Here is a 144,179-nt window from a genome sequence, read left to right on the forward strand (position 1 = left end):
GGATTTTTTTTTCCTGTTTATGTGGCTGAGGAATCGAACCAGAGCTTCATTCGTGCTAGGCAAGCACTCTACCACTAAGCCACATTCCCAGCCCCTTCTGCGTTTTATAAATGATCATCTCTTTTCCCCCATACTTTAGATTTCACTTAAAAGAACTTCATTCCGTGGCTTCAGAGCTCTTCTCTTAAGAGTGGTGCTGGTATCCATCCCAACTAAGAAAAAGTGCCAAATATGAACAACCTGGATGAGAATCACTGAAATTTTTTTTTAATCATACAAAAATGTAGGCTCTGGTAGCTCCTTCCTACAGCTTAGAAGTCTTGTCATGTGTATTTTTAGAAAGTTCTATAATTATTTCAATCCATGCACAAGAACCAAGAGATTTACCAAGTATTTGGGATTCAAAGTAATACCAGAGCCTGCCATTTTCTACTCATGTCAGACCCTCAGGAGTGTACGTTATAAAAGTTTGGAAGACATCTTTTATCCTTTTCCTTCCTGAATCTGCAGTGAAAGGTACAGGATCCATAATTCATCCCCACCACGGACAATGGCCTTTGTGTCTCCCACAACACAACTGCAGTCCTTTGAAGATGATGCTAGTGAAGGCAATGAGCTCTCCTAAGACCTAGAGAAAATCTGATTCACATTCTCATTTACCCTCCCTCTACCGGGTGAGCCTTTAGAATGGATTCTTGATGTTCTACATTCAGGTAAGAATGGGAGGTAGGTCTGAAGCCATACAAACTCAGCAGCAACCAACAAACCCAACTTTCCAAGGTTGTTCCTTAGGAAATGGGAAAAAAGCCCCCTCAAGTGCCAGCTCTGCTCTACCCAGAGGGGGCAAAAGCTGGAGGAGTGTTTTGTTTAAAATCAGGCTTCCTTCCTCTAATTTTGTGGGACTGAAAAAGATCCAACTGGGAAATCTATTTTGTTTTAATTTCCCCTGAATATGACCAGTGAGGCTATAGATTTAGATTTAGCTGTAAAGGTCTGTGGGCATGTTTCAGTTCTGTAGGAACAGTTTGTACACCTGCAAAAGGGAGTTTTCTGTGCTGGGCTCCAGTGTGAGAGGGAGGAAACAGGCAAAAGCTGACATCAGCCACACCTCTGAGCATGGAGGCAGGTCCCACACCTTCTCCCCCTATTCCCAGACCTAGGCTTCTTTCTTCCATAGTTTCCATACATGGAGCCTTCTGGAAGGTGCTAGAGTTCTGCCTATGAAAGAGAAGGCATTGTACATGAAAGGTAGACTATCTCATGGGGAGGAGGGGAGGGCAGGATGAGAGACACTCCAGTAAGTTTCTGAGCCTTAACTTTGAGGAAGCCAAACAGACTGTATGTAGTGCTAAAGTCTTGGCATACAACTTTAGTTTCCATCTTTGCTCTGAGATGATTTCTGGTGTTTCCTTTTTAAATAGGAATGTATTTTAAATGTGTAAAGGCTGATGATTGCATTCTTTTGGCATAGTTAATTCCAGCCAACTTAAGAAACAAAACAAAACTTTGTTTTAATTGAGACAATTTGTAGGCCACCCAAAATAACCAGCTTTTCCAAAATCTACATCTTCAGAAGCAAAGATGATTAAAGCCAGAAACATATTTAATCAATGAAGATATTTTACAGTGAGTGAACCATTTGGTTCACTGGGATACAGTAATTCTAATTTGACAGCAGTTTCACTCGAGGAAAGAAAGTGTCCCAAAGAATCTTTTTAGCAATCTGAGCAGATATTTGTCCTGTGGTCTTTTAGCCCCCAGTTTATCTCTTCTCTGTTAGGAGGTTGCCACTAATATCCGTTACTACTGCATTTAATCTTAATGAGTCATTTAACCTACTAAGTGCTGAGCTGCACTGATGGAAAAATAAAGGTGATAATTTCCGTTCCATCACCCAGCTATTATAAACATAAGGTGACATTGTAAATGTAGAAGTGCCTAGAAAAAGTGAAGCATGCTAGAAAAATATTTTTAACTATTCAGGGATAGAGACTGTGAAGAAAATTCCAAGAGATGCCAAGAGTTTAAAAGCACCATCTGCTAAATACGTGCCTAATACAGGGGATTTGGTTTCCCCAACACTGTGGAGGAATGGAAGATGCAATCAGACATGCCACATTTGGGAAAAAGAAGGATATTATGAACATCACTTTTTTTAAATGACTTTTATTTTATGGAAGCTCTCAAGCTGAAGAATATAACACTCTGTCCTTGTCTGTGGGTCTCCCTCACTTTAACTCACTCTTCTCTGTATCAGACCAGGAATGGCCATGAGTCTAAACAGCAATGGTAGAAACAGAAAGGACCTGTGAAATCATCTCAAAGGCAATATGCATTTTTGTGTGTGCTAGTACAGGAACTTGAACTCAGGGCTTCGAGTTCTCATTTGGATTTTCTGCTCAAAGCTGGTATTCTATTGCTAAAGCCACAGCTAGCTCCACTTGCAGCGTTCTTGCTGATTAACTGGTGATAAGTCTCACTGACATTTTTGCCCTGGCTGGCTTCAAACCATGATCCTCAGATCTCAGCTTTTTGAATAGCTAGGATTACAGGTGTGAGCCACCTACCTCAGACTGACAATAATGCTTTTTGAATGCATCCCTAACTTTCATTCCAGACATCAGCAGCTACCCTAGATCATTACTACCTTTCATTACTTTTCATTCCTGCTTTTCTTACCATTTCCCTTCACTAGTATATTGCTCCATTCAAAATGAAATATAGCCTATCACTTCAAAATTTTTTTAATTTCTAGGACCAAGAAAAGGTCCAAAATGAATGACACAAATAGACTCATGTAAAGTCGGAGGACTGGACTGGAGGAGCTGAGCTTTTCAGGTTCCCATAACAAAAAAGTATAAATTGTATGGCTTCAAAAACAGAAATTTGTTTTTCTCAGTTTAGATGTATAGTCATCTGAAATCAGATTGCCTCATGGTTGGGTTTTGGTGAGGGCTCTTTTCCTGCCTTGCAGGTGTCAATCCTTTTTTTTAAGTCTTCTTTTGGTAGTCAGAGGATGCTCTAATGTCTCTTGTTATAAAGACACTAGAGCCCCATGCTCTATACTTCATCTAACCTTAATTACCCCCCAAAGGCCCCATCTCAAAATATCATCATATGGTGGGTAGAGGTTCAATGTATGAACTTAAGAGCACAACAGAGATTAATATGTAGTCTGTATCAAGTGCTAATGAGTCAGAATGGTGAAGAGGAGGGAAATAAAGCAGCTATGGTTATATAAAATTTGATCAGGGGGAGAATTCAAGGCTTATCCCATCAAATAGCTTTTAACTCATCCTCTACAACACACTGGGAATAATAGGGGGTACTCTCTCCCAACCTCAGGGTTATAGTGAAAAGGATGAAGAGTTAAGGATACACAGAGTGCAGGAGAATGTGGGCTCCATATCTTATCAATGAAAATGCCTTATTTTTAAAAATCTGCTTCACTTATAAAACTTTATGTGAAGAGATGGTTTTAAGCCAAAGACAAACAGATACAGGCTACAGAATCAAGATTAACCTGGAAGAGGTGAAAGGCTAGAGACAGGCCAATGAAATCAGAGCTTCTCACTTACATCTCAAGTCCTTCATTTTGTTTTGTTTTTGCTGTCCTGGGCCTTGAACTCAGGGCCTGAGTACTGTCCCTGGCTTCTTTTTTTCTCAAGGCTAGCACTCTACCACTCGAGCCACAGCGCCACTTCCAATTTTTTCTATATATGTGGTGCTGAGGAATTGAACCCAGGGCTTCATGTAAATGAGGGGACCACTTTACCACTAGGCATATTCCCAGCCCCATCTCAATTCTTATCCTATCATTCTTCTTTGACATTCCCTTTTCACCAATTTTCTCTGTGTTTCTCATTGTGATTAATGCTCATACACAGTATTGAAAAGGTTGAAAAGGTGGCTGTGTAAATAAAGTTGGGAAGATAAAAGAGAGATATCAAGAAGGACAAATAAACTGCCTGACAAGATAAAGAAGATAAAATAGGACTCCAGCCATGATAGACAGGAATTGAGTTTTTCAAGATGTAGGCAAAATGGAAAATTTAGGAGGAGTTACTAGAAATGGGCAGAATAATGAAAAGCATACTGGATCAAAGCATTTGAACAAATTGCTTTGCACTGTTAAAAATAAATTAAAACTTACTGATTTGGCTTAAAAAAATTAAGTCAGTTTAAGCATAAAAGCCAGGGCAAAAACTTATATAAACAGTGTTTTCAGGTAAAATAGATATGAGACAAACAAACAAGAAATAGGGGGAGGGGTGGTATCCCAACCTCTGTGATTACAGAAGTTAAAATTTGGGGGGTTGTTGTTATTGTTTTATTTTGTTTCTTAAGACAGGGTCTTACTATGTAGCTCAAGTGGGTATCAAATTCAACTATGTAGCCCAGCCTGAGCTCAAACTTGTGATCATCCTACCTCTATTTCCCAAGTGCTGGGATTATAACAAGCCACCACGCCTAGCTCTTCACTAAAAATATTTGATGCTGAGATATTTTCAGAGGAGAGTAGAAAAGAGTTCATGTAAAATAACACTTCTCCTCCCATCCTTACTGCCCCCAAAGTCAGTGCTTTCTTCTTGCCATCTGTGTTCTGAATGAGAATGTCCCGAGGGAAATTTCTGGAAAGTGGGCCAGGATTATACATACCTGAATTAAGACCATCCCCAAAGGAGTTCCTCATTTGATGTCTAATTCCACACTCTCCCTCCCCTTTAAGAGAGAAGAATCAGTGGGGGAGGGAAGAATGCTCACTCATCAGAACCAAAAGCCTTTCCAAACAATAGTTCCAAATAACTGCAGAGCAGAAGGCAGGGCCATTGCAGAGTTTGCACTAACAGTTCACAAGCAGCACTGCATACATACCAGGTAGAAAGCTGCTTCCAGTGCCCAGGGCTTGGTGTATGAATACACACAGGGTAACATTTAAGACAAAGTCTGAAACTTAGCTTATATATAAATTTTTAGCAAGAACACATTGTATTTTTCTAAGTACCAGGAACAGTGTTTCAAAAAGGGAGCCAAAAAATGTAGAGCAGAGAGGTGGAGGTGTGGTAGCTAACCTCAAGAACACACCATCAATGATTCTTCCTGTTAGTAGCCCCATCAGGGTGTGGCTGCCTCTCCTCATATATCACTTTGTCTCTGCGACCTATAGAATGGGTTAGAAGTGATAGCATATGACCTCAGAGCTTAGGCCATAAGTATTATGGTTTCCCTCTCTCTTGGTTCTCTTACCCTGAGAGAAGCCAACTGCCATGCTCAGGTAGGGCTATGAAGAGACATAATATGGTAAGGAATGGCAGACTTCAATTCACAACTACACAAGTGAGCTTAGGGATGAGTAAATGAGGTACAGTTTTCAGATGACTACATCCCAGGACAATAGAAATCCCATCATAGATCATGAGTCATAACACTTATCTAAGCAACTCCTGAAATCTTAACTCACACAAACGGAGACAATAAATGTTGGTTGTTTTAAGCTTTCAATGTTTGGGGTGATTTGCTATATGGCAATCTAGAAGGACACCATGGCAGCATAGGAAGGACCTTATATGTGAGAGAGTTAATCAGGAATGACATTTCCAATAAAAAAAATTTGAGAAGTTTTCAATAAGTCAAGTTTGACAAAAAAAAAAGACAGTAAAGTATAGGCAAGTCTCACTTAAAAATATCCAGGTATAGATTGTAAACATTATATGGGAAAATAGAATATACTAATGTATAAAAATCATAATCAATTAAAGTTTGCTACAAGAATACCATGATGTTTTAAATTTACCTACTTATTCATCTATTACATTTTGGAAAAGTAATTAATAGAATGTATTATATTATTTTTATAAAGCACAAGAGACCGTGGTTATCTTGGGGATGTTTGATAAATCTAAAAGGTGTCAGTGACATTTCCAACATTCATTAATGATAGCACACACACACACAAACACACACAAACACACACATGTATATGTACCTTTTGGTTCTGTTTCTCTTTAAAGTCCTAAGTAGGAATGGAATCACAGGGGTGGGGAAGGGTAGACAAATGGAGAATAAAATCATAAAATTCAATGCAAATTCTATAGAATTAAGAAAATTGAGGGAAGGGGTGGGATTGGAGGGATGGGAAAATGATGAAAGGGGTACCACTGATCAAGATTCATTTTTTCATATACTACTTTCTTGAATGCCAGCTTCTTTGTAAAATTACTTTAAGATAAAAATAAAAATTATTTTTAAATGTCCTAATCACTTTCTCACTTACTCTTTCCTTTTTTCCTATATCTTTATCCTCTCTTTCTCCATCCCTTCCTTTCTTTCATGTTACTTCCTTTCTATACTGTTTTTGTTTGGTGGCAACTAATTTTCTTTGAAACAATGACCACATGAGAAGATTGGTGGCAAGAGGAGAATCATCCTACCACATACCCAAATCTTTAAATCTACAGTGATAAAAAGAAAATTAATGGTTAGGTTTGAAGTTAGTATAGAAAAAAACCCCACAAAATAGAATATAGGGTGGGGTGCAGACTAAAATACATTCATGTGGTATGATTTGTTTTGATTATAAAACATCGAATTTTAAGATAGTGGAATATTTCAACATGTAGCAACATGTAACTTTTTCAGTTACATGAATGTAGCATTGAAATAATCATTTGGGTATTTAAATGTAAAGAAATAAGTTATTTTTATGAAGGATGAATGGCATGGTATTCCTAGACTTAGAAATACTAGAAGAAACTCCATGAGGGTTTTACAGATGAGGTGAAAAATGTTTTTCAGACATGCCATAAATCACAGTGAAGAAAAAGAGTAACTTGGTGACATTTGCACATTTCCCTTTTTCAAGTAGATCCTTGAGCACAGAAAATGTCACAACACTTCCAAGTGAAATAAAAATATTAAAGAATATATGTCAAACCACTATTTTATCTGTTAGAAATATTTAGGATTTAAAAAGTGATGCAATCTCTATATCCTATTGCTTTAGTTTTGACAGCTCAACAAATTAGAATTTTTAAAAGAGAAATACCAAGAAAAACAAAAGTATTTGCCCACAATATTGCCTTTGTTTTTATTTGTAAAACCAAGTTGAACCTTTACAAAATTTCTTACTCTTCTCACACATTGTAACATCTGTGAGAACCCAGTAAGACTCTGTTGTCATTCATGAAAATGAAAGCGGTCGGGCTCATTATGGGAACTTCTCGTGTTATTATCTTTATCAACAGCCACAAAACCACCTACCACTGTCTCACACCCTGTCTTCTGAAGAATCTGTATGCCATGGAATGACTTACCACAACCTGAAACGCTAGGCCTTGTCTAAACCTATGTGAGACGTAGACCTGACAGAAGGGGGTGTGTCAGTGACCATCCACTGGGAATAAGACGCCTGTGTCAGAAGGCGAAAGGTATAGCCACCAGCCTCCATGGATGCCAAACTCAGGTTTAATACCAGATAGGATCAAGGCCTACTAGCCAGAATTCATGTTTGGGGCAAGTAATCTGCATATCAAATTGAGATTTGAAAGCCACAAAATGAACAGACCAGCTGAGAGGATGTTTTCCTTTCTTTTGTTTCTTATTTCAGGATCCTTTTTGGAGTCACAGCTGTGCCCAGCAGTAGAAAGGAGTGTGAGTTCTTAGTTCAGAACCAGGTCCTGACAGGCAGGCCCAGTGTAGGTGGGGACATAATGTGGGGTCTGGAGCAGAGGTTTCATAGAGAAGTGACATGGAGTTAGTTCCTCCTATCAGTTCTGGATGCATTTATGAGAAGGGTACAATTGGGCTCCAGCTGAAAAGACCACATGGCCAAAACCCATCCCTTCATGCAAAGAGCTGAAGTAGAACACATGAACACAGCCTGACCCAGGCTTCTCTGTTTCCATGGTGACCTGACCTCCTGAAGAGGAGTATGAAGGGCCACTCAATGGACTACCCTCTTGCCTCAGCCTTCTCTTAGCTCTGCTACTTTTGAGTCAAGCAGTGAAGTGTCCAACAGATGAGTTCCATATTCCTGTTCACATTTCCAAATGGTAAACTGTCATTGCTACACTTGTTCATTCTATCCAGAGTATCTGCTATGAGAAAGTACTGTTATTTCAAATGGAGTAAAGCATTTAGCCTGACCTGATTGTTACAGTTTCCATTTCCCAGCATGAAGAGTGACACCTCCCTTGAGAGTCTGCAGAATGCATTGGTTAACAACCTGGTCCAGAGAGCCAGATGGCCCACTCTCAGCACACAGCCACAGCATTGTCAAGGCTTGTGTTCACAGAAACCAGACCCAGGTCTAGGTTAAGAGGGAAGAAGATTTATTAGGAAGTGCTCCTAAGATTAGCTGCTGTGGAAAGGAAAAGGAAAAGGTAAACATAAGACTGGGCAAAGGAAATAGTTGCAATGTAGTCTCAAGAAAGGCCTGAACTAACCCCTTAGGGACCCGGATAGAACTTTAGAATTGTCCTGAGATTCAACCAGAGGGTTGGACCTTTCGACACCTGTGTGGATAAGTCATTCCATGTGGGCTACCTGAGAGATTAAAAAGAAAAACAACCAAAAAACGATGGCACTGGGATTAGTGGCTCTCTCTTCAATCAAGGCCGTTCTCAAGGAAGCCTGACATCTGTGGCCTATTTGTCAACCATACTCATAATCTGAGCCATGAATTCTTCCTTCCAGAAAGACTCTGAGCTGCTCATCACAACATCCTTGAGAGCTTACTGGACTTGAACAAGTTACTCTCACAGTTTACATCTTACAAATGAGAAAACTAAAGTGCAAGCTATAAAACATAATCTACTTCACAGAATGATGGTGATCACCAAGTGAGTTAACATTGTAAAACATTTACTGGGTGCTTAATAAATGTCTTAACTGTTCTAAGTGTTAATTATTATGTGGCTCTTATAGACTCCACAAGAACAGAAATGCTTCTGTTTGAGGATGAATTGAGGCTGTAGAGTCTTGTTGGAAACCAAAAAAGGAGGAGATACCCTACAGATGCCTGCCTAAACCCAGCATGATGTTGGTTTCCCAGAAATTCAGATGTATAACTAAAATGCTTAGCCTGAAGGGCTTTGCATTGGCCCATAGTCATTCTTAGTGTGACAACCAAAAAGAGCTCTAAGAAGAAACTTATGATTTTACTTAAAATGTCTTTTTAAATGCTTCTTAATGTGATCTCACCAATATAATGGGGGGGGAGAGATATTCTGTCTTGTATAAGGAAAAGCATTTATGAGCCCCAGCTTCTGAAATTAGCCCTCCAATTCTTTCTATTCTTCTAGGCTCTGGAGAATGTTTGATCTATTGAAAGAATCTATAGCCATGGCAAGAAGGTTCATTGCTCAGAAAGGAATGTAATCCAAGTGTGGTCCTTATGGGCATTTGTGATGGACTGTTTGCCCATAATCTGCTTCCTTTTTATAAAAACAGGGGTAGCTAAGCTTGCCCCTGACTTGCTTTTGGAAAAGTGGCTAGTCCTGATCTAGAGTGGACTTACTACTGCAAAGATCCCATACTACTATATAACTCTAAATACCCAGAGCCTTGCCGGTCTTTTTCACCATCAAAACAGTTTAGATGGAAATCTATTTTACATGGAAATCTCAAATTAAGTTCCTTTCTTCTAACGTACAAACCTTGTTTTTCCCCTGCGCCCATCAAACTGCTATCTTCCTCTCCCCTTGCCAAAATCACTCTCCCACTACCTCTTTGGTGAGTGGCCAGTGCTGGTTCCCCATGCATTTTAGTAGAAGCAGAACAGTTGTTTTCAATTACATTCCAATGCATAGGAGAAATTTTCTGGAAGCAGCTTCCTTGCTTTCAATTGACTGTGGCAAAAGCAGCCTCAGAGAAGAAAACTCTTTCCAGGAAAAAATGCAACTCTCACTCAGAAAGCCATTTCAGGCTTCTTTTTCCAATTGTGCACATATTGCTCACATGCAGATGTACACACTTGCACATATGCACACAGTTATTGAAGATCTTCAGGAGGACAGTTGCTCACTAACGTCTTCTATCTAGAAGCAGAGCCAACCAGGCATCAGGACTGAGGGGATGCAAGACAGACTTTGGGTTTCCAAAACCAGGAGGAAGCCCAAAGAAAGCCTGAAAGAAGAAAGCCCTGCAGAGAAAGCCTTTGCACAGACTGTAGAGTATGTGAAATGCTGACCAGCATGGTACTGGCAGAAGGGTGGACATATAGGTCAACACAATAGAATGAGTATAGAAAAAATCCTTCACATTTGTGGATTCATATTTTTAAGTGTCTGGCTAGGTCGCCCTGGCTGGCCTCAATTTTTCTATCTCTCTCTTTTCTGTTGACTGTTTTGATGGTAGTCTTTCTTACACCTGGGTCCAGCCTGATCTGTGATTCTCCTACATATGCTTCTTTGTGTCGTAGGGTGTCCATCACTGTACCCCGCCATTGTGTTTCCCCCATAACTAGAATAACACTCACCACTGTGCAGTCCATTTGTTGACATGGAGTCTTTCAAACTTTAATGTCTTGGCTAACCTTGAATCATGATCATCCAATCTCCACTTCCCAAGTAGCCAGGACTATAGGCTTGAGCTACGATGTCTGGCTATGATCTCAAACTCTTGATGCTTCTGTCTAGGCTTCTTGAATGTTGAGATTACAGGCATGTATTTCCACACCATGTAATCATTTTGACAAGGTAATACAGACAACTAAACATGATAGAATAATTTCTTCCATAAATGGTGCTGGGATAAGTAGACTCTACCTCCAGTAGAATGAGACTGTACCTCTAACCAACATTACATATAAAAAGTAACTCAAAATGGGTCAAAGACCTAATTGAAAAAGCTAAAATTAGAAGACTTTCAGAAGAAAATATGGACATAAATTCTCATTATTTTAGGAAATAGAAATGGCTTAGGAAATGATTTTTCAGATCAAACACCAGAAGTACAAATAATAAGACAATAATAGACAAATGATATAGCCAAAATTTTGAACTTCTGTGCTTCAAATGATACTATTGAGAAAGTGAAGTCAATATACAGAGTAAAAGATTATAGATCTGATTAAGGGCTGATTAAGATCTGATTAAGTATCCAGAACATATAGATAACTCTTGTAATTCAGAAACAAAAGGATAACTTACTCAATTTTTTAAATGATCAAAAAGTCAGAAACAGAAAATTCTCTAAAGAAGAGACCCACAGTTAATAACTACCTGAGAAGACAATTCTGATCATTAGGTATCAGAAGAAAATGAACCCAAACTACAGTGTGACCCAGTAGGATGGCTAAAATTAAGATGAGGAATCCCAAGTATCAGTGAAGATGTGGAGGAATGAGCCCCTTTGCACACTATAAGCAAGAATGCAAAATGTACCAGTCACTTTGCAAAACAGTCTGGCAACTACTTGGGAGATTACACACGAAGGTACCACACAAATCAGTAATTCCACTCCTAGGCCTGTACCCAAGAGACAGGAACATCTACATCATCATATACCTTCATAAAAGCATTACTCAGAACATCCAACAGTGCAAATAACCCAAATTTTCATTAACTGATGAGTAGATAACTAAAATAATATATGCAATATAAATAAATAAAATAATATGTGCATATAATAGGGTGTTTTTTTTAACCATAAAAAGAACATAGATACCACCACATGGGTGTACTTTAAAAACATGATGCTGAGCCCAGCACTGGTAGTTCACGCCTGTAATCCTAGCCTACTCAAGAGGCTGATAGAGGATCTTGGTTCTCAAAGACAGTCAGGTCAAGAAAGTCCATGAAACTTTTATCTCCAGTAAATGATTCAGAAAAAGCTGGAAGTAGCACTGTGGCTCAAGTGGTAGAGTGCTAGCCTTGAGCACAAAGAGACTCAAGGACAGTGCCTAGGCTCAGAGTTTAAGCCCCAGGACCAGCAAAAACAAGAACAAAACCCACAATGCTGCACCCCGGATGGGCAGCATGTGCCTCTGAGCACTTCAAGTGCCATCACAAAACCCTTTCCTAAGCCCCATTTCTCTTTGTCCTCTTTCACTTGTGTCTCCATCAGTGTGGCACATGTAAGTGACTCTTGAAGATTAGATATGACAGACACTCATTTAGAAGGGACTCATTTAGAGTGACTAGCAGTTCACACAAACATTGGGTGTCTAATTAATGTTCATAGAACTCTTCCAGGTGTCCATGAAACCAGCAATGGTGCTCTCAAAAGAGCATCCTAACCAAAGGACCTCTCCTTAACCACACAAAACAGTGATTCTGTATCTACTTTCAAACCCACAGCTCTCCTTAAACAGCCTGAACCTCATTAGTTATAATTCCTCTGAAGTGTGGAGATGGGTAGCTTCATCTCATCCTTAAATTCAGAGAATGTAACCTGATATACCATCATCACATATAACCATCAAATGTGTCCATTTCAACTCCAGAGATTTGAGGAGCCAGAGGGTAAAGGCCCTGCTGAGTCACTGCCACACTACAGAATTAACACAAGAAATGCCTTCAGGTGTTTGAGACAGAACCACTGAAGGTTAGAATCTGCCAAAGCCTCCTGATAAGAAAACATATTTGTGGATAGTTGGAGAAAAATAAAAGATCATCCATTTCCAGGCTTCCCCATACAATGTATACAATCTCTTAACCAGTCATCATGAGCCATTCTTCTGATACTAACTTCGGGTATGTACTTATTAGTTTGCTGGTCATTTGTTACGATGTGGTGAATTCATTAAGACAAAAGTTGAAATTCATGTCATGTATGCCTATGAGAGAAGCCACTTCGTACTGATTTCAGTTTCTAAAACCTCAATTTCTAGACAAGCCTTTTCCAAAATCTTTCTATGTGTGCTTTCTGAGCCAGCACCAAATGGTTGACATTGTTTCCTTTTAATGGAGCCCATCTGTTAATCAGTAGTATATTCCAGAGTCTCTGGAAGAAAACTTTCCAAACTCTATTAATTACTTTTTTGATGGATAGAGTTTGACATTTCAATCTCACACAGTTCTTGCTGTAGTACTGCACATTTGCAAACATAAATGGAAATTATGATGTTCAAGTGTCTTGTGTGTGTTTAAGTGTCTTGTGTGTGTGTTCTATGATGGATATCAATTTTATTCTTTGCAAATTTAACAAACAAAAAAGAAGTTTGTGTTTTTTGTTAAAGCAGACTTTTTGTTTGGCCAGGCTGGTAATAGCAGCTTCATAGACTTTAGAGCAGAAGCACAGAATAAGCCAGCATGCTCACTGAGCCAAGCATGTAGCTCTCCCACAAACAGCAGGCATGGCCTAGTTAAGTGGGGGGTGGGGGACAAAATAATCTTATGAGATGCAAAGATGCTCCTCAACCTTCCTCTGAGTGTAGGGTCCCTAAATCACACTTCTCATTGCTCTCTTACAGGTTCCTAGATCATTGCAAAACTCAGAACAATTGGGAATTGCATATAGATCAAGCCAACCCTGAATTCAGACTCTCATCCATCCTCATTCCTAAAACAAAATTACTGGAAACAGGCAACTCATAATTCAGTAATTCATAAATCCAAAAACACAGAATAGGGGGCTGGGGATATGGCCTAGTGGCAAGAGTGCCTGCCTCGGATACACGAGGCCCTAGGCTCGATTCCCCAGCACCACATATACAGAAAACGGCCAGAAGCGGCGCTGTGGCTCAAGTGGCAGAGTGCTAGCCTTGAGCGGGAAGAAGCCAGGGACAGTGCTCAGGCCCTGAGTCCAAGGCCCAGGACTGGCCAAAAAAAAAAAAAAAAAAACACAGAATAGAAGCATTTCTGAAAGACAAAGAAGTTTTCTTCAGCATGAGCAGCCAGCGATGCCGAGTAAGGAGCTAAGGTATCCATGGCTGTCTCTATGCCTATGTTATGCTGCCATTTAACCTGTGCATGGTGATATATGATGTTACAAAGAACAGTTAAAAGTGGGCTGGGAGGGAATGTGTCACATATAGAAGCAGAAAAAAGACAGTGAGGAAATAAGCATTTTCTGTAAAAAGACAATCAGAGGCATGAGACTTTAAGGTATTTTGCCCTCATTTTTACATCAGTAAATATCCCGGCTCATTCTTTTCTTCTGATATGTTCTACTACTAACGTAAGATAATCTTTTCCCTAGAACCAAGAATACATAGACATAAATCTGTTGTCAAGTTGTGTTTTTTTTTTTTGTTCAGTCGTGGGCCTTGGACTCCGGGCCTGAGCACTGTCTCTGGCTTCTTCCCGCTCAAGGCTAGCACTCCGCCACTTGAGCCACAGCGCCGCTTCTGGCCGTTTTCTGTATATGTGGTGCTGGGGAATCGAACCTAGGGCCTCGTGTATCCGAGGCAGGCACTCTTGCCACTAGGCTATATCCCCAGCCCCTCAAGTTGTGTTTGGTTTTTAATATATGTTTAAAAAGAGGGGCTGGGGTTGTGTTTGGTTTTTAATATATGTTTAAAAAGAGGGGCTGGGGTTGTGTTTGGTTTTTAATATATGTTTAAAAAGAGGGGCTGGGGTTGTGTTTGGTTTTTAATATATGTTTAAAAAGAGGGGCTGGGGATATAGCCTAGTGGCAAGAGTGCCTGCCTCGGATACACGAGGCCCTAGGTTCGATTCCCCAGCACCACATATACAGAAAACGGCCAGAAGCGGCGCTGTGGCTCAAGTGGCGGAGTGCTAGCCTTGAGCGGGAAGAAGCCAGGGACAGTGCTCAGGCCCGGAGTCCAAGGCCCACGACTGGCCAAAAAAAAATAAATAAATAAAATAAAAAAAATAAAATAAAAAGAGTATCCATGCATATTATTTTTTCACATTTTTTCTTTATTGTCAAAGTGATACAGAGGGGTTACAGATTCATATAAAAGGCACTGAGTACATTTTCTGTTCTACTTGTTATCTCCTCCCTCATTCCCCCCTCCCTCCTATCCATGCATATTATTAGCCAGAGTTTCAAAAATGCTGTGGAATCTTCACCCGTCCATTCTACTTTTGGAAAATAATTTTTGCCTAGACATTGTAATGAGTTTATTAAGCTCTTATCAGTTATACAATAAAACTCTTTTTAATATTTAAATATGTGCTTCCTAATCTCCACAATCCTGATAACTGGGACTAATAAAATAATTCATGGGGATCTGTCCTGTGCACTGTTAGATATTTGGCAGCCTACTTGGCCTCTGCGTACTAGATGCAAGAAACACTTTCCTCCAGCACTTATGGAAACAAAAATAGCTCCAATAACTGATAAATTCCTTGGAGTTGTTTATCCCCCTTCCTAGTTACACCATCTCAGCCCACCCGTCTCCACTCCAAGGATTTCCATCCATCAATAGCTTTAAGAAAATCTTCAAAACACCAATTTGAAAACCGAAAAATCTTTGCTTGCCAAGTATCTAAATACACAGAGTACTTCAATAAAACCCTGTACTGCCTGATTGTTATCTCTTCATTCTCTCACACAGTGGAGAGCCACTGTGCCCTGGAAGAGATCATCAGTCATGAGAATCCCATTTCCCTTGCAGGTGGCTGCAGAAGGATGAGAATTATGTTGTCTGGTTCTAGGCAATGCACCATAAAAGGGGGAAAATGTTTGGAAGATTAAAAATGTTTCTAAAATTAAAATAATAATAATAATTAATAATGATGATGGTGGTAGTAACAAAAATCTCTATGAGATAAATATATTTGACCATATTTTGTTTACCCCATTGCAATTTCCACCTTGAATATGGTTATGTGGCTTAGAGCTATGACAGCCATCTCACCATTAGACAAAAGAAATAAGGGCTAGTGGCTTGAGGAAAGTAGAATATAGAAAACAAGAGCTTCATCCTTCATATCATTTATCTGTCTTGAGATATCTTCCTCCAGTATGCCTGTTAGTTAATGTACCCAAGGCCTAATGTATGAAACTATAACCTTTCTGTACATCACTTTGACAATAAAATTTAAAAAAAAATAAAAAAATTAAAAAAGAACAGAAAAAAGAAAAAAGAAATAAATGAATCAATTTAATTAAATTTTTTAAAAAAGATAATTGATAATTTGACATTTATATTGCCTAAAGTGGCAATATAGACTACAGTCTATAGGTCAGATCTATGAACTAAGAATTATTTTACATTTTTGTTTTGTTTTGTCAGTCCTGGGGCTTGAACTCAGGGCCTGAGCACTGTCCCTGGCTTCTTTTTGCTCAAGGCTAGCACTCTGCCACTTGAGCCACAGCGCCACTTCTGGCTTTTTCTATATATGCTGTGCTGAGGAATCGAACCCAGGGCTTCATGTATGCAAGGCAAGCACTCTAACACTAGGCCATGTCCCCAGCCTTTATTTTACATTTTAAAAAATGCTGACAGAGGCTATGTGACCCACTGAGCCTAAAGTCTTGACTATGTTTCAGAAAAAAATTGCCAATCCCCAATCTAAAACACTTGTAGTGGATGTCTTGTGATTTTTAGCCTATAGTATTCCTAATACAAGTACTAATACCTTCATTTTAGTTACACAAATTAATGCTTAGTCAACCAATGTCAGGCTCAATTAGACAATTCATACACAAACACAAATTTGTCACTTTAAACGTAAAGCTGAGGCAAACTTTTCTGTCCCTTAAGGCTTCAAATAGTATTTCTATTAAACTCAGCTTGGTTTTAACAATCTGTATAGACAAGCTTCTTGCTTATACACAATAGAATCAGTGAATAGCTTTGAAGGAGGTCAGACTGTCTCACTTTCTGGAGTAGCAAGGCATTCCCTGCATTAAGGACACTAAACCCAGTGGGTGTCCAAGGAGGAAAAGACATTATAGATAAATATTACATTGGCAAACACACTGATGTTATAAATCACTTCTGCTGCTGAGATAACTCTTGCACTTCCTGTTGACTAATGCAGAAAATCCTTGATGGAAAACACCTAAAGCCTTGTTTTCTTAAACCCCATGTCCTAAGTTAATACTGCTGTTTTCAGTGGGCTACCATGTCCAGTACCACCTTAGCAAATGGCTTAGATACTTACAAAAACTTAGGTATAAAAAATCTGGTCTAGAGAAGGGTATACAATGCCCAGGAAAAACCCACCAGTGTTGTAGAGGACTATCCCATCCTCCAGGCTATGTCTGAGCACTGAGTAGGAAAACTAGGGCCTGGCTTTCTTTGCTTCAACCAGCATTCCTGTATTGTTGTGCCTATCCTAGTGCCTGGACCACAGTACAAGAGCCTCCATCTACACCCAATACTGGTTATGCTTTAGTGTTGGGTTGGTTTGTCGACAGAGTTTGGCCATATCGGGATGTAGGTTCGCCCATGACTCCCAAGGAGCACATGTTTTCATTGGCTCAGCTGCTGGGTAGGCCATTGGCTCACATTCTGGGACCCTGAAAAGAATGGCTGGGAGACTGCTGGGGCTTCTTAGAACGGGTGTCACTGTGACAGTGGGAATGCTTACACTCCTTTCTGGTCTGCAACGAGGGATTGTAGGTTCTAGGTTGAGCTGGGGCTCAAGTAGGGGTTTTGCCTTCTCCTTCCGGCCTAGCAGCCAGACACAAAAGGCCACGACAGTCACTATTAGCAGGAGGAGCACAGCAGTCAGGGGTATGATGACCATCAAGGGGTAACTGCTGTCTGTGGGCTGAGTGGATACCCCAGGGTTGACTTGGGTGGCAGCTGGTAACCAAAGGATTCTGGTGGGGGAGACCTTCTCATTCACACTTGGCTCTTTGCCATGGTGCTGCCCCCAGGGATCTGCTCCTTGCCATTTGGTCTGGGTCAGAGTCCCTATAGTTTCTGTCTGTGTCATGGATTCTGAAGAAACCACAGGCTGTTTCTGAATGAAAACTGAGGTCACAAGGTTATCTCCAGTGAATAATAAAGGAACATCTGGTGTAAAGCTTTGCAAAAGTAAGGGATCAGGTGGCACAATGGAGAAGGGGAGATAACCTTTTGCTGGTTGTACATAGTTGGCCCTGAGCAAGAAAGTAAAGGAGTCATTTAGCACCTCAGTGCCTGTTAGATTAGCATATGATTCCAGCACCAACAGCCCCTGGTCAATGTCTTTCTGAGTGAACAGAGTAGCATCTTCCTCCATCTTGCCGTGAGCTGCTCTTCGCCTAAGTCTTCCATGCACAGGGGGTTCTGTCACTTCAAATGTGGGGTCACTATTAGTCAGATTAGCAAGTTCAGTTGCATTGAGGTCCCACCTCCTCAGCTGATGGGCTACTTTGTTGACAATTTTTAGGTTTGATGTAACCCGTAGTAGAGGCTGGACTCTGATGCCCAGTGTTTGTCCTGTCAGGTTGCTTTCTAGTGTAAACAGTGAGAACTGTAGCTGGTCCTCTGAGGCCGTGAGATTTGTCATATGGTAAAAGAGTCTTCCCAAATCCAAATCCTCTTGTCCAAAATTGGTGACCTCCTGGTTTTCAATTAGCAGCCACCCATGTTGGAGCGGCCATGTCATTCTGTAGATGATCTGAGAGCTCTTTCCATTGGTCACTGCTGACAGGTGAGCATTGGTGATGGGAATAGTTGTCTGGCCTTGTGGGAGACGTAGATCTGTGCGGTTCACAAGGGTGATGGAGATGGGAATGACATCCAGATGGAAGAGCTTGTAGAGAGGGTGGTGTTCACCATCAGTCACACTAAAGTAGAACATCCCAGAACATGGTCGCCCATCTTGTATGAACCACACCTGAGAGTTATCAATGTCAGCTTGTGTAAAGTGGTGAACAGGCATGTCCAGGTGGTAAGCCATTGCCAAAAAGCCATTATTAGGATTACGGATGATCGTATACCTGATTTCATTTGGAGGACTGTCCAGATCTTCCACTTTCAAGATTTCAGGTCCCACAACCAACCTACTGCCCTGCAGAACTTCCAACCGAAGCCCTTTTGTCTTTAATTCTGGTGCCTGGTCATTCACAGGAATAACGGTGATGTTAAACATCTCTTCAAGACAGTCAGCCTCTGGCTTGGTGGTGGATTTGCTCTTTTGGTTTGGCCAAACAGCAAAGGTAAAATTATCAGTCAAGGATTCAGAGTCATCATGAAGGTATAAGATCCCAAATTTGTTAATTATATACTGGGAGAAATTGGGTTTTCCTTTGGTGATATTTCTGTTTCCAATCATAATGGTTCCGTGGTGAGGAAGGGATGTAACCTGGTACCAGATTTCATAGGAAGAGCGCTGAAGTTCAGGTAATTGAAATAAAAGGTTGGAAGCATCTAACTTAGACTGGTCAATCAGAACTTTGTCTCCCTCCTTGACAGCAGCTCCTATTAATTAAAACATAAACAGAGGGGACAATTCTTCATTTTCTTAGAATTTTCAGATACTATTGTAAAACTTCTCTCTCAAATTTGCCCCTTCATGGGTTATTCTAAGCACTTAGAGGTTGCTCATGTACCTGAATTAGCATTAATACCTAACACATACAAGAACTAATACATTTTAAAATACATGCATTTGCATGTACACACATGCACACACATGTGCACACACAATGAAGTCAATGTTTCAGGTAAGTGAGCAGTAAGAAAAATCCTTAGATTCATTTATACTAAATTCCTAACTTTGTCTACTACTACATTTTCTATTGCAATGGAAACACTTACAGTTTTCAAAACCTCTTTCCCTCCAAGAACTTACCCTATTTGTTATTTTCACTTTCTGTCAACAGTTTTCAGTCAAAGGACAGTGAAGTCTCCATTTGGAGGCACAACTAAAATTCCCTAAAGTTAGGTTGGTATCCCGCCACTCCCAAACAACTAATAAACATATGCAAGAAAATGGAAGAGGCTGGGAGAAAGAAGACAATTATAACAAACATAGCAGGTTTATTTCAAAGGTTGATACCATGGCATTGACCAAAAAAAGGAGAGAAGAAATGTTTATTGTCCCTATTTGAATATAGATGTGGCACAGACCAGATCTTAGTAGCATTACCTGTATTTGCAAACAGACGACTCTGCCAGCCAGACTCATTCATTTCATATGAAATGGTAATATGGAATTCTTCAGGGCCCAGAACTGCTGGGGGGGAGGATGTTGTGAATGTGAATGAATCTTCCACAGTCCAACCAGTATTCTCATGATCCGTGTGCTGGTATAATATTAGCCCTTCATCGACCTGCCAGACCACAAGAAAAACTAGTCCAGAATGATAAAAGATGGACACATGTTCTAATTCCTATCCTAATAGAGCTTATTGTTCATGCTTCAATTATTGTACACATCCATGTAATTAAAAACGTGGTAACTTGCACTTCAGGGAATCTAGAGGATTCTCCTTTGAAGTGATTCATCTAAGGAAAAAAAAAACACCTTGATTTTGAGATGACCAATGCACTAAGGTATTTGTTTTAAAGTGCCTAATAAACCTCTACTTACCTGTCAGATATTTCCAACAATTACCAATTGACAGCCAATCTTGTTTCAGGTGTTCACCTATCTATTTTTTTACCCAATAAATTATTTTGAATCAAATCATTTCATTTCTAAATAATTTAGCAAGTACTAATCAAAGATAACTCTTAAAATATAGCCACAATACCACTATTATACCTAAATATTATAACTACTTAACATCATCAAATAGCCAATCTGTGTTCAAATTTCTCTTTTGGTCTATTACACATCTTTTTAAATGAAAACATATTTATTTTGTCTGAGTCAAGATCCTTAGACATGTACAAGTCACATTTAATACTTTATACAACTGTCTTTTCATCTATGGGTTTCCTTCTTTTTTTCTTGTAGTTTATTTGCTGAGACAATGGATTGTTTGTGTTATGCTGGCTACATCTTTAGGATGCTTTTAATATATTCTTTTCTGCCTGTGTTTCCTAAATACTGTAGTCAAATCTACAAACTTAAATAGAAATCAGATTATTTTTTAATATCAATATACTATAAATATTTCCTGTTGTATTTCATTGCAAAGCACAATAATACTTGGTTACCTCACCACTGGATATGTTGATTGGTTCAAAGGTTAGTAGGATGATTTACCTTGTCAGCCTATCACCTACCAGTTTAACAGTCATTGTTACCAATGTGTGAATCCATTATTGTGACAAAACATTAGTACTCTCTTTTATCCATTATGTCTTCATTTATCTGGAAGTCTTGTATGAAGAGCTTTCTCCCATCTGCTGTTTGTTAGAAAAATAAGAAAAATTCTTGGTTCTTTTTCCTTATGTTCCTATTTTTAGAATAATGAGTTCATCTTCTTGCTCTGATACCCAAGTATAACCAATGGCCTTGTTTGTTTTAGAAACATGGCAAATTTATGAATTCTAATGTATGATATATTTCATTCCATTGTAATTCTTCTTATTATTCTCACTGATATTCAAATTTCCCCACCTTGCCTAATGTATTTTTTCAATGTTTGATTGAAGTCTTTAATACTTTTTGTTTGTCAATGTCCATTTTAACTCTACTACCATTGTTTTATTGTCCATCCCTGCTGAGGGTAGTCTTTTCTCAAACAACAGTGACTGAAAGTGTAAAACTGCACCCTAGGCAAAGCACAGTGGACAACACATGAAGCTCTAACTTCTTTGGGTCACACCTTTCCTCACCTGTCAGTGATAACCATGTCTGAATTTGTATGATTATGTCAAAGTATTCTAGTGTCCAGGCCAAAAGTACCTAGGATAAGCAATCATACCATTCACAGAGCTATTAAATTAATATTGGAAAATATTTGCAAATACTGGATTACTTAACAGATGTTTGGATCTTTGGGTATGTATTAATTTGGCTCAGTGGTGGCTGAGTGGATGCATGGAGAACTAGAGTTCTACCAAGACTTTTGACTAATGAGTTTTTATATAAATGAGGTTTCAGGTCCCAGAGGGTCCAAAAACCACTCATTGAGATTTGTATTCCTTGGACGATTCAAGGATGAAGCAAGAGAAGTCTGTCATTTAAATTTTTTTTAATGAAAAGGGGAAAAAAGTATGTCATCTCTAAGCATTGTCTCAGAAAGAAATAAGATTATGCATGAAAAATTGAATTACTTGGATTAAAAAGTAATCCAATTTGAGATGGAAAATAGAAATTCGACTGTATTTTCCAAAAATAATAATTTCTGATGAAAACTAGAGTCTGAATTCTCCAACAGTTCCTGGGAAATAAGTTGGTTTTATTTAGGAATCCTCCCATTTCTATTCACAATTTCAGATTTATGACAGAAGATTTGATTAGTCATAAATGTATTATGTATTCCTCCTCCCAGAACCAGGTGACTGTTTTCTGTAACTGGTGCCAGACAAAGATTCCTATCAGCTTACTATTCTTTTTAAAAGTTATGGTACTACAAAGCAAAAGAAATGTAGTTTCTTAATTTTTTCTTTCCTTTCTTTCTTTCTCTCTTCCTTCCTTCCTTTCTTTCTTTTTTCCTTCCTTCCTTCCTTCCTTTTTCCTTCCTTTCTTTTTTCCTTCCTTCTTTCCTTCCTTCCTTCCTTCCTTCCTTCCTTTCTTCCTTCCTTCCTTTCTTTCTTTCTTTCCTTCTTTCTTTCTGTCTTTTTCTCTCTTCCTCTCTTTCTTTCTATCTTTCTATCTTTCTTCCTTTCTTCCTTTCTGTCTGTCTGCCTGCCTTTCTGTCTTTCTACTTTCTTCACACTTATAGCCAGGTACTCTACCATTTAAGTCACACCTCCAACCATTTTTGCTTAAGGTATTTTGGAGATACAGTCTTACTTTTTTTATGGACTGGCCTAGACCACAATCCTCCTATTTATGTTTCCCACAACAGCTAGTATGAAATGCATACACACCATGTCCATTATGGGCTAAGATGGGAATCTCACAAAATTTTTATCAGGTTAGCCTCAAACTGAAATCCTCCTGATCTCTACCTCCTGAGTAGATTACAGATTACAGATGTGACCCAACATGTTGGTATTGTTTCTTAATACTAACAATTACATAGTTTATAAAGCAAATGGGATGGTTTTCTTTCAAACTAGCCACTCCTGTTCATTGATCCTTTGGTATAAGTAAAAATTATTATCCCTGCAAAATATATAAGGAGGTAGTGGAATAATCTTACAAGTGTTTATGATATCTGTAGTAAGGAGAGTGATGCTCAAAGGTGGACACAGTCGAAGATCTGAAATCTTCCAGGAGAAAGACCTAGGAAAGTCCTTAATGTAGCTTTGTGCTTTGGGAGCCTAGTGGGAGACAGGTCTCATACAGGTTCTATTTTGTAAAAAGGGCACTTCAGGAGTGAGAAATGAAATGTAAATAACTACTTGACTCATTTTGCACTGGAAAGTAATGGAAAGAATAGAATTAAGTGGATCTTCAGTGTCTAGATTTTAAGACTGGATAGAAAGCTACTGAATACGCTGAGTTCAAAGTAAAAGAATAAGATGGCCTAAGGGATGTCACTTACCAACCCTGTCCACAAAGAGTTTGGCAAGTCAGTAGGCTTCCTTGTTGACAAGAGAGCTATAACCTCTCCAGCATTAGACCAGGTTCTAAAGGATGGATAGGGGAAGGCCCAGAAAGAGAGAATGAGACCAGGACTTCATGAGAATGTGGGATAAACCAGAGAAGACATGCATCTCAAGAAGTGTAGGCATTTTGCCATTTCAAATTGAAAATAGCCTTAGGAATAACTTCCAATCACCTGGCATATTTCCACAGTTACTTAGCAGAAAACCTGTGCCTGAGATTGGGGAGGGAGAAAGCAGAGATTTTTATTTCCTATGGATTTAGATTACTCCATATGTTTTCTGTCACAGAAGGAGTCTTTCTAGAGTACCATTAGAAAACCAGTGGTATAGGATCATGTCATCTGCAAAGAGAGAAAGTTTAACTTCATCTTTTCCTATTTGGATCCCCTTTATATTTTCTTGTTGCCTAATTGCTCTGGCTAGGAATTCTAGTGCTATGTTGAAGAGCAGGGGAGAGAGTGGACATCCCTGTCTTGTTCCTGTTTTTAAAGGAAATGGCTTTAGTTTTTCGCCATTTAGAGTTATGCTTGCTGTTGGTTTGTCATAAACTGCCTTGATTATATTCAGGAATGTTCCATGGAATCCCAGTTTTTCCAGGGCTTTTAGCATAAATGGGTGCTGGATTTTATCCAACGCCTTTTCCGCATCCAGAGATATAACCATGTGGTTCTTTACCTTGCTCCAGTTGATGTGGTGGATTACACTAATTGACTTGCGTATATTGAACCAACTTTGCATCCCTGGGATGAATCCAGTTTGATCGTGGTGTATGATTTTTTTTGATGACCTGTTGAAGTCGATTGGCCAGAATTTTGTTGAGAATTTTTGCGTCTATGTTCAACAGGGAAATCGGTCTATAGTCCTCTTTCCGTGATGAGTCCCTGCCTGGTTTTGGGATGAGGGTTATACTGGCTTCATAGAATGTGTCTGGTGGTGAATGTTCTCTTTCAATTTCATTGAAGAGTTTGAGAAATATTGGTGTGAGTTCTGTTTTGAAGGCCTTGTAGAATTCTGCAGTGAATCCGTCTGGACCTGGGCTTTTCTTGGATAGGAGATCACTTATTGCTGTTTCTATTTCAATACTGGATATGGGTCTGTTTAGAAGGTTTAAATCTTCATGGTTGAATTTGGTGATATGAACTTTTTCTAGGAAATCATCCATTTCTTCCAGGTTCTCTCGAATTTGTTGGCATAAAGGTTTGCAAAATAGTCCCTTATTATGGTCTGAATTTTGGTTGTTTCTGTGGTGATGCTACCTGTTTCATCTCTTATCTTGTTTATTTGAGTGTGCTGCCTTCGTTTTTTTATCAGGTTTGCTAGGGGTCTGTCTATCTTGTTGATAAACTTTCTCTCTTCGCAGATGACATGATCCTATACCTAAAGAACCCCATAGACTCTACCCCCAAGCAACTAGAGCTGATTCAAAACTTTGGCAAAGTTGCAGGATATAAAATAAACCCTCAAAAATCAACGGCCTTTCTCTATGCTAACGACCCAAAGACCGAGGCTGAAATCAGGAAAGTAACTCCTTTTGCAATAGCCTCAAAAAACACAAAATACCTAGGAATAACCCTAACCAAAGAAGTGAAAGACCTCTATGATGAGAACTTTAAAAACATGAAAAACGAAATTAAGGCAGAACTAAGGAAATGGAAAAACCTCCCATGCTCCTGGATTGGGAGGATTAATATAATCAAAATGGCAATATAGCCAAAGGCTATCTACAAATTCAATGCAATATCCATTAACATCCCAACACCATTTTTTAATGAAATAGAGGAAGCAATCCAGAAATTCATATGGAATAATAAAAGACTCAAATAGCAAAAACAATCCTAAGCAGAAAGAACAATGCTGGAGGAATTACAATACCCAACTTCAAGCTGTATTATAAAGCTATAGTAATAAAAACAGCTTGGTATTGGCACTGGAACAGGCCTGAACACCAATGGAACAGAATTGAAGACCCAGAAATGAACCCAGAGAATTATGCCTACTTAATCTTTGATAAAGGAGCTAAAACAATAGTTTGGAAGAAAGATAGCCTCTTTAACAAATGATGCTGGCAAAACTGGTTCAACACATGCAACAAACTAAAACTAGATCCTTATATATCACTCTGCACCAACATCAATTCCAAATGGATCAAAGCCCTCGAAATCAAATCAGACACCCTGAAAACACTAAAGGAAAGAGTAGGAGAAACACTTTGGGCTCCTTCGTGCAGGATGGAACTTCCTTAACAAAGAAAGGCTACAAATCAAAGAAAGGTTGGACAAATGGGACTGCATCCAACTGCAGAGCTTCTGCAGGGCAAAGGACATAGCACACAAGATAAACAGAATGCCCACAGATTGGTAGAAGATCTTTACCGGCCATACAATGGACAAAGGCCTCATATCTAAAATATATGCAGAACTAAAAAAATTACCTTCCTCCAAAACAAAACTGCAAAGAACCAATAGTCCCCTCATCAAGTGGGCTAAAGACTTAAAAAGAGACTTCTCTGATGAGGAAATGAGAATGGCCAAGAGACATATGAAAAAGTGCTCTACATCACTGGCCATAAAAGAAATGCAAATCAAAACAACATTGAGATTCCATCTCACCCCAGTAAGAATGTCCTATATCAAGAAAACTAACAATAATAATTGTTGGAGGGGATGAGGCCAAAAGGGAACCCTATTACATTGTTGGTGGGAATGTAAACTGGTTCAGCCACTCTGGAAAGCAGTATGGAGGTTCCTCAGAAGGCTAAACATAGAACTCCCCTATGACCCAGCAGCCCCACTTTTGGGTATCTATCCAAAAGACCACAAACATAATCACACTAAAGCCACCAGCACAACAATGTTCATAGCAGCACAATTTGTAATAGCTAGAATCTAGAACCAACCCAGATGCCCCTCAGTAGATGAATGGATCAGGAAAATGTGGTACATATACACAATGGAATTTTATGCCTCTATCAGAAAGAATGACATTGCCCCATTCATAAGGAAATGGAAGGACTTGGAAAACATACTAAGTGAAGTGAGCCAGCCCAAAGAAACATGGACTCTATGGTCTCCCTTATAGGGAATAATTAGCACAGGTTTAGGCAAGTCACAGCAGAGAATCACAAGAGCCCAATAGCTATACCCTTATGAACACATAAGATGATGCTAAGTGAAATGAACTCCATGTTATGGAAACGATTGTTATATTACAGTTGTAACTACTTTCAACGTGCCATGTGTAACTGTAGCTTCAATTAATGATGATCTTCTTGTATCACCCTCCTGTGGTTGTACCTACACTATCTCTGTATCTTATCTGAGTATATTGCAAACCATGTATACAGGTGTTAGAACTAGGAAATTGAAAGGGAATACCAAATTTGAGAGACACGGGGTAAAAAAAAAAGACAAACAACTACAAAAGCAATACTTGAAAAACTGGTGTAAGTGAACTGAACACCTCATGGGGGGAAAGGGAAAGGGGGAGGTGGAAGGGGGAATGAGGGACGAGGTAACAAACAGTACAAGAAATGTATCCACTGCCTAACGTATGAAACTGTAACCTCTCTGTACATCAGTTTGATAATAAAAATTTGAAAAAAATACCATAATAAAATAAAAGAAATGTATCCAATGCCTAAGGTATGAAACTGTAACCTCCCTGTAATTCAGTTTGATAATAAAAAGAAAAGAAAAGAAAACCAATGGTACAGAACTTTAACTAAAAACTTTAGCAAGAAATACAAAATGAGGAGAATTATCGTTTGGCAACTATTACAGACATTACAGTTCAGGCAAGAATCCTAAAATGGTGGCTAAAAGTAGTGCCTATAACTGGGCACCAGTGGCTCACATCTGAAATCCTAGCTACTCAGGAGGCTGAAATCTGAGGATCATGGTTTGAAGCCAGCCTGTGCAGGAAAATTGAGGGGTTTCTTACCTCGAATTAAATACCAAAACGTCAAGAGTAGACTTGCAACTCAGCTGACTCAAAATTTCAGGTGTGTGTGTGTGTGTGTGTGTGTGTGTGTGTGTGTGTGTGTGTGTGTGTAGAGAATAATAAAGTAAATCTGGTTAAATGCTAACATTTGGGGAATACAAATGGATAATAGAAGAAAATTATTCATACTTCTAGCAATGTAGCATTTTTATAACATTTCAGAATACAAAGTTTTATTTTTGATTAAGCTAATTCTTGTGGTGTTCTACTGTACCCACTTTAAGAAAGGACCAATATTCCCTTTTCTCTGATGGCCCAGTATTTGTGGACCGAAGAGGGGACAACACATCCTCTCAATCCTCTCAGTGCCCATGAGTGAGTGCCTGTGCATAGTCTCAAATTTTAAAACTTCTCAGTGAAGTGATATTTGTTTTTGAAGGGGCAATACTATAATAACTTGGATTTCTGAGCTTGAAACCTCTGTGTCCCCAATCCTGATTTCTATACAACTGCCAGGAACATTTGTCAGATTCTAAAGAGAGAGCTTTGGCTCTCAGAAAGCCTGAGGCCCCACTGACTTTTCCGTGGTCAGTGTTATACTTTAAGCCAAGACTGTGCTGAGCAGCTTAGAGAAGAACCAAACAGGGTTGCCGAGTTGGAAACAGAAGCCAATGCTCCAGGCCTATAGAAGAAAATGCTTTGTCCTATAAAAATTTGTCCTGTAAAACTTCACCAGGGTCTCTGTGACTCCAACTGCTGAAATTACTGCTTTTCTTCCTTCAAGAAAGAAAAGAACATTTACTAACATGAAAATCAAAACAGAAGAGAGATCACTCCTAAATGCAAAAATAAATGCTACTCATTTTCAGTTCTTTGGACTTTATGAAAGTCATTTAATCTCTTTGTGCCTTAAAATATAGAATATTTTGTGCATTTAAACATGGAATAATATCTCATTTGTAGATATTCATTTCACCTGGCCTGTCTATTTCCAACCTGACATTCAAAATGGCAGGCTCTGGAGGTATGCCAGTCTTTCAGGAGAATATTGAAGTCCTCACTAATGGACATCAGGAGACTCTGGATAAGATTGGAGGCTATACTAATCTCTTATAATAAATCATAGTAGGAAAATATTAGGCAATCAGAAAGTTCTAAAACATGCCTAACGAAGTTAACTATTTCTCATAAAAATGAGGGGATTTGTAGACCGGAATCTTTGGTATAAATTCTGGAAGTTCTAGTTGCTTTGTAAATAAATAGTTGTTCACTATTCTCTACTAGGCAACTTAATAAATATTTATTTCTTGAACAAACCAACTGCATAAAAATGTTTTACAGTTTATAATGAAGCAATAAGAATAAGGCAGTCCAGGATATTTCTTACATATCTATTGAAGAGAAATATGGCATGAAAACCTGAGTTTTATTAGCATCCTATGTACAGATGGCAAGCCAAACTATATGGGACTGTTTGTAAATTATCTTATCTTGATGTAAAGGGTCTTTTTGTGCCTACTGAATAGACTGAGAAAACAAGGTTCAGAAAATGTAGATAGTAAGTATGAGAGTCGCATTTTGAACATAGTCCTTTCGAGTTCTTCCTTTTCTACTATCAAGAGCTCTGTCCACAATGTGAAAAAACAGTGAGATTCTAGGCAATGAAGGAGCCTAGTAATGGGAAAAACCACTTGGCAAGTATGACTAGGGCAGGCTGGTGCAACTTGGCAGCCTAGCTAGACCAGGACAATTAGAATTGGATGGAGTTTGTTCAGAGTTGTTATAACTCAAAGATAAATCATGTTACCCACTGTGTGTATATGTGTGTACATATGTGTATGTACATGTACATACATATATGTACCAGTACTGGGATTTAAACTCAGGGCCTTAAGTTATTGTTGTGCAGATTTTTCTGCTTAAAGGTGGCATTCTACCACTTGAGCCACACCTCAAGATCCTCAAATCTCAGCCTCCTTCCTGAGTAACTTCCTGAGTAACTATATGTGTACGTCAGTTGTACCCAGCACTATAGACTTTTTTTTTTTTTCAAATGGCAAATTAAGCAAGTAAGTATTCCAGTTCTCCTACATTAGTGACATTTTTAATCAAGCAGAGACTCATAAGACCCTGGGGAAAAGAGGGTGAAATGAAAGGAAAATGAATTTTTTCCCTTTTGGGGGAATTCAAAGTCACTCACAGATGGATGCCTGCTTGCATCTGTGAAAAAGCAAAGCTTTTAAACATAGAACTAGAGAGCCAGAGGATCACTGTGAGTGCCCTGAATGAGTCCAGAGAAGAAGCAGGAACTTAAATACATCATCTTTAATAGAAACTGATGACTTCTTACTACTAAAAATGCTCCAAACCTCCATAAAAGTTCACGTGGTCAGAACTGAAGGCAATGAAAATGAAATGGTCAAACTTAGCCAATAGGGTTAAGCCACTCAGAAGAGTATCTTCATTCTGAAGCCTTTCTGTACACAGTTCCCTATGACTAGTCTTGCACCTTGCTCCTTCCCACAGTGGGTCTTCAATGTCAAACACAGCATTGGAATTCCCATTGGAGAATAGAATACCAAATTATCTCAAGGAAAGGAGAGACAGACACAGGGAATCTGCTCCCTTGGTTCTCCACAATATGACAGCTTTGTTCAAGTCAAGACAGCAAAAGAAAGAGAACTAACAACAACAAAACTATCTCGGACAGCTATTACTCTTCTGTAAAGGAGAGTACAGATGGCCAAACAATTTAAGAAGACAAAGTCTCTTAGTTTCCATGAGGATTAACCAAAAATCCCTAAACGCTAACACTCTGAAGTGGGTACCAACTGCAGTCACACGCTTCCATACACAAAGGAGGAAGAGGGAGATTTACTGAAACAGAGGAGGAAAGCCCAAGTGACTGTTAAGGTAGGGGTTGGAGCAGTGACACACTGACAATGGCTGTAGTAGTCACTGGACTTTTAAAAGAGGCAAGGAAGAAATCTCCCACAGAGCATTCCGGGACCACTTGGCCTACTCACACCATGATTTAGGCCCAGTTTACACTCTGGCATCCAGGCTGAGAGAGAGCAAATTTCTGTTATTGTTAGCCATCAAGTTTATTGGACTTTCTTATGATAGCCATGGGAAATGAATGCCAAGTGAAAGAGTCTACCACTCTCACCGAAATAAGAAAATAGTTCTATTTGCTTTTAAAAAAAAAAATGAGCCAATCTTTTTAATAGAAAAAAATTCTGGTTATTCAGTCATTGGACCAGGACTCATCAGCCAAGTTCCAATTTGAACAATGAATAAATGGCTAAGTGATGACACAATATAATAATTGCTACATATTGAAAAATTTTTTTTACATAATTCAATAAATTGTGATGATTAAAACAAAACTGCCCAAACAAAATGCTGGTGCAAAATGTCACAATGACTACGAAGTATAAGAACCACTGAACTGGAGACCCCAAGAAAGCAGGGTGGGGCACAGTAATCAGCAACAGGAAGACACTGATTCTCCATCTGCAAACTCAAGGACACAAGCTCAGTGAGCCATTAAGCTGATTGTATTCCCCATTAGGTTGTAACACATTAATTGCTTTCCTATGGGAAACATGTTCACAATTCCTTAAACCACAAATGTTATCTGGAACAATAAACCCAGATTCTGGGAGGAATAATTAGATAACATTCATAACTCAGAATTGACTGTAAAATTTTCTAAATGTGACCTTGGAAACTTGTATATATGTGTGCACGGCAGCAGGCAGACACTAAAACAGATGACCTCCTATCCACAACAGCACAACAGCTAAAATGCAATTACTGTCTTTGTGGAAAAGAAAAGAGGCTAAGCATCATAAAACCTCAAAACCAGAACACTTTGCTTTTTAATGCATTTAAATTATCTCAACAAGCAGTGGAATAAAAAACCACACAATTAGCATCAAGTTCTACTTGGAAGAGATCAGTGTTTTATAGAATTCAGTCCTTTGGTTCATGCATTCTTTGAAAGGAACAGTCATTTCCCTAAATTTGTAAAAAAAAAAAAAAAAAAAGTTTTTGTTCAATTTTGAAATCTGGTGATTTACTTTCTCCTTATGCATGCTTAATTCTTCAGATTACAAGATTTTCAGCCAACTCTTCAGTGGTCTGGCTTTGCCTGCTTAGTTTTGTGGTTAAAAGAAAAGGTAGAGGGAGGGTTACTTGCTAATCCTGGTAGGCTGATGTATGAGGTACGGTTTGAAAATACAGTGAATTTTTTCTGGGATAAGAAAATCTTTTGAGCTATGATGCTATAACCTTTTTCCTCACAATTATTCTGCCAAGATACAATATTAAGAATAATAGATTGAGATTTCTTTCCTAAGCTATTTCAACCAGAGTCATAGATAAAAATGTTCACTTTCATTTATCCATCACAAACGAGGTAGGTAGGTTGTATGTGCAAAGGATACCTTGTTTTTAACAATACCCCACCTTAATCCTGTAATTCCTTGCTGTCCCACCTCCATCTCCCAACCCTACCACGTCCATCACTCCACCCCCAATGAGGATGGAAAAGAACTGGGAACTCTGGGAAAGAGGTGAAAGAGGACATAACCGTTTACTGCCTAAATGCTCTCTCTGTTGGATACTTGGCAGGTTACTGGCTGGAACCGACAATTGAGATTAGAAAATGTAGTCTAGGAAGCCAAACAGTAATCAAAACCATTTAATATGTTACATATGGCTGAACAATTTTGAGCTGTTTTTGAAACAAATTGCTTTCTGTCACTAGGCACAGTGGCTCAAGCCTATAAGTCCAGCTGGTTTGGAGGCAACGATTGGGGTATCACAGTTTGAAGCCAGTCTGGGCACTTGATCTGAACCAATGGCTGGGCACAGTGGTCCATGCCTACTGTTCTAGCTACAGGGAAAGCACAGTGGCTAGATGCAGTGTTGAGTGCATGCCTATCACCCTAGTGACAAGGAGAAACACAAGTACAAGGATTATAACCCAAGCATAAATCAATGTACAAAGGGACTGAAAAGATGGCTTAAATGGTAGAGAACCTGATTTGCAAGTTTAAGGCATTAAACTCAACCCCTGATACCAAAGGAGGGAGGGAGGGAGGGAGGGAGGGAGGGAGGGAGGGAGGGAGGGAGGAAGGAAGGAAGGAAGGAAGGAAGGAAGGAAGGAAGGAAAGGAAATTGTTTCCTTTAAACACAGGTACACAGCTGGGAAGACCACTGTTCTAGGCTACCTGAGGCAAAAAAAAAAAAAAAGTTAATAAGACCCTAACTCAACAAACAAGGCTAAAGATGTAGGAATCGTTGAGCAATATAACACCTTCTTAGCAGGTTCAAACCCGAGTACTGTCAAACAACACAGCAATGCAAACACTCTAGGCATCGTGCTATGCCAAGCAAAACCACAAGGCTCTCTGGAAAATAAACTAAAGCAAAAAGGGCTGGAGGTGTGGCTCAAATAATGAAGCATTTGACAAGCAAACTCAAGGTCATGGGTTCAAAGCCCAGATATTGTCAAAAAATTTAAAATTGTTTTGAATACTCTTTTTTTTAACCAACCAGATTGAAGAGAACTGAGCAAAGCCCATAATATGTGTTAGTAACTATCTTCATTGAGTGTTTCAAAGAAAAAGTTCCCTTTCAGCATGCTGAAGAGTGAGCCTAGGGCCTGAAGCATTGCTTTATTACTGAGATGTGATATTCTATAACAGTTCCACAGCTTTTTACTTCCTCATGGCCTTTTCTGGTTGTCTATTATTTCTTTTTAGTTGTGTGTGTGTGTGTGTGTGTGTGTGTGTGTGTGTGTGTGTACTGGGGTTGAACTCATGGCATTTCATTTGGCTTTTTTACTCATAGTTGGTACCCTGCTACTAGAGTCACACACCCATAGGCATTTTTACTGGTTATTAGAGATACATGCTTTAAGAATTTGTCTGCCCCAGCTGGCTTTGAGCCAAGATCCTCAGATCTCAGACTCCCAAGTAGCCATCACTGCATAGCTGTCTATCAGTTCTCTTACGTTCCAATATATTCTAAAGTGGGTGGGCAGTAAATCTGAGCCATGAAAAAATGGCTGACAGCTGACTATGGAATTATTTAACTCAGGCTATAAAACTTTTGGCTTTAGGCAAAGATTAATGATCATCTGAATGTGAAAAAGGAGACAGAATCTGGGAAGGGAAAAGCCAGCAAGAGGAAATAACAAATTTCTTCCTCTTGCCATGTCACAAATTAAAATGTACATTTTTTGAACATAAGAGCTAACCTGAATTGGAATGCTTTCTGAATAACAGCCATTGTACTGTACTTATGGGTGAGGCTCTGCTCTTACTTGATATAAAGGTAGTATTTTAATGTTTTCTGATCTTATATTTATAATAAGTATTTGCTACAGCTTGGATGTGAAATGTTATTGATGTTTTTTATGATGATTGAAATGGAAAGGGGCCACAGTGGCATGCTTATAAACGTATCCAGACATATTCTAGGGAATGTCTCACTTTGGCTGCTTTCATGATGAGTCTTGCCATCATGTCTGCTTTGCTCTGACTGCTGGGGTGAGATTCTTTGAGATCCTCCATTCCCAGGCTTCATTCCTTCTCCAGCCTGTGCTGTGGCAAAAGATGGAGTACTTGATCCCCACAGCAGGCCCTTATACCTACCTCAGCCCTCTCTTCTCATTATGCCCCAGGGAAAAGCATCTGAAAAAACCAGAGACCCTCTCCAAAGGGAGACAGACAGTACAGGAGTTATAAGGCGAAGCAGATGTCAACCCCCTCTGATGACCCCATTACCATTCATTCAATTAGATAACACATTAGGGTAAACACACCAATGTCCCAGAAAATTGATTTCCTGTGGGGAACTCATCTTTAACCTACCGACAGACAAAAGGGTCTTTTGCATTTCTAGGAACAAAAGGATAATAGCATCAACCTTTGCTGTCATCCAATTTATGTTTGTGATTCTTACAGTTTTCTGTTACCTTGCATCCATTTTGAGTATCAGCTGGACTTGGTCAGACCCAAAGTGGGGCGCTCTCACACTTGATACCTATTTCCAGTTCTACCCTGCAACCCAATTCTCCAACATGAACAATCCAGATATTCATCTTTTATTATTATTAATTATTGTTGTTAGCTTTAAGTAGTTGTACAAAGGGGTTTCAATTCAAAATGTCAATTTGTATGTACAATGCATCATAATCAGTGTCACCCCTGATACACATCGTAAACAACAGCTTCCTGGTAGCCATCTCCTAAAAGGACAACTAATTCAGCCTCTGTAACTAACCTAATGACCTTCCCTCCCCTTATGGATGGTGCAAATAGGCCTTAGTGATTATCTCTCAGTCACTGTATGGCCCCCTTGAAGCTTGTGCCTGGCTGTTTTAATCCGACCAATTGAAAGTCCCATCAGGAAGTGTGTTTAGATAATACTCTGGGCCCAACAGAGGAATTGGTCCATCTGTTCCTTTCTCTATCCATGAGCTTCTTGAATGTTGTATGGTTATAACCTCTAGGTGTGCTGTGTGATATGAAATCTTTAAATCCACCTGTGTCTCTCCTATCAGAGGTGTGGTCTCCACATTAAAAACCCTAAGCTAATGTGCATATGATCATATAAAATAATATTTTAGAAAATGAACTCCAAGAAATAGAAAGATTTGTTGTTGTTGCTGCTACTGCTGTTTTGTTTTTTTTTTTTTTTTGTCTTTTCCTTTTATCTTGTTTCTTAGTTTATTTTTCTTTGGGAGAGAAGGGGGGCACAGAAAAGGTGGGGCAAAGGGTGAACAAATATAGCAGTGGTACTCACTAGACACTGTGGAAAATGAACTATACAACTTGTGGGTAGGGATAGGAGGGAGCAACTGGAAGAGAGCGAGGGAAGGCCTGACAGGGTTCCAAAAGAAATGTACTCATTACCTGACTTATGAAACTGCCACACTCTGTATATCACCTCTACAATAACAATAAAATATTGTTTAATTATTGGAAAAGAAAGAGCCTAAGTTAAGCAATGGGGGAATGCTAAGCACTTTATATCCGTTGCTGTTACCATCTCATTCCATATTTAAACACTAGAAGGAAGGTATGGCTTAGTTGAAAGGAACATAACCTAGAATCATGGGTCCTGTGTTCAAGTCCTGCCTCTGCTGCTTCTAAGTCATGTACCTGTGGGGAAGTTGTATGAACTCTCATGTTTTAGGATCCAAGTCTATGTGGCATAAGGAATACAATACAATTCCTACAGTACATTGGGAACAGTGTTTGGTGCACAGTGAATATTTGAAATGGTTCAGTGATTGTTGCTATTGTTTTTTACAAGATGAAGAAAAGCTAAGGTCTAAAGGATTTGTAATTTGCCTTAAACCACAGAGTTAATCCAGATCATCTGTCTTTAGGAGTCAAGGGACGTGTGCTGTCACTAGAAGTTAGCAGAAGATGAAGAAGAAACAGGGTACCTGATTTCTAAATAATCAGCTCCCTCCACACCACACACCAAAGTGCAGGAATCCTGGGGAGCTGTGTTGAATTCTGTAGACTGTAACTACATCCAAGACCTTATTTTAGAGAGAAAGGAATTGTCAAGTCAGAGCAATACCTTGTTTAAAAGGCCTGTGGATAATAAAACAATGTCTTGTCTTTTGAGTCAGAGTATAGACCAGGCCCCTGGTACGGCAGGTATCTGCTCTGGAGAGTTAGGCTACATGGTGAGAAGAGCCAAACACTTTAGCCTATTGGGACAGTGACTTGTGAACTCCCATGACTTGTGAACTGCCCAGATTCCAGATGGGAGCCAACTCCTGTCTCCATAAGAATCAAAGGCTCTCAAAAACCCCTATGCATCCCTGAGACTCACTATGACACTTCACTTGCTATGGTGAGCACTACCCACTGCTCATGTTTCCTAGATATGCTGATGACTCACACCTGTAATCCTAGCTACTCAGGAGGCTGAGATCTGAGAATTGAGGTTCAAATCCAGCCTGGGCAAACAAGTCTGAGAGACTCTAACCTTCAATTAACCAGAAAAAAGATGGACGTAGATCTCTGGCCCAAGTGGTAGTATACCAGCCTAAGCTAAGCAAGAACACTAATATTTACATAGGGTTGTGAAAGGTAGTTCTATAAATGCCAGTTAAGTTTAAAACACTTGGCTTTGGATGTGCATCACACACACACACACACACGTTCATATTAAAGAGTATATATAAGAGACAAAGGATAAAAAGACAAACAACTCCAAAAGCAATACTCGCAAAACCATTTGGTGTAAACCATCTGAACAACTCAGGGGGGAAGAGGGAAGGGGGTGGAGGAAGAGGTGGGGGGAGGGGGGAACGAGAGAGGAGGTAGCAAATAGTACAAGAAATGTACCCATGGCCTAATGTATGAAACTGTAACCCCTCTGTACATCACTTTGACAATAAATAAGTAATTATTATTAAAAAAGATATGGTATATATAAATACAAACAGACACATACATAATGCAGGATTCACTCCAGCAACTGTGCTATGGATTTTCTTATATGTCCATCTTTATTGGTACACAAAGATCTCTTTGCATTTATTAGTCACAGAGTTGAAACTCGTGTAGAGTTTCTCTGGTAATTGTGTCTCATCTAGTGCTTCCTATGTGTCCTATTTTAAGCCAGCCCAGCTGAAGTGAGTAATTGCCTCAGCAGTGGGGCCTGCTTGGCTGAGAAGGACAAAGACTGCCCTACCCTAACATGTAGCCCTGCCCAGAGGCTACTCACGTCAAGACTCACCAGATATTGGGTAAAAATGGAAACATCCTCAGTGCTCTTGTCAGCGTTCATTCTCAGCAACTTCCCAAGTCTAGGGGAACTTACAACTGTAAACGTTATAGTTCTGTTTCCTGTACTCTCATCATTGGTCACAGCTTTCAGGTCACGAGATGAAAAGGGCTTTGTGGATCCTGAGTAAAGATCAAGATATGTGCATCAGTATAAAGCAAAGGAAAACTGCCAGCCAATGTAATCAATCATCGTGATTCCTGGAAACTGCATGGTTATAAATGGGGAGACTGACTGGCCAGCTCTAACTAGAAATGAGGCTGTGAAGGGCTAGTGGTCCCCGAGGTGTCTTTTTGTGGGTGTCCTTGGGGCCCTGGGGAAAATCATCTTCCCTTTCCCTCCCCCTGCCCAGACTAGATATCTAACTCATCTCTAGAGAAGGAAGGCAAGGCCAAGGCTTGCATAGCATCTAGCTGGGCCCAGTATTATAGGAGGGAAAAGTAGATATGAGTGGTGCTTAGGGGGCTGGGAAAATGGCCTAGTAGCAAGAGTGCTTGCCTCGTATACGTGAAGCCCTGTGTTTGATTCCTCAGCACCACATATATAGAAAATAGCCAGAAGTGGCACTGTGGCTCAAGTGGTAGAGTGCTACCCTTGAGCAAAAAGAAACCAGGGGGGCTGGGAATATGGCCCAGTGGCAAGAGTGCTTGCCTCCTACACATGAAGCTCTTGGTTCGATTCCCCAGCACCACATATATGGAAAACGGCCAGAAGGGGCGCTGTGGCTCAGGTGGCAGAGTGCTAGCCTTGAGCGGGAAGAAGCCAGGAATGGTGCTCATGCCCTGAGTCCAAGGCCCAGGACTGGCCAAAAAAAAAGAGAAGCCAGGGACAGTGCTTAGACCCTGAGTTCAAGGCCCAGGACTGACTAATAATAATAATAATAATAATAATAATAATAATAATAATGAGTGGTGCTTAGTGTTAGCATTTCCCTAGCCTCAGGTCCTCAGCTCCTCCCACTAGCCCCCATATCCACCCATACCTAATTAGCCACTCCTACTCACTACCTACCTACTCCCCTTTACCCCCTGAGAGAGAAGTTGCCACCTGGAGAAGGTGCAGATGCCATGTAGCTCCCTCTTCCGTGGGAACTACGGCCCCACTAATAAACCTTCTTATGAACCTTCTTCTCCTGTCTGTGATTATCTCCGCATGGTCCCCTGGGATGGCCGGGACATATCCTTTCACTTAGAACACAAGAGACTGTGCTCCCCTTTGAAGGGTAGGAATTGGCTTTTGAACAACTATGAGCTACTTTCTGGGGAGCAAAAGTCAGCATGAACAACCAGGTGGAAAGAACTACTAACACGTAAGTTTTGATATTAATACAATCTTACTGGTAACAAGAAGCCAGAGAACTTGGGGACACTATGGTTAGCCTAGTGCTTCTTTGACACTCTGTAGAAAAGGATCAGTGTGTCCTTCCTCCATTGTGGAACAATAATGTGTACAATACAATAAAGATGTTATGGCAGTGCCAAACTGCTATGAAAATTTCTAAATACTTCCTCTTGCTTTCCGTTCTTATCTGTTCCTAGACTGGGAGATCCATGTACTGAAGGAGTACAGGGTCAGAGATACATGTCCTTTCGTTCTGTCATGATTTAGGGGAACTTCTCATAGGAAGGGAGGTCTGAAAAGACTCACTTCCTCTGTCTTGTCTTCGTTGCTTCTGTTCTAGCCCTTGGAGAAGACTTTAGTGCTAGGCACATTATATATTATTTATGAGGTTGAATCAACCATCCAATAACTAAGCACCTTGGATGACATTTGGGTTTGCTTCCCCACTTGTTCTTTGTAGCTTTGAAGCAAAGGCCACCAGATGTAGTGTTTAAACCACATTCAGCATTTGCTAACTTGGAGGAGAAGCCAGCTTCGGGTACGGATGATTTCCAGATTTGTAAGCATTGTTCAAGCTCTCAGTTGGAGACCTCATTTAGATTACCTCAGCTTCTGAGATGAGCACCACATTCCTGTATTAAGGCAGGTGATCTTGTGAATATCAGCCTGAGGAACAAGTTTGGTTGTTACACAATGCTCAGGTGACGTTTGTAACTGCCTCCCTCATTGCTCTCACTTCTTGCTGCTGAAATGTTTGCAGATGTTGCTTCTTTCTGGCTATGGAGCTGGGAACCAAGATAGAGGTCAGAGCAGGGAGGCCAAAAGCAATGCTAGTATATCCTTAGTCGCTGTTATAAAGTCCTAACTGGAGCCCATTCTGTTTCCTATCAGGCGAGTCCTTCCTATCTGATAAATTACCTATGTCTCCTGGTTGCGGGGGTGGGGGGGACTGGCAGGCAGGTCAGTCCCTCCCTAGACATTCTAATATCCAACATTTCCATCCTCAGTTTTTCTCTGGAACATTTTCCCACTGTACTTTCTTAATTACTTCCTTCTTTTTTTTGGGGGGGGGGGTATGACCTTTCTTGAGCTTATCCACTGGAGTGGAAATAATGTCTGTACAAAACCAAGTGTTGTTACTATAACTTCTGCATCACAATTAAAATCCAAACAGTTTTTTTAAAAAACAGTTAACTCAATCAAAACCCACTACTTCAGAATCAATAGCTTCTTTGAAGCCACAGTAACACTTAAATATGGTTAAGACTTGAATGCAGAAATTTGGTTGGTTGGAAAGAACCTGCTCAAATAGAATTACAAAAAGGCAAAATTGTGTTTTTTCACAGAGATACAGTCCACTGGAATCACCAACACTGGACAGCTGTTAAAGAATATTTAGAGTCCTGAGATAACAAGGGATCCAGGCATCCTTTAGACAGTCTTCTGTTGTCCTTTCTTCCCAATAAGAGACTTGTGGATGTGGGGGAATGACACCACCACCAGCAATGGTAGCCTTGATGACAGAGTCCAATTCTTCATCTCCACGAATAGCAAGTTGCAAATGACGAGGGGTAATACGTTTTACTTTTAAATCTTTTGATGCATTTCCTGCCAATTCAAGTACCTCTGCGGTGAGGTACTCCAGGATGGTTGTGCTGTACACGGCGGCAGTCGCTCCCACGCGACCATGGCTTGTCCTAGATTTCAGATGTCGATGAATACGGCCAACTGGGCACTGCAAGCCGGCTCTCTGCGAGCGGGAAACCGCCTTTGTCTTGGCCTTTCCGGAGTCCTTCCCAGCCTTACCACCAGCCATCTCGAATTCTGCTGAAGCTCACGCTAGCAAGGCAGAGAAAAGGCTAGTCGGACACACGGTGAGGCCTCCACCTACTCCGTCGTCGCACTGGAATTCAAACTGCAATTACTTCCTTCTTATACAGGATCCTAACACAAAGTTTACTTCTTCCTTCAGCATCTCAGTTTTACCTCTAAGGGAGTAGGAAGTGAAAGCGATTCTTTTTCTTTTTAAAGAAATGTCACTTCTTGTAATCCAAAAGATACAAAATTAGTATGTATAGAATACCTGAGGAAGTGGTGCTGTGGTTCAAGTGGTGGCGTGCTAGCCTTGAGCACAAAGAGGCTCAGCACCCAGGCCCTGAGCTCAAGCCCCACAACCAACAACAACAAAAGTATCTGGACTCTTAGATATAGAATGGAGCTAAGTCTCCATCACTAGGTAAATGGGTAAATAAAATAGGGTAAGTAGAGAGCAGAATAGTGGATAGCAGAGATCAAAGGGGGTAGAGGAAAGGGGATGATGGGAGGAGTTTGGTCAATGGGTAAACAGTCATAAGCAAACAGAATAAATAAGTTCTGCTGTACAATGATGCAGAAGGATGACTAAGGCCTACAATATTGTACTAAATAATCTAAAATTACTCGGGGAAAGGATTCTAAATGTTTTTATGCTAAAGAAATAAAACATGTGGGCTGGGGATATAGCCTAGTGGCAAGAGTGCCTGCCTCGGATACATGAGGCCCTAGGTTCGATTCCCCAGCACCACATATACAGAAAACGGCCAGAAGCGGCGCTGTGGCTCAAGTGGCAGAGTGCTAGCCTTGAGTGGGAAGAAGCCAGGGACAGTGCTCAGGCCCTGTGTTCAAGGCCCAGGACTGGCCAAAAAAAAAAAAAAAGAAATAAAACATGTTAGAGGTTATAGGTAGCCCAAGTTAATTACCATCAATGCACTGGGATATCACAGTGCACCCCACAGAGATTATTAATAGAACAACTCTCTGTTCATTAGAAAATAAATTGTAAAAATATCATTTCATTTATCTTAGCCGTCGGGGTAGAGGACCCACCAAAGATATCCCAGGGCCAAGTGGAAGGATCTATTATCTCTCATTCTCTCATCTACCATCTAAGCCTGAATGGCATCTAGGTTTCCTTTCTACTCAGCAAGCACTCTGAGCTGCTCAGTCAGCAAAACCAGCTCGTCTATGCTGCAAATTCCTAAAAGCACCTCTACAGCCCAGCCCAACTCAACAAAAACCAATGTCCTCTTCTCCCCTCCACCTTAAGTCATCCATGTTGTTGGCATCAGTGAGTTCCCAGCACTTATTTTGGGAATTATCTCCATAAGGTCCCAGCTATGTCTTCATCTACAAATTGTCGACCCTATAAAAGGATGGTCCTGAGCACTCAGGAACTGTAATTGTTTGGCAAACCTTCATTCCACACACACTCCTTAGAGGTTTGGAAAACAAGACAGCACCTTGAAGCCATTGCAAAGTCTCAGAAACAAAGAACTGTCTTCATTGGTTTAATCCTCCTTCTAAATGCAGCATTTCTCAAACATCCTTGATTTCCAGTTGCTCATGAAAATGACTCCCACCGTAATAGCAAGAGTTTCATGACCGCCAGGCATCGAGGCTTTTGAACTTCTTCCACAAATATTGAGACATTCATCTGTGAAAATCCCCACAGTAAGGAGCCGAGGAGACACAGAGGCCAAGCACCCCAACCCAAAAAGCTAGCATCTAAAATGCTCCAAAATTGGAAACTTCTCAAACGCCAACATCATCTCATCAATGAATGAAATGGATTTCAGTCAAAGTGCAAGTACACTAAAAACCAGTTCTGCTGTACAATTACACAGAAGGGGGACTATGTGGACAAAGTGTATGGAAAGTATGAAGAGTCTATACTTGATTTCTATCCCCATTATGTATATGCAAATAGTCAAAAGGATTTCAGATAAGGTACACTTAACTAGAACTAAGGAAGTAACATGCACATTTTGCCTTGCCTTGCCCTGCCCCTGCTCCTGACCCTTTCTTTTTTCCTTTCCTTACACTTTCCTCTTCCCCTTTTTCTCTCCCATTCCCTTGTTTTCTCATTATAGCAACAAATCACATATTTCTTGGCTATCTCTTGAAAACTGAGGACTACTGATCTGTTAATTTAGTCCTATGAGCAAAAGGAAATGTGTCCTACCAGTATAAAAACTATTGCTAAGGTTCAAGTCTATCTGTTAACTTGATAACTGGAATTACATTATTCTTTCTCTTCTCTTTTCAGCAGTTACTTAGTGAAACTAGCCTCAGTGCAGAACTTTTCAAGAAAGTGCCAATACTAACTATTCTGTGTGCACAAGCATGTGCTGGTTATTTCATGTGCACTTGATACACATCACCCTTTTACTACCCTGAGACTGAGGTCACTATTATCCCAGAGGACCAAACAGAGGCAAAAAGACACTAAGTCATTTGCCCAAAGTAACAAAGCTTTGTAATGGTGAATCCAGGGTGGAAACCCAGGAAAAATGATCCTAAGGTAACAATATATTCTAACCTGCCACCCTAAAGATAAACAAAACCAATGATAGCATTCAATGTGAAACACTGTTACAAAATGTTTTGCTGAGGAATGAATCTTGCAGAAAGGAATAAAACATGCTTCAATTAAATACATAAATATGTATGCACATATATTGTATATACACATTACATATACAAGTATAATACACATGGCTACACAGATTTGTGCAAAATGTATAATAAGGCAGATTGAAAATTAATGAAATTAAAATACAATTTAGGTATTTCACTTAGAAGCAAAGTCCTTTCCTACTTTAAGTTAAAATCTGATTTCTAGCGGCTGGGAATATGGCCCAGCGGTAGAGTGCTTGCCTCATCCATGAAGCCCTGGGTTCAATTCCTCAGCACCACATACATAGGAAAAGCCAGTAATGGCTCTGTGGCTCAAGTGGTAGAGTACTGGCCTTGAACAACAAGAAGCCAGGGACAGTGCTCAGGCCCTGAGTTCAAGCCCCAGGACTGGCAAAAAAAAAACCCAAAAACAAAAAACAAAACAAAAAAAAAACCTGAATTCCAAATTTGGTGAAGCACAGAAGCTATGATTAGACTAAAGCATTCACCTCACTATGTATTCCCATAGTTATTTTGGCTTGTCATATAATTCCTACAAGTCTCAGGCCAGGACCACTTTAAAATTTTTTTTTTTTTTTTTTTTTTTTGCCAGTCCTGGGCCTTGGACTCAGGGCTTGAGCACTGTCCCTGGCTTCCTTTTTGCTCAAGGCTAGCACTCTGCCACTTGAGCCACAGAGCCACTTCTGGCTGTTTTTTATATATGTGGTGCTGGGAAATCAAACCCAGGGCTTCATGTATATGATGCAAGCACTCTTGCCAGTAGGCCACATTCCTAGCCCCCCAGGCCCACTTTTTAAGTGCATACAGGAGCCAGGACAGAAACAGCCCAAATCTGAAGAACTGGTAGAGAAAACCCACATGCTATGGGGCCAATATGAATTTTAATATTAACTAATGCCAGGTTGAAATAGTTCTCTAATCAAAGACAATAAAATGCACAACATTTCTATATGACTGCTTTTTCTCATTAAAGATAGATATATTGCCCCTTCTGGTTGTTCATGCTAATATATCAGTAACACTGAGAAGAATACAAGAATACTGAGAACTTTGGGGCTGGGGATATGGCCTATTGGCAAGAGTGCTTGCATCATATACATGAAGCCCTGGGTTCAATTCCCCAGCACCACATATATAGAAAACGGCCAGAAGTGGCGCTGTGGCTCAAGTGGCAGAGGGCTAGCCTTGAGCAAAAGGAAGCCAGGGACAGTGCTCAGCCCCTGAGTCCAAGGCCCAGGACTGGCAAAAAGAAACAAAAAAGAATACTGAGAACTTCGATCAGGGTACTCTCCTTCTTAGGACTAGAGGGATGGTTCAAGCAGTCAGAGCAACTGCCTAACAAGCTGGAAGCCCTGGATTCAATACCCAGTACTGCCAAAAATAACACCCTATGGTCAGGAAATTGGCCTTCTAAAACAGAGACTACTCTGGCGCAATGGCCTCCACAGAAAAGAAAGGGAGCTATGAAATCCTGTACATAATATGAGCATAGGATTTGGGATAAGAGTCAACATTCCATCTTGGGTCCTATAAGTATTATTAATTACACAATATTGACCCTTCCCATGCCTCTATTTATTTTATTTCTCAAAAGGGAATGACCAAAACTTCCATGTATATGCTTTATTTCATTTGAATCCTTATAATATCCCAATGTGGAAGATTAAAAATAGAAAACATCTTATAATATCCTATGTGGAAGATTAAAAATAGAAAGCACAGGGCTGGGGATATAGCCTAGTGGCAAGAGTGCCTGCCTCGGATACACGAGGCCCTAGGTTCGATTCCCCAGCACCACATATACAGAAAACGGCCAGAAGCGGCGCTGTGGCTCAAGTGGCAGAGTGCTAGCCTTGAGCGGGAAGAAGCCAGGGACAGTGCTCAGGCCCTGAGTTCAAGGCCCAGGACTGGCCAAAAAAAAAAAAAATAGAAAGCACAAAGTATCAACAGTTGAATACATAATCTGTAATAGGAACAGATTTTCTACTACTATAGTTCTAAAATTTATGTAGTCCTATAAATAGCAGCAGATTTCTATGTTATTCTAGAACATAGAGGCCATCAGGGTATAGGTCAGTAGTAGCAGACATCTGACATTGTAAGTCTCCCACCCTGAGGCAGGATATGGCCTCCTTTCTTATAGATGAAAATGTTTGGACTAGAAGTCTAAGGGAAGATGAAGAATGGGACTAGTGTCACCATCACACAGAAGCAGGGACCAACCATCCCTGCTATAGAAGCCAAGCCAAGCCGAGCTCAGCTGGGTATCCGGAAAGAAGAGATGACATGTTCATCAAAATCATGCTCATATGTGAAAATTCAACTGTTGGGTCATTGCTACCTGAGGATGTTTAGGCTGAAAGAAAAATCACCACCAACAACTAGAACAGATGATCTGTAAAAATGTCTACCCTGACTCTACAATCTGTAATTGCACAGTTCTCATTTCCATTCCCTTCCAAATTAAGATTTTGTCAAATACAAAAGCCACTCAGTGGAAATGCAAGTGAAAAATAAAAATCTGTCTTCTTTCCTCCTGGCCAGGAACTAGAACATGAAACAAATCATATTGCAGGGACAGACAGTGACAGAGAAACCAAGAATACTAATGAGTCAGAGGAAGCTTGGGGAAAGGGGTGGTTCCCTTGGAGATTTGAGATTTAAGTTCTAGTAGTGAGTTCTGGAACATGTGGAAGCAGATGTGAGGGTTCTTGGAAAAGCAAAGAGACAGTTATTCAAGGTTGTGTTCAATGTTAGACACCTAAGAAAATATGTTTTACATAATCCTAGAAAGGTGACAAAGGAATTTTAGCCACTTTAATATATTTTCCCTTTCAAACCAATGGTAAGAAAAACAAGACCCAGAAACTTGAAAGTTTGTAAGATGTAGTAATTCTGTCCATCCTTTAATATAACTAATTGTCTTTGGTTATTAAACAAGATCACTTTAGCCAGAACAGATTCAAAGTATTTGGTTTGTTGCAATAAACCCTGATTATAGAATTTTTTTAACAGAGTACCCAGTTGTTCAGATTACCAGGGTATAATTATTTGCTTGTTTATTTCTTTAAACACTAATTGCCTTGGGGAAAAAAAACGATAGAAGCATTACAGTATTCTCAGAGAAAAAATATAGAATAAGAAAAGAAGGTTTTAAAATAGAAGGATCTTGGTTAACATATCTTATGCTGTATTTAAAAAAAAAACTTTCTTTTCATAAACTCAAGTGCTGAGGATAACTAAGTTTCAAAGTTCCCCTTAAAAGCAGTTTTTCAAAACTAGTAACAAGCCAAAAGTCATTTTCACTGAAGTCCACTACGTAAGTGTGAGAGCCCTCCACCCTTCCCTGTTGCGTAGCCAAATCACATTCCTTCTTTAAGCCACAAAGCCTGCCAGATTCCGGATTACATGGCCTACGGAGTGGCCAGCTCCATGAATTCCAATCCCTATTCCACTTTAGGACCAGCTAAGATTCTTTTTCTTTTTTTAAGTTTTTATTATAAAACTGATGTACAGAGAGGTTACAGTTTCATACATTAGGCATTGGATAGATTTCTTGTACTGTTTGTTACCTTGTCCCTCATACCCCCCTCTCCCCTCCCCCTTACCCTTTCCCCCCCTGAGGTGTTCAGTTCACTTACACCAAACAGTTTTGCAAGTGTTGCTTTTGTAGTTGTTTCTCTTTTTTTACCCTGTGTCTCTCAATTTAGTATTCCCTTTCAATTTCCTAGTTCTAATACCAGTATACACGGTTTCCAATATACTCAGATAAGATTACAGAGATAGTGTAGATACAATCACAAGAAGGTGATACAAGAACATCATCAATAGTAGAAGTACAGATACACATGGGATGTTGAAAGTAGTTACAACTGTGATATAACAATCATTTCCATAAAATGGAGTTCATTTCACTTAGCAAGTGATGTCAAGCCCATTTCAAAGACTCTCGCTTAACTAGTTTAAGATAACCAGACATTGCTTTTTTCTTTTCTTTTCTTTTTTGGCACTGGTCCCAGGGCTTGCACTCAGTGCCTAGGTGCTGGTCCTAAGATTTGGGGCACAAGATTAGTGCTTTACCATTTGAGCCACAGCTTCACTTCCAGCTTATTTTTTTGTTTTTTGTGGTTAATTGGAGATAGTAGTCTCAAGAACGTTCCTGCCTAGACTGGCTTTGAACCATGATCCTCAGATCTGAGCTTCCTGAATAGGTAGGATTATAGGCATGAACCCCTAGTGCCTAACTAACATTTTAATTTCAAGAGCTTCCCCACAGTTGAAGTCACAAGCTAGTAAAATCATAATTAATAAAAAGAACTCATGTCTTTCTCCATCTATGTTTTACTGGTAAAGCATATGTACAGAGTTGCTTTTGGCTACCTCCTCTCCTCCACCAATATTCAGGGTGTGATAAAATTTTATTATTTCCCATGTTTCCATCTCAGAGCTGTTGTTGGTTTGTTGTTTTTTTTTTTTAAATAACAAATTCAATCTTTTCTCCCCCCCTTTTTTTTTATTTGCCTCTGCCATTGGATAAATCTTTCCTCTTCTGTGGGTACTGGCTAGATCAGCTCATTTAGCTCCTTCCATGTCAGCCATGCTGAGATTCTTGGCAGAGAACCATCTAGAACTTCACTCACTGAAACCATGGAAGCCTCCCAGTACTGCACAGAGTTCTTATATTCCAAATACAAAAATCCCAAGAAAGAGATGGGCACACACAGCCTGGTTCTCTGCTCTGTATAGATTCTGCACAGAGAGTAGAACAGTGCATGCTGGACCATGAAGATGGTTGTTCTGGTGACAGAACCAGCATGTCCTCCAGCATGAGGAAAAGGAAAGAGAAAGACAAATGGTTTCAGAGAGCCCAGCCTTGCTGCCATTGAATTCCTGCAGGGAGAGAATTCTTTCTGGGGCCTTCTCGAGGTGGTTGGTACCATTCTACAATAAAACAACACTTCATACCATGCAGGGGGTGCTGTCTGAGCAACACAAAAACACTTTCAGGCTTCTTCCCACGCCTCCCCAAAACTTGTTAGAACTCTTACCTGGAAAGATGCTCAGACCTCTGTTTATTTCTAAGCTAAGGATCAGAGCACGAGCTGTGATGCTAAAGATTTGTCGAGGCGCACTGTTCAATCCGTCGGTAACCTGAAAACTAAAACCTCCTGACATTGCTCCTAGATACGAGAGAGAGAGAGAGAGAGAGAGAGAGAGAGAGAGAGAGAGAGAGAGAGAAGAAAGAATGTACTGGTCAGTTAGATAGTTCCACAAAATCCATCCACCTTCACCCTTGCGCCCTCCACACCCACCCCACACTTTCTTTGAAAAACAGCTCCCACCAATTTAAAAATGTGTTAATACAACTGCAGAGTTTGTTGAATCAAATACAGGTATATGCTACACAATGCAGTTTATATCAACAACAGACCACATGTGGTTCCATGAGATCATGTCACTCAGAGATCGCTCAGCCATCTTTGTTTATGTATGCACCCTCTATGACGTTCACACAATGACAAAATTGCCTGGCAACTCATTTCTAGGATATATCTCTGACTTTAGGTGAAATATAACTGTACTGCCAAAGACACAAAGTTCAGATATATCAATGAAAATCTAAAATGCAGATTCAGTCTGGGCATGGTAGCATACACTTATAACCCCAGCTAGTGGGCAGTAGAGACAAATAGATCAGGGTTCAAGGGCAGCCTAGGGGAAGTGAGGGATGATACCCTATCTGAAACACAAACAAAAGGTAGCTACAAGCTATGGCTTGTTGACTTCAATCCCTAGTATAGTAAAACAAAATATAAAATAAAATTTAAAATAACTAAAACACAAATTCCACCAATCCATGATATAATAAGACAGAGATATCATATCTGAGAATTTTTAACATATTCACTGTAATTTGTTATTTTGAAATCAAATTATAGCAGTAAAGTAATGCATAATTGAAATATATACATATATACATACATGTGTATTTCCTAATAATTTCTGAAATTCTGGCAGCTGAAAATCAAATCATTACACTTGAATTACCTATCTTAAGCTGACTATATTTTGCTAAGAGAGGAAAGAGAAGGAAAGGGAAAGAACCAGGCTTGCTTTCATAAAATTTCTGCAAGGAGAGAATTCCACCCCCACACTTCTGTCAAGGGATTATGAATATCAGTAAAGTTAAAAATTAACATGTGCAAGGCATAAATTGAGATGGACCCACATTGATCCAGTGTCTGAGAGGGCAAATCTGACTCACACAGCACCAGGCAGCAGTACACTTAGAGGCCTGAAAGTCTTTACATCATGCACTGGGTAAGACACGGCTGCCCTCTGGGACATGTGGCAAAGGAGAAAGCAGGCTCAGCCTGACTGCAGTTAGGTATGAGCACTCCCTTAAGACCACAGGTTAATAAAAGCTCTGTAGATTGAAAGCTTGATATCTCTCAAATCTCTGTTATTTAAATAACCCCTGAGAATTCTGATTTATCACCAACAAAAAGGTTTACAAATTGTTATTTTTTCCCAATATACTATGAGACAGAGAAAAACACAGAGAAAATTCAGAATCTGCCTAATTCAGAACTAAATGTTTTTTTTTTAATTTTTTTGTCCTAGAAATAGCTCTTTACATAAAAGAAATAGCTCTAGAAACAGCTCTTTTAATGAAACACAAAATCAAGGAGAGAATATCTTCTACCACTAGTACTTTAAATATTTTATAAGTCCCCAAACAAAAAGGGAATGGAAGCAAAGGGATTCTATCAAAGCAAATTCAGAGTTAGGCACGCCCGCCCTCCGCAGGGGGGTGGGGGGCAGTAGAGGGGGCTGGGGGGGGGGGCTTACCTATAATCCTCCTTCCCAATTTGGAGCCTGAATTCAGGATGATCACAGGTTGAAGCCAGCCATGTCATACACTCAGGACCCCTCTCAATCAAGAGCTGGACACCTATCAACCTGGCTATGTGGGAGACTGACATTGGGAAGAGTGAAGTTCCAGGGCAATGCAAGCAGAAAAGTCTATGATCACTCATCTCAACAGGAGAAGCTGGATGTGGTGTTGCATTAGCTATCACCCTAACTACAACAGGAAGTTAAAATAGGCAGATAGAAGTTCAGGTCCACACCAGAAGTACATGCCCAGGAAGGAAACAAGACTCTCAAAAGTAACCAGTGCAAAATTGAGCTGGAAGTGTGAAGGCCCTTAGTTCAAATCCTAGTACTGCCAAAAGACCACACACACACACACACACACACACACACACACACACGAAAGAGAATGAGAGAATATTATAGTGTGACCTAACAGACTAATCAGGATCAAAGAAAGATAAGAAAGTAAACACAAAAAGAGGGTTGCTTGGGTGAACGGATGTAATCATGCTATTCAGTATATACTGTGTGGAAAATGACCTATGTAACTCGTGGGCAGAGATGGGAGAGGGAAACTGGGGAAAGCAAAGAAAGGGATGACACTGTACAGAAAAACAAGGGTACTCCCTACCTGCTTTACGAAATGGTAACCCCTCTTCACAACACCTTAACAATAAAAATAAAATTACATTTTAGAAAATAGGGATGCCCTATGGATTTCCTATTGCATCTTCTCTGATTTTCTCCCACAGTTCTTTGAGAAAGACAGGCTTCAGTTAATCACTCAGCCGCTAATATCTTGGTTTTATCAACCTACATATATGGCACAGTGAATTACCTTAATGGAGGAGCACTTTGCAATATAAAATGCTAAGAGAGACTAATCAAACCTCAGACTTTGTTAGGGACTGGGGACAGACATCTGCACCCAGGGAGAACCAGCTGGCTTCAGCAAGACCCCTTTGCAGCTGGGATTCCAACGCAGTGTTATTAGCTGGCCTCACCATCCATTTAGAAATGTAATGGATTAGCCCTCATGCTAATCTGGCATTTCACTTGCCTTCCTGCTTTTCTAGGAGAAATTACCATCTCTACTTGCCAAAAGCAAATATTGACCTGACAATTGACAAATCAATCAACCCAGAGAGCTCATTTTTATCTAAATCCTTCATGGCATGTTTTTTAATATGCTCTGCCCTTCAGTGAGTGAGAGGAACTCCTAAAGAAAGGCCAGTTTTAGAGTTGGGCCAATCTTTCTGAGTCTCTGTTTCTTTATTTCATAAATGGGTTCATTACTCACAAGTGCTCAGAGGACTTCTGAGGATGATGTGAAGTAAGTGTGTGAAAGGAAAGAATCAATGACTCCTTTCCAGGGGAGGCAGAATAAGATATTCAACACTCCCCCCCAGGCTAGAAACAATATATACATGAGTAGGTTTAGGATAGTGTTACAACAAATCTGATTGCCACAGGTTATGGCCTACTAGTTTGCAACCAGTAGATGGGAACATTCACATAGAAAATTATTTTGGGATCTTGTGTAGTAAGTGCAAAAATAATCAGGACATTACTAGATTTAGATTTAGATGTAATCTTATTTTTATTTTCTTTACCATATTTTTTAAGAAAAGAATTGAAAGAGGCTGGGGACATGGCCCAAGTACTAGAGTACTTGGCTCATAAGCCTGTGACCCTGAGTTCAAACACCAATGCCACCCAAGTAATAATGGTAATTGGAAAAGCACATGTTCCTTCCTGCCCAATCCTGCCAGCTGCTACCAAGAGCAGCCTAGAAACAAAGGCAGGCCACCCTCGCAGCATGCCTGGGTCACCCCTTCTGCTGATTCCTGGCAGCCATTTGATTGATTGATTGATTGATGAACAAAAGGAAGCAGGAAAGGCCTTTAATAAGTAGGTCTCTCAAAAATAGTTACATTCATTTGGTCATATATTCAATCCTTGAACAAACACTTGCTTTGTTCAATGATGTATCTCTAGCACCTGGAACATTACTACCTCACACATTATTTCTTTGTTTTCTCATTTCTTTATTGTTTTGTGTGGGGTTTTTTGGAGTTTTTTTTTATTTGTTCTGGAAACCAGGCTTGAACTTAGAGAGTTAGAACTCTCACGTGGCTTTTTTCCTCACAGCTGGTGCTCTACCAGTTGAGCCACACCTCCAGTTTCAGTTTTTTGCTGGCTAACTGGAGATAAGAGTCTCATGGCTTTGTCTTCCCAGGCTGGCTCCAAACCATAATTCATAGATCTCAGCCTACTGAGTAGCTAGGATTATAGGCATGAGTCTATGGCATCAAGGTGTTTTTTTTTTAACTTGTTTTTAATTTACTATAAAGGTGATGTACAAAGAGATTACAATTACATAAGTTAGATAAAGAGTACATTTCTTCTTGGACAGTGTCACCCCTTCTCTCACTCCCAGTTTTTCCCTCCCATCCCTCCCCCCAAATTGTATAGTTCATTTTCAATGTAGTGTCTAGTGAGTACCACTCAGCTTTTAGATCAGTTGTTTGACAATTTTACTTATAAGTACCTATTCTGTACTGGTCACTGTTACAGGAGCTGAGAATACAAGAGACACTGTCTTTAATGTACTTACATTGTAATGGGGAAGACAGGTAAGAAATAAAAATGAATGTCCAAGTCAATCTCCTACGACAGGTAGTGAGAGGAAGAGATGGAGAATAACAAGTGGTCAGATGCTATGTCAGTACCTGGCAGGAAAAGGCTCAACATTTATAACCAGCTTTCTGTGCTGAGAGTCACAGGAACTCTCTAATGCTTTCAGTTACTGGCTTTCCCAAGAAACATTACAGCCTGGGCAAGTTTCTACATGGTTTTTGGGTTTTTCAAGTGAGCAACACTTATCTATACCTATCATTTAACAACTGATGGACACACATTTTTGTTCCGTGCTGCTTGGCTCTGGGACATACCGGCATGTACAAACACTAGTTGGCCCTCGTTGATTTGTGCCTGGGTAAAGTTCTGGATGCTTTGGCTGGGAAGAGACTTGAGAGCCAGATGCCCATTACTGGGTGGAGTGACGCAGTAGAGCAGGTCCTGCGGGGAGGAGTCCTCATCTTCTGCACACAGGTCACCTCTGGTCATCTCTGTGACAGAATTCACCCACACCTTCAAAAGAAGAGGCCCACATCTCTCTTGAGATCCTGCACCAATCTGAACACATTATTAAACTGATATCTAGGACACACACTAAATCAGTTCATCAGAGGTTTTGAAAGCATAGTGTTCCATCATTCCAGACAGACTTATAATTAAAAGCCAGATGAAATGCAAGGCATGTGTAAGTGTTCAATAAAAATAGTTTTCATATTTATTTAAAATGAACCAAAGTTAACACCTTTATACAGGATATATCAGAGGTAATGGTTACTAAACACCTTTTGTGTGCCTGGTACATGCAATAACCCGCGGGCTCCCAGATAACACAGAACCTACCTCACTGGGTTGACCTAAGAGGTTCTATTTATTGCTTTAAGATGCAAGTGATTTCATCAGCTTTTAAATAGTTGAGGGAGAAACATACATTGCACTTTTTAAAAATTCCTTAATTCTACTTGTCTATAAGGAAAACAGCTGCTTCTTTTTCTCTGCCATGTTTGCCATATTGATAGCTCCCTTGCAGAATGGCATCTGAGTCACACATGGCTTTCCACTTACATGTAAAGTCTATTTACATGGCCTACACATCTCAATTCAACAATTCATCAACTATTTAATTGAGTACCTATCATGTCCCAAGAAATGTGATGGGTACTTACAGTGTAATACTAAACAAACAAAAATTCCCATCATGGAGCCTATGTTCCAGCCGAAGAGGATGAGGACACAGAGAAGAAACAATGGGCATAATAAGGCAATAAATTACATCATCGGTTGAAAGTTACAACATCATGATGAAACTGAAGCTGTATCAGCGGGGTTCAGTCATGGAATGAATATTAGGGAGGAGGATCCTTGGAGGAAGGTCTGGAAGGAGGTAAGGGAGGAGCAGGTGACAATCTAGAGAACTACCTAGATAGAAGGAATAATGTAAATGTGTGAATGGCATCAATTACACAAAGAGCAGTGGAGATGAAATAAATGGGAGGAAAATAAGCAAGATGAAGAATTTTTTTTTAAGATAAACCAGAAATAAAACTGATAGTCAAATCCTACAACATCAAGCACTGCCTTTAGAACCTGGCCTTGACTATGAGTGCAGGTGAAAATCCATGTAGGTGCTCAGGTAAGGAATGATCTGGTATATAAAACACACAGCTCTTCTGGCTTCTATGTTGAGAAGAGACTGCAGGCATGACCAGGGTAGAAAGCAGGGAGACCAAGCAGTGGGTGACAATAATAATACCAGGGAAGAATGAAAGAAGACACAGACCTGAAGTTGCAGAGGGAGTAGGCCATGTCCAGCTCTGGGTGGTTTTAAAGGTTACTCTGATAGTGTGTGAGGAACAGGATGGGAGGAGGCATGGAAGAACAGGAGAAGGAAAGGCTACCATGGCTGGGAGTGGGGAGTTAGGCAGCTAAGAGTTCTTATCCACTGAAATGAGGGAGGCTGTGGAATAGAAGACTGAGAGGAAGAGCAGGAATTCTGTTTTGAATATGTTGAGTTTTGAATGCTTATTTGGACACTGAATCACATCTGATGGAATCAGGCTGTTCTGAGACATACTTCACTAGCACTAAAACAAGTGGTTTTATCACAAACTTAGTTTTCACATTTCTGTCTGTATTTATTTTCTTAACCACAGAAACACTATGTGCAAATTCCTGAGCTTATGTATCATCCTTTGCTTTCTGACTAATCTTATTCTCATCTATGCATTTTACCAACATGTTTAAAACTTTACTCCTAAGCCATTCATTAGATAAGCTGCCCAGTTGAAAGGAACTCATCACTTTGTAAAATGGGAAATTTAGGAAGTAATTTAATCCATGGTCAACCATCTACTAGCTGTCTAAACAGAGTTTGAGACTGGAAGTCTAAAGATATATACCTTTCTGGTGTTTTTATACACAGCACATTGGTGCTAGAGGATAAAAATCCACTCTGATTCCTTCTAATGCTCTAATCACTGATAGCATAGAAAAAAACTCCTTTGTGAGTCATCCTTAGCTTTCTGAAAGTTTGTAAATGAAACTACAAAGTAATTGTAAATAAATAAATATTCCCACATACCCCCTGAGCACATGTGTATATATGTGTATGTATACATGCGTGTGTGTACACACACACACACAACCACTCTGGATACATAGGCCCAAAAGAATGGTTAAGTCTTCAAGGGACTATGCTAAAAACAATACATGCCAATAGCAATAGCACTGTTTAGAATTTTTCTGAGAACTTATCTCCAGGTTGTTCACAAATATTTGATTTTGTTTTTGTTCAGTGACTACCTAGGTTCAAGTCATTCCTTTACTATTTCTACTTATGGAACCTTAGTTTCTCTGGGTCTTGAGTTCCTCATCAGTAATGATGAAGGTTATTTATTTAGACTGAATGATCTCATCTAAAAGTACTTAGAACTGTCCCTGATATATAATGAGCTTTCAATAAATAAATCTTCATCAGATTCACTCTGAGCATCTCTCTGTGTTGTCTCTCTGTCTCTGTCTCTTTTTCTCCTCTGTGTGTATGGTGTGTTTTGCTGGGGATCAGATCAAGCCCAGAGCCTCTCACAGGCCAGGCAAGCACTCTACCCCTGAACTACAAGCTCAGATGTGATTCTTTTTTCATATAACTTAAAAGTCATTCTGAGGAGGTAACAAGTTGGATAAGAAATGTGCACACTGCCTTACATATGAAACTGTAACCCCTCTGTGCATCACTTTAACAATAAAGAAATGAGAAAAATAGGAAAAAAAAGTCATTCTGGTTGTGATGACTGTCACTACTGAGGCTGTTCTCTAACACACACTGCACATTTTGTCTAATGCTAGCACTCAGAATGGGATGCATCGCTTATCTGTTCAATGCTGGTATTGTTGGGGGATGCTTCCATACCTGGCCATTTGAATTACACTCACCAAAGCCTCAGCACCACACTCTAAAGACACTGACTTTTAATAACCGCTGAAAATGCTACTCAGCTTAATACTCATATTATAAGGTGTTAGCATTCATTTAACCCAGTGAAAGATTTCTATAAAATAGACAAGTTGGCTTGTCTAAAAAAAAAAAAAGTCAAATTCATCTATTCCAACGTTTCACTTTTTTTTTTACAGTTTTAAATCAAACTGTACGTCTAATTCTCATTCCTTCAGGGACTCAAGCTAACTTTGACATGTGCACTCATTTCTCTTCCTGTAACTTCTAGACACTTTTTTCTACCACAGAGCACAAAAGAGCTGGACAAAGCACAATTCCCACTGCAGTTACATCACTGTGAGTATTGTACTTCCCACTCCCGCCTCTGAATACTCCAGCCTCCAAAACAAATAGGAAACTTAGCATGTAGTACCTTGCGGTTTTCATTTCTACTCAAACCAAATGTAGTTTAATTAGTAGCCCCCAGTGCTTCGGGGAGGCCCAGTACAGGGGACAGAGATTTCACATAGGTAGGGAGAACAACACTGAACTTGAACTTGAATTCAAGCTTTGCAGGTGATTAAAAGCCCAAGAAATCATAGTTCACAGAATAAATATCTGACAAAATCAACACTAGAAGCTAATATGATACATTTTTAATTCATCTTTAGCTTTAAGAGGATGTTAATAGGATTTAGAAACCTAATAATGATTCAATTTAAGTATTAAAGACCCAGATCTTTGTTTTTGGGGTTTGTTTTTTTTGTTGATGGTGGTAGGTATTCTTTTGGGGGGGGTGTTGGTTTTGTTTTAATTTTTGCTTTTGGGGTGTGTGTGTGTGTGTGTGTGTGTGTGTGTGTGTGTGTGTGTGTGTGTGTGTGTGTCCTAGGACTTGAACTCAGCTCCTGGGCGCTCTCCCTGAGCTCTGGTGCTCAAGGCAAATCATCTACTACTTGAGCCACTGTGACACTCCCAGCTTTTTGGTGGTTAATTGATAAGAGTCTCACAGACTTTTCTGCCTGGGCTGGTTCTGACTGAACCACAGTCCTCAGATCTTAGCTTCCTGAGTAGCTAGGGTTACAGACATGAGCCACCAGCACCTGGCCTTTGTTTTGAATTCCATGTGAGGTGAAATGCTTGTAAATTCTTTGTCCCCACTGTGTGACCCATCCAGGACCTTAGCTGTCATTGCAGTCCTAATTCTTTCACTATGTTTAACTCTCAAAAGTCTTTTTAGTGATAGTAAGTGCTTAACAGAACAAGTAGGGTTGGAGGATGTAGTTCGAAATGTATTATACTTGGGTAGCATATACAGGCACTAGGTTGGACCCCAACATTGTTAAAAAAGAAAAAAGCAAAGAAAAAACAGAATACAAATTACTTGTTCTATTTGAGTGTAAACAACAAAAAAAGACAAAACACAGTATTATAAAAACTTAAAAAATTGGCAAACAGAGCCCCCTCGTGGACACAAATATATTTTATCAAATTGGCATAACAATCACTGATCATGCTTAACACAAAAGCACATAGAGTAAAACGAAAAAGATTTACCCCAAACATTCAAACTCCAATTCCTTTTGGGGCTGCTGGGTCATAGGGGAGCTCTATGCTTAGCCTTCTGAGGAATCTCCACACCGCTTTCCAGAGTGGCTGAACCAGTTTACATTCCCACCAATAATGAAATAGGGTTCCCTTTGGCCACATCCCCTCCAACATTTGTTATTGTTAGTTTTCTTGATATATGACATTCTTACTGGGGTAAGATGGAATCTCAATGTTGTTTTGATTTGCATTTCTTTTATGGCCAGTGGTGTAGAGCACTTTTTCATATGTCTCTTGGCCATTCTCATTTCCTCATCAGAGAAGTCTCTTTTTAAGTCTTTAGCCCACTTGTTGAGGGGGCTATTGGTTCTTTGAAGTTTTGTTTTGGAGGAATGTAATTTTGGGCATCTACCCAAAAGACCACAAACAAGAACACACTAAGGGGGGCTGGGGATATGGCCTAGTGGCAAGAGTGCTTGCGTCATATACATGAGGCCCTGGGTTCAATTCCCCAGCACCACATATACAGAAAATGGCCAGAAGTGGCGCTGTGGCTCAAGTGGCAGAGTGCTAGCCTTGAGCAAAAAGAAGCCAGGGACAGTGCTCAGGCCCTGAGTCCAAGCCCCAGGACTGGCCAAAAAAAAAAAAAAAGAACACACTAAGGCCACCAGCACAACAATGTTCATCGCAGCACAATTAGTCATAGCTAAAATATGGAACCAACCCAGATGCCCCTCAGTAGACGAATGGATCAGGAAAATGTGGTACATATACACAATGGAATTTTATGCCTCTATCAGAAAGAATGAAATTGCCCCATTCATAAGGAAATGGAAGGACTTGGAAAACATTATACTAAGTGAAGTGAGCCAGACCCAAAGAAACATGGACTCTATGGTCTCCCTCATAGGGAATAATTAGCACAGGTTTAGGCTAGTCACAGCAGAGGATCACAAGAGCCCAATAGCTATGCCCTTATGAACACATAAGATGATGCTAAGTGAAATAAACTCCATATTATAGAAACAAGTGTTATATCACTGTTGTAATGACTTTCAACATCCCATGTGAAACTGTAGCTTCTATTGTTGATGATCCTCTTGTATCCCCTTCCTGTGGTTGTACCTGCACTATCACTGTATCTTATCTGAGTACATTGGAAACTGTATACTGGTATTAGAACTAGGAAAGTAAAAGGGAATACCAAAATGGAGAGACACAGGATAAAAAGACAAACGACTACAAAAGCAATACTTGCAAAACTGTTTGGTGTAAACCAACTGAACAACTCATGGGGGGAGAGGGAAGGGGGAGGGGGAGGGGAGAATGAAGGAGGCGGTAACAAACAGTACAAGAAATGTATCCAATGCCTAATGTATGAAACTGTAACCTCTCTGTACATCAGTTTGACAATAAAAAATAAAATAAAACCAAAAAGAAAAAACACACAAAAAGCTCCAATTCCTATTTGCAATTTGTCAAGACACAAATGGCCCCCATTCTACTGAATGGCCTTATAGATCTGCTGATATTCATTGGCTTAAGAAAATGTAATTTTCTTATCAAAGGTAAAAGAAGTGTTCTTAAAATGCTGGAACAGAGATTCGCGTTTAGAATTCTGATCTAGAACTCCCATCCAGAGTCCTGGTTGTGGGTCTCCTTTTACCTCCTCTACACCCTGATGGCAGGTAAGATTGAATGCTTGTGCAAGATCATCTGCTGTTCTTGAGAAAATGCTGGCTGAAAAGTCATAAACATCACAAAATCTGTAGGCCTTACGACAGTCACATTTGCAGACCAGCCATTGCCCCAATCTTCTTATCACTGTCTGATTTTGTTAATCCTTCCTCTGTGTGTGCATGTGTGTTTGTGTGTGTGCATGCACGCATTTGTGCACAGGCACTGGGGATGGAACTGAGGGTCTGATAAATGGGAGGCAGGACTCTACCTCTGAGCTACATCCCCAGGCTATCGCTTAATTTCTTATTTAAGTTCCACCTTCTTTTTTTTTTTGCCAGTCCTGGGGTTTGAACTTGGGGCCTGAGTATTGCCCCTGGCTTCTTTTTGCTCAAGGCTAGAACTCTGCCACTTGAGCCACAGCGCCACTTCCAGCTTTTTCTATATATGTGATGCTGATGAATCGAACCCAGGGCTTCACGTATGTGAGGCAAGCACTCCACCACTAGGACATACTCCTAGCCCTTAAGTTCTATCTTCTTGAAAATAAAAAAACTGCCTACTGCGCCAGGTCGTTGGACCAGATGAAGATGTGGTAGGACACTGTGGTTATGAGTTCAAATGATCCTTGCCCTCTTCCCTGCAGCCTGCCACAGCTCTCCCTCCTTCAACCTTGGGCATGCATCTAAGCTTCCCTGTGCTAAAGACTTCTCATCTTAAGAGGAAAAATGATATCCTGTACAGTTGTTGAGGAGGGTCTCATAAAGAGCTGATCACATCAGGCAGTAAACGCTAAGTATTAGTTACCAAATTGTTTGTGGAAACGATTATTATTGTCACTATGAAGTTCTCTGAAATCGCTGTCAGAAACAGTCCTCTCAAAATGAAATGTTCCCTGGAAAGAATTCGTTACCATAACTTTTCATGCGTTACTGCAAATGTGCTTTCACAGCCATTGTTTTGATAAAATGCATATGTTTTATAGATTTGCTTTCAGAAAAATATTAAGCCTGACAATTCTTTAATATTATTAAAGATGATCCATTCATGAAAACTCCCAGCAATATGGCCAATATCACAATCTTTCCAGGAGGCTCTTCTCAGCCCATTAGCCATGATTGTTACATATCCTAGTGGAAAAGGATATGAATTATTTTTTCATTGGGATTTCACACTCCAATTAAAACCAAACCCAAAAACACAGCGAGTAAAAGGATATCTTACATGTCACTTAGAGGTCATTAATTGATGACTCAGGTTTTCAAATTAATGGCACTAGTTCCTGGCCTAGGCTCTTTTCACCAAGTTGAAATAATATCGACATTAATAATTGATATTATGATTATGTTTTAAAGTTCAAGGCACAAAACTACATTATTTAAAATCCTTGAAGCAATCTAACTCACTCAGTATTTTTTTTTATTTTTATTTTTTGGCCAGTCCTGGGCCTTGGACTCAGGGCCTGAGCACTGTCCCTGGCTTCTTTTTGCTCAAGGCTAGCACTCTACCACTTGAGCCACAGCGCCACCTCTGGCCTTTTCTATATATGTAGTGCTGAGGAATCGAACCCAGGGCTTCATGTATAGGAGGCAAGCACTCTTGCCACTAGGCCATATTCCCAGCCCCCTCACTCAGTCTTGTACATAATGGCCAAGCAATGCTGTGATTCTCTCGTCTCTATTTCTTTTCTCCTAGAATTTTATAATTTATTATTTTTTCTTCCTTCATCACCGTGATGTTGGGCCACAACAGCAGTTCATGAAGTGACTGTATCAGGTGTGTAAACTAGGGGTGCAACTCTCCTCTCTCAGTCTCCTTTCCCACTGAACAGAACAAAGCTGAGCAGGCCTATACACGGGAAGGATTAACCTGGCAGTGATGAGTGATTGAAGGGCAAGTTCAAAGTTGAGGGACGCAATCCGACACCACTGCCTGAAACATGGGACTGACCTCTTACATGTTACAAAGTATCTTGATGAAGGAATATTTGAGGAGAGGGCTGTACATATTGTTATAGTATGCATCAATTCTCTAACTGCCCTGGGGTATCACTTTCTAGATACCCTGGTGCTTAGAAATCTTCATAGATGAACTCCTAGGACTTGACTGGACCCATAAAAGATCAGGTTTTCCCAGAAACAGTGATTCATATAAAAGCATGTAGTTTTACTAGATCCATGGCTTACAATGTTTTTTTATTTATATCTAAAATAAGGAATATGATTTATGCAGCAACATAGCACATACATATATGTTTATATTTGTATAGCTGTGTCCAAAATCCAATATAAATATACCTCAAATCAAAGTTTCAGAAAACAATACTTGCTCTCATTAAATACAGAGCATTGTGATAGTACCAGTTCTGTTCCATTCTATTTAATTTGTTTTAAAATATTGATCCCGACTCATAGGTGGCAATCTGCAATTTGAAAACACAGATGCAGATCACTCATTCCAAGTGTGGACTGCATTCAGGCTAGCCAGGTTCAGCTGCCACTCACTTCTGAACCTGGTCAATCCTTATTTGATTTCAAGAGTCAGTCAGTGAATTAAATGAGAACTCTTTTCATCATGTAGGTGGCACTTTTGGCAAAGTGCCTGACTCCTCTGAGGGGCTCAGTAAGTGCTGGCTGTTTCCCCATTATTATCTCTGAAAGCTTGATGGGACTAAATTGTGTGTCGCTGGGGGGTCATTATGCCTAGAAATCAGCTTTCACCATGGAGCCTAATAATCTATCACTCTTCTCCTCCCACCATCTGCTCCAGTCACTTCATACTTTCAAGCATACCAGGCTCACTCCAGACCCACTCCTTTTGTTCTGGAGTGTTACCCCACTAGGAATGTCCTTCCCTCTAATATTCAATTGAGTGAATCATCTAATCACTTTGTCCTTCTTCGTCTTTATTCAGGAAAGAGTTCAGAGAAGATAACACACTGCCTTTCCTTACAAAGATCTGAAGTTGTGTGACATTTGGGAACTTGACTGTTGAGCCATTTTCTAAACTGTCCTTAAATGAGAAGGTTTGCTGTATCTACAACTGTTGGTACAAACAATATGGTTTGTATTAGACACCTGCTTTCCCTCTGGGAAGTCTGAGATTTTGGAATGTACTATAGAGTACTCACCTGACTAAACTTTCCCCTGCCTCCCCCTAACTTCACAATTATATCAGACTCAGAATCAAATGGCTTCCTCGGTAGTAAATACTTTGCACGGGTTGTCACAACTTTCTGGATTCTTACATACAGCCTGTGCACCTTCACGGGAAAAGCATTCTCAGACCTTGATATACTGTCCTCTAGACTTTATTCTGGGGCTTTTTTCCTTTACTGATTTTGTTTCCTACTTGAAGCTGAAATATGTGTTAACTATGAGTGTGCTGATTCTGTGAGCCCTTGTATATCAACAAATCAGGAGAGTGGTCTTGGTATCTCTCATACACAGCCCTCTTTTCAAATGGTCCTGCAATATCAATGACTTCCACCTTCTTGAGTGCTTTGCAGAGAAATGTGGGTGACAACCTCTCCATTCACAAAACACTCTTATTGAACCTCTGGATTGTATCATATAATATGCCGGGTGCTAAGGATGCCATAGAGACTTTGCCATTAGACAAAGTCCATTCCAAATGAAGCTTACACTAATGGGAGGAGACAGAAAATACATTTTGTTTAATATTATAGGGTGCTAAGCACTAAAAAGGAAATGAAATTAAGATCCAGAGGCAGAAAATAGCACAGTACTATTTCCTCTGGAATAAAGGAAGGTTTCTGAAAATGTAGCCATAGTTCAACCAGGTTTGAGAGCAGCAATAACACACACTTATAGAGAAGTCCTCCAATTACGTGTTCTAGCATATGACTAGAAATCAATAAACTCCAAAAGGATCTACTCACATCAGTAATAATTTAAACAAAGAGGAAGCAATTTTGTCAAGTGAACTGAAACACCTCTCTATGGACAGATTTTCATGGACAGGCAGTGATGCAAATTCTCTGTCAATGTCCGGTTGTCCCAGACCAGAGAATATCAGTAATAAAGGGTCACACCATCACAGAGGATTCCATCTGAGAGCAAATGGTAGAGCACCAAGCAAAACCATCCCTTCCTGCGGCTTGGCTGCTAAGGAAAATAAAGTCCAGAGAGATGTTTCTTAAGATCACAAATACAGTATTTAGAACTCCAATCCCCTAATTTTAATCCAAACTCTTCAAAAAGAGAACATGTTTTCTTTTATAAGATAAATGAAAGAATGAACTCAGGAAGTTCTAATGTCAAATCACACATCAAAACTAGGAAGTTGTACACTTGCTGGCTTAAATGATCAACACCCAGAGAACAAGGTAACAAAAAGAAAATGGTCCTCACCTACAGATCTTTCCTTCCTTCCTTCCTTCCTCCCTCCCTCCCTCCCTCCCTTCCTCCCTCCCTCCCTCCCTTCCTTCCTTCCTTTATTTATTGCCAGTCCTGAGGCTTGAACTCATGGCCTGAGCTCTGTCCCTGGCTTCTTTTTGCTCAAGGCTAGCACTCTACCACTTGAGCCACAGTGCCACTTCTGGCTTTTTCTATATATGTGGTGCTGAGGAATCAAACCTAGGGCTTCATATATCCGAGGCAAGCACTCTACCACTAAGCTATATTCCCAGCCCTCCTTTATTTTTGTCTTGACACAACATATTCTTCATACGCTTCTACTAAGGTTTTGGGGAGGCAGTCTACACTCACAACCATGTTAGAATATATATTTCCCTAATCTTAAAGGAAGAAAGAGACAAGTCTAGTGTGTGCATTTTTTGCCTTACATTTGAATGTGGGCATCTTAAATGGAAAGGTATTGAACTAATAAAGCTGTGTATACAGTAGTAGTGCATCTTACAACTGAGGGAACCCTGAAAATGAAAGCTGGGCCCCACATAGACATTTGATTCCTTGTCTTAAAGAGGTTCTAGCCTTCTTCTTAAGGTTCTCCTCTTTCCTCAGCTAACTCCAGTCTTTCATCCTTATCTTCTTAGCGCTTCACCTCTTCATTCCTTGGATATTTCTTATTCTGTAGTTCTGCACTATGCAGCAAAACATCAATCCTTCTCCTGGGGTTCCTGCAAGCCTCATGTGCACATTCAACTACCATGCATCTAGTTCCTTAAAAGCCACGTGTGCAGGAGTAAGAGCAGCACAGAGGCTTTGGGAAGGTTTTGGCTTCTTTCTTATGACAAAAACATCCTGTGATAATATGCATGTAAAGAGGAGCTGAGCCAGTCAGGAGTAATAGGAAAGGTGGCAGAACACTAGATAGGGACAAACTTGGCTTCAAGCTTGCTCCTTCCCTTGTAACCACTCTATGTCCCAGTGCCTTTCCTTTCTGGTTAATAGAGTTCTGCATCACAGTAGCCCTTTGGAAAGTCTGTGAAATTAATATTAGTTACAGAAGAGGCTGTACTCTGTAAACACACAGTAAATGTGAAATTTTATAACTGTGGGTAACATCGTTGTTAACAGCTAAGATTCATCACTCTAGCCAACAGCTCACTCAGGTGGGAGCTCAGAGTGAGCTCAGTGGGAATTACTGCAGTAAGTTCCTGTGGGGGAAGGGGGAGGGAGGATGTGGACTGAGAAGCAGCTAAAAACACAAGAAGCACAAAGAATCTATCAAGCTCATTAACCAGCTATCAGGAAGGGCATCTGGTAGTACCAGGTCTCTTCCATACAACTCAGCTCAGACAGAACTGAGTTTCAGAGTCTTGTGAATACCACCAGATTGCTGTACCATGTTCTAGAACAAGCCTAGAGCAGGCAACAGATCCATGCCACCTCCATCTGCTATGCAAAAAAGTTTACCAGGAATCAACTCAGTCCTCATAAGACTCCCCAGTACTGATCCAGGAAACAAGCTTTCTACAATGATTTGCTTCCCTATGCCACTTACATATATGTTTAGCCTAGTTCAGTTTTATGTGTCCCCTAATTCTTGTCATAAAGGAAGAAACAGCCAGGAAGTCCTCAAGTATATAGGCTGAGTCTTTTTTGTCCCTACTGGTCTCCTTGCTGTTGGGTACTAGCTGTATTTCAGCTCTGAAGCTAATGCTCCCTAGATAGGGTGAGCACCTTAATCTAGACACTACCCATTTGCTTCCTTTGCAAAAGCTCTTTATGAAGTCATCACCCAGCACTGCAACAGAGCCACAGGGGAGCCCTCTTCCCATGGCAGTGATATCAGAAGCGGCTGGCCCCAGCAACAGGGAAACACTCCAATCAGAGGCCATTGCTCTCTTCTGAAATTGGGGCTTGAAGCTTAAAGTCTAGAATGATTACATGTTTTTTTAATGTAAACTTGATTGTCTTATTGCTACTTTAAAAAATGACTTTATATTGATTTTGGGGGAAAGAAAACCCACAGGAAGCCCCCAAACTTAACTAGCCAGCACTTCTGACCCTTCCTTTCCTGACTACCTGGATAAAGACCAGGAAGCAATCTCAGAAAAGAAATGACAAACCCTTTGGGTAAAACAACTATTAATTCTAAAAACTTATAGTGAATAAAGCTCAAAAGGAAATATAGTATCTATTCCTAGATGTGCTTCCTTTGTATAAAGAAAAATGATGAAACCCCAGCATGTTAACGTTTTTATTTATATAATTTACAAACAATGGTGTCTATCTATATATATAGATGCATCTACCTATCTATCTTTCTATTTATCTAGTTATCAAGATACATATGTATATAAATCACCCAGCCTCAATTATTTCATTATAGTAATGGGAATGTACCAATAAAACAGCCTACTAAGGAGAAGAATGGAATTCTATTGTGAAGGGTAACATTTTGCTTACATTCAAAGCTAATGTGGTCTATTATTAAATCAGTTGTAAATGTTCGTCTATATTATTCTTACTGGGTACTGGTGACTTGCGCCTATAATCTTAGCTATTCAAGAGGCCGAGACCTGAGGATCACAGTTCAAAGCCAGACAGGGCAATAAAGTCTGTGAGACTCTTATCTCCACTAACAATCAAAAAGCCAGATGTACAGCTGTGGCGCAAGTGATAGACTGCTACCTTTGAGAAAAAGAAAAAGCTCAGAGACAGCACCTGGGCCCTGAGTTCAAGCCCCAATACCAGCACCACACACACAGAAAATCATTCTGAACTGGTAGATTATATAAATAAGCAGACAGTGAGCCTGGTTAGGCCCATAGGTCATAATTGCATGCTCTTGATCTGGAGTGCTTCTTAACAGGATTTTACTGGCAATCTTAATGGAACATTTCTTATAGGACTTTCCGACACAACATTAAGATATTATAGCACTCTTAGTCCTTTGACATTAAATCCAGTAGTATCTTCTGGTCAATATGACAACAACAAAAATTCATCTCCATATTTTCTAGTCCTTCCCACCCAAGGACAAGCACTATCACCAGATGAACCTCAGCTCTGCATTTTCTGCTCTGACCACCCAACTTCCTTTCCATTTCTACAGAATCTTTTGTTTACTCTTTACTCTTCTAAGTGGTATAAACAAGGCTAAAGTTGCTTTAAAAAATCATATGTAGGAACATTTCTCTTAATCAGATGGCAAGGTAAACACATTCGGATTCCCATATCCAGATGACTAATCCACTAGAGGTTCTGCATGCAGAAGGCCAGAGATTCTCCCAGAAACTCAGCAACAACAAAGGAAGAATCAAGACAAAAGCCTCATCTAGAAACATGAGCAGTATTGAGGAAATTAACAGTTTATACTCTCATTTATTCATTCCTTCAACAAATATTTCCTGTTGCCTCTGAGTAGACACTGAAAAAAGAAGCACATATCAGTAAGTCATTGGCCTTGCGCTGTTCTTCTGTCCTGAGCCTGGCACTTAACTGTGATGGTTACCTCATCCTTGTAATAAAAATGGTGACACATATATCTCAGTCCTTACAGCTTAATAACAATGGCTTCTGGCATATAGTACTTATTGGTGGATATTTACTAGTATAATTGTTGTAGTTATTCTCCAAGCTAGATCTGTTCATGCCCAACTTTTTAGAAAATGGGTCATAAAGCATAAATTAAAAACAAGGAAATGTATTGAATGAAAGCTTCAGCTTGCTTGAGCGAACTCATGAGTTCGCTGGAACCATGGGTGAGAGGGCTGATGGGGCTGGAAACAGACCCCTGGGGCCAGGAGCTGAGGCACAATCGCCTCTTAGTGCCAACAGCAGAAACTACTCAGCAGATACTACCTCAGGCTAACTCTGTATCCAGAGACTTGCATCTGTAAACACTTGAAACTAACCTTGAGAGATTCTCAGGGTGAAGAGGGACTGAAACTCCCAGTCTAGCAATGTACCATCATACTATTGTGCAATAGCCTTATTTTACCCCAAAATAGTGTGTCCTATTTTTCAGATTCACTGAGCTCTAGTTATGTATAAGGATATATGAGAACCTTACATCATCTTAACATTTACTACCCACAACTTTGCCTCCTCCTACCTCCCTTCAACTCAAACAAGTGCAAATTTAGGAGGCAAAGAACTTGGTCAAGGTCACCTATCTAAAAGTAGGAAGCCAGGACTCTCACCCAGATCTGTCTACCACAAACCTGCTCCCTTACCCATCATGCCATCTGCCTGGCGATCACTGACCCATATAGACACCTCCTTAGCCCATCTTGAAAATTCCATGCTTCATTGAGGACAGTGTGATTGCTACCCACTTGAGAAATACAACAAGGAGAAAACCAACAGGATTCTTCATCATCTCCCAACAGGTACCCAACAGGTTCTGGTAATAAGTAATAGATACTTAAGCCAATGGGAATATGTCAACTACATACACAGGGACATTTTAGTATAATTACCAGTAATACAAATGATGGTAATGATCAGTTTGATAGCCCAAGATTCTCTTGTGAAGTCTAAAGCATGCATCATTTACCTGGAGGACCTTATTCGTTGTTATTACTGGAGTTTCATCATTTACAGATTCAACGGTCACAAAAATAGTTTGGGGAGCACTCTGTTTCCCAAGTGCTGAGCTATTTGCAAAGATGGTAAAATTGTCCTGAAGCTCTTCGCTGTCATCATGAACATAATAAATCAATTCTTTTTCCACCTATAACCAATAACAACAAAAATCATCAACCCACTAAAATGAAATTTTAAATTTTGATAAATTACTATAAAAGATATCCTCACTTTAAGGATCTCCTTAAAATGCAAAAGCATGTCCTCATCCAGTGAAGTCTGTGTCTGATAATCAGAGAGTGAATTGTGAGGTAGAGTATACATTTTCTGAAAAAACACTGCATCCAATAAGTGAATGCAAGGACTTAAAGAATGATTGAGGGCTGGGAATATGGCCTAGTGGCAAGAGTGCTTGCCTCCTACACATGAAGCTCTCGGTTCAATTCCCCAGCACCATATATATGGAAAACGGCCAGAAGGGGCTCTCTGGCTCAGGTGGCAGAGTGCTAGCCTTGAGCGGGAAGAAGCCAGGGACAGTGCTCAGGAATGATTGAGCTATGTGGTATAGTAAAGTGAATGTTGAAATAGAATCAGAAGAGTTGGGTTCAAATGCCACTTCTAAAAGTGTGGTATGTTGCAGTAACATAATTAAGCCTTCTTACCAATGGAATGCCACAACGCAGACTTTGCTCTCCTTGATTTCAAATGAATGATTTCTGAAGTTGCTGAATGCTTTGTTGTACAATCTGAATTGTCAATGGTTTGATCTAGGCTTTTAAACTTCTGTCCTTTAAGACACATTTACCAGGGAAACTATTAAGTTCCCTTCAGTATTTTTCCTGAGATAAGAATACATTAGTCCTTTATTTGTTGTATGTTAGGTAATTATCTTCTACCTCCTAATCCTGCTCCTTCTCATTTGGAATACATGTGGTGGGGAGATTCGTTCCTAAGGGAAACTATTAGTGACTAGCTACCATGTATTTCCTATGGACAAACTACCATCAAGTACTTTGGCATTGAATCATTCTATCAAAGAAGATCTCCCTGACTATAACAAATGAAAATGTTTTTATCCCTGTTAGATATCATCCTATTAGTTTTAATTCTGAAATAGTCATCCAATGACTTAGTTGCTTTTCTTGCACCTGTAATAACCACAGTTTTGATCAGAATGCCTTTCATGACTCTAAGACCCTGGTACAAATACTAAAGAGAACAGAACCAAAATCAGAGACCAAGAGAATTTTAAAGTGAGAGGGGGAACTTAGTTTTGGTGGATATGTGATCCAAACATATAATAGTAAACTCCCAAAGGAGTTGCTACACTTCTAGAAAAAGTTTCTGGGATTGTGTTTGTATTGACAAAATACAGCCAAATATTTCAACCATTCCAATGACACACTTTCTTTGAGCAGTCTTTTCATCTCTCAGAGGTGTCTCTGACAACAATTGAAAGTTCACTTGGGGTCTCAAAAGAAGTTTGTGGCCAGTCAAACATAGGTGCTACAAGGAATTCTTTGGAATTCATGGGCAGAGAAACTACAGATCATAGGCCTGACCACACTATTGGAAGCTAATTGAAAACAAACATGGAAAGTGGCACTGGTCAAAAAATGAGAAAAGGTTTAAATTAAAGACCCTTTATAAGCAATAGTGCTTAATTAGCAATCATCTCTAGGATAACATTCCTGGAGAAAAATATCATTTCATTGATGGAAGGACATGTCCCAAAATTACATGTCATTTAAAATATTAAATCTGAAGGCCAATAGAGAATGCTTTGAAGATTTTTCTGTGCCTAGATTTTGACAATAAGAAAAATACCTGCTGACTTGAAATTAAAGAATATAACAAACTTGAAGGAAACCTTGACATGTTATAAAGTTTTGGTTTTTCTAAACGTCAGTAGCCCATGCCTGTATTTCTAACTACTCAGGAGGCTGAGACCTGAAGACTGAAGTTTGAAGCCAACCTGGATAGGAAAGTCCATGAGATTCTTGTCTCCAACTAACCAGCAAAAAGCTGTAACTAGAGTATGGCTCAAGTTGTAGAATGCTAGCATTTAGCAAAAAAGCTAAGGGACACAGCTCCCAGGCCCTGAGTTAAATCCCTAGTACTAACCTAGCATATAATACTAGAGGTTTATGGTGTAGAACTACAAACTACTTCTGAAATTTTTTAACTAAATTAATAGAAATACTTCTTTTATTCACAACAAGAAAGCAAAATCTGACAAGAATACTAGTCTATATCACAGTTAATAGGCCTAATAGCATACTAGACTCAATCTAAGTTATTTTATGCTGACTGGACTTGAGATCAGAAGTTGAATGTAGTTCACTGATTGCAAGGACTCCACCACTTTGAACACTGATACCCTATGCCTGGAACAAGGTCTGACAGACTATGCACTCTGAAAGCATCTGTTACTTGAATGAGGAAACAAATGAGTAAAAATTCCCCTCATAACAAAATATCAGGTGAGATAATATATTTCTAAAAAATTGAGTAGTCAGGGTGGAACAGTAAACTCATGGTAAATCAGCAAAAGAAGACTAGGGAAGTGTGATCTATAGAAAACTAAATTCAGGGAAACCTGATGATGTTTTCTTTCAAATATTGAAAGAACTTTGAAGAAAGGAGATATGATTTATTCTATGGTATACAACCAGGATCTAGGGGAGATTTCCAAGTGCCAATTATTATCTCAGCCTAAAGAATAAACATCACTGAAGATGTTTAAGTAACGATTGGGTACCTTCTCAATGAGAATGCTAGAGAAAGGCTTCTATGAGAAGTTGGATAAAAAAAAAACAAAACACCTTTAAGACTGTCTGGGAATATGGCCTAGTGGTAGAGTGCTTGCCTCCTATACATGAAGCCCTGGGTTCAATTCCTCAGCACCACATATATAGAAAAAGCCAGAAGTGGTGCTGTGTCTCAAGTGGTAGAGTACTAGCCTTGAGCAAAAACAAGAAGCCAGCGACAGTGCTCAGGCCCTGAGTTCAAGCCCCAGAACTGGCAAAAAACAAACAAAACAACAACAACAACAACAACATCATTTGCAAAGCCTAAAGGATAGTCAATGTGCTTTCTAAGATGTAACATTGCCAAATCCATTAGCTGGGATGAATTACCTGTTTCTTGGTAAATTTCATTAACTTCACTCTTGGGAAAGTTGAACTTTCAACATATCCATGTCTAGGTGGTTCAAGTAGAACAAATTCACATGTCTCAAAGTACTGGCTTGGAATTCTGAGGTAGTCTTTCAGAAGGGCCCTGGAGCCACCTTCTGGAACTGTGAAGTTCTGTACCTCCAGGGGAATCCACTTGGGGACGATGTGGAACAGGATTTCTACTTTACTTAACACATGGGGACCAGCAGTCACATCCAGGAAGAGACGATCCTGTTGTTGGTCAGGAGACGTCTGTACATAAAGGATACTGCCATCATCCATGTCCTGTTGTGTAAAACTCCAAAGGAGATTCACATCCCTACCCATGCTGTTGCCTTCTTGTGTAAATTTCTTCAGATATCCATACATGGGTGGAGTTCTGACTGTGAACACTAGCTCTGAAGGAAGATTGTCTTTGTTCCCAGCCTTGAGTTCACATACACAATGCAAAGACACACAAAGAAAAATGTATTAGAAAATGAAAGAGCCAAAAATATGATAAACCAAACTGTTTTCTACTAATCTCCACAAATGCCTTAGATTACAGTTAGAAGCCTAGTGTCTCTGTCAGTCTTCTAAATATCAGCACTGACCACAAAGGAAGAAAAGTAATAGGCCATAACACTTAAACAACTACAAAATGCAGTAACAAGAAGTGACAAAGAGCAACAAAAACTACAGCACTCAGAAAATGTTGGTGAAGGAAATAAAATATTCTAAGAGAAAGAAAAGAATAAAGGGGGAAAATGGAAGTTGAATCACTAACATTTTAAGAGATAGAGGAAATTTTGTTTCTTCCCCATTTTAAGTAGCTCAGCACTTTCCATACCGTTTTAATTTCTTGATTCAGCAAAATCCATCTCAAAATGTTATTACAAGTCATTTGCAATAACTAGAACACCTATGCCCCCTCGTGGTAAAACTTACGTATTAACTCTCTTAAGCTCCAAAAGGAATTGAGAAAACCCAGTGGGCCCTATAATCCCTTTAGTCAACTTTTTATTTAGCAAACTGATTCTGATTGAGTTTCTTTTCTATTTGGTATTAGTAGTTCTTTTCTATTTGGTATTAGTAGTTGCATTTAGTGAACTTGTTTGCAGTTCTAAGGGTAGTGAGAATAGTTTGCATTTATGGACAGCTAACAATCAATCAACTTCCTCACCCTCAAACCCTACAAAGGATTACCCAATAAAGAACACCTTGATCCACAAGGCTGTGCCTACTCCAAGTTTCCAGGTAACAACCTGAGGAAACTAGGTATATCTAGTCCCACTCTGGTATTCCACTGTTCTAGGCTAGTTTCATCCATCAGTTTCAGAAAACTAAACAAAGTCACCTTCAAGGACTTAGGAAACACACTATAATAGTATCCTCTGCTATTATAGGTATCTCTATATGTTTGTTAAAGTCAAATCAACTGAAATTATTCAGAAATAATACATTTGATCAGCAGTTGTGTTGCTATTAATAATAAATCAAACTAAAGATCTTCTAATTTGCCATAATATTACTGGTCCTTACACTAAACATACACCCACACACCCACACCCACACACGTGCTCAGCAAACACACAAATGCATGGGAAAATTGATAACATCAAACTCATGAAGTCTTGCAACTTTTCTTCTCAATGGCACCTTTGCTCCCAATGTCAGAACATTAAAAAATAGACATACATGTTATGTTTAATGTACTAGGTGAATTTCCTTTGGTGTACTCCCTGTGGTCACTGTATATGATTTTGGTACACTGGATATTGTATATATGCTTATCTGAACTAGGGAAGGGAAAGAAAAATGAGAGAGGTTGTAACAAATAAGACAAGAAATACTCACTACCTTATTATGTAACGTACCCCCTCTGTACATCACCTTGTCAATAAAATTTAATTAAAAATAGACATACAAATATACAATATACACAAAAACTACACTTCAGAAGCAAAGAAATGGATTATTGGCCTCTATGGTTCTAAGAGATAAAAATGCTTAATACTTAGCCTAACACCTACCTGGAGGCTCAATTTGACAGAATTTCCTTCTTCAACTACAAAGGTCTTGCTGTGCAGAGTCTGAGCAGGATACTGATGGCCTTCCAAAGACACTTGAATGGAGACCCCCACTTCTAAGTCTATATCTTTAACCCTCACCGACAGGTTGAACATGTCAAAGTTGCCACCGCCATCATGCTTATACATCACACCTCTCTGCTTCAAGTCGTGTTGGGAAAATGAGTAGGATACAGAATCATTGACAAGGACTCTGCCATGGTTTGGAGGCACCATGATGTGAAACACTACCTCCAGATCTGTTCGAACATCTTGGTTTGTGGTGACACTCAGGTTTGCTGTGGTGAGGTAACTGGCTTTTCCTCTCTGCACCAGAAGCCCTGTGTTGTTGGCTATGTGGACGTAGGGGTCTGACACCCTGACCTCAAGAAAGGAAGGTGTGTAATGGATGCCATCTGTCACAAACAGCACAAAGCGGGCAGAGTCGGCACCTTGGTGTCTGAAGAGCACACGCCCTTCCTGCAGGTCCTCCTGCCTGAACTGGAAGAGCTTCTGCATGGGGTGGCTGGCTCGGACCAAGTCCCCATTGGGGATGCCTCGTCGGATGTACAGCAGCGATCCATCATCGAAATCTACATCAGGATCATGGTAACAGAGATCAGCCAAGGTCAGTAAGCGCTGGCTGCCCCGCACAACATGAAACACCTTATCCACCACACGCACTGGCCTCTCATCATTCTTCATCTCAACAGAAATGCTCACTTTGATTTCTGTAGACAAAGGCTCTGAGTCAAGATCCCCAGCCATGCTCTCCTGGCCTGGACCTTTGGCAGAGGCCACAACAAAGAATTCATCCCACTGGGTCTCAGAATCATCATGAATATACATGAGCTTCCCACCCAAGATGTCTTGATCTGTGAATGCAGTAATATTGTCAAGACTGTCCAGAGACTCTGAAAAGTTCATCAATGTCAGCCTTCCATGTTGAGGATTCTTGGTGACTTGATAGTGGAAAATCTGATTGCCCCAGGTTGGAGTAAATAAGTCTGATTTTGTAATTAGCTTTCTTTCTCCCTCTTTTACAAATAGTTTTTTGTTTGTTAAAGTAATATGTGTCTTATTTGCCTTGAAATTTATCCTAAAAGTATACTCTTTTGATTCTATGTGTTCTGCAAGAATCAAAAACCTAAAAGTGTCCTGTGAATCTTCTCTTGAACTATCTTTAGGTTCATAACTTATTTTAGAGTCTATAATATATTTCTGGCTGAAGATTGAGTTTCTTTTAAGAACTTTCCTGCCAAGTAGCAATTTTCCTCTCCTAGGTGGGGCCAGCAACTTAAAATGTAGTTCGCTCTCAGCTACTTCCACACCTTCGGTTGCAGCCTGCAAATGTTCAGCATTTAATACTTGTTTGTGTGTGTTCCTGATTTCTAGAGGTACATTCTTCAGCAGTGTGAACTTTAGCCATTTTATGGTCACAGGAAATATGAGCTCTTTGCTCATTTTCCCTTCTACATGAACTTTAAACTTAAAGTGATCTGTAATGTTTTCTTGCTGCAGTTCTTTGAATGTACTATGATATTGGACTCGACTCTGGTCAATGGAACGCTGAGAAAAGGTATTAACTTGTTTCCATTCTCCATCTAAGCCTTTACATTCAATCTGGCCAAATTGAGGTGAACGAGTAATAACATAATGGGTCTCCATCTCATGTTGCTCACCATTGACCTCCACAGACAAGTTACCTTGGGTAATCAGAACAGTGCCACCCTGTAGAACAGCCACACCAGTTCTGTGGGCCACTTCAAAGTCCCAAGGAACAGCCATGACTCGTAATACTGCAGTATTGCTAACCAGCTCACCATCACTGGCTCTCAGAACAATCCGCGCATTCTGATGACCCCTGTGCACATAGAAAACATGGCCATCTCTTAAATCCACATAGGTAAATCCAAGAATGATTTTCCCAGGATCACTGGCATTTTCTAAATACCCAGCCTCTGAATTGAAGTTGCCAAGGACTGAGAAACTAAGACTCAAAGAATCAGTATCCGGGTCTGCCACCTGGATTATATTTGGGGTCAGTTGCTTTTTAGAGTTCTCAAACAGGAGAAACAAGTTTCCTTCTGGGAGTTTAAGATGCGGGGGGTCATTCACTGGAATGACAGTAATGTTAAACACATGTGGAACACTACCCGGATGATATAATGGTATTTCGTTCTTGGTGCTGGAATAGACCAAAAATGTGAAATAATCTATAGGATCTTCAGAACCATCGTGTACATACCACACTTTCCCTTGCCACAAATCCAAAATAGTGAAAACTTTTTCCATGTCTTGCTGAGGCGAAACATCTAATTGAAGGAACCCATGAGTAGGCATGTCCTCTATTTTAAATAGTATTTGAGAATCATTGATATTCAGATCATTAAGTTCCACATTCACCTTCATATGCTTTTCTTCTAGTAAGGCTCGTCCACCTTCTTGTACTTCCAAGTTATTCAAAACCAAACTGTAGCTACTTTCTTCTGGAAGAAAAGGCTTGATGGTTTGGGTGACTGAAGTGGAATAGGATAATTCTGAGGGAGGCAGGCTTGTTGCTGTTGTCCAAGAAGGATTTGCATTATTGATACCCTTAGCTTTGCATCCAGTAGAAATGTCTTTGGAAACAAGAGCATCCCTTAATGCTCTCTTTTCGGAATTGGCTTTCAAGCCTCTTAAGCACCCTTTCAAAGAGATTCCACGAGCAGACTTCACAGAGGCAAGTTCTAATCTCTTCACCTGCCCCCACATTTGGTCATGTAGACCTCCTACAAACAGGGGGCCTTGAGATACAAACGGTATGCTTTGTGAAGGCAGCAACACCCTTACCCCTTGTTGATCCACCAGGAGGTGCAGATACCTTCCCATGAACTTCAGTTGAATAACATGCCACTCGTTGTCACTAACTAAGCTAAAAGAAGAAAGCTGAGATTTATTGTCACTCCTTCCTACGTGAGCTTGCAACCGACCTTCATATATTTCCAAGGCAACAAAACTTCCTTCTCTACCTGGCTGAAATAAAAGTAAAGCTTGCTGAGTTCCAGTTTGCAAAGCAAATCCTAACAGCCCTTCTCCATGGACCTTCCATTCTGGAAAGACGACATAGGACCTAGAGCTAAAGAAATTGACAGCCTCATCCTCACCAGCAAAAAACTCATCACTGCATCCCAGGGAAACCTCATGGATCTTCTTAAAACCAGGGTAAGATCTAAGGGACCTCAGGATCTCCCTCTTGTTCAACACCACATCCTGCATACATCCACGGAAGTTAGGTAGATTTCCATCTAGGTAATGGACATGGAGTCCCCCTCGGCCTCCAACATAGATTCCATGGTGAAAGTTGAAATTCTGCATCCCACTGACTGTTTTGCCAGTGGTCTCATAATATTTGTCAATAACCAAGGAAATATTATCCTTAACACAGTACAGTTCTAGCAAATGCCAACCCAAGTCATCCACATGAAGCCTTTGCTCAGAAAGGACTGCTTGTGCACCAGTATCCCAATTCACTCTCACCTGAAAGAGAAATGAATTCTAATTAATGAATCTCCTCAAGGTCTTCATTTCATAGTGTCAAGGTGAGAAAATGAAACAATTACAGTTAGTCCCCACCAAAACTAATGGTCAGTCTTATTCCACATTGTAGTAGTGTTGGGAAGTGTTAAACTCTCACAGAATAATTAGATTGTTACAGAGATTAATGTTTTTCATTCATGAGAATGAGGTTTTTTTTCCTCTTTTTTTGAAGGGAAGGGACTTGAACTCAGACCCTAGGTCTGGCCTTGAGCATTTTTTTCTCAAGGCTAGAGCTCCACCACTTGAGCCACAGCTCCATTCCCTTTTTTTTTTTTTTTTTTTTTGGTAGTTACTTGAAGATAAGAGTCTCATGGACTTTCCTGCTGGCCAGTTCTGAACCGTGATTCTCAGATCCCAACCTGCTGAATAGCTAGGATTACAGGCATGAATCCCCAACACCAGCTAAGTTCTCTTGTGGGAGTCTATTAATTATGTCAAGTTATAAAGCAAATTCTGTTTCCTCACCTCTTTCTCTCTCTCTCTCTCTCTCTCTCTCTCTCTCTCTCTCTCTCTCTCTCTGTCTAATTCTTTCCTTCTACCACAGAGCCTTCCCTAAAGCCAAGCAGACTCCAGCTCAGCCCTTACAACTATGAGTCAAAGCATGTCTTTCTTTTGTTAATTACCCAATCTCAATTATTTTGTTACAGCAATAGAAAAATAGAGGCGATGGAGAGTTGGGTTTGGACAGGAAGGCTTTTCCTACACTTATAAACTACATATGGAAATGAGAAAAATTTAAAGTCAAAATATTTAAGACAATCGGGTGCTGGTGGCTCATGCCTGTGAGCTAGGTCCTTAGGAGCCAAGGATTGCTGTTCAAAGCCAGCCCAGGCAGAATACTTTCTGAAACTCTTATCTCCAATAAACTACTCCGAAAAAGCTGGGATTGGTGCTGTGGTTCAAGTGGTACAGTGCTAACCTTGAGCTAAGGAACATTACCCAGGCCCTGAGTTCAAGCCCCAAAGCCACCACAAAATATATTTATTTATTTATTTAAGACATGGTGGCAAAAATGGAGAAATATTACATCTGATACAAACAGCACATCACAAACAGCACATATACCAGTGAGAAAATAGTAATAAACTTATACAGCTGATTTTTCTATTTCTTACTTATATATTGTAATAGATGAATGCCTGTATATCTTGAGGGTTAAAAAAAATCATACCTGTACAGTTCCTGATACAACTTCTATTATGCAATAGTCATTTTTCCCAGCTGCTAAGAAAAGTAACCCTTGTGGCTTGCTGGTTTGAAATTTTAATTGAAGAGATAGCTCAGAGGAAACTTCTACCATGTGGAGCTCCACATAGCTTTCACCATAAAAAGATGCTATGGGGAATAAAAGGCACAGGTTAGTAAATTTATTACACATGATTATTTCACTTTACATTATCATCATGCCCTTTAATAGACTGACCCTGCTGAAGAAAGCAGCCTTGTCGAAGGCCATACTGACTTCTGAGATGACTCACGGGTCCAACATGGATGTCTAAAGTGGCTCTTTCACTCAACTTAGGACATCTCTGAAGGTTCACTTCTTCTTCAGAACCCTCAACATCTACCCAGCTTCTCTAGCTGGGGGAAAAAGGACTCCATTTTGAAAGTATAAATTGCAGAGTTTTTCAACTCTATCAGAACCAACACCTATCAACTTTAGTTATTTAGAAAGTTTCACAGAGCTGGGCACTGGTGGTGCATGCCTGTAATCCTAGCTATTCAGGAAGCTGAGATCTAAAGATCGCAATTGGAAGCCAGCCCAGGCAGAAACGTCCATGAGACTCTTATCTCCAATAAAACACCTCAAAATCAGAAGCAGAGCTTTGGCTCTAAGTGGTAGAGCACTAGCCTTGAGCATAAAAGCTCAAAGATAATATCCAAACCGAGTTCAAGCCCCATGACCAAAAAAAAGTAAGTTAGTTTCACAGCTGTACGAAGCTGGCAACCCAGTTAGAGAACCAACTTGGAATCTACACAGTAGCTTTGCTTTGAAGGAGGAATTGACATTGTCTCCTCCCAAAGTCCCAGAGCCCTGGTTATAGTAAGGATGGGTTAAGAAAGGATGGGTTACAAGGCCTCAGTGGCTTATAGCTATAATCTTAGCTAGTCAGGAGGCTGAGATCCAGAGGATCATGGTTCAAAGCTAGCCTGAACAAAAATGTCTACAAGACTCCATCTCTGAAATAGCCAGCAAAAAATTGAGCTGGAGGCATGACTCAAGTGGTAGAGTGTAAATTGAGCATGTGTGAGGGTCTAGGTTCAAACTCTAGCACTTGGGGAAGGGGAGCTTTTGTTTGAAAAAATAATGCTGTAGTAGTCAGAAATCCCTGCATATCTTTTTCTAGGAGTCAATACACATTCCAGGGTGATATATAAGGATCTAGTTTTAGTTTGTTGCATGTGTTGAGCCAGTTTTGCCAGCACCACTTGTTAAAGAGGCTATCTTCCATACTATTGTTTTAGTTCCTTTATCAAAGATTAAGTAGGTGTAGTTCTGTGGGTTCATTTCTGGGTCTTCAATTCTGTTCCATTGGTGTTCAGGCCTGTTCCGGTGCCAATACCAAGCTGTTTTTATTACTATAGCTTTATAATACAGCTGGAAGTTGGGTATTGTAATTCCTCCAGCACTGTTCTTTCTGCTTAGGAGTGTTTTTGCTATTCTAGGTCTTTTATTGTTCCATATGAATTTCTGGATTGCTTCCTCTATTTCATTAAAGAATGGTGTTGGGATATTAATGGGTATTGCATTGAATTTGTAGATAGCCTTTGGCAATATTGCCATTTTGATTATATTAATCCTCCCAATCCAGGAGCATGGGAGGTTTTTCCATTTCCGTAGTTCTGACTTAATTTCGTTTTTCAAGCTTTTAAAGTTCTCATCGAAGAGGTCTTTCACTTCTTTGGTTAAGGTTATTCCCAGGTATTTTATGTTTTGGGGGGCTATTGCAAAAGGAGTTGCTTTCCTGATTTCAGCCTCGGTCTTCGGGTCGTTAGCATAGAGAAAGGCCGTTGATTTTTGAAGGTTTATTTCATATCCTGCAACTTTGCCAAAGTTTTGGATCAGCTCTAGTAGCTTGGGGGTAGAGTCTATGGGATTCTAGGTATAGGATCATGTCATCTGCGAAGAGAGAAAGTTTACCTTCATCTTTTCCTATTTGGATCCCTTTATATTTTCTTCTTGCCTAATTGCTCGGGCTAGGAATTCTAGTACTAGGAATTCTAGTACCCTGCACCAAAATCAATTCCAAATGGATTAAAGACCTTGAAATCAAAACAGACACCCTGAAAACACTAAAGGAAGGAGTAGGAGAAACACTTGGGCTCCTTGGCGCAGGACAGAACTTCCTTAACAAAGACCCAGAAAGGCTACAAATCAAAGAATGGTTGGACAAATGGGACTGCATCAAACTGCAGAGCTTCTGCATGGCAAAGGACATAGCTCGCAAGATAAACAGAAAGCCCACAGACTGGGAGAAGATCTTTACCGGACATTCAACAGACAAAGGCCTCATCTCTAAAATATATGCAGAACTAAAAAAAATTGCCTTTTTCCAAAACAAAACCGCAAAGAACCAATAGCCCCCTCATCAAGTGGGCTAAAGACTTACAAAGAGACTTCTCTGATGAGGAAATGAGAATGGCCAAGAGACATATGAAAAAATGCTCTACGTCACTGGCCATAAAAGAAATGCAAATCAAAACAACATTGAGATTCCATCTCACCCCAGTAAGAATGTCATATATCAAGAAAACTAACAATAACAATTGTTGGAGGGGATGTGGCCAAAAGGGAACCCTACTTCATTGTTGGTGGGAATGTAAACTGGTTCAGCCACTCTGGCAAGCAGTATGGAGATTCCTCAGAAGGCTCAATATAGAACTCCCCTATGACCCAGCAGCCCCACTTTTGGGTATCTATCCAAAAGACCACAAACAAAATCACAGTAATGCCACCAGCACAACAATGTTCATTGCAGCACAATTTGTCATAGCAAGAATCTGGAACCAGCCCAGATGCCCCTCAGTAGACGAATGGATCAGGAAAAGGTGGTACATATACACAATGGAATTTTATGCCTCTGTCAGAAAGAATGACATTGTCCCATTTGTAAGGAAATGGAAGGACTTGGAAAAAATTATACTAAGTGAAGTGAGCCAGACCCAAAGAAACATGGACTCTATGGTCTCCCTTATTGGGAATAATTAGTACAGGTTTAGGCAAGTCATAGCAGAGCATCACAAGGCCCAATAGCTATACCCTTATGAACACATAAGATGATGCTAAGTGAAATGAACTCCATGTTATGGAAACAGTTGTAACTACTTTCAACGTCCTATGTGTATCTGTAGCTTCTATTATTGATGATGTTCTTGTATCACCTTCCTGTGGTTGTACCTACACTATCTCTGTAATCTTATCTGAGTATATTGGAAACCGTGTATACTGGTATTGGAAGTAGGAAATTGAAAGGGAATACCAAATTTGAGAGACACAAGGTAAAAAAAGACAAACAACTACAAAAGCAATACTTGCAAAACTGTTCGGTGTAAGTGAACTGAACACCTCCGTCAGCGGGGGGGAGGGAAAGGGGGAGGAGGGAGGGGGGTATGAGGGACAAGGTAACAAACTGTACAAGAAATGTATCCAGTGCCTAACGTATGAAAATGTAACCTTTCTGTACATCAGTTTGATAATAAAAATTTGAAAAAAAATACACATTTTACCGCACTGGCTGGGGATTCCAGTCTCAGACTCAATGTGATTGAGCAGAGCAGCTAGAACTCCAGCACTAAGCCTGCTCAGTGACATGCGTCGTAGGTGTCTTAGCACATTGAGGAGGAGAGAAGTGCTGTTGTCAAGACAAGTGTCCTGGGAGTCCAGGACAACTGTCCAACAGGAACAACACAAGCATGGTTACCTATGTGTAGACTCATGCCAATACCAGAACCAAAGGCAGCACTTGCATGGTCTCTCTTGGCTACAACCCTCCATGCTCTATATGAGTGCTGGTTCCTCTCCCATTGCCGCTGGACTAATAGCCTGGGATATATTGCTGCCCTGCTCCCATGCTACTTTATGGAGATGGAGAAACTGAGAAGAATCTTTTGTTGTCTTTGTCTTATGTTGGTGCATATATGACCAAAAAAAAAAAAACTGTCAATGAAATTTGTGGGAGATGATTAACTTACCTACTGGATTCCCCTGGGTAGAAGGGGGGAGTGGCTTATGAACTATTAAGAAGGTTGAGTGCCATATGTAACTGTAGCCTCTATTATTGATGATCTTCTTGTATCAGCATCCTGTGGTTGTACCTACACTTTCTCTGTATCTTATCTGTGTATATTGGAAACTGGGTATGCTGGTATTAGAACTAGGAAATTGGAAGAGAATACCAAAATCAAGAGACACAGGGTAAAAAAAGACAAACAACTACAAAAGCAATACTTGCAAAACTGGTGTAAATGAACTGAACAACTCCTGGGGGGGGGGAGGGAAAGGGGAAGGGGGGAGGGGAAATGAGGGACGAGGTAACAAACAGTACAAGAAATGTATCCAATGCCTAATGTATGAAACTGTAGCCTCTCTGTAATTCAGTTTGATAATATATATATATATATATATATATAAAAAGAAGGTTGAACATTATTCTGTAGACAACAGAGAAGTATTAAATGTCCTTCAATTGGAGAGAGAAATCAGTTTGTGTTTCATAAAGATCATTCGGGTGGCTGTGCAAGGGAGAATTGAGTACGATAGAAACAAATTAGGAAAGTGTTTTAGAAAAGATTTCAGAACTGTCTGCTTCCACTGGAATTTTGAATTAACTTCCTATAACTTAAAATATCTGATAATTCTATACTGTGCCTTTTAATGCATGGATGTTCTTCCAGATATATTCTACAGATGTCATAAAATAAGAAACAATCAAGGGGCTGGGAATATGGCCTAGTGGCAAGAGTGCTTGCCTCGTATACATGAAGCCCTGGGTTCGATTCCCCAGCACCACATATATAGAAAATGGCCATAAGTGGCGCTGTGGCTCAAGAGGTAGAGTGCTAGCCTTGAGCAAAAAGAAGGCAGGGACAGCGCTCAGGCCCTGAGTCCAAGGCTCAGGACTGGCAAAAAAAAAAAAAAAAAAAAAAAAAGAAAGAAAGAAAGAAAGAAACAATCAAAACAAAGCTGTATGCTGGGTATAAAGTCCAAAGATATAGTTCTAAAAGGAGGTCCTGATGAGAAATAGTTCTTACTCCTTCTGGATAATTGAAGATTTGTAACATCACTTGGGAAAGAAAGCTACATTCTACTTTACCAATCTATATGCACCCTGTGATCTCATCATGTGCATGTCAAACAGAAGCTGAATATTTATTCATGATAGTTCACTTTGCAAGTAAGAAACAACAGCACAAGCATCCAATATGCCCTGAGAGGTCCAATCTCTTTATTTATGGGAATTTCTTCCCAACAGGGACAATTGTAAAGTCTCTGCCACAAAATTCAGGCCTATTAAATGGAAGGGGGATAGGAAGCCAATGAACTAAGAAATATTTGCTTCACTGTGCAGGCCTGGTGATGGAGCAGATGTTCAGGGAACAGAAGCACAATCAGCGCACGCATCACATCCCTATGCTGAGTCACTACCTTGTTGGAGGAGAGCAGAGAGAAGAGGGTAGTAGACCTGAGCCCACCCTGAAGATGCAGATCATGGGCACCCAGGTAAAGCCAGGGAATCTATACCCTCTGGCAGCTTGCTCTCAACTAACTCTCCACTCATCTCCCAAATACTAGCCTCGATGCAAATTGCTCTGGGTTAAAACATCAGGTTACAAAAATATAACTTTTGTTCCTTCTGTCACCTCTTCCCAATGGAAGATTCTTGTGTCTAATACAACTCCAGGGGGCGCTAACTCTGGGGTCTCTGATGCAAGATGCACCCTTTGGAATTGTGAGGCTTCTACCTAGCCTGCCCTGGGTGGGCTGACAGCTCAGTGTCAGCAAGCTGGTGCTGCCCAGGATGCTTGTGGAGCATGGATGTGGAACCTATACTCCATATATGGTGTTCTGTGTGCTTTGGAGATTGCTTCCCTGCCAGGGTAGAAAGTTTCCAGGCTCCAGTTGGAGCCAGGCTGGCCAGTTCTTTAGCCAGGCTGACCAGAACAGAGCCTTCCCTAAAGCTTCCACCTTGGCGTCATCAATGTTCCCAGCCCCTTATTCCTCTCTAATGACACCTTTGTTATATTGTCAGAGTTCTATGGCCCTTGTAATTGCTTATAAGTTTCCTCTTGCTGCTGTAACATCTTACCACTCATGTAATAGCTTTAAACAACATAAATGTGACACATTCCAACTTCCGGAGGTCAGAAGTCTGAAGGTTTCTCTGAACTCAAGGTGTTGCAGGCCTGCCTTCCTATAGAGACCCTGGGGGAGCTCTTTCCTTGCCTTTCCTAGATCTTGGGGGCTACCTGCATGTCTTAGCTTGTCTCCCAACCCCTCAGTCAGCAATCACATCACTCTGACCTCTGCTTCCCTGGTCACCTCTCCTTCTCTGACCCTGATCCTCCCCTCTACCTGCTCTAAAATCCTTGCAATTACAGTTTAGTGCCACTCAGGTCATTCAGGATAATCTGTGCACATCAAAAGTCCCAATATGGGTTGGGAATATGGCCTAGTGGCAAGAGTGCTTGCCTCACATACATGAAGCCCTGGGTTCGATTCCCCAGCACCACATATATAGAAAACGGCCAGAAGTGGCGCTGTGGCTCAAGTGGCAGAGTGCTAGCCTTGAGCGGGAAGAAGCCAGGGACAGTGCTCAGGCCCTGAGTCCAAGCCCCAGGACTGGCAAAAAAAAAAAAAAAAAAAAAAGTCCCAATATACTTACATCTGTGAAATCCCTTTCCAATATTGGCACTTCTTTTCTAGACAAGCTCCCAGTCAATCCATTGTTAGAAAGCAACAGCAAGAAAGTACTAATAAGATCTAATAAGAAGGTAGTCAAAATTACAAATAGAAATACTGGAATACTGAGTTATTAGTAAGGTGGCCTAGTGCTATGTGTGCTTACCTTGAGGAAGTAACAAGTGGCAGGATTTACAAATTACATTTGGTTTACAAATAGAATTATACATGGCAAATATGCTCATGGTATTTTTACAGAGGCAATATCTTTTGCTAGACAAAGATGGCTTTCTACTGTAGTATCTACCAAGCTCACCACATCAGCCTGTTTCTTTCAAGAACTGAGAGCAGAGATCACCCATGCTACTCAAGAAAATATTCTTTTAATTGCCCCAAAGTAGACTGCTGCTAAGACTTTAGTACACAATATTTGCCATACAATAGAGCCAAGCAGGAAGAACAGAAAAAATACTATCATGTGATCACAGGCAGGGGTAAACATACATGTTGAAGTGTGCTGTGTTCTGTATTCAGTAAAGCACTTTAATCCCCATTCTTTACCCTTAAAGGGATGTCTAACCCATTGGCTATCACCCAAGTTAACAGGAGGGGAGAAATAGAGGATCATTAGCAGGGAAGGATGGAAAATTAGTGCTCACCGCCAGTTTTTATCCAAGTCTTTCTGTAGAAGTTATTATCATGTCAATTTTACAGAAGTGAAATCAAGACCCAGAGAAGTCCTTTATGCAAAGACCCTCTGTCAACATGACAGAGCACAGAGACCTGGGCAATAGTCCCTCAGCCTCCTGCGCCTTAGGTTTCCTTCACCCTACACTAAGCATTACTGGTTTCCCACCCGCCATCATCCATTGGCTGTCCTCCTGGATCTCCCTGGTGTGCAGCACACATCTTCCCCCCAAAGCCCTAGTCACAGCACCCCCAGCCTGCAGTCCTTCATCCAATCCACCACCTTGGGAACCAGACAGGAAGACAAAAGATGAGCTGGACGGAAGAAGACTCAAGAAGTAAGAAAGAAGATAAGGAAGGTGCGGGACACAAAGGCAACCGATCTCACCCACCTCCCCAACCCCAGCCAGGGGAAGGGTTAGGAGACCTCTGCTCCCAGGCCATCAGCGCTGGACCAAGATGTTTGATTGAGGCTGTATTCTCTAAAACTCAGTCTAAAAGGGAGTCTCGTGTTGAACTGAATTCTATTTCAAAGACGCCTGACGCCTGTAACCCTAGCTACGAAGGAGGCTGGTATCTGATGACAGCAATTCGAATCCAGCCTGGGCAGGAAAAGCCTGTAAGACTTTTATCTCCAATAAACTGCCCAAAAGCTGGAAGCGGCAAAGTCAAGAAGCAGTGACTAGGCTCTGAGTTCAAGCCCGATACCAATACACATACGCACATACATACATGCACATACACCTTAAATGCATATTACCTACGGTCATGAAAACACATGAACATCCTAAGCATGCTCTTAGTAATCTTTAAAACACCATAGAAATGGAAAGCTCGTACCTAACTGGCCTCAGAAATGTCATGGTCCTAGATGGAGGGACTTAAGTTGGGGGGAAAAAAAGCTAGTGACCCAAGAATGACAGCGATGCAAGGCTCCCCGCCCCAAAGTCCCGGGGGCTACATGCACTGGGCAAGTCCGGCCAGAGCTGAGTGGGGACACAAGTAAAGGAGGACTGGAAGGGAGGGAGGACAGCAGGGGTCAGGCAATCATTCTGGGACTGTAAGCCAATTTTGAAACTCGAGTCCTCGGGGCAGATGGCACCCAGGAGAGGAGCAGGCCGGGACCTGGCAGCCAAGGAGCCCGGCCGGGCGAGGGGCGGCGCGGCGCGGGGCGGGGCGCTGGAAGTTTTCCGCGGCTGCACGGCCGAGCTCCGGTCCCCGGGCCGCCCTGCACCGTCCCAATCGGCAATGCCCGGCCTGGAAATCCACGGAGGAGTCGGGGCGGCAGGGCGAGCCCACCCAAAGTCTTCCGGGGTCATCAGAGCACAGAAGTAGGAGTCCCGGCTCCACGCCCTCCGCCTGCCGCCCACCCTCCAAGGGGCCGCACTCGCGCTCGGCTGCCCGGGCCAGGGGGAGGGAAAGTTGGGGCGCGTACCTTCGAGCGCCCCGCGCGCCCCGCAGAGCACCAGACAGGAGGCGAGCAGGACCAGGCCGCGGGCTCGGAGCCGCCCCATCCCGCCACGGCGGCCTGGAGCCCGGAGCTCACTCCCGGGCAGCGGCCGAGCTACCTGCGCCGCCCCTCCCCGCCGGCGGGGGCGACCCCGAGCGAGTAGAGGGGGCTGGACGGGGCGGGGAGAACCCGCGGCAACCTGCAGCTGTTGATCCCCATCAGCGCCCGGCCCCACTCGGGGATCCGCGGGGCGGGACCGGCTTTTCCCTCCGCCCACTGGAAAATCAGAGGGTGACAGGAGGGGGGCCAGGGGACACCTGGCCCCCTATTTGCAGGTCCGTAGAGTTCGGTGTGTGCACCTCTGTGAGCAGGCCTATTCATTCCTTCTCAAATACTTTTGTTCTGTTTTAAGCTCAGTCCCTAAATTAGATCTTTCCGGTTTCTGGAGCCATTACCTGTCCAAACAATTGAAGTCCAGGAGTGAATGGTGTGGTGACTGTCATTGCTGCCTGGTGACACGTGATCATGTGTCCTTGAGATCAGAAAATACCCAGGTCTGAGGCTGCTTCAGGTTATAAAAAAAAAGAAAAAAAATTTACTTAAGCAGTGCCTGAAGGCATGGTTTAGCAGAGAGGAGCCCAGAACCTTCTAAAACCAGCTGTCCTGGGCTTCATTTCTTTTGCTGAGTTTCTCTGCAACATTTCTTTGTCACAAGGCCAATTCATGTGCTACCAGGACAATCAAGGCTAGTGGTGGTACTTTGTTCCTAATAAAAATTAATGATGACTTCATTCCCCCTTGGTTTCCTATTTTAGTTCTGTAATAAAGTGTTTTTGTCAAGTCTGAAGTCCCATTTTGACCTTTTCTTCAGCGGATACTCTGTGAGACTGCTGTTTTACTTCGGAGAAGGCATATTTTGTGTATCCAGCAGCCCTCCATTCTCCTAAGAACCCCACCCTCTTTCCACAAGGGATCTGTTCTCTACTCCCTGTCCCTACCATGAGTGGCAAATGGGAGTGGCCATTCACTTTCTTGACCTTTCTGGTCTTTCAGAAGGCTTGGGTGGGCAAAGTCCTTTGCTGAATCTCCCATTTGTATGCTTCCTTTGTAAATATGTGTTGGTTGAGTGTGATTGGGAAGGGAGAGGGGTCCCACACCCCATCCAAGCAAAGCCAGTCAGTTCCAATGTGACATATTCCAGAGAAAGTTTCCAAAGGAAGAGGGTTTTCTCCTCTCTGGAAGAGAAGTAGGGAAGATTTTGGGATCCATACTCTCTACCTTTTCAAAGAAGTGAAGGTACAATGAAGTCTACAGTGAAGACTGTAGACGAAAGGAAGACTTGTAGCACCAGCCTGGGATCTATCATCTTCACTCATCCCTGAAACCTCCTCTACCTACTTTTCTCTGAGATTTCTTCACATGACTCATTAGAGTCCTCCTTTGACCTAGGATAGCTCAAGTTGAATTCCATCCTTATAATAACCAAAAGAACACTCTGAACGTCTTGTCCCAGCATGACTTAACAGACTTTGATTTGCAGGTATGTTAATCAGGTTGCTTTCACCATGATAAAATGCCTAAGGAAAAACAACTTGAAGAAAGGTTTATTTGGCTAATGGCTACTGAGATTTAAGTCCATAGTTCTTCATTCCATGCCAAAAACATCATGGCTGGTTGAAGAGCAAGGTAGAGGAAAGCTGATCACCTTATGGCAGTCAGGAATCAGTGTATGATAAGAAGGGTCCCAGAACAGATTTGCCCTGGAAAGATACACCTCCCAGTGAAGTACTTCTTCACTATAAAATCACTTAATGGTAGCAGTTTTCTCATCTGTAAGGTGAAGAGAATAATGCTGACCCCATAAAGCCTGCTTAACAACTTCATGATAGCTAAGTATTGAACATGATACCTGGTTCATAATCAAGACTCACCACATGTGGTTGTCCCTGAGGGGCAAACCATGACATGATGCTTCTCTACCAGCCTCCAAGCATGGCTGGCTGGGCACACACTCCTGAGAATAAAGCATCTCTTATTTTTCCTGGAGGACAGACGATGGTCCCACTTTCCTAAAGACCACTCGTGTTATCCATATTAGCAATCGCTAGCATCCTTCAACTCCCCACTACAGTGCTGGCTTTCTTGGAGCAGAAGAACCCTGGAACAGGTGGGTATGAACCATAACTCTGGGCCTAGGTATGTGACAAGTCTCATTTGTTGCACTGATCCATTTCTTCCCCTACAAAATGAAAACGATTGATTAAATGATCTATAAAATCCCTTCTGGCTCAACATTTTAAGATTCTAATTAGTTACCACTGATATTGGGACAGCTCCTCCATTTAAATTGAGCTTTTTTCATTAGCACACAAAGAAACTTGACATGTTTGGATTTCTTTCCACAAGCCAAGGCAATAATTGCTAATAAATTTGTAGCTTTTAATTTAGAAAAATTACTCAAAGTGTCAAAAAATAAAACAACTAGGAATTATATCCCCTGTAGAGTGCTACTTGCTCCTTTTCTAAAAATTACTTTTAATTTATCACTAAAATGCTCCAAGATGAAATGTGGCCTCTAGCCAATTGTCATGGCAGTTAAGATGACTCTAGAATAATAAGACATTAAGATGTTCCATTTTCAGGGGAACTCCATTGTTTGTGGTGGCAGATTTAAGACTGTTTCTTTGTAATGCCAAGTCAGGAAATCTACCCACATAAACGTCACATTCTAATGGGAATTTGTTGAGTAGCACCAACTACAGGAATTACTCTATTCAGGTTGTGGCCTGATTACTGTTCACTCACAAATGAAGGTACAGAGATGGGAGAATAATCATAGGGATAAGTATTTACTCAGCAAATTAATCAGTGAACTCTTTTACATGTGAAAGGCATACAAAACATGCCATGGTACATGCAAAGATCAATTAGATCACCTGCCTTCAAGAAAGTTGCAATATTAAGAGGGATATAGGGGCTGGGAATATGGCCTAGTGGCAAGAGTGCTTACCTCATATATGTGAAGTCCTAGGTTCCAGTCCTCAGTACCACATATATAGAAAATGGCCAGAAGGGGTGCTGTGGCTCAAGTGGCAGAGTGCTAGCCTTGAGCAAAAAGAAGCCAGGGACAGTGCTTGGGCCCTGAAGTTCAAGGCCCAGGACTGGCAAAAGAAAAAAAAAAAAAAAAGAAAGGAAACAGGGATATAAGACACATACTGGAATAATTTCAATAAAGTTAAATTAGAAATCCGGTCAAGCCACCAAGTCCCAAGCTTTCTGTAGAACTGTCCAAACCAGTATAAGGGAAGGCACAGAAGTGGAGGAACAAATGGTGAAAAAAATGCAGCAATAGTATTCAGTGGACACTGTTGAAAATGAACTATACAACTTGTGGATGGAGCTGGGAATATGGCCTAGTGGTAAAGTGCTCACCTTGTATACAACTTGTGGATGGAAGATGATGGGAGGAAAAAATTAGGAGAGGACAAGGGAAGTGGTGACATCGTCAAAAAAGAAATGTACTCTTTACCTGTCATATGTAACTGTAACCCCTCTGTACAGCACCTTTATAATAAGAATTTTAAAAAGAATTGTCTGAGCCACAGATCATTGATGTGATTGGCTTGCTCAGTCATGCCAGATTTGCATGACTTGATGTGAGTGGAACTGGAGGAATCCACCAGGATCATGGAGAATGTGTCAAAGCTGATACCTTCTCAAAACGGTCTATTTAGAAACAAAAACAATGCAAGGACTTGGTGGCCATCAAAGGACTAGTAAGTTATGTGGAGAAGATGTCTTCATTATCAGCAGTGGAGACCCACGTCCACCGGCTTGTGCAGGAACGTCAACCAGCAACCAGCAGAGAATGCCTTGTGCTTCCTGTTTGAGTCAGACATTTTATCGCTGTGACAAATACCCAAGAAAACAACTTTAAAGGAGAAATCATTTTTGCTCAGAGATTTCATTTCAGGGTTGGATGGATCGGTTACTGTGGGCCAGAGACATGGCAGAATATCATAGTGGCAGAAGCATGTACCAGTGGCTCCTTACATTCAGGGAGCTGGGCTTCCTCCTTCTTCTTTTACTCCATATGGGCCCCAGCCTATTGGATGGTGCTATCCATATTTACAGACCTTTCCTTTTTAGTTAATCATACCTGGAAATGCCTTCACAGACACGCCCAGAGATGTACTTAACTAAATCTCCTAGGATAATCTCAAACCAATCAAAGTAGTAATCAAGATGGCAATCAAAGCTCATCTCTTTGCTAAGACCGGTACCAAACGCCAGAGAAATAGTGATTATAAGGCACAGAGTGCAGGCAATAGTTACCTTTGGTTTTTGTCATCCCCAAGAAACTCAGTGTACATCCTGAGTTTTGTTTCCATGACATTTTTCCTGAGGCCTTCCAAATGTATCCTTTACTAGAGCTGATATATAACTCTAGCCCCATAGGTTCAGATGTGCATGTATTATGACTTTCTCTAGTTTTCCCAAAACTCAACTTGATTTTTGTTTTGATCTTCCTATGTGCTGTGTATACAAAATTATATCTCAGGAGTTTCTCACTTGCATGCTCCACCACAACCAAGTGATGTTAAAGTCCCACTGTTCTAAGCCATGTTAGGATAGAGGGATTGGAAAACAGAGGTGTCAGTTGCCAGCTTCCAGACACTCTATTTTCCTGCAAGTGTACACAGAAACCACACTCTACAATCTTGGAGGTCAGTCTGTGCAGGATCCATAGAAACAGCCACATTCCCAGCTGAATGGCCCCATCAGGTATTAGTAAGCTTTTCCATTTTCCCCAAGTCATTTTGAATACTAATCTTCATCCTAACCCTAACTCTTTGAATGGCACCCTGTATGGGAACTCTCTATAAGACTCACCATGATACTAGTTGTCAAAACTTCCCACTTCCTGGAATCTTCTTGTTTTCCTAATGCCCATAAATCTAGATGTGGGGATTGGGTGCTTTTATGATCTTCTTTAGGGCCCACTGATGTCCTCACTCGGGTTGCTTCTCCTGACTATTCTGTCCCCTAACCTGAAGCCCTGGGTTTAATTCCTCAGCACCACATACATAGAAAAAGCCGGAAGTGGCGCTGTGGCTCAAGTGATAGAGTGCTAGCCTTGAGCAAAAAGAAGTCAGGGACAGTGCTCAGGCCCTGAGTTCAAGCCCCAGGCCTGGCAATAAATAAGTAAGTAAATAAATAAATAAATAGTGACATGGGCTCCCATTTAATATGCCCTCAGCAAAACAAAGTATGAAGCTGAGAGTTTGATTATTGAAAATCAACATTGTTTTGCATGCAATTCTGAGTTGTAGATTGGGACTTATGTTTGCCACATGAAGAGCCCTTCCCAGGAATTCTAGGAATTCTTATGGAGCCTACCCTACTCACAGACTAACAAATATTTGAGTTGGAGCCAGGCAATGGCTGTGACCTCGAGGAGCACCAATGTGTCGAAATCAAGTGGCTTCTCAGGAGTCACCATTGGGTCAGAAATACCAATCTCAGAGAACTTCTATGCTTTCAGTCTCCTGAGAAGTCCATAGTAGAAAGGAAGAAAGGACCATGGAAGCCTTCTTAAGAGTTTTCTGCTACATTCTTGGTGTTCTAGAAAGCTGCTTGATGGAAAGGCAAGGATTTCCTGAGAATCTATGTCACAGACCTGAATTCTTAAAGAATTCTGCTCTCCTCGGGAAAAGGCACACCTGCTGTGTCAATAACCTCCAGCAACCAAAAAGTACTGTGTTACCCTGTAAAAGACCTAGTAACCTAATAAATGAGGTAACCTAGAGACCATGAAGGAAGGGGCTATATCAAGCTAGAAGAAGAACTTTGCCCAGCCCCCCAAAAAATATTTTGATGCAGCTCCCCTGTCTGAAACAGAGAAATATTCTCCAAATAGGAAAGTATAAATGTTTCCTGATCTTCCTCGACATGTGGAAAGATACACACTTTTGAGGAATTTGAATCCCAAAAGAGAACACAGGACTAAGATAAACACTTTGGGGGAGATTGGATCCCAAACAAGAGTCCAGAACTAGTCATGTAAAAGCTGGGGTATTACGGAGGGGAAGGGAGCTTGGAAAACCACAAAAGGTCAAAGGAGTCCTTCTCACTTCAGGAACCTAAGGTCAAACTCTATTTCTCCTCTGGGGCTGGTATACCCAAGGCCAACTTCATAAAACAACTACAAAGAGAAGGGAGATAAATAAGCTGAAGAGCAGCTTGGGGAATAGCCTCATGTAAATGGGGGCAGCTTTTCACATGGGGCTCTGTTAGCTCTGATTGTATGAGTCGTAACAGGCTCAAATCTCAGCTTTACCACTCATATTTGTGAAGCAATTTCACCATCTGACAAAATGAGCATAATGTAGTACCACCCTCCATAAGGATGTTGCAAGGTTAAACGAGATCATCCCCATAATCTTGACCCATAACTATACTCAGCATTTAGACTGCCAGCTATTTCCAGTGTCTTCCTTAAAGAATACTGCTCAAAGACATGCAAAGACCAACTGGAAAAGGAAATAGCTGGGTGTGAGGAAATGCACAGATTTATTTCATTTAAAAAATATTCTTCCACTTTGCTTGACAGATACAGAATTTCACTCAAAGGGCTTCACCTAGAACTAAGGCCATAAATGATGAACCAGAAGGAAGGAAGCGCGTTTTCTGAGTATTTAGCTGGACTGCAGAGTATTCCAATGCAGATATAAGAACTCCTCCATTCGCAGCATCTTATATGTGTCCATATCGCTGCCCATTTTTGAGCTTCTGAGTCTACTAGAGATTGTGAGAGACAGGATTATTTTTTGTCAGTTGTGGGGCTTGAACTCTGGGCTTGGGTGCTGTCCCTGAGCAATTCAACTCAAGAGTAGTACTCTACCACTCGAGCCACAGCACCACGTCCAGCTTTCTGGAAGATAAGAGTTTTATAGAGATAAGAGTCTCACAGGCTTTCCTGTCCGGGCTGGCTCTGAACCCAATCCTTAGATCTCAGCTTCCTGAGTAGCTAGGATTACAGTGTGAGCCACCAGCACTGGCTGTGAGAGACAGTTTTTACAAAGGTAAAATACACTGAGGATCAGGCTATGATTTTATTTGTTTATTTATTTTGCCAGTCCTGGGGCTCAAATTCTGGGCTTGGCACTATATATGAGCTCTTTTTCGCTCTAAAGCTAGCACGCTATCACTTGAGCCACAATACTACTTCCAGCTTTTTTTTTCTGTGATTAATTGGCAATAAGAGTCTCACAGACTTTCCTGTCTGGCTGGCTTTAAACCAGGATCTTCAGATCTCAGGCTTCTGAGTAGCTAGGATTACAGGCATGAGCCACCAGCTCCCTGCTCAGGTCTTACTCCCTCATCTCACTGGTGACTGCTTACTAAGAGCCAAGTCCTCACTTGGAATCATGAGTTTTGTCCCAGATCACAAGCAGGGGAAGGTTCTCTCTGATGAAGATTTAGGTCTATGGAGTGTGGTTTAGCTCCAAAGAGTCTTAACACCTTTGGCCAGGTGCACTCATCTGGCAGTAAGGTGTTGATTAACCTCCTTAGGGTCAGCTCTTAAAGAGTTTCAGAACCCTCTTCCTTTCACCCTGTCCTCCCTTTCCCTCCCCTAATCTCTTTTGATCTGGAGCAGAATATACTTTTTCCCTTCTGCTTTCTGCCCTGCCTTGTCTCAAGAAGAGACAGAGTGGGAAGAAATACACTGCACTATGTATTGTAGCTTTTGTGTTCCAAAAGGTGGACACTGTTATATAATAAATTATCCAAGAAGCCACATATTGAAGGATCGAATCTTGGAGTCTTTATTAGAGCATTAGCAGTCTGCAGACAGCCAGTTACAAAGGCCTGCAACCCACAAATATCCTTAACATTGTCAGGAAACAGGCCAGAGAGGAAAGATGGAACAAAAACCATACCAACAAATCAATTCAACTCCAACGGAGAGCTGAAGTGGGATGAAGTCTGGAGATGAGCCAGGAGACAGGACAAAGTACTCATGGCATAATGGTGCCGGAGTTCCAGGTAAGATCATGCTTAAAAATGATCTGTTGATCACCTTGTTGCTTTTGATTGGAGTAAAGTGGCCTTCAGTAAGTCCCACTGATTAGAAAAAAACTGTAGTTCTAAGCCAGCCCTAGCAGAAAAAGGTCCCTGTGAGACTGTCATCTCTAATCTACCAGCAGAGTGCTGAAAAGCAAGTTGCTTTTGGGCTCAAAGTGGGAGAGTGCTAGCCCTGAGCTGGAGAGCTGAGGGACAGCACTTGGACCCTGAGTTCAAATCCAGCAACCGACCAAGGGAAATGCCAAAGGTGCATTTATCTCAGCATGGAAAAGACCCCCTGGGATGAAAGCTATGGAGCATCCAGAGGCAGTAAGCCACTGCTTGGATGGCAAGATGGTATCCGATCCTAGAGTCATTTATACTTGGCCCTTCAAAAATTAGTCAGAGCAGGGCTGGGAATATGGCCTAGTGGCAAGAGTGCTTGCCTCATATACATGAAGCCCTGGGTTCGATTCCCCAAACCACATATATAGAAAACGGCCAGAAGTGGCGCTGTGGCTCAAGGGGCAGAGTGCTAGCCTTGAGCAAAAAGAAGCCAGGGACAGTGCTCAGGCCCTGAGTCCAAGCCCAGGACTGGCAAAAAAAAGAAAAAATTAATCAGAGCCAACGGTCATCGGAGCATAGTTTGTAAGTGTGCCTTTCTAATGTCCATGTCAATCTACTTTGTAAGTGGGCAGGAACTTGCCAGTCATATGTGGGTAGTCAAAAGTTAAGGTTGTCAAATGGGGTGGATAGTTTAAAAATCCCAACTCCCTATGTAAGAGACTGAAAATCCAAGCTATGAGACCCCAGAAAGGATTGGGAGTTTGGAATGCCTTCTCCTAAGGTACTCGCAGAACACTGAGACTTTCTTGAAAAGGTCAATCAGTCCTGGCTTAAAAACTCAGACTTCTATCCTGGGTGTGGGCTAACTCCACCCTAAACTGTGTGGGAACCTGAGGGTAGACTTAGGTAATTTGGGGCTGACACCGGCCACATAATTCATCTATTTAGGAAAGAGATCATGTCCCTATTAAAACCTATCTAAGGTTTTGCAGAAACTTAGGCATTGCCAGGGCCACCAAAGATCAGTTTCGCCGGGCAGCCAGAAAAATGCTTTTGCAAACAAGAGTGCTAAAAAGACTACACAGCTGTCCAAGTAAAGGTCTATGCAGTTGTTGAAAGTTAAATGTTGTATGTAATTTCCAGTTTGGAGTAAAGCTCCTAATGGATATTTAATACTGGCAACCCCTGGGTAAAATAGGCTAAGGTTTTAGGGTCCCTGGCTAGGCAGTCAGCACCCCTGAGTCAGTTTGAAAACTTACAGAAGATGGATGCTCTTTGCCTATCAACTACCTTTAAGATCAAGGGACCAGAGTCATTTTTAAAAGATGAGGCAGAATGAATTAAAGAGGCATGGAAAATAGTGGTAATAAATGTACAAGTATGGAGACTGTACTGTACTTGTGAAAGATGGCTACAGGCGGGAGCCTCCTGTGTCTGCCTTCTCGGCAACACAGAACACACACACCCCTAGCTTTTATGTCTTAGCCACCAGGGGAATTCTTAGAACCTTCTGGCAATGGGTGAATCTTCAGCTTCTTACTAACCCATGCTCCACTTACCTTAACTCAGAACTGAACCTTCACCAGGCTTAGGTGTAAAGCCACCCACCAAGCAATGAGGGGGCCCACATAAGCAGCTCTGAGTGGGAAACTGCTCCCCACAAACCTCCCCACACTATTTCTATGGGGTCAGGCCCCACGTGGAAGCCCTGTGCTGAGTCCCAGTGCTCCAGGGGCGGGGGTGGGGGGGGGGAAGGGATAAAACTATTTAACATGTGGGCTTCTCAGGAAGTGCATAGCCAGAGATCCCCTCTACCTCTTTTTCCCCACTGAACATCCCAGGGCTCAGACAGAATAGCAGCAGGCACCAGACCTCATTAGGGGAAGAAACAGGTCTGCTGAACTTGCAAATCTAACACAAAGCCGCCTTCTAGTTAAAGAAATGCAAGAAGCCACAGGAAACTATTTGGGGCTCTTTTGGTACTAAAAAAATGATTTAAAATTATTGAACTCTGCTTTCCAAAGGACCATTACTACTGTTTTGCTTCCCTTCTATGCAATTTACACATATTAGTCAGTGCTACCCTCACCGCACAATGGAATGAGATTGCAACATAAATGTTTACTACAGCCACCCCTGAGTCAGGCGGTCACTCTGAAGGTTTTTAAGTCAGAAAAAGAAAGGCTCCATTGGTTTAGCTCCCTTCAGAGCCCACCTGTTTACTATCAAGTGTCTCTCTACTGCCATCTGCAGGAAGCAGAAACAGCCACATGTAATAATACATTTTTATGGGGGAGTTGTTCACGTAAATTATGATGGTTATTGACCACCAAAGGTAATGGAGGCCACAGATTGTTATGCAGTAAAATATACCTTACCTCAGACATAAAACCAGTCATAACAAAATAGAGAAGCCACATTTGAAAGTTTGAATTTTGGAGTCTTTGTTGGGATGCTAGGGGACTGCAGGTGGGCCAGTTACAAAAACCTGCAGCAAACAGAGTTTGCACAAGCTTTTAAAGACAAAGGTCACATGTTGGGTGGAGACTAAGCAGCCTCAGCAAAGCATTATACGTAAACACAGCACCAGAAGTAGAGCTCTTCTGGGGCCAAACAACAAAATATATTCCCCAAAGCCTGGCCCTCCTGGCTCTACCCATTGAGGCAGGCATCTGCAAAGTGGCTAGTCTCACTGATAGGCCTTGGAGCTGGGTGGAAAGCCCCCCATCTTCTGGCTAGGCTCCAAGATGTCTGTGAAAATGGCAGCCCCCAGCACCTAGGCAGGTACCCAGATGTCTGTGCCATTTCCGCACTACAAGATGAGCAGCCTAAGAGGAGCAAGAGGAGAACAGGGATGTCCAGGTACAAGGAGGATGACAAAGACAAGAGTGTCCATTAAGATTGCTCAACAGAGCCAGGCACCAGTGGATCATGCCTATAGTCCTCGCTACTCAGAAAGCTGAGAATCAAAGTTCAAAGCTAACTCTGCCAGATGCATTTGAAAGACTATCACTAATCAACTAGCAAAAAGCTGGAAAGGGAGGTCTGGCTCAAATTTAATAGTCTCAGACATGACTTATTAAAAAATTAATACCCAGGTGTGTGGATGTGGGTGGGGGGCAAGGAAAACTCAATCTTGTCGGGAGGCCAGGCCCACACTATCCCGTCTGGGCCCACAGGAAACCCTGGCTCTCCAAGTTCTACCAGCCCTACAGTGAAGACACCCAGCAGCCAATCATCACCAACTAGTGTCCAAGAGAAAACATCTGCAATTTCCTAGAAGGAGGCTTGTTAATTGGAGGCTCTGGCAACAAGCTAATATGCAGACACCCTGCAACACATATTTTGTCTCATCAGCTATAAAGAATATGAATCTTCCTAAGATCCCAAGAAACATTAACAGTGGTGACATCAGTATAAAAGTGCCAAACCTGCTCTCCTTTAAATAAAATATTAAAAGACCACTCCCAGGTAAAACCCAGGGGGAAAAGTCATCTAAATTTATCATTCCATTGTTTACAAAAAAAAGAGGAGGTGAGCCTTCACTTTTGCTCTTGGATTTAATTCAAGGTACTGCATAGAAGTGTAACATCAGTATGAAAGCTCATTGTGGCTTTTCTCGCTCAGTGATTTTAAAGAAGAAATTGAATAGTATAGTTAGTGTGTGTGTGTGTGTGTGTGTGTGTGTGTGTGTGTGTGTGTTTTCGTTCCTTAGAAAAAATTGAATTCCTATGCCCACCTAAGGGATGTATTGGCTATTACATTGTTTCCAAAAGTGAAATACAACTTTAATTATATGCAACCCAGAATATTGGTGTTTTGTATGGATCACAGGTAGAGAATTCTCTAATTCTTTCTACTGTTTGTCACAATTGTTATTTAAAGAACCACAGATGTATCACATGAAAGTTTAAATAAACTCCAAGATAATTGGACTTCTGAAACACCTTTCTGTAGGCCTGATATCTTGTTAGCAATAATTTTTTTTTACAACCCTCTGCTTCAACAAAGTAAATAAAAGTCTATTTTATCACTGCAAAAATTTATTTAAACAAAAAAATTATTTAAACAAAAGCCAAGCATAAGTACACAAGGCCCCGAGTTCAAGTTCTAGGATCGTAAACAAAACAAAAACACAACCACAACAAAACCTCAGATTGTTCAACAGTGTTGAAGGCCTCAAGACTCAAGGGAAATGAAGCAAGACACAGATGAGAGAAGCTAGTTTCCTGGAAGACAGAAGTCTACTGCCAAGAATAGATAATATGCAAAGGGAAGGACAAAATAGGTGCAGATATAACCTCAAAAGCTTTGGGTTTGACAAAGTTATATTGTCAAGTGAGTGGATCATAAAATCAGGAAGAGCTGTTGTGCCCAAATCTAAATACCTCAAAGACCACTGAGACAAAGGTCAATGCAAAAGCAAAGGTGTTGTTTATTAGCGAATGCGCATTCAGGCCAACGTGCTCACCAGACGCAGCTGAGAGACAAGGGCCTTGAGAAAGGGGATTGCACACTTTTTATACAGGTTAACAAACAATTTTAGGGGCTTCCCATGTTGGCAGCTATCCTAGTGGTCGACCTTCAGCAATGCCTGATAGGGGGCCAGCTGCACATTTCAAAACAGCAACGATTTATTCTAGGCTCGGTCAGCTTGCCCCCTATCTGTTGTTTAGTGGGTTGCAGAATGGGCCCATAGTTGTGATTTTTCCAAACTGCACTCTCATCTTCTCAGAATCAGCTTTAACTCTAACATGGCTGCCTCTTTTCAAACTGGAATCACTTTGGTCTTTCAGAGGCTATTTCAGATTAGAGCATGTTGGAGTGCTCAGAGAGAGAAAGGGGGGTGGAGAAAAAGGTATTTTGTCTGTGAACCTACTCACCCGTTATTTTCTCTTATAGTAATACCTACATCATACATCATATAGTATACCTACATTATACACAGATGTATGAAAGTATGGTTGGTATTTTTATAGACATCTGAAGTAGAAGGCTAGAAACTCAAGATTTTTTGGGGGGGTGGGGGAGGGGAGAGACGGGGAGAACAGAGTCTTGCTTTGTAGACCAAGATGACCCAGAGCTTATGATCTTCCTACCTCAGGCTCCTGAGTGCTGGGATTCAAAGCATGTATCATCACATCTGGTTGAAATTTGAATTTCTAAAGTAGTGGAGGAGAATGGAAAAGGAATAGGCTGGACTCATCCTTCAACAGGCTGTTCATTGAGGAACAGCAAGGGGCACAGACCTTCCCAAGGTTGTGCCTGGGACTGGATTTGGGGGTGGGCTTAATAACGAAGTAGAAAACAGAAAATGGGTTATGGTCTCTTGGGGGCCCAGGGGGATGCCCTTAACCAGGCCCACAGGGGAATGCTCCACCTTAGGTGAAGTGCTATTGTCCCCTGGGGTCCAAGGGTGGTTTCCTTGGCCCAGCTCAGATTGGAATAACCTGCCTTCAGACAGGCATGTGATCAAGCTTGTTGTTTTGCTTGACCGTGGAAATAACATTGACTTTGGGAATAAGGCAGAAATCAACCTTTCAATGGTAACTAAGTAGCATGCTAGAATGGCATCTATCCTTGCTGCTTTTTGTTCACACAAGTAATAAAACAGACAAGCTTGAGGTTTTAGACATTTTTTCAATGAAAAGCCAATGGCCTCATAGTGGTTTTGATGGCCTTGGGTGACTTGCAGCTCCTGTGACCTATCACCTCCTCATTCACTCCTCCACAGAAAAGAAAACCATGGCTGAACACCTACACTAACAACTACACTTTGGGAAGGGAGTGGATAAAAAAATGCCTCCTTGTCAATGAACACCCTGGATGATGATGATGATGATATGCCAATTCTAGGGCTCAAACTCAGGGCCTAGGTGCTGTCCCTGAGCCTTTTGGCTAAAAACAAACAACAACAACAACAAAAACGATGCTCTAACACTTGAGCCACATCTCCACTTCCAGCTTTTGGGTGATTAAATGGAGTTAAGAGTCTCAGGAACTTCCTTGCTGGGGCTGAATTTAAGCCACAATTCTCATATCTGAGTAGCTAAGAGTATATGCATGAAGTACCAGTGCCTAGAAACACTTTGGAATCTTAACACATGAGAGTTACACACTTTCACTTACGATTCAATCCAAGACACCACCTCCTGCAATCACCTAGAATTGCTTCTCACATCAAGAGAGGTGCAGGGTTCTTGTAGAAGGACTTTATTGGATGAATATCTGAATACTAAGACTATCAATCCCATGTCTGTTTTCATCGAGTTTTGACCAGCTTTTATGCAAATGGTAGAGATTGTAAGATCCACCGTGGGAGGGCTCCAAGCAGATGCCCCCACCTGATTAAGTCTCCACCCAGTTACTTGGGTAACTGGCATACCTGGAGGCAGTTACTTCCCCCTTCCCTGAGGTCACATCCTAATCCACCTGGCCACACTTCCCTGCCCCTGCCCTAGATAAGGCAGGGCCTGGTGGGGTCACCCCTTCTCTCTAGCCATGCATCTCCTTGGCCACAGGCCAGCATTTCAGGAATAAACTTTCTCTCCTGCCTGAGTACCAAGTGGTGTTCTCCTTTATCAGCTACCTACTTTAATAGACCTTATATATGGCACCGTGGTGGGGGGGGGGGGAGGTAAACTCAAGGCCTAGGTACTGTCCCTGAGCACTTCTGCTCAAGGCTAGCAGTGTAACACTTGATCCACAGTACCACTTCCAGTGTTTGGCTGGTTAGACATACATCTCCTGAGCCAAGCTTCCAGTCTGGCTCTTTGCTGGTTAGTTGGGAGATGGAGTTTTAGAGGGATTTTTCTGCTTGGGCTGGCTTTGAACTGCAATCAAAGGAATCTTTTCACAAAGGTCCTTTTCATTCTCAATTAAAGCAACAATGAGATCAAGAGGACTAGAGCTTACCTGTGTTGTGCCAAGTCACAAGACCACCACCAAGAAGACCACCGAGACTCAGACATTCCAAAATGCAATAGCAAGGCAAGACTTTATTCAAGCGGGGCTGCGGCCTGGGCCTTGTCCTACCCACCGACACAGCGGAGGTTAGGAGGAAGCCCTGAGCTGTGATTACACAGGGCTTATAAAGGCAAAAAACAAAGTTACAACAATCACGTGTTCAAGCAAGCAAGATTAGGACACAGGTACAAATCTGATTGGCTCAGGGCTCGAGGCATTCTGGGGGCAGTCAGAGTTAAGCATTCCCAGTGTTTAGAGTTCTAGACCAACTGGGCCCTAATGGGCTTGTCCTGGGTTTGCTCACAGGGCCTGCTTATCTCAGGTTCGCATGGTAAAGTGGGGTTTGCGTGGTAAAGTGGGGCCTGACTTCAAAGTTTGGCACTTCACCTGCACCTTGTCAAGAATTGACCAACAAATACTTGCCAGAATTCTGCAATGACAAAACTCAGTAGATGGGATGAGAGTTTTAGCACAGCTCTATAGCTAGATGGACACATAAAGAATGACATACTGGTTTTACATCAGTGTTTAAATCACAGCTAACTTGATAAACTTTAATAAACTTATTAAACTTTATCTTGTAAGAATTTAAGACATCTTCATACCATCTTCTCCTCACGCCGTTTATTCAGTTCCCTTTTCCAAGACTTCATTAACAAATGACATTTACCCAGACACAGACATACACACATGTAACACACACATACACACTGTACATAGATTTTAGAGCACGCAAAAATGAATTTTGGCCATAGGCTCTTTTGGAATTCCAGCAGCAAATGACATTTTGCCCAATACTTTAGAACCATGTGGTCAGTTTGAAAAACAAAAAGTTTGCTAGCAAATAAAGTTTTTCAGATTATAACATGGAGGAGCCATATTTTGATAAACCAATTCAGCTCAAGTATGATACCATGGTGACCGGAGGGGAGCCAGGAGAGAGGACATGAACAGAGAACACATGGTATGGAATAATGGCACCTGAGCTGATACCATGCTGGTGTTTGTTAAACCATGTGGTCAATGCTAGAGAAAAGAAGCAACTTTTAGATATCTTTGCTGACAAAGCACATTGGTGGTAGAACCTCAGTTTCCAAGGCCTGTGAAAAAAGCCAGCTTTGTTAGCAAGGCACATTGTCAGGATGGTATGACTTAGAATTGTATAAAGTAAGCAAGCAAGCAGGCAGATGACAGAGGGAGAAAAAGAAAGAGGAAGAAAGGAAAAGAGAAAGAGGGAGATGGAGTGAAGTGCCAGACTTTGAAGTCAGGCCCCACTTTACCACGCGAACCCCACTTTACCACGTGAACCTGAGATAAGCAGGCCCTGTGAGCAAACCCAGGACAAGCTTATTAGGGCCCAGTCGGTCAAGAACTCTAACCACTGGGAATGCTTAACTCTAACTGCCCCCAGAATGCCTCGAGCCCTGAGCCAATCAGATTTGTACCTGTGTCCTAATCCTGCTTGCTTGAACTCCTGATTGTTGTAACTTTGTTTTTTGCCTTTATAAGCCCTGTGTAATCACAGCTCGGGGCTTCCTCCTAACCTCCTCTGTGTTGGTGGGTAGGACGAGGCACGAGTTGCAGCTCGCTTGAATAAAGCCTTGCCTTGCTTTTGCATTTCGGAACGTCTGAGATTCGGTGGCCTTCTTGGTGGTTGTTTCGCAACTTGGCACAACATTTGGGGGCTCGTCTGGGATAGCCCCAGAGACCCCACCCCCGAGACCCCAGACTCCAAAGGTAAGAAAACAACGCTGTTCGTTTGTCTTGTCCTGTAATTTGTCTGTTTGTCTGTTTGTCTGTTTTGCTTTTCCTTATTTCTTGAAGGGGTTGTCGAAGCGGATGCGCTTACTCGGCAATCCTGGGGAGACTGGGGGATGCCCCAGACTCTCTACCCTTGAAGGGGGACCCCTGGAACCCTGCCTTGATACTTGTAGGGCGCGAGTCAGTTCGGTTTTTGGCCAGAACTGACCGGGAGGGCCTCCTAACCGAGACTCAACCTGCCCACCTTGTACTTGGGTCTGCTCCTTCTGCTTAGCTGGCAGGAGGTTGTGGGCCAGCTTGGGTCCACTCCTTCTGCACCCTGGCAGGAGGTTGTGGGCCAACTTGGGAGATCTCCAACTCGTAGCTTTTCTTGTTCTCAGGCCTGTGTGTTGTATTGTTATAATTGTTTGTTTGTTTTTTAGCTTTTTGAACTGAACATCTGATCAGAACTATGGGTAACGTTCTATCTTGGGTACCTCCATCTAGCCCCCTAGATTTGACCCTAGCTCACTGGAGGAAGGTCAAGGAGATAGCTAAAACCGAGGTGTGGCCCTTAAGGAGGAAAAATGGATCACCCTGTGCAAGTCAGAATGCCCCACCCTTGAGAGAGCTAATTGGCCACCTGAGGGGAGCTTTGACATAGTTAAGAACAGGATTTTACAAAGCCTAATCGATGCCCCTCGTTCAGGCTATCTAGACCAGATTCCTTATATAGACACCTGGAGGGAACTAGTTGACAGGGACACTCCAGCTTGGGTTCGGCCTTTCTTACTGACTCCCTCCTCCACTCCTTCCCCTCCCCAATATTCACTCAAAAGACACGGGGTGATGAGAGAAACTAAGAGGAAAGAAAAGAAATTGTGCCCACCTGTCCTCCAGGGAGGAAGCGTGGAGGAGGAAATGTTTCCCCCTCCATACTCCCCACCCCAGTTACAAGAGGACTCTGAGGAAAATGTTTCAGCTGTGCCCTCCACTCTGAAGGGTCCCGCCCAGTCCTGGCCCTGGCAGGGACAGACACGGGGCCAGCCCAAGCCACTCGCATGCGGCAGGGAGGTGACCCCACTGCGCAGCGCTGTCATCTGTGTTGTTTGTGATTCTGACAGGCTCTTCTGTGTCAAACCTGCGTAAGATGTACAGGCGACGGCTCACAATCAGTGTGGGTGTCCGCAAAAAGAACTCCGGGGGGACCCCCACCCAGCCTTCTTAAGCAGAAAATTATTTGGTGTGCTAAAATGTTTTACTAAGACTAAAAATGTTTTACTAAGACTAAGCCCTGGAAAATGAGGCTGGAGAATGCTAGAATCATTTGTTAAAAGTTTTGTCTTAAAATATTGGGTGTTGCAGGAGTAAGATTGACAAAATACCTCTTGCCACTGGAAAATGTACGGTCGATGCTTTTTTGCATGCTTTAAGATCTTTTGAATATGTATGTGTGTACATGTGTGAGTGTGAACATGTTCAAGACTGTTAGTATGATGTAAAATTGAGTGAGTTTAAGTTTAAATTCAAATGGTCATCAAGTTTGGGCATTACCAAATGCTTTAAAGGATTATTGCATTGTTTTAAAGAGGAACTATAGTTTAAAAAATGTTTAATCAGAGCTAAGTGTCAGAAATTTGGATTTTAAAGGATATATATTAAACTAATGTGGGCAGAAGTAAACAAGTAAACTCTCATTAACTCTGTATGTAGGAAGAAATGGCAAAATGGGCCAATGTTTCTCACTAATTTATTGGAAAGCTGAATGGATAAGTATTTCTAATTCTGTAATTGTAATTCTTGCATTAAGGTAAAATTCAAAGGTCTTCATGCCGTGTGGTAACTGGCACTGAGAAAAAAAAGGCTCTTTTGAAACAAGCAGCCTGTAGGCAAAGGGCAGCACCTGGTTTCAGAATGCCTGTAAGCTTCAGAGTTTTTCCAATGCAGATAAAAGCCAGTGTTAGTGTTAAAGCAGAGGTTAGTGTTAAAAAGGCTTTGGAAATCAAGAATACATTTCTAGATAAGAAATTTGGAAGTAAAATTGTCCTAATTGATTATTGCAAAGTGAGAAAAGGAGAATTATGGCTACCAAAATGTTTAATTGCCATTCCAGTTTCTTTGTAGGTTTTTTGTAACCGTTTCCAGCAGGCCCACAGAGAAGCACAGGTGATTCCTACAAGTTTGTCGAGATCTAATACTGACCCTTAATAAGTTCCAGGGAAGAGCATGCTTAAAAACTACTTCTGTGTGGACCACCTTGTTGCTTTTAAGTGGAGTAAAGTGGCCTCTTGTAAGACTCACTGATCTGAAATCTGCGGTTCAAAGCCAGCCCGGGCAAAGAAAGGTCCCTGTGAGAGACTCATCTCTAATCAGCCAGCAAAGTGCTGGGAACGGAGTTGTGTGGAGCTCAAAGTGGTAGGGTGCTAGTCTTGAGCTGGAGAGCTGGGGGACAGCGCTCAGGCCCTGAGTCCAAGTCCAGTGGAAAGTCACTCCTCCTGGGACAAAAGAGATAGAGCATCCAGAGGCAGTAAGCCACTGCTTGGATGGCAGAGATGGTGTCAGATCCTAGAGTCACTCCCGTTTGGCCTTTCAAAAGTTAATCAAAGCTGGGAAGTCCTAGAATAGTTCATAAGCATGCCTTTCCAATGCCCGTGTCTGTCTACTGGGCAGGAATTTACCAGTCATCTGTGATAGTGGTTAGTAAGGGTAAGTCTGTCAAATGAGAGGATAGTTTAAAATCCCAACCTCCACATCTACTCAAAGCCCTGACTGGCAGTGAATTTTAAGCTGGTATACCTGTTCAGGAAAGAAAGCTTGTAGACCTGAGATTGTGTCCTTATTGAGATTGTGTCCTTAGTTTTTGTAGACACCTTTTCAGGATGGGTTGAAGCCTATCCAACAAAGCATGAGACCGTGAATGTAGTGGCTAAGAAGATCCTGGAAGAAATCCTACCCAGGTATGGCTTCCCATCCACCATTGGGTCGGACAACGGACTGGCCTTCGTCTACTCCCACCACCCTCAAGGTAGATGGCATCGCCACTTGGGTCCATTGCTCCCATGCCAGGCCAGCTGACCCCTTTGCCCTGGATGACGACTACCGTGGTGGAACATGGGAGGTCTCCAAGCACCCGACTCAGCCGCTTTGCCTTCGCTTCAAGAAAAGAAAGTTAGACTGAATAATTTTCTTTTTGCCTTCTTTCCTTGCTACTCAGGCTAATGTTGATGCTATTTTGGCAGCTCACTCCAATGTGGGGTGACCCTTTTATTTTGGCAACTAGCAGGAGTCCTGTAAAGTCCCATGCAAGAAGACATTGGTAGTTTTGGGCTTGCTCAGGAATACAGGTATAGCTACCCGACCCTTAGAGCACAACTGAGAAGTCCATGTATTATTTTGTTGCTGACATTTGGATCTTAAACACTATACAGCTAATGGTAGGTCTGTATAGCTGAAAGTTAATTTCCAGTTTGAAGTAATCTTGCAGTCCCTTGGTAAAGTAGACTAAGGCTATAGGTTTCTGGCCAGGTAAGGTCAACGCCCCTCAGTCAGCCTGAAGAAGCTACAGAAGATGAATGATCTTCACCTATCAGCCCCCCCTTTAAAACCAAGGGACCAGAGTTGTTTTTGGTTACTACTTTGGGCCCTATTGGCCCATGCCTTATCTTTATATCATCCCCTAGACATGCAAGCCATTGAAATGGACAGAATGGAGCCATGATTGGCTCCCAAGGTACCAAAGAGAAAAGGGGGAAATGAAGTGCCAGACTTTGAAGTCATGCCCCACTTTACCACATGAACCTGAGATAAGCAGGCCCTGTGAGCAAACTCAGGACAAGCTTATTAGGGCCCAGCCAGTCAAGAACTCTAACTGCTGGGAATGCTTAACTCTAACCATCCCTAGAATGCCTCAAGCCCTGTGCCTCCAGCCCTGAGCCAATCAGATTTGTACTCGTGTCCGGGTCTTGCTTGCTTGAACACCTGATTGCTGTAGCTTTGTTTTTTTGTCTTGCTTGAACACCGGATGGCTGTAACTTTGTTTTTTGTCTTGCTTGAACACCTGATTGTTGTAACTTTGTTTTTTTGCCTTTATAAGCCCTGTGTAATTGCAGCTCGAGGCTTCCTCCTAACCTCCACTGTGTCGGTGGGTAGGACGAGGCCCGAGTTGCAGCTTGCTTGAATAAAGCCTTGCCTTGCTTTTGCATTTCAGAATGTCTGAGTCTTGGTGGCCTTCTTGGTGGTCGTTTTGCGACTTGGCATAACAGAGAGGTGGAGAGAGAGAGGGAGAGAGAGAGAGAGAGAGAGAGAGAGAGAGCCTGAATATAAACAACTTCTGACCATTTACCATTGCAGTGGCAAAAACTATCTGTGTGAATATTTCGAGCAGGCCTCATTGCACTATCAAGAGGCGTGCTAGCAGTGTCCCAGCTCAGGTATGTCTGTGACCACAGGGACCCATTAAAGCATGGGAGGGAGGCAGCCTGGTGAGTGAATGAGAGCTTACTGGGCAGAAGCAGCTTCCTGACTTCCCCCAGGGCCCTCCTGAGAGAAAGAAGGCCAAGCCCCCAAAGCCAAGCATCCTTGGCCCTGGAAGTGTCTGGGCCCTGGGCCTGGGAAGTTCTCTGGCTTGATACTGAGTGACAGAGAACCCGAGCAACGGCTTCACTCACCAGAGTAGAGAGGTGGAGTGGACATGGATGTGGAGGCCAGCAATGGTATTGGTTTAAAGTCCCATGTGGTGTCTCACAGCAGTTCAGTTCATGGAAAAAGGGCTGTCAGGACTGGGGATACTCCCAGGGAAAAAAAAAGGAGAACAACAGAGGGGAATTCCACATGTCCTGACGCAAAACCCTACCCTGGTCATGGCACCTCATATAAGGACTATTAAAATAGGTAACCGATAAAGGAGAATGCCACGTGGTACTCAGGCAGGAGAGAAAGTTTATTCCCGAACTGATGACCTGTGGCCAAGGTGATGCAAGGTGAGAAAGAATGGGCCACCTAGTGAGCTTTCATTAACCTCTGCCTCCTTGCTCAGACCCCATATAAGCCTGGTCCCAAATTCATCCCCTCCCACAAAGCTGTTCCTCAATAAATAAACAGTCCTCATCTGTTGGTGCTGAGTCTGGCCAATTCCTTTTCTGTTCTCCATTTTCCTAACAGAAACTATCACCCAGTTCTGAACTAAGAGAGAGAGATGGTGAGAGAGGGTGATGATAATGACAGGACAATGGGCCCTTTAATGGTGTAACTCAAAATGCCACATTCTACAGTTTAGGCAACTGTTCCTGTAACTGTGACCTACAGATTTCTGATGGGCTAATCTTGACTCTCATCTTGGCTGAGCTGACCTTTGAAAGAAACAGAATTCCCTCTGGCTCCTGCAAATCTGCTGATCTGTTTTAGCTTTCTTCCCTTATCTTAAGGCCTTGCTGGCAAATGCTCAGGAGAACAGACATTGAAGATGCTATAATGGATTTTTATTTTTGAGTGAGGAATTTCAGGTCTTTTCTTTAGAGGAGTTTTTATTATGAGAAATTATATCAAAAACAGAAGCAAGGGTTGAGAGGCATTTGGGGGGCACTAGGATGGACATCTTATTGACTTTTAACTTTTCCCTGACGTCTCTGAGTTCTATAAAAAGAGTTACTATTCAAGGACTGTTGAATGAAATCCATAACCTAATAACTTCAAATGCAAAAAAAAGGTTCAGATCCATTTCTTCATCAAATATTCATTGCATGCCTGTTATGTGTTAGCTCTTATGCCATTGATGGCTGTGACTTGATTTAGGAGAGATGAAGAGAAGCAGATTGATTTGGGGGTGTTGGAAAAATGGAGAATGGAAAAAGAATAGGCTGGGTTTGATCCTCAACAGGCAAAGACATTTGAGGAACTGCAAGGGGCACAGACCTTCCTGTGGAATTGGAGGTTGTGCCCCAACTGGATTTTGGGGTGGGCTTATATAGGACTTAACAAGGAAGGAGAAAACAGAACATGGATTCTGGTCCCAGGACAATGTCCTTGACCAGCCCCACAGTGGTGTTACGAGGTTAGAAGTGTTTTGGGGTTTGAGGGAGGGGATTCCTCGTCCCTTCAAGAGTCTGCCACTCAGAGACAGCCTCAGGCAAAAAAGATGGATTTATTGCAGAAGCAAAAAGCAAACTGACCAGCCAGGGATATAGCACAGGCTCGGGAGCTGAACTGCGACAGTGAAAAGTGGGCTGACCAGCCAGGGACACATTGTAGACCCGGGAGCTGCCACCATGACCCAGAGCAGTCATCAAATTGGAGTTTATAAAGGTAAAAGTGTAGCACAGATGTAGGGGCTTGATTCAGGGGGTAGAGCATGCAATACATTTACAAATGTAGGAGGTTGACTCAGGGGGTGGAACAAATAACAAACAAATTAAGCAAGCCATTTATAGAAGCGGAATTTTGGGGTCAGGTTGACCTAATAATCAAGATGGAGTCAGCTCTTGAGGTGCCAGACTTTGAAGTCAGGCCCCACCACGTGAACCCCATTTTAGAATCGAACCCTGAGCCAATCAGATTTGTACCTGTGTTCTAATCTTGCTTGCACAGCTGATTGTTGTAACCTTGTTCTTTGCCTTTATAAGCCCTGTGTAATCACAGCTCGGGGCTTCCTCCTAACCTCCGCTGTGTCGGTGGGTAGGACGAGGCCCGAGTTGGCAGCTCGTTAAATAAAGCCTTGCCTTGCTTTTGCATTTCGGAGTGTCTGAATCTCGGTGGTCTTCTTGGGGGTGGTCTTGCAACTTGGCACAACATTTGGGGTTTCGTCCGGGATAGCCCCAGAGACCCCGAGATCCCAGACTCCGAAGGTAAGAAAACAGCACTGTTCATTTGTCTTGTCCTGTAATTTGTCTGTTTTGCTTTTGCTTGTAGGGCGCGAGTCAGTTTGGTTTTTGGCCGGAACTGACCAGGAGGACCTCCTAAACGAGACTCAACCCGCCCACCTTGTACTTGGGTCTGCTCCTTCTGCTTATCTGACAGGAGGTTGTGGGCCAACTTGGGTCCACTCCTCCCGTACCCTGGCAGGAGGTTGTGGGCCAACTTGGGAGATCTCCAACTCGTAACTCGGGTCCACTCCTTCTGCACCCTTGCAGGAGGTTGTGGGCCAACTCGGGTCCACTCCTTCTTACAGGAGGTTGTGGGCCAACTCGGGTCCATTCCTTCTGCACCCTTGTAGGAGGTTGTGGGCCAGCTTGGGAGATCTCCAACTCGTAACTTTTCTTAGGCCTGTGTGTTTTCCTCCTTTTGTATTAATTGTTTTGTTTTTGTAGCCTTTTGGAAGAAATTTGGAAGTAAAATTGTCCTAAATAATTATTGCAAAGTGAGAAAAGGAGAATTATGGCTACCAAAATGTTTAATTGCCATTCCAGCTTCTTTGTAGGTTTTTTTGTAACAGTTTCTAGCAGGCCCACAGAGAAGCACAGGTGATTCCTACAAGTTTGTCAAGATCTAATACTGACCCTTAATAAGTTCCAGGTAAGAGAGCATGCTTAAAAACTACTTCTGTGTGGACCACCTTGTTGCTTATAATTGGAGTAAAGTGGCCTTTTGTAAGACTCACTGATCTGAAATCTGCGGTTCGAAGCCAGCCCAGGCGAAGAAAGGTCCCTGTGAGAGACTTGTCTCTAATCAGCCAGCAGAGTGCTGGGAACGGAGTGGTGTGGAGCTCAAAAGTGGTACGGTGCTAGTCTTGAGCTGGAGAGCTGAGGGACAGCACTCAGGCCCTGAGTCCAAGTCGAAAGTCACTCCTCCTGGGACAAAAGTGATGGAGCATCCAGAGGCAGTAAGCCACTGCTTGGATGGCAGAGATGGTGTCAGATCCTAGAGTCACTACTGTTGGCCTTTCAAAAGTTAAAGCCGGGAAGTCCTAGAAGAATAGTTCATAAGCATGCCTTTCCAATGCTCATGTCTGTCTACTGGGCAGGAATTTACCAGTCATCTGTGATAATGGTTAGTAAGGGTAAGTTTGTCAAATGAGAGGATAGCACTGGGGACAGATTGGAAATTGCATTGTGCTTATAGACCCCAGAGTTCAGGACAGGTAAAGAATGAATCGGACTCTAAAAGAGACCTTAACTAAACTGGCCTTAGAGACTGGCGCAGACTGGGTGTCACTCCTTCCTTTTGCTCTGCTTAGAGTAAGAAATTCTCCCTATCAGCTTGGCTTTACTCCTTTTTAAATAATGTACGGGTACCCCCCACCCATTATCCCTAGCCTTCAGACTGAATTGCTTGCTGATTTGGATAATGCTGAATTTTTGTGTAAACTCGATTATTTGCAGCTCGTGTACAAGAATGTGACCCCAACTTAAGGCATTATATAATTCTGCTTCTGTCCCTACCCCCCCCCCATTTATTCAGACCAGGGGACTGAAATCCTAAGAACCACGGTGGAAGGGACCCTAGACGGCATCGCCACTTGGGTTCATTGCTTCCACGCCAGGCCAGCTGACCCCTTTGCCCTGGATGACAACTACTGTGGTGGAACATGGGAGGTCTCCAAGCACCCAACTCAGCCGCTTCGCCTCAAGAAAAGAAAGACTGAATATTGTTATAATTTTCTTTTTGCCTTCTTTCCTTACTACCCTGGCTAGTGTTGATGTCATTTTGGCAGCTCACTCCAAAGTGAGGTGACCCCCTTATTTTAGGTAGTTTTGAGCTTGCTCAGGAATACGGGTATAGCCACCCGACCCTTAGAGCACAGTTGAGAAGTTTATGTATTATTTTGTTGCTTACATTTGGATACTAAACACTATAGAGCTAATGGTAAGTCTGTATAGCTGAAAGTTAATTTTCAGTTTGCAGCAATCCTGCAGTCCCTTGGAAAAGTAGACTAAGGTTATAGGTTCCTGGCTAGGTAAGGTCAACGCCCCTGAGTCAGCCTGAAGAAATTACAGAAGATGGATGATCTTCACCCATCAGCCCCCCTTTAAAATCAAGGGACCAGAGTTGTTTTTGGGAAGATGAGGCAGGATAAACTAGAGACATGCAGAACAGAGGTACAGAGAATATTCTTGTAAGAAATGGTGACAGGCCCTTTGGTTACTACATTGGGTCCTACTGGCCCATGCCTTACCTCTATATCATCCCCTAGACATGCAAGCCATTGAAATGGACAGAATGGAGCCATGATTGGCTCCCAAGGTACCAAAAAGAAAAAGGGGGAAATGAGGTGCCAGACTTTGAAGTCAGGCCCCACCACGTGAACCCCATTTTAGAATCGAACCCTGAGCCAATCAGATTTGTACCTGTGTTCTAATCTTGCTTGCACAGCTGATTGTTGTAACCTTCTTCTTTGCCTTTATAAGCCCTGTGTAATCACAGCTCGGGGCTTCCTCCTAACCTCCGCTGTGTCGGTGGGTAGGACGAGGCCCGAGTTGGCAGCTCGTTAAATAAAGCCTTGCCTTGCTTTTGCATTTCGGAGTGTCTGAATCTCGGTGGTCTTCTTGGGGGTGGTCTTGCAACTTGGCACAACATTTGGGGTTTCGTCCGGGATGGCCCCAGAGACCCCGAGATCCTAGACTCCGAAGGTAAGAAAACAGCGCTGCTCATTTGTCTTGTCCTGTAATTTGTCTGTCTGTTTTGCTTTTGCTTGTAGGGCGCGAGTCAGTTTGGTTTTTGGCCGGAACTGACCAGGAGGGCCTCCTAAACGAGACTCAACCCGCCCACCTTGTACTTGGGTCTGCTCCTTCTGCTTATCTGACAGGAGGTTGTGGGCCAACTTGGGTCCACTCCTCCCGTACCCTGGCAGGAGGTTGTGGGCCAACTTGGGAGATCTCCAACTCGTAACTCGGGTCCACTCCTTCTGCACCCTTGCAGGAGGTTGTGGGCCAACTCGGGTCCACTCCTTCTTACAGGAGGTTGTGGGCCAACTCGGGTCCATTCCTTCTGCACCCTTGTAGGAGGTTGTGGGCCAGCTTGGGAGATCTCCAACTCGTAACTTTTCTTAGGCCTGTGTGTTTTCCTCCTTTTGTATTAATTGTTTTGTTTTTGTAGCCTTTTGGAAGAAATTTGGAAGTAAAATTGTCCTAAATAATTATTGCAAAGTGAGAAAAGGAGAATTATGGCTACCAAAATGTTTAATTGCCATTCCAGCTTCTTTGTAGGTTTTTTTGTAACAGTTTCTAGCAGGCCCACAGAGAAGCACAGGTGATTCCTACAAGTTTGTCAAGATCTAATACTGACCCTTAATAAGTTCCAGGTAAGAGAGCATGCTTAAAAACTACTTCTGTGTGGACCACCTTGTTGCTTATAATTGGAGTAAAGTGGCCTTTTGTAAGACTCACTGATCTGAAATCTGCGGTTCGAAGCCAGCCCAGGCGAAGAAAGGTCCCTGTGAGAGACTTGTCTCTAATCAGCCAGCAGAGTGCTGGGAACGGAGTGGTGTGGAGCTCAAAAGTGGTACGGTGCTAGTCTTGAGCTGGAGAGCTGAGGGACAGCACTCAGGCCCTGAGTCCAAGTCGAAAGTCACTCCTCCTGGGACAAAAGTGATGGAGCATCCAGAGGCAGTAAGCCACTGCTTGGATGGCAGAGATGGTGTCAGATCCTAGAGTCACTACTGTTGGCCTTTCAAAAGTTAAAGCCGGGAAGTCCTAGAAGAATAGTTCATAAGCATGCCTTTCCAATGCCCATGTCTGTCTACTGGGCAGGAATTTGCCAGTCATCTGTGATAGTGGTTGGTAAGGGGAAGTTTGTCAAATGAGAGGATAGATTAAAATCTCACCCCCCGCATTTACTCAAAGCCCTGACTGGCAGTGAGAATTTTAAGCCCATACATCTGTTTAGTAAAGAAAGCTTGTAGACCTGAGATTGTGTCCTTATTGAGATCTGTCAAAGGCCTGCAAAGGTATATTGTTAAAAATTGCAAGATCTGTCAGCTTACCAATGCCCCCAATCAACAGATTACTAAAGGAGCTCGCCTCTGTGGGAATAGGCCAGGCGTGTATTGGGAAGTAGATTTCACAGAAATTACAAATATTTGCTAGTTTTTGTAGACACCTTTTCAGGATGGGTTGAAGTCTATCCAACAAAGCATGAGACTGCGAATGTAGTGGCTAAGAAGATCCTGAAAGAAATCCTACCCAGGAGACTAAACTCCTTAGAACCACGGTGGAAGGGACCCTAGACGGCATCGCCACTTGGGTTCATTGCTTCCACGCCAGGCCAGCTGACCCCTTTGCCCTGGATGACAACTACCGTGATGGAACATGGGAGGTCTCCAAGCACCCAACTCAGCCGCTTTGCCTTCGCCTCAAGACTGAGACTAAGGTTATAGGTTCCTGGCTAGGTAAGGTCTACGCCCCTGAGTCAGCCTGAAGAAGTTACAGAAGATGGATGATCTTCACCCATCAGCCCCCCTTTAAAACCGAGGAACCAGAGTTATTTTCGGATACTACTTTTGGCCCTACTGGCCCATGCCTTACCTCTATATCATCCCCTAGACATGCAAGCCATTGAAATGGACAGAATGGAGCCATGATTGGCTCCCAAGGTACCAAAAAGAAAAAGGGGGAAATGAGGTGCCAGACTTTGAAGTCAGGCCCCACCACGTGAACCCCATTTTAGAATCGAACCCTGAGCCAATCAGATTTGTACCTGTGTTCTAATCTTGCTTGCACAGCTGATTGTTGTAACCTTGTTCTTTGCCTTTATAAGCCCTGTGTAATCACAGCTCGAGGCTCCCTCCTAACCTCTGCTGTGTCGGTGGGTAGGACGAGGCCCGAGTTGGCAGCTCGTTAAATAAAGCCTTGCCTTGCTTTTGCATTTCGGAGTGTCTGAATCTCGGTGGTCTTCTTGGGGGTGGTCTTGCAACTTGGCACAACACTCTATTCCCCTCAACATTTCCTACCATGTTTCCCTAATCAAGATGGAGTCAGCTCTACAACAGTGGAAAGCTCCACCTGGGATGAAGAGCTATTGTCCCTTGGGGTTTGCCAACAGCCTGCTTCACACAAATTTGTTTCCATTTTAGTCTTCACATACTTGTGTTGTTTTTTTTCTGTTATTTATCTCAAAGAAGCAAATGTAAGTTTGCTTGCCCAACAGATAGTCCTAAGGGGAAAAGAGGCAATTCACCTAAAGTAAGAGATGAGACAGAGTTATTTTCTTAGAATATCTCTGTAAGAGTTCTTTAAATATGTAGCTGATAAAGGAGAATGCCACATGGTATTCAGGCAGGAGAGCAAGTTTATTCCTGAACTGCTGGCCTGTGGCCGAGATGATGCAAGGCTGGAGGAGCAACCCCTCCCTGCCTGGTCCTTCCTTATCTAGAGCAGGGGCAGGGGGGTGTGGCCAGGTGGAATAAGATGTGACCTCAGGGAAGGCGGAAGTAACTGTCTCCAGGTATGCTGATTACACACATAACTGGATGGAGACTTAACCAGGTGGGGGCATCTGCTTTGAGCTCTCCCAGGGTGGACCTTACCACACCTTTAAGACAATTGTTACTTTCCTAATCCTTTCTTATCCAGAGGAAACAATTTCTTGTTTCCTCCATTTCCCTTTCCAAGGCTCTCTTTACTAACTTTCCTTTTAATTACTCTTTTCACTAGTTTTCTTTGTCACTGATGTCTAAGAGAGGAGCTAGGTCTCATTCCTTTTACTACTTTCCTTGATAAAGATGTTTCCCTCTAACAAACAGCACACTTAATGATTAACTCCTTTGATACAAGCTTTACAATTGCAGTCAAGAAACAAATACTTTCAGGAAATATCAGTACAAAAAAAATAGAAAAAAGATTACAGGCAATGCCATAAAGATACAAGACAAAACTTAGATTTAGCAAACAACAAACAGAATTTAACAGACTCTCCATGCTTAAACAAACATTGATAACAAGAACAGAAAACCTTTGAAACAGTTTTCATGGTTCAGTATATGAAGAGTTCAGTAAATGAAGAGTTCAGAAAATGAAGAGAGAAGAAGAGTAAGCTTGGTGGAAGAGTGGGGGGTTGCAGAACCTCCCCCCATGTGTCCTTGGTCTCTTCCTAGGTGTCAGCCTGTAAAGAGAATTGGGGCGGGGGGGGGCTGGGGATATGGCCTAGTGGCAAGAGTGCTTGCCTCGTATACATGAGGCCCTGGGTTCAATTCCCCAGCACCACATATACAGAAAATGGCCAGAAGTGGTGCTGTGGCTCAAGTGGCAGAGTGCTAGCCTTGATCAAGAAGAAGCCAGGGACAGTGCTCAGGCCCTGAGTCCAAGGCCCAGGACTGCCCCCCCCCAAAAAAAAAAAAGAGAATTGGGGGAGGGGCGGCAGAACAGGTTTCTAAGGAGAGGAGGCAATTGGATGGAGGTGAGAGAGAGATTTTGACTCTGCAGCTTCCTAGGAGTTTGCCTTAAGGTGTAATATGGAGGTCAGATCTGGCCAGCTCCATCGTTGGCTGTTGAGGGGTGTCAGATTGACTCCATCTCAGATTAAAGAGCAGAAGCTGATACCCTCTTCACTAAGATCTCCCCTTACCCTATCCAGGGAAGTTTCTCTTCTCTGTGATAAGATTATGTAAACTGTTTGGATGCCTGAGTTGTGGAAAGTTCAAGGTTAAACCTGTACCCTCCCATGAGTAGGCGTATCCACCTGCATCATGTGAGCCCCACTAAATCCATGGGCCAAGTCTAACTAAAATGATAGGTTGGTTCAAACAGTTACTATGAGACAGACTGTAACTCCATTGGCCACCTGCGTGTGACCTGGCATGCTCTGTAAGTGTTGTAACCTCATTGGCCACCTGTGTGTGGCAAGCTTGCCTTTATAACCCAACCCCGAGCATGGCCCCGGGACACGCAGTCCCAGCTCCCCGAGTCTGTGCCGTGACCCTGGCCAGTCTGTATACTTTTTACTTCCTCAATAAATCCATCTTTCTACTTGAGATTGTCTGAGTGGTGGACTCTTGGAGGGATGGGGGATTCCGCCCCCCACAGACCCCATTACATTTTGGTCCCCTCCCTTAAGGGGACCCCATTACAAAGGAAGAAATTAAGAATCAGACTTGAAGTAAGTAGGCTCAGGAAAGAGAAAAGGAATGGTTTAGTGTCTGAGTCCCAAAGGCAAAAAGGTTTGTTTGGGGTATACTATAGGATTTTTGGGGTGGTGGGAAAAGGAGAGAGAAGTAAAAGAGGGAAAGGTCAACAGAAGTTTGCTTGGAGCAGACAGTTTCTACTTAGAGAATCCAGACAGGCTAAAGAGAAGAGGAATGTAGTTACAGGATCCAGGAGGGAAAAAAGGCTTGGATCCAAGATGGCTAGCCTTTAAGGGGGAACTTAGAGAGGGTCCCTGGGCCCCTCCCTGAATTTCACTCTCAATGGCACAAGTTGAAGGGCTGTCAGCGGGAATGGAGGCAATGTAATGGTAAATGATCTCCGGTCTGGAGGTCATCAGACAGAGAGAGGAGGGAGGAGATGGAGATTGCTACAAGGCAAGTCTGTCCCCTTTCTAGAGGAGATAGCTGGGAGGCTTACAGCAAAGAAGGATTTGGTGAGCAAGGCAGGAGAGCAGAGGGGACAGACTTCAGCTTCAGCGGAGGTCAGTGAACAACTTGGTGGGCAGAATAGAATGAGGGGGGCGGGGAAGGGGTGCTGTTATGCCAAGTTGCAAAACGACCACCAAGAAAGCCACCGAGATTCAGACGTTCTGAAATGCAAAAGAAAGGCAAGACTTTATTCAGGTGAGCTGCAACTCGAGCCTCATCCTACCCACCGACACAGCTGAGGTTAGAAGGAAGCCCCGAGCTGTGATAGCACAGGGCTTATAAAGGCAAAAAACAAAGTTACAGCCACCAGGTGTTCAAGTAAGACAAAAAACAAAGTTACAGCAATCAAATGTTCAAGCAAGCAAGATTAGGACATGGGTACAAATCTGATTGGCTCAGGGCTCAAGGCATTTTGGGGGCAGTTAGAATTAAGCATTCCCAGTGGTTAGAGTTCTTGACCGGCTGGGCCCTAATAAGCTTGTCCTGGGTTTGCTCACAGGGCCTGCTTATCTCAGGTTCACGTGGTAAAGTGGGGTTTGCGTGGTAAAGTGGGCCTGACTTCAAAAGTCTGGCTCTTCATTTCTCCCTTTTCTCTTTGGTACCTTGGGAGCCAATCATGGCTCCATTCTGTCCATTTCAATGGCTTGCATGTCTAGGGGATGATATAAAGATAAGGCATGGGCCAATAGGGCCCAAAGTAGTAACCAAAAACAACTCTGGTCCCTTGGTTTTAAAGGGGGGCTAATGGGTGAAGATCATCCTCCTTCTGTAGCTTCTTCAGGCTGACTGAGGGACGTTGACCTTACCTAGCCAGGAACCTATAGCCTTAGTCTACTTTACCAAGGGACTGCAGGATTACTTCAAGCTGGAAATTAACTTTCAGCTATACAGACTTATCATTAGCTTTATAGTGTTTAAGATCCAAATGTCAGAAACAAAATAATACATAAACTTCTCAGCTGTGCTCTAAGGGTCGGGTAGCTATACCCGTATTCCTGAGCAAGCCCAAAACTTCTTGCATGGGACTTTACAGGACTCCTGCTAGTTGCTAAAATAAGGGGTCACCCCACATTGGAGTGAGCTGCCAAAATAGCAACAACATTAGCCTGGATAGCAAGGAAAGAAGGCAAAAAGAAAATTATAACAATATTCCGTCTTTCTTTTCTTGAAGCGAAGGCGAAGCGGCTGAGTCGGGTGCTTGGAGACCTCCCATGTTCCACCACGGTAGTCGTCATCCAGGGCAAAGGGGTCAGCTGGCCTGGCATGGGAGCAATGGACCCAAGTGGCGGTGCCATCTACCTTGAGGGCAGTGGGAGTAGTCAGTAGCACCACGTAGGGTCCCTTCCACCGTGGTTCTAAGAATTTGGGGCTATGCCTCCGGACAAACACCCAATCCCCTGGTCTGAATAAATGGGGGATAGGGACAGAAGCGGAATCATATAATGCCTTAAGTTGGGGCCACATACTCTTGTGCGTGAGCTGCAAATAATCAAATTTACACAAAAATTCAGTATCATACAAATCAGCAAGCAATTCAGTCTGAAGGCTAGGGATAATGGGCGGGGGGTACCCATACATTATTCCAAAAGGAGTAAAGCCAAGCTGATAAGGAGAATTTCTTACTCTAAGCAGAGCAAAAGGAAGGAGTGACACCCAGTCTGCGCCAGTCTCTAAGGCCAATTTAGTTAAGGTCTCTTTTAGAGTCCGATTCATTCTCTCTACCTGTCCTGAACTCTGGCGTCTATAAGCACAATGCAATTTCCAATCCGTCCCGTGCTGCGGCTATTCCCTGACTTACTTTTGAGACGAAGGCCGGTCCGTTGTTCGACCCAATGGTGGATGGGAAGCCATACCTGGGTAGGATTTCTTCCAGGATCTTCTTAACCACTATATTCGCAGTCTCATGCTTTGTTGGATAAGCTTCAACCCATCCTGAAAAGGTTGTCTACAAAAACTAGCAAATATTTGTATCCAAATTTTCCAGGTTTAATTTCTGTGAAATCTACTTCCCAATACACGCCTCGCCTATCCTCACGGAGGCGAGTTCCTTTAGTAACTTGTTGATTGGGGCAGTGGTGAGCTGACAGGTCTTACAATTTTTAACAATATCTTCAATAAGTTGATCTTGTCTAATTTTCACTTTGGAGTGTCGGAGCAAGTACTGCATTCTTCGGGTTCCCATGTGAGAAGCTTGGTGGATTCTCTTAAGGATCCCCTTACCCAGCCCTTGTGGCAAGATAAGTTTCCCTTCACAAGTTTTCCACCAGTCATTGTTTCCTTCTCTGTTCGGGGTTTTGTGGGCCATGGGAATTTTCTTCATCCATTCCAAGTCTTTTGGGGAATACTGGGGCACAGGAGGCAAAGCTCGTGGCCCTGGGTCTACTAGAGTCAATACTTCTGCTCTGGGCTGGAGGGCTGCTTCCTTGGCTGCCTGGTTGGCCAGATTATTCCCTCTAGTCACCGAATCAACCCAGACAGTGCATAATGGCAATCTTTGCTGGTTCCCATAGGGCCCGGATGAGGCTTAAAATCTCCTGCTTGGCAGAGGCTTCCAGAAGGCTTTTCTTGATTGTCTCAAAAGCTTTTTGCGTCTGTTCAGTCCAGTGAAATTCTGGGAGGTTTATGGTGGCTTCATATAGAGGCTTGGCCATCTTAGCAAACCCAGGTATCCACAGCCGGCAAAAGCCTACTGTTCCCAGGAACTCTGACTTGTCTGGCTGACTTAGGCACAGGGATTTTTAGCACAGTCTCTTTACGTGCATCCAACAGCCAATGCTTGCCCTCTTAATATGAAGCCCGGATAGGTGACTTCAGGTTTACAAATTTGTGCCTTTTAACATTCTAGTTTGTAAAAGCTTTTTCCTGACTTGCTGGGGAATTGATTTCTGATGACCTAAAAAAATGCCTACATTACCTTTGCAGGCCTTTAACAGATCTCAGTAAAGACGCAATCTCAGGTCTACAAGCTTTCTTTCCTGAACAGATGTATCAGCTTAAAATTCTCACTGCCAGTCAGGGCCTTGAGTAGATGGGGGCGGGGGGGGATTTTAAACTATCCTCTCATTTGACAAACTTACCCTTACTAACCACTATCACAGATGACTGGCAAGTTCCTGCCCAGTAGACAGACATGGGCATTGGAAAGGCATGCTTATGAACTATTCTAGGACTTCCCAGCTTTGATTAACTTTTGAAAGGCCAAACAGGAGTGACTCTAGGATCTGACACCATCTCTGCCATCCAAGCAGTTGCTTACTGCCTCTGGATGCTCCATCACTTTTGTCCCAGGAGTGACTTTTCACTGGACTTGGACTCAGGGCCTGAGTGCTGTCCCTCAGCTCTCCAGCTCAAGACTAGCACCCTACCACTTTGAGCCTCACAGTGACTCACGACTCTGTTCCCAGCACTCTGCTGGCTGATTAGAGATGAGGACTCTCACAAGGACCTTTCTTTGCCCGGGCTGGCTTTGAACTGCAGATTTCAGATAAATGAGTCTTACAAGAGGCCACTTTACTCCAATTAAAAGCAACAAGGTGGTCCACACAGAAATAGTTTTTAAGCATGCTCTTACCTGAAACTGAAGTGCCAGATTTTGAAGTCAGGCCCCACTTTACCATGCGAACCCCACTTTACCACGCGAACCTGAGATAAGCAGGCCCTGTGAGCAGACCCAGGGCAAGCTTATTAGGGCCCAGCTGGTCAAGAACTCTAACTGCCCCCAGAATGCCTCAAGCCCTGAGCCAGTCAGATTTGTACCTGTGTCCTAATCTTGCTTGCTTGAACACCTGATTGTTGTAACTTTGTTTTTTTGCCTTTATAAGCCCTGTGTAATCGCAGCTCGGGGCTTCCTCCTAACCTCCGCTGTGTCGGTGGGTAGGACGAGGCCCGAGTTGCAGTTCGCTTGAATAAAGCCTTGCCTTGCTTTTGCATTTCGGAACGTCTGAGTCTCGGTGGCCTTCTTGGTGGTCGTTTTGCAACTTGGCATAACAAAACTTATTAAGGGCCGATGTTGCATCTTGGCAAACTTGTAGGAGTCACCTGTCCTTCTCTGTGGGCCTGCTGGAAACTGTTACAAAAAACCCACAAAGAAACTGGAATGGCAGTTAAACAGTTTGGTAGCCATAATTCTCCTTTTCTCACTTTGCAATAATCATTTAGGACAATTTTACTTCCAAATTTCTTATCTAGAAATGTATTCTTGATTTCCAAAGCCTTTTTAACACTAACCTCTGCTTTAACACTAACACTGGCTTTTATCTGCATTGGAAAAACTCTGAAGCTTACAGGCATTCTGAAACCAGGTGCTGCCCTTTGCCTACAGGCTGCTTGTTTCAAAAGAGCCTCTTTTTTTTTTTTCTCAGTCCCAGTTACTGCATGGCATTGTTATGCCAAGTGGCGAGATGACCACCAAGAAGGCCACTCAGACGTTCTGAAATGCAAAAGCAAGGCAAGGCTTTATTCAAGTGAGCTGCCACATCCTACCCACCTACACAGGGGAGGTTAGGAGGGAGCCCCGAGCTATGATTCCACAGGGCTTATAAAGGCAAAAAACAAAGTTACCACAATCAGGTGTTCAAGCAAGCAAGATTAGGACACAGGTACAAATCTGATTGGCTCAGGGTTCGAGGCATTCTAGGGGTGGTCAGAGTTAAGCATTCCCAGCGGTTAGAGTTCTAGACTGACTGGGCCCTAATGGGCTTGTCCTGGGTCTGCTCACAGGGCCTGCTTATCTCAGGTTCACGTGGTAAAGTGGGGGTTCACGTGGTAAAGTGGGGCCTGACTTCAAAGTCTGGCACTTCAGCATGAAGACCTTTGAACTCAAATGACAATTTTTCCTTAATGCAAGAATTACAATTACAGAATTAGAAATACTTATCCATTCAGCTTTTCAATAAATTAGTGAGACACATTAGTCCATTTTGCCATTTCTTCCTACATACATAGAGTTAATGAGAGTTTACTTCTATCCCCATTAGTTTAATATATATCCTTTAAAATACAAATTACAAAAATAGCATAGAAATCGAATCACATCAGATAAATAAACTTTTTAACCATTTAAAAAACTTTTCCAATTCTTAGTACCTCTCAAGGGGCAGTTTTAGAAATTCCAGTCAAATCATTATTTTGTAATTTTATTTATTTATTTATTTATTTATTTATTTATTTATTTATTTATTTTTGCCAGTTCTGGGGCTTGGACTCAGGGTCTGAGCACTGTCCCCTGGCTTCTTTTTGCTCAAGGCTAGCACTCTGCCACTTGAGCCACAGCGCCACGTCTGGCCATTTTCTGTATATGTGGTGCTGGGGAATTGAACCCAGGGCCTCATGTATACAGGCAAGCACTCTTGCCACTAGGCCATATCCCCAGCCCTCAAATCATTCATTTTTACCACAAGGTTTCCAATGTTCACCTGAAAGCAAGAGACAAAAGAAAGGCCTCCATTGGCCTGTCCTACCGAACGGCCTATCTCCATCCTACTCCTCAGAGCTTGATGAATGGTCTTGGTGCCAGCTTGTCTTCTTCCACCATGAATGGACACCCCCTTATGGCTGTCCCACCACGTGGATTCCCTCCAGGGCCTGTGCCACCACATGGGCTGGCTAAGCTGCACCTTTGCCAGATCACCCCTCACTCTTGTGGAGAGGCACACAGGCTGATCCCAGGTTTTTCCTGTCCTTTCCTATTGGTCTTTGACTGAGAAACCCAAGCAGTTGTTTTTTTTTTAACAGTGATAAACCTTTACATCCAAATTTCTGACACTTAGCTCTGATTTTTTAATTAAACAAAAATTTTTTAACTATAGTTCCTCTTTAAAACAATGCAATAATCCTTTGAAGCATTTGGTAATGCCCAAACTTGATGACCATTTGAATTTCAACTTAAACTCACTCAATTTTACATCGTACTAACAGTCTTGAACATGTTCACACTCACACATGCACACACACATACATATTCAAAAGATCTTAAAAGCGCGCAAAATAAGCATCGGCCGTACATTTTCCAGTGGCAAGAGGTATTTTGTCAATCTTACTCCTGCAACACCCAAATTTTAAAACAAAACCTTTAACAAATGATTTTAGCATTCTCCAGCCTCATTTTCCAGGGCTTGATAGTCTTAGTTAACATTTTAGTCTTAGTAAAACATTTTAGCACACCAAATAATTTTCTGCTTAAGAAGGCTGGCTGGGGGTCCCCCCAGCATTCTTTTTGTGGACACTCACACTCTGATTGTGAACTGTCGCCTGTACATCTTTCCAATGAGCTACGCAGGTTTGACACAAAAGAGATTGTCAGACTTACAAACAACACGGAGACTACAGGGCTGCAAGGCGGGGTCACTCCCCGCTGCATGTGGGTGGCTTGGGCTGGCCCCGTGTCTGTGTCTGCCCTCAGCGGCAGCTGCGGGTCAGGACTCGGGGCCGACACCTCCGTGCCCTGGGCTGCCAGCGCCAGGACTGGGTGGGACCCTCCAGAGTGGAGGGCACAGCTGAAACATTCTCCTCAGAGTCCTCCTCTTGTACCTGGGGTGGGGAGTATGGCGGGGGAAACATTTCCTCCTCCACGCTTCCTCCCTGGAGGACAGGTGGATACAATTTCTTCTCTTCCTTTTTGGTTTCTCTTTTGTCTGGATGGCCCAAATGAGGGGTGTAGTGTAGATTAGGCATTGCAAAGTCCTGATTTTACCTATGTCAAAGCTCCCCTCGGGTGGCCAATTAGTTCCCTTAAAGGTGGGCCATTCTGACTTACACAGGGTGATCCACTTTTCCTTCTTAAGGGCCACACTCTGGTCCTGACCTATCTCCTTAACCTCCCTCCAGTGAGCTAGGATCAAGTCTAGGGGGCTAGATGGAGGTTCCCATGATAGGACGTTATCCAGAGCTCTGATCAGATGTTCAGTCCAAAAGGCTACAAAAAACAAAACAATTAATACAATACAAAAGGAGGAAAACACACAGGCCTGAGAACAAGAAAAGCTATGAGTTGGAGATGGAGATCTCCCAAGTTGGCCCACAACCTCCTGCAAGGGTGCAGAAGGAGTGGACCAAAGTTCAAGACAGGATTCAGTCCCGCTTCAAGGGTGGAGAGTCTGGGGCGACCCCAGTCTCCCCAAGATTGCCGAGTAAGCGCGTCTGCTTCGACAACCCCTTCAAGAAATAAGCAAAAGCAAAACAGACAAACAGACAAATTACAGGACAAGACAAATGAACAGCGCTGTTTTCTTACCTTTGGAGCCTGGGGTCTCGGGGGTCTCTGGGGCTATCCCGGACGAAACCCCAAATGTTATGCCAAGTCACAAAACGACCACCAAGAAGGCCACCGAGACTCATACATTCCGAAATGAAAAGCAAGGTCAGATGAGCGGCAACTCGGGCCTCGTCCTACCCACTGACACAGCGGAGGTTAGGAGGAAGCCCCAAGCTGTGATTGCACAGGGCTTATAAAGGCAAAAACAAAGTTACAGCCATCAGGTGTTCAAGTAAGACAAAAAAGTTACAGCAATCAGGTGTTCAAGCAAGGAAAATTAGGACAGGGGTACAAATCTGATTGGCTCAGGGCTCGGGGCATTTTGGGGGCAGTTAGAGTTAAGCATTCCCAGTGGTTAGAGTTCTTGACCGGCTGGACCCTAATAAGCTTGTCCTGGGTTTGCTCACAGGGCCTGCTTATCTCAGGTTCGCGTGGTAAAGTGGGGTTTGCGTGGTAAAGTGGGGCCTGACTTCAAAAGTCTGGCTCTTCAGTGCATCTGGAGTGGAGACAGAGGAGGGCTTGGGTGTAGGGGACCTTGGACCTCTCACCACTTTGCTGGAGTAGTGTTTAAATCAGTAAGAGTAAAATTGAAGGTTCAGAATTCAGGCCAATGGTGCCCATGATTTAGTGAGGCCAGATTGTGGTAGGCAAATAAGTCAGTTTTCTTTGACTGTAAATCAGTCAGCCCTGTGGAAACCAGATAAAAGGTGTAGGGGAACTCCCTTTTTGAGTCCCTAGAAAGAGGAGACAAAGTAGTGGGCCTGGGAGGGGCAAACCTAAGCCAAATAACAGGAGCCCAAAGCAGCTTGACCTAGAGCTGCTTCACCTTGGAAAAAAAAAAAGGAATGAGGAAGACCACTCAGTTTAGGGAAAGTTCCAAAAAGAGAAAGGTTTAAGGCTAATTAAGACCAGTCACACCCTGAACCAAGAAATGTATTGCTTTGATTGCTTTGTTTAGAGAGTTTACTGGAATTGTGATTACTAATAGCAATTCTGTTTCTGTATGTCTGCCTGCTTGCTTTGCCTAACTTGCCAGACCACCTGCGTGTGGTACATGTGCTACTTGCCCTTTAAAGCCCAGCCCTACTTGGCCCTGGCTGTTTGTCACCATCCCAGTGGTGGCAAGCAGATGCTGTGCACAGCTAAAGACTCCTAGCCCAATTGACTGAGTGCTGGTGACTATTGTCGTGGGTTCGAGGCCCATCTGGGTATCTGGTGTGGGAGAATAACTTCTCTGACCAGTGGAAAACTTAGCTTTGGCACAGATGTTTTGCCTTATTAGCAAACTAATAGGCCATGGGGAAAAAATCTCCATTAAGGGTCTCCTGTGTTTGATGGCCAAAGGAAGCCACCTTGGTCATGAGATTTCCCACCCCCCACCCCCCCTTGTACAGAGCCTCCCTGGGGAGATTTGCTTGACTAGCTGCCTTTAGCAAAAGCTTTTCACCATAGATAGGGAAGTCTTTTCACAGTAAATAGAGAAGTCATGGTCAGAGGAAATAGTAGCTAGGTGATAGAGTTCTGCCTTGACTGGTCTATTCCTCTGTTTTGATATCAACAATCTTTGTAGTAGCCACTCTTTGTAGTAGTGAAAACTTTTGTATTCATTTCCTCCCTGCAGTAGCAACATCCTCAACTTTTGTATTGAAATGGATATCATGCTGTATTAATTTTTACCCTTGAAGTTGTGAATTGATTTCTTTTCTTTTTTGTAGTTTATTTATTAATTAAACAAAATTTTATTGACAAGGTGTTGTGCAAAAAGGGTACAGTTACCTAGTAGGGCAGTGTGTACATTTCTTGTCATATCTTACACCCTGTTTTACTTTCCCTTTCCTAGGTCAGGTATACATATATAAAATACACAATGTACCAAGAACATATACAGTAGCCACATGGCCTACGCCAAAGATTTGCCTAGGGCTTTAAATGTAATGTCGACATTAGACAATATGTGGACAATAGTCTTATATGAACGTACATACATAGCTTTTGAGCTACTGTATTCCACTGAGAGGTCAATTTTTGACCTTTATATGTTGAGTAGTTTGGTTTTAGTTACACAATGTTGGGTCGCTGACCCAATCCTGTGGGAAACACCATTTGAAAAGAAGTTTTTGGTTTCATAGATTGGTCTCTACTGTCTCCCCATCACCCCATCTTAACAGTCATATATCAGGGAGATCATGCCCCTTTGTTTTCTATGTTCTAGGCTTGTCTTGCTCAATATTATTTGTTCAAGTTCTGACCATTTCCCTGCGAATACCAATATTTGATCATTCCTAATCGCTATGTAGTATTCTATTGTGTATAGGTACCATATTTTTTGGATCCATTCATCTGTGGAGGGGCATCTGGGTTGATGCCATATTTTGGCTATTGTGAATTGTGCAGCAATAAACATGGAAATGCAAATGTCTTTTTAATATCTTAGGACCTCCTGTTCAGGATAGATGCCTAGGAGTGGTATGGCTGGGTCATAGGGTAAGTCTATGTTGAGCTTTTTGAGAAACCTCCATACTGTTCTCCAAAGTGGTTGTACTAATTTGCACTCCCACCAACAATGGAGAAGGGTTCCTCTTTCCCCACACCCCCTCCAGCATTTGTTGTTGCCTGAGTTCAGAGTATAGGCCATTCTAACTAGAGTGAGGTGGTATCTCAGGGTTGTTTTTATTTGCATTTCCTTTACTACCAGGGATGGTGAACATTTCCTCATATGTTTCTTTGCCATTTTTATCTCTTCTCTTGTGAAGTCTCTCTTTAGCTCCTTTGCCCATTTCCTGATTGGTTTACTAGGCTTGGAGGGGCTTAGTTTTTTGAGTTCTCTGTAGATGACAGATATTAGGCCTTTGTCTGTTGATGTGCTGGTAAAGATCCTTTCCCATATGGTTGGCTGTCTTTCTATTTTGGTGGCTATGTCCTTAGCTGTGCAGAAATTTTTTAATTTGTAGTAGACCCATTTGTCAAGTCTCTCCCCTATTTGTTGTGCCCCTGGGACTCTATTCAGGAAGTTCCTTCCTGTGCCTATAAGTTCTAGCGTCTTTCCTACTCTGTCCTTCAGTAGTTTCAAGGATTCAGGTCTGATATTGAGGTCCTTGATCCATTTTGAGTTGATCTTAGTGCATGGTGATAGGCTTGGGTCTACTTTGAGTTTTCTGCATATAGCTGCCCAGTTCTCCCAGCACCAGTAGTTGAAGAGGCTATGTTTATTCCATTGTATGTCTTTAGCTCCTTTGTCAAATATCAGCTGACTGTAAGAGTGCGGTTTTATTTCTGGATCTTCAATTCTAATCCATTGGTCTTCCGATCTGTTTTTATACAATACCAGGCTGTTTTTGTTATGATGGCCCTGTAGTAGAGCTTGAAGTCTGGTATTGTGATACCTCCTGCACTGCTTTTTTTTGCCTAGAATTGCTTTGGCTATTCTAGGTCTTTTGCTGTTCCATATGAATTTATGGATTGCTTTCTCTATTTCAGTGAAAAATGTGACTGGGATTTTGATAGGGATTGCATTGAATTTGTATAACAATTTGGGCAATATGGCCATTTTCACTATATTGATTCTGCCTACCCATGAGCATGGGAGGTCTTTCCATCTCCTTGTGTCTTCTTTGATTTCCCTTATTAGATTTTTATAGTTCTCATTAAATAGGTTCGTCACCTCCTTGGTTAGGTTGATCCCTAGGTACTTTATTATTTTTTTTTTGGCTACTGTAAATGGAATTGTTTCCATAATTTACTTTTCTGCTTGTAAAGTGCTGGTGTACAGAAAAGCTGCTGACTTTTGTGGGTTGATTTTGTATCCTGCTACTTTGCCAAAATGGTTTATTAGGTGTAGGAGTTTGGGGACTGAGTTTTTTGGGTCCTTCAGATATAAGATCATGTCGTCTGCGAATAGGGATAGCTGGATTTCTTCCTTGCCGATGTGGATCCCTTTGATGTCCTCCTCTTGCCTTATTGCTATGGCTAGGGATTCCAGCACTATGTTGAAAAGAAGTGGGGAGAGTGGGCATCCTTGTCTTGTTCCTGAGTTTAGGGGGAATTATTTTAGTTTTTCTCCATTTAATACGATGTTAGCAGTTGGTCTATTGTTTATGGCTTTTATTGTTTTGAGGATTGTTCCATCTATTCCTGTTCTCTCCAGAGCTTTTAATAAGTATGGATGTTGTATTTTGTCAAAGACTTTTTGGGCATCAACTGAGATAACAATGTGATTCTTGATTTTAGTTCTGTTTATGTAGTGAATTACATTGATTGATTTACGGATGTTGAACCATCATTGTGACTGTGGGATGAAGCCTACTTGGTTATGATGTATAATTTTCTTGATCAGTTTCTGGATCCTGCTAGGTAATATTTTATTGAGGAGCTTTGCATCTGTGTTCATCAGTGATATTGGTCTGTAGTCCCTTTTTTTGTTGGGTATTTGCCTGGTTTGGGAATGAGTATGATATTAGCTTCATAGAATGAGTTTGGGATTACTCCCTCTGTTTCTATTTCACAGAAGAGTTTGAGGAGTATTGGTATTAGCTCCTCACTAAAGGTTTTATAGAATTCGTTGATGAATCCATCTGGGCCTGGGCTTTTCTTTGTTGGGAGGTTCTTGATTACCCTCTGTATCTCACTGTAAGTTATTGGTTTATTTAGTTGATTTATTTCTTCTTGGTTCAGTTTGGGCAGTTTATACTTCTCTAAGAATTGATCCATTTCTGTAAAACTATTGTTTTTTAGTGAGTAGAGGTTCTGGAAATAGTTCCTTATGATTGTTTGAATATCATGTGTACTTGTTGCAATTTTTCCGGTGGAGTCCCTGATTTTGCGTATATGAGTCTCTTCCTTTTTTTTGTAAGTCTTGTGAGGGGTCTGTCAATTTTATTTAGTTTCTCAAAGAACCAGCTTTTAATTATTTATTTGTTGAATGGTCTTTCTATTTTCAATCAGAATTATCTTTTCTTTAATCTTTATGATCTCTCTCCTCCTAGTCGTTTTAGATTCGATCATTTCTTGTTTCTCCAGTTGTTTTCGTTTCACCTGCTCTGCTTCCATTCTTTTAATGTGAGTGCTGAGGGCAATGTTGTTGCCCCTCAGTACTGCCTTAGATGTGTCCCATAGGTTTCTTTGTGATGTATTTTCATTGTCATTGTGGCCTATGAATTCATTGATTTCATCTTTAATTTGGTCTGTGGCCCAAGTGTTGGATAACAGTGAGGGGTTTAGCCTCCAAGAATGTGTATAGCCTCTGTGGTAACCATTGTTATTGAGGGTTACCTTTAATCCACTGTGGTCAGATATAATACATGGAATGACGCCAATACTTTTGTATTTGCTGAGGTTCTTTGTGTGAGCTATGACATGGTCTATTTTGGAGTATGATCCATGGGCTGCTGAGAAGAAGCTGTATTGGGTCTCTGTAGGGTGGAAGATTCTATATAGATCTGTCAGATCCATTTGGGATATGGTGTTACTTGGGTCCTCAGCTCCCTTGCTAATCCTCTGGGTGTTGGATCTGTCTCTTGGAGAGAGTGGGGTATTAAAGTCACCCACTATGATTGTGTTTGGGTCTATCTTGTTCTGTAGTTCTGTGAGAATTTGCTTGACATATGTAGGGCCTGTTTTGTTCGGTGAGTATACATTTATCACTGTGGTATCTTGATTCTGGATTTTTCCATGTATTAAAATGTCGTGTCATTCTTTGTCTTTTTGAATTGATTTTAATGAGAAGTCCAGCTTCTCTGAGATCAGGATGGCTACTCCTGCCGTTTTGGTAGGTGCGTTTGCTTGGAAGATCTTACTCCATCCTTTTATTCGGAGCCTGTTTTTGTCTCTTGCTGTAAGATGGGTGTCTTGTAGACAACAGATGGCAACTTTTTGTTTGTGGATCCATTCTGCCAGTCTGTTCCTCTTTATCAGAGAGTTTATACCGTTTATATTCAAAGAGATCAAGGATAAGAGTGTTTTTTCTCCTTCCATTTTCTTGTTAGGCTGTTTTTCCTCTTTTTTTTTTCTTGTCTTTAGTGAGCTGCTCTTTCTGTTGGGCTCTGGCTGTTGTAGTTTCTTTCTGTGTCTGTCTGTGTGTCCTGTACGATTTCTGTTGGGTGGGGTTCCCCTCTTAGAATTCGCTGTGGGGCTGGTTTTTTATTCACATACTCCTTTAGATCCTCTTTGCTATGGAAAGATCTGGTTTTCCCCTCAAATATGAACTCCAGCTTCGCTGGATATTTTATTCTAGGTTGGCTGTTGTTGGCCTGTAGGATTTGGATGTTGTTTTTCCATTCTCTTCGCACGTGGTAGGTTTGTGTGGAGAGGTCTGCTGGTTTTTGGATCCTTTTCCCATTGTAATCAATTTCTTTCTTCGCTTTCGCTGCATTCAAAATTTGCTCTTTATTCTTGAGATCTGAAGTCTTCATTATTATGTGCCTGGGTGTGGCTTTTCTAGGGTCTGGTTTGCCAGGTGTCCTATAGGCTTAGGTTACCTGGATGAGGTCCTTTTTGAGATTGGGAAAGTTTTCCACAATCACTTTATTGAAAATATGTTGAAGCCCTCTGCTCTGGTATTCGGCTCCTTCTTCTATTCCAGTAATGTGCAGATTATATCTCTTGTCTTTGTCCACTAGCTCCTGGATTAGTCTGCCCTGGAGCTTTACCGTTTCTTGGAGTGTGGTAATTTTCTGGTCCTAATCGGCTGCATCATCGTCCAAGAGAGAGATTCTGGCTCCCATATGTTCCATTCTTTGTGCTGTGGATTCAAGTGTGGAGTTTATGGATGTCAGGGAGCTATTTATGGTCGCCAGATCAACTCTGATTGTGGAAATTTCTTCCTTTAAAGAGTTGTATTTTAAACCTATTTTTTCATTCATTTCACTTCTCAGGATGTTACGGTCTTCTTTAACGAAGGTTTGTACTGTATCCATTTTTGCTTCCATTTCTTTCTTGGCTTCCTGGATGTCCTTCGAGACTTCCACACTAAACTCCTGGAATTGTTTTCTGATTTTGTTTCTGAGGCTTTCCATCATTTCTGCTATTACAGCCTCAGTTGTTTTTTTATTCTCCATCTCCTCTTCAGTTGTACTGGTTTTTGGAGCTGGCAAGTTGGCTTGCCCTTTGATGAAATTTGTTATATTTCTTTGTGATTTGCGCATCTGGAGATCTGTGGGTGGCTTCCCTGGTTTGGCTTTGTGCTGGTTCCCACTGGTTCATCAGTGGTAGACTTGTTAGTGTCCTGGCTCTGGGTTTGAGTTTGGCTGTTGAACCTTACTGCCCCATGGGTGAGTGTGACCATCTCGGTTGTTGCCGGGGTGGTCACCCTCCCTGCACTTGGGGGTGGGTAGGTTCTGTGTCTTTCTCTGCGGGATAGTGTCCTGCCACTGTGTTGTGCTGACCCTAGAGTGCCCCTAGTGGGGTTTTGCTGGTCGCTGATTCAGCGTGGCGTGGAGGCTTTTCTCTTCTTTGGTTCTTTTTTCCACTCGGTATCTTGGTCAGAGGAGCTCACCTCTCAGGTGGTTCGCTCACCTGTGTGGATTGCTCTGGGGGCTGGTGTTGTTGAGGGGCATCCCACCCACTTGTGGGAAATGCGCCAATCTGAGTAGGCGCTGCCGCTGGGGGGCTCTGCCCTCCTGTGTGGGTGCGCCTACCACAGTGAGTGCTGCTGCTGGGGGCCCTGCCACCTGTGTGGGGTACGCCTACCAGAGCGGGCCCCGGGTTGTTGGGGTGTGCTTGTGCCCTCCCGCAAGTTTGCTGTGGGGGGCAGTATGTGTGGGGCCCAGTGGGATCAGGTGTCCAGGTGTGGGTTGGTGCCCACAGAATCTGGGCCTCTGCTGTGAGGGGGGCGTGTGATCGGGCCCAGGTGTCCCTGCTGGGCTGGTATTGTCCACCAGCGAGCCTATGACTTTTGTTCAAAAAGTCCGTGAGGACCAGGCGCCTCAGGTGGGGCTTCCAATGCCTGTGGGTCCCTGGGCTCCTGTTGGGGAGAGGGCGGGGCCAGTGGGGCCGATTCAGGCTCCTCTGCTGCCTTGGTGCTGCTCTGCCCCTGCTAGCTCCTGTGTCCTCCCAGAGTCTGAAGGGACCTTTTGCCGCCTGATTTGGGGGTTCCTTGTTCCCTCGGGGTGGGGAGGGGGAGGGAGGGAGATCTAGCTTCTTTGTAGGGTTTGGGTCTGATAGCTGGTCTCCTGTTGGGGGAGGGGGTAATGGGGAACTTACTGGTCCTGGATTGTGTGTGTGTCCGGCGCTGCTGTTGGCCCTTCGGGGGTGGAGTGCTGGGGTGTGACGATTGGTCGTTTGGTGGTGGCAGCCCCAGCTCTCCCCTTCTGCACCGCTCGGTTCCCCCACTGCTCAAGTCCAATTCCGGCCGTGCGTTCCCACACCTCCCGTCCACCGCCGTCTGTCTTGATCGGTCCGCGCACCCCCTGGGGTCTGTGAAGTCCTGCTGTCTAGACTCTGCGCTCCTGGCTTGACTTTTTGGAAGTCGGTTTGTTGGCACCGGGTCCCCTTTTCCCAGCCTGGCCCTGTTCGGGCCAGGGCTGGCGGGTGGAGGGAGGGTACCCCAGAGATTTCCCGGCTCCATGCAGGTTATAGGCTCTTCTTCTTTTTATTTTTTATTTCTGTTTCCTGTGTTTCTCTGTTGCTTCTGGTTGCTGGGTTTCCTGGGTTCTTGATGGGGTGTTGGGTGCTGGAGTTCCCAGCTCGCTATTCAGTTGGAGCCAGTTGGGGTACCTCCCTACTGTGGCGGCGCCATCTTTGTTCTCCGATTTCTAACCCTATATAAACCATGGCCCTCCTGAAATAAAGTGTGCGTTGGTCCACTTGCCTCTGCATCCCTCGTGTCCTGACTACGGTTGCAGTTACCCAGGTCCAACAATCTGGTATACAATAAGACCTGAGTCTTTAAGGTTAGACTGCAGGCATGCCAATGTGGCATCTCTGGGAGATAATTGGGAAAATTTAGTAGGACTACGGAGCCTGTCCCACTGCTTCAGGCATCCCCGAGGCTTTAGGAAGGTGAACAGAAGGATCCCAATAATTAGGAGAGGGCATCCCCAAAGATCCTAATTAAAGGGTGTCAGAGAGTCAGCAATGGATGAGACTCCTGGAGTCTCTGGGTCCCCACAGACAGAAAGATGGGGGACTCCTGGAGTCCCCAGGTCTGTGTCGGGGTGCCTCCAACCTGGAGATCAGAGTCCACAGGGACAGGTGAAGGAGAATGGAGGGGAGGGGGGAGATGAGGCCTTTTCTGGGTTTACACAGAAGGCCACTAATACCTCAAGCCATGCACAGTGACAGTCCATGAGGTATGCACCATTTACGGAGGCTAAGGCCACGAGGTCATTTCAGGCAAATGTTTAGTCCAAAGTAAACTCTCCACTTGAGATGGAGAATGAAAAGCCTTGGAAAGAGAAGGAAAAAGGCTCGATGAGAGGCAGCCAGGGAGCAGGTGGGGAGACCCAGTCACTCCTGGTGCTTTTCCTCTCCTGGGTTTTGGGGAACCATGTTAGGAAAATGGAGAACAGAAAAGGAATAGGCCAGACTCGAGAAACAGCTGAAGAACAGTGAGGGACACTGAGGTCAGATCTGGCCAGTGCCATCATTGGCTGCTGAGGGGTGTCAGATTGACTCCATCTCAGTTAAACAGAGCAGAAGCTGACTCCATCTTCACTAAGCTCTCCCCTGCCCCTGAGCCTCAAGGTTGGGAATGTGCCCTGTCTGCTCAGAATCCAGGGAAGTTCCCCTTCACTATGAAAATATTTTGTAAACTGCTTGACCACCTGCGTTGTAGAAGGTTCAAGGAATGTTCAAGGTTAAACCTGTGCCCTCCCATGAGTAGGTGTATCCACCTGCATCATGTGAGCCCCTCCAAACCCATGCTCCAATTCTAACTAAAATGATAGGTTGGTTCAAACAGTTACTATGAGACAGACTGTAACCTGTGTGTGGCAGGTTTGACTATGTGATGTTTGCCTTTATAACCAGGCCTGGAAGGCAGCTTGGGGTCATAGCTTCAGCTCTCAGCTGCAACCCTGGCTGGTTGGTTCACTTTTTACTTCCCCAACAAATCCAAGCTTTTATCATCTTTTTGCTGGAGACTGAGTGGTGGACTCTTGGAGGAACCAACCAGGAATCTCCTTCCTTGGGGCGGGGGGGGGGAGGGGGGAATCCATTATATTTGTGGTGCATGGGTGTGGGGGGGAACTCCGTTACAGTTGTGTGTTTGGGTGAATTTGGGACCAGGCTTACATGAGGTCTGAGCAAGGAAGCAGAGGTTAAAGAAAGCACCATTAGGTCTAGGAAGTAGGTGGCTTTCCCTCAGGCCCACAAAGGATTGTTTACAGCTGGGCCTAGGTGAATTGCCCTGCCTGCATATCAAAGCAGGTTTAGTATACTTGAGGTTTTTGCCTGGTGTCTATGTGAGCCTGAGGCCATAGGGTGGGTGTCAGTCCTCCTAGGGAAAGGCTAAATTCTGACTCCAGAACCTGAGAGTGAATTGTTTTCTTCCTTTGATCCCACATGAGTCAGGATTGAGGCCTGGTCTGTCTGACACTTCATCCCCTGGCCACCCAGTCCCACAGGATCCCTGTGGCCAGATGGCTCCTTCATCCCCACCCAGGCATTGGAAAGATAGCAGGCATGCCTGCCTTTCATGAGAGTTGTCCCTTCACCACTACTCAACATGTATTCATAGCAGCCTCATGGAAGGCTTTGTCCTTCATGATAGAGTTCCTCCAATCTTCCAGCCTGTTTTATCTTTACAGAATTAATTTATGTGGCAAGAGAACAACAAAGAGAAGGAACATAGCTCTCCTATCTGAATAGGGAGCCTGTGAACCAGAGAAGTCTCTTCCTTTCATACCATTTCAACACACTGGAGTTTGAACTCTTTCTTGGCTGTTCTGCCTCTTTTCATCAACCAAGTTACTGTGGCCATTCACACAGCCATATCCAGCAGAGTGGTACCTTCCTGTTCTCTTGGGAATATCAGTGAGGCTTGCAACAACAACAAAATCCTTCTGGCATTCACCAAATCAGTGTGCCTTCTTTCCTGTACATAATACCTATGCCATTCTAGTGAAACAGGTCTTTCATTTTCAAAGCAGTGAAAGGACATTTCATTTAAACTTTTCTTCCCATTCATACTGCTTTTTAAGCCCTTACACAATGGCCTTTACCTATCTGTATTTTTAAAAGTGCCAAATGTAAATGACCAAGCATGAGATTCGTTCCATGACACAGTGTGAAATAATTTATCTGCCAAGCCCCAGGGCATATCTGAATGGGCCTAATTGGTGAAGGAGGTTCTATGAGGTACTTGGCCTCTTATGGACATGATTCTTTGAGTGAAATAACTAATGAAACTACCATGCAAAAGATACCAGTGGTTCATGTCTGGAATCCTGACTACTCAGGACATTGAGATATGAGGATCCTGGTTTGAAGCCAACCCTGACAGGAAAGTCTTTGAGACCTTTATCTACAGTTAACCACCAAAAATCCACAAGTACAGCTGTGGTTCAAGTAGTAGAGTGCTAGCCTTGAGCTCATGGACAGACACTGACTGCAAGCCCCAGGACCAACACATGCACATGAGAGTGCTTACACACACACACACACACACACACACACACACACATACACATACACACACACACACATACACACACACACACACAGAGAAATTGGATTATCCAGCCACAGCCCTTGGCTACCCTGTTTCTGCCATCAGCTGCTGCCTTCCTCCTACTGTGTAGGGGAATGTGAGGTCTACTGAATATTTTGCCAACCTGTGGGAAGCTATTCATCCTTCTACCTGTGATTTCAAAGATTTAATGTTCAATGTCAATCCTGAGAAATAATATCCAAAGTGGTCCATTTATCCCACCAGCAATTTGACCACTGACACTTCAGAGCAAACTAAGAAATTCAAGACCATTTATTACCTTGCAAGTTATAAATCATTATGCCTCTTTAAAGACAGGAGAAGGCCAGAACACACTTGATTTCACAGCATCTACACATCACACATCAACTTCCCTTGATCACACATCAACTCTGCTGGAATCATTGATTCTAGTGTCCTGAGAAATCATTCATTCAGCTTGTAACATTCATTCATGACTGAGAAATCATAACATCAGTGCTGCCTCCTAGTCTCATTCTTGCTGTAGCATGTAGCAAGGTCCATCTTCTGTGATCCAGGCATTGAGCATTAATTGAAAGCTTAAAAGAATAATAAACTTTAAAGGGCTGGAGGTGTTGCTCAGTATTAGAGCACATGTTCAGCATGCTCAAGGTCATGGGTTCAATCCTCAGCAACCAACATAATAAAGATGAGGATAACAACAAGGAAAGAAACTATTATAACAGTAAACTTACTAATCACTATGATCATTGAAAAACATCTCCAGCATCTGAAAATCCAGGCTAGAGAAAGAGCTGCCGTGAAATGTAGGAGGTCGAAATGGAGTGGCCACTTGAGGGCACCATTAGGTTTTATGAAAATAGCTTTCTGCTACTGAGAAGCGCCTGTGGCCTGATCCTATGCAAAGCAAGCTCTACTGACTAAAATTGAATTTTGATTCACTTCTAGGAAAAGGAAGAGCAACAATAATCTAATCTCCTTAAACTCAAATGAGATTAACCAAGATTTAATTGATAAGATCTCAGTTCCCTTGTACAAAGCTCCCTTTACCCAGCCAAATGAAATAAAAAGGGATATTGTGTTCAAACATGTTCTGTATATTTCTGCAGAAAAGACGATTGCTTAAGATGAACATTCCAATGGGAAATGAGAAAAATAGAATGAATTGCATGATAGGAATCTTCTGGCTTAAAAGTGGAAACCTGAGCTGTTTGGGTTCCATTGGGGGAAATTTTAGCTTAAATTGGGTGTTTGAAACTCTCAGAGGGGAAAGGAAAGAACTGGCAGATGACCTTAGAGTCATGATCAGATTTTGTTAGTGCACACAGATCTCAGACTTTCCTGCCCTAGCTGATTAAAAACCTGTCTTCAGATTTCAGCCTCCCAAACCACTAGAGATGTGAGCCAGCAGCACCTGGTGCTGAAATTACTTTGAAAACTCAAACCATTATTTGATGACACTAAACCTTCACAAATAGTGTAGCACTTGACAAGTGAGGTGGTCAGTGAGAAATGAGATTGTAACAGATTGGAGCTCCTCTCCTGCCTCCCACACATGTCTCGCTGTTCAGTCTTTGGTGCTTAGTGCAAGTTCTGTGATCCTCTTTTTTTTTTTTTTTTCAAATTATCATTTGGAAAAGAAGCATTTCTTAGGTTCTCTCTTACAGTTATATATTACTCTAATTGTTTCACATGCAAATTCAGCCTCTCTCATTCCATTCTAAGGCCCTTAACAAAAGAGATCAATGTTATATCTTAGTTGTATCTCCAATTTTCCAGCCCAGGGATATGTCATGTATATAATAAGTACTTTGAACTTTGCTAGTTTCTTTTAAAGGAATAAGAAAAGCAAAGAAAAATCTCCTATTTGCTTGTCTTTAAAGGAGGAACAGATGATTTTTCTTTTTTTGAGATAGGGTCTCATTAGTAGCTTAGGTTGACCTTGAATGCAAAACCCTCCTGTCTCAGCCTTCCACGTGCTAGGACTATAAGCATGAATCACCATGCTCAGAAAAAAAAAGAAAGCTGATTTTACTGGTGAAAGGTTTAACAGCTATTAAGGACTTAAAGAGGTGGGGTTAATGTTTACTAACACATTCATGCCCCATTGTTGCTATACCAAGGCATTTCAGTGGTAACTGAAATAATTGCCCTCTCACCAGTGTATCTACACATGAGACCACCTCCCAAGACAGCATTAGGAAAAAAAGGGTAAATCCTCACCATCTGCAATGGCACTTTCATGCCACAACTTTCCTATGTAAAGTAAACTGAGTAAACTCAAGTAAACTGAGATGCCTAGAGCAGAAGCTGAGCCTAGATATGGGAAGAAAAGAGAACTGCACTAGAAAGAAAGGAACCCCCCCTCCTCCCAACCATTTACTGTGCCTTGGTTCTGGAAGGAGAGTGGAAACAGGAGTACCAGAAACTGCAGGTGTATTGAAGACTGTGTGACAACAGGTGACCTCAGATCTGTACAGCCGGACACACTCTCTTAGACACATGATCTCCACCTGATTGTCTCCACTCTCCTTTATCTTGGCTGAGTTCTATTCCTCATCCAGTCTCAACCTAAAGTTTGCTTCTGCAGAGAAACTTCCCCACTGTTTGATCCCTGCACTTCCTCATTTACAACATTCACCCCAGGTATAATTTACTCTCTGGCTTTCACTAGAGTTTAAGGTCCATTAGCACATTCTCAGGCCGAAGGTTGGGGCTGCTTTGGAGTTCCTGTGGCCAAGAAAGGACTTTAAATTTTTTAATTAAATTGGATAAAGATTTTGAGTTCACGCGAATGCACTCAGCAAATACTGTCATACAGAATTCGAGTTAAGAGAAAAATGGAAAAGGTCTATCGTGCCAAGGGTTCCATTTTGAAAACTACTTCCCTGTGCAGCTTTGCTTGGCTTTGGTAAAGTTTGTCCTCCTTTTGGGTGGGGTGGGGGGAGTTAATATCAAGAATACAAGCCAGGCTGGCTTTTCTTCAGAGACTACTGAGATATAACCCATGTTGCAGAAAACGTTCTTGCTCAGTAAGAAACCACTAAATGGGTGGCTAAAACAATAGTATTATATTCTTTCTCATCATTCAGTGGGGGCAATTGTTGACTTAGGACTTGAACACTTCTCCACAAGGCAAGGGCTGTAAGCAATCTGTTGAAGCTCCAAGGTCTGAACTGTTCACATGCCTGGCACCTTAGCATCCTTTTATGTGTTCTCCTTCCCACTCTATGGATCATTCCAGCCATGGTCCAGCCTTGCCTTCTTACAGCATGGAATCTGGTAGTAAAGGGAAATAGGGAAAGTCAAAGCTACCCACCCTCCTTAAGGCCTAGCACTGGTAAATTCCTACCACTTCTATTATTCAAAGGAAGTTACAAGGGCATCCCAAGTCCAAGAGGACCAACCTTTCCAGATGGATGGAACATCACAGAGAAATTGGGTGAGAAGGGAGTGATGGTCACTGTAGATGGGCACTACAGCATAGCCCACCACACTCTACCCTATCATGCAGCAATAAGAAATTCTCTACAACATAATAGTCCCCTCTCCTCATCCCTAAACATAAGGTTAAATCTAAGTGCTCATTGCATTTGCCTTTGTATGACCTTGCTGTCGTTTGGATCTAGAATTCCCACTGAAAACCATGTTTTAAAGATTTGGTCCCCACCCGATTATTATTAGGAGGCTGTGGAAGCTTTAAGAGGTGGGGCCCACAAACAGTACACTGAGTCACTAGGTGTATGGAGAGGGGACCAGAGAGGACCCTGGTCTCTTTAATTGTTTTTTTTGTCTCTACCATGAAGTGAACGGCTTTCTTTACCACACTCCATAGTCTTACTACAGGTCCAAATCAGTAAGTCTAACAAGCCATGGACTGAAATCTCTAAATTTGTGAGCCAAAATAAACTTTTTTTCTTCATAAGTTGATTATCTCAGGCATTTTGTTACCATCATAGAAAGCTGACAAACATGCTCCTGAAGGAAAATCAATCTACTGCTCAAAAGACTAAAGTTAAAACAAAACTACAGAAAGAAACCTGGGTAAAGACAATGAAGTCCAAATTCTTGCCTCTAACTTTTAGTTACACTGATCTGATATAAGAACTCTCTATTCAGTGTATAAATTGTCAGTATTAATAAGTTGCATTTTGATTCTTTTTTTAAAGCTTAAACTATATTTAAATCAGGATGAATTCTATCTATATAGAGAGATACAGAAATACATGTATAGGTATATAGATACATACATATATACATCTATAGGTCTGACTGACAACAGTCTGATTGGCCTTACTTAGCAGTCTTGACAAAGCCCTGTCTGACCAGGTCAGTGTGCCTGCTGCCACAGAATAATGCCTCAGGACACAATAATTGTATAACCTTACACCTTGTAATGCCCAGGGAAATCCCAGTTTACACCTGTTGTAACTCAATTAGTGTCTGTTAATTACTTGTGATGCTTTCTTTCACTCTCAAATGTCTCAAGATGATAATTAGCCATGCTATCTTTCACCCAGCAGAAAGTCTTGGTAGTGCTAATTCACAATGTATGAGGTTAAAAAGCAAAGGAAGGAAAGGAATGGACCCCGAGTTCTTTTTTTATATATATATAATATAACAAAATGTGCTTTTGTAAAATTATAGATCAGTAATGCATTTAAACATATAACCTGAAAACATTTTGCACAAAGAACTTAAAGATCATTTACTTAATAACAGAATGTCCAGCTGTACAATCTAATTTCCAAAGAAAGCATTACGACAGAAATATTTATGCAGTTGGAAGATTTTTGTGCTAAAAGCAGAACTTAAGCCAAAACTTCAGGGGGAAGGGTATCAAACACCATTGGCTAGTTTATATGAAACAGGAACTTTTGAGCATCAGAATTTAAACATCTCATCAAATATTAGTAGTATGTTTTTGATATCACCATCTCCTCCTTTGATAATTTAACATCCCTCTATTCATCAATTTTGTAATATCTGGTTATTTGGGGAGAGGGGAAGAGCAAGGCAATACTGAGTTTTGAACTCAGGGCAAGCTTGTTTGCTTGCTAGGCCATGCTAGGCCAGACTGTTGCCACTAGAACCCTATTTCTGAGATGTGGTCTGGTTTCCTGCCACAATCTACTGTAGATTTCACACTGTTGCTGGAGTCCCAGGTGGTCCGGAGTCCAATTTCCCTCCATGGAGACAGAATCTTACACTTTTCTGCCTGAGTTGACCTAGAATCATGGTTCTCCCAATCTCAGTCACCCATGTGGTTTGGAATGACAGGTACATGCCATGCCTAGACATGTGCTGGGAAGGAAGTCCTATGAACATTCTTCCAGGGCTGGCCTTGAACGGAGATGCTTTTATTCTTAGCCTCCCATGTAGCTAGGGCAAGTGTGAGCCACATATCATTTGTGCCTGGCTCTGGTAAATTTCTCAAATTACCATGTACACGCTGATTCTGTTATTTTTTTTCCCCAATAAGCCTTGGGAAGGGAAAAAACTGAGATATGCTATAATAAAAATTGTGTGATATTCCACATATGACTAACTCAGTAAGTTTTTACTGAAAACTTACTACAGATACAACTCTTTCCTCCAAAGAGCTCACTATTTAAAATACAGGAGGGAAGTATTGATTCCGAATCACTAGAAGTATCAATCGTCATCCAAGATATGCACAGGTACTGATACCCCATTGTAAGGCAAATAAAACCTTCCATTATGCATATCATTCTTTGGATTCTAATAAAGGTATTTTGAAACTGATAGACTGACAAGGTCTATGGTTTATTTCTCTGCTATTTTGCTTTCAAGTATTTTGTTATCTCAATTTTCTCCAACATGTACTGCAGTTTTGTCAACTCTAAGTTGACCAAAAAACAAACAAACAAAAATGGCCTTTTCTGTGACTGTATGTGAATTTCCTGTTCCTCTTCACCGTTGCTTCCCTTCTTGCCAAAGCCTGGTCACCTTCCTTTCTCTGGCTTCTTATCCCACTGGTTGAGCATGCCCTTAAAAAGCTGGGTCTTCAATAAGTGTAACTCATTATCATTTCCAGTTAGGCTATGCTGTAAATTTCATATCAACAATGTAACAATACTCTCTAGGTGCTATACAAAAATATTATCCTCAAAGGCAATAGTTTTTGTCTTAAAATTTATCAAAAGAGACTGGTAAAGGAATGTATAACTCAGCAAAGATACTTTCATATTTCCACCCTGACAAATACTAGATTTGAGGGATCATTGTTAAAACTATTTGATACAAGTCATCAATTTATGTATCCAATGGTTCAATCAAAATACCAAATTTTTGATTTATTGATACTAAAGTTAATAACACATGGTTAGAAACTTAAGTAAAAATCATAACTGATGGAAGTTAAGATTGATAACTACTCACTGAATATTATCTTTACAATAAACTATATATTTAAAAATTAAACTATGTGTGAAAAACAAATGGTAGCAAACAATCACCAGCATTCAAATTCTTTTATTTTTTTATTTGTTTGTTTGTTTTGTTTTTGTTTTTTGCCAGTCCTGGGCTTGAACTCAGGGCCTGAGTACTGTCCTTGGCTTCTTTTTGCTCAAGGCTAGCACACTGCGACTTGAGCCACAGTGCCACTTCTGGCTTTTTCTATGTATGTGGTGCTGGGGAATCGAACCCAAGGCTTCATGTATAGGAGGCAAGCACTCTTGCCACTAGGCCATATTCCCAGCCCCCTTCTTTTACTTTTTAAAATCAAGGACAAATAAATATATTAGGAGTCATTAAATTTTAATTTTTTTTTTTTTTTGGCCAGTCCTGGGGCTTGGACTCAGAGCCTGAGCACTGTCCCTGGCTTCTTCTTGCTCAAGGCTAGCACTCTGCCACTTGAGCCACAGCACCACTTCTGTCTATGTTCTGTATATGTGGTGCTGGGGAATCGAACCCAGGGCCTCATGTATAGGAGGCAAGC

At 42.0% G+C, this 144,179-nt stretch overlaps 1 protein-coding gene, 1 long non-coding RNA gene and 2 pseudogenes across 4 annotated transcripts in view; 1 reads left to right on the plus strand and 3 right to left on the minus strand.

Moving 5' to 3' along the window:
• Nucleotides 1–8,379: 8,379 nt before the first annotated feature.
• Cspg4 (chondroitin sulfate proteoglycan 4) lies at nt 8,380–87,080 on the minus strand. Of its 3 annotated transcripts, XM_048368093.1 has the most exons (12): nt 86,990–87,080; nt 78,139–78,302; nt 73,353–76,907; nt 71,302–71,766; nt 68,133–68,309; nt 52,864–53,062; nt 48,079–48,210; nt 37,187–37,356; nt 19,944–20,127; nt 17,217–19,273; nt 16,673–16,675; nt 8,380–8,393 (listed from the first exon to the last, which is right to left on the minus strand). In XM_048368093.1, the coding sequence occupies exons 1-10, from the start codon at nt 87,066–87,068 to the stop codon at nt 17,229–17,231; spliced, it is 7,170 nt and encodes a 2,389-aa protein (XP_048224050.1). In that variant the 5' UTR covers nt 87,069–87,080; the 3' UTR covers nt 8,380–8,393; nt 16,673–16,675; nt 17,217–17,228. The 3 variants fall into 3 exon arrangements, with proteins under 3 accessions (XP_048224050.1, XP_048224049.1, XP_048224051.1); XM_048368092.1 differs by lacking the exon at nt 8,380–8,393 and having other exon boundaries at nt 16,350–19,273; XM_048368094.1 differs by lacking the exons at nt 8,380–8,393; nt 48,079–48,210 and having other exon boundaries at nt 16,350–19,273.
• LOC125367431 lies at nt 39,879–40,457 on the minus strand (annotated as a pseudogene).
• A 10,372-nt stretch (nt 87,081–97,452) lies between the features above and the next one.
• Nucleotides 97,453–98,586, plus strand: LOC125367580 (annotated as a pseudogene).
• Nucleotides 98,587–136,307: 37,721 nt separating this feature from the next.
• Nucleotides 136,308–144,179, minus strand: part of LOC125367482 — an 8,112-nt gene continuing 240 nt past the window's right edge. The window contains exons 2-3 of the long non-coding RNA XR_007214094.1: nt 139,509–139,516; nt 136,308–136,317 (exon numbers count right to left, since the gene is read on the minus strand). This is a non-coding gene — a long non-coding RNA (uncharacterized LOC125367482). The remainder of the gene's footprint in view (nt 136,318–139,508; nt 139,517–144,179) is intronic.

Source organism: Perognathus longimembris, chromosome 19, assembly GCF_023159225.1.
Source record: "Perognathus longimembris pacificus isolate PPM17 chromosome 19, ASM2315922v1, whole genome shotgun sequence".
Lineage (NCBI taxonomy): Eukaryota > Metazoa > Chordata > Mammalia > Rodentia > Heteromyidae > Perognathus > Perognathus longimembris.

Bases quoted from the DNA above. Each gene is read 5' to 3' on its own strand.
- Cspg4 (XM_048368093.1), bottom strand. From the start codon at position 87,068: ATGGGGCGGCTCCGAGCCCGCGGCCTGGTCCTGCTCGCCTCCTGTCTG. The intron at 78,303-86,989 runs GTACGCGCCCCA...TATTCCCCATAG, and splicing joins GGCGCGCGGGGCGCTCGAAG to CATCTTTTTATGGTGAAAGC. The intron at 76,908-78,138 runs GTATGATTTTTT...TTTCTCTTTCAG, and splicing joins TTGTATCAGGAACTGTACAG to GTGAGAGTGAATTGGGATAC.